The sequence below is a fragment of the Balearica regulorum genome, chromosome 12, assembly GCF_011004875.1.
Source record: "Balearica regulorum gibbericeps isolate bBalReg1 chromosome 12, bBalReg1.pri, whole genome shotgun sequence".
NCBI classification, from domain to species: domain Eukaryota; kingdom Metazoa; phylum Chordata; class Aves; order Gruiformes; family Gruidae; genus Balearica; species Balearica regulorum.
In genome coordinates, this window is record NC_046195.1 from 2784530 (window position 1) to 2908018 (window position 123489).

A 123489-nucleotide genomic window follows, 5' to 3' on the forward strand; every position below is an offset into this window, starting at 1 on the left:
GGCAAAGCTCTGCTAGCGGCTCCCCAGACAGGGGTGATGGAAGCATTTTCGGGTGCTTAGGACTGGCAGCAGGGGTTTGTGCAAGGAAAGCTGCCTCCTGTGAGGAGGAGAGACAGTGCAGTTGTGGCTGTCGTGGCTTACGAAGTCCGTGCCGACTTCTTTTTTTTTTTTTCTTTTTTTTCTTTCTTTTTTTTCTTTTTTTTCTTTTTTTTTTTTTTAAAAGGGAATCTTTCCCCGTGTTTTAAATATCTGCCAGTGCTAAACTTCTATACTTAAAAAAATAGATATCATCCCATACATGGATTTCACTAATGAAATGCACCGAGACCCACCCCCTCACCCTTCTCTTGCACACACGCACCGCACACAAACACACACGCAGAGCAGCTCTATCAAATACTGGTGTGGTACTTCAGATGATGTTTTCTTCCAATACTGAGAAGGAAAAAAAAAAAATTACATCGGCACAATCAACCCCAGGTAAATAGCTCAGCAACACTTCCCAAAAGCGAAGGTCCTTGGAGCTGGAAGACTAGGTGGATAAAAATTACCCACCGGGAAAAACAAAAATTTAAAAAAATTAAAAATTATATACTATATATTTATATATCTTAACAGGCTGCTTATACCTCGGTTGTGTTAACCGCAAAACGCGCACGCTGCCTCTGCTTTTGCTTTTTCCTCTCAGATTGTGAAGCCAATCGTACAAAACGGTCGGATGCGCGGCCTCCCCCCCCACACCCCCCCCCCCCCCCCCCCCCCTTCCCCTTTTCCCCACCCCAAAAAACTGCATGCTGTCACGGTGCCTTTCAGACCAGGAACGGGGCTGTGGGTGAGCGAGTGTCTTCCTCCAGTTAAGAACAAAGACATTATTTTTATTTACAAAAAAAGGAGAAAAAAGTTTCCACACAAAAGCACTACAATGATAACTCCCTTTGGTAAAAAGTGTAATAAATGTCTTCGTCAGTCTGTCTGTCGGTACTAATTCTCAAGCCACCTGGTACTATGGTACACAAGAAGCTAGTACAGTTATGCTAGCACATCAAGCATACTTCCTTTAATAAAAACAAAACCAACCAAAAAAAAAAAAACCCCAAAAAATTGACAATTTGTACATTTATTTACAAAAAAGGAGGGGAACATGTTAAAATCGTGTTGTTCTCTGTTGTGTGTGTGTACGTACATGTGTGTGAAAAGCTGGTGCATGGCACTAGGAGAGACTAGTAAACAAGCAGGTACCAAAAAAAAAAAAGAATAAAGAGGGGGAAAACAAAAAAAAAAGAAAAAGAAACAGTTCCACTGGCACTAGAAAGGACAGACCGATCTGCACGGGGTGAGTCCAGCCTGGCAGGGAGGAGAGGGAGGCGAGAGGAACCCAGGGTCCGCTCCGTGAGGCGGCGTCGGGCTTCCCCACGGCCCCGCGCAGGAGCCCGGCTGCCGGCGCCAGCGTAAAGGGAGGAGAATCCGTTTGCGACAGGCACCTGGGGATTTCGGGACACATCCGAACGGTCCGGTTGTGGAGAACCTCCGGTTCTTTTCCCTCGTCGTTCAGGGGCTCCGGGGAGTCAATACCTCGACGCTGCTGGTGTGTACGAGCTCGTTGCGTTCCTCTGGGATGGCTCAGTTCAGAGAAGGGTCCTTCCCGCTCTCTGGGGACGCGTGCCGAGGTCAAAAGGGCCGGCGACCCGCGATCCCGGCGGATATCCGCGTGTCCCTACAGGGAATCCCGCTGGTGACAGGTTGTACCAGCCACGCACTAGTCAAGTGGCCATGTTACGGAGATACACAGTGAGGGGAGAAAGGCATCTTCCTCCTTTCCTTGATGCGCGCACACACACACACATCTCCCGGGCTCTTCCCTCACCCCAAGGCGGGGGGAAAATCTTACGGTGTCTTGAATATTGTGCCGTATTTGACGCGGTACTTGTTAATGCTCACAAAGTGCAGGGTCTCTGTGTCACAGGTGGTGGTGCAGGGCACCAAACCCTCCAACCCTTCGCCCATTAGCCACTTGTTTGTCTCGGCTGCCATTTCGCGGGGCACGTGCTCCTTGGTCCATTTGTCCACCCAGGCTTGGAACCGCTGGTGCAGCCGCTTGCTCACTCTCTCGTGGGACTACAGAAATAGGAAGAGGCGTTAGAAAGAGGTGGCTTTGGCCCCCAAATTGCAGCACTACGCAAAGCTCGGGTGCTGTTTGGCACAACCGAGGGGATCAGCGCAGGCACTAGCTCTTGCTAACGACGGAGGAAAAGCTCTGATAAAGGCCCCGGGCTCTCCTCTCCAAGGCAATTACAGTGGCAAAATGAACTCGGGAATACCAAAAGATTTATGCTCTTTGTTTAATACAGCGGCTCTCAGGCTCAGGACACAGAACATATCCCACGGGAACCCGAGAGCTGCATGCCCAGCACAGAATCCCTTCTGCATCGCCCAAGCAAGCCCTGCTCTCCCCAGCCCTCGGGGTCTGCCTCCAGCCTGCCACGGACAGGCACGGTCCCAGGGGAGAACAAGCTGAACACGCGTTACACGTGTAAGGGGACCCAGCTGCTCCGGAAAAATTAAGAACCGGGTCGAGTCTTAAAAGGTTTGAGAACCACTGGCTTCACAGAAGCACGAGGAGAGAAAAAAAATGCACATGTTTTGGAGTAAAAGCATCTGCCTAAGGAATGTTAAAATCCAGGACAGATGCTTGAAAGCCATGACTACAGTCATAATTAAAACCAGGAAATATAATTAAACCCCAAGATTAAAACTTATGTATTTTATTATTTGGTTTGTTCTCCTCCCAAAGGCTGACTGCTTCTCAGTGTTAACTGCTAATAGATTTGGAGTTCAGTGTCGCTTCTGCAGCTCCTTTGGTGCACCTCAGCAACCGAGGGGCTATGCTGCATGCTATATATGCAATAATTTGCCTTACGTTCAGATTCTCCCTGAAAAGCACTTGGCACATAGTATCCTGTTTATCAGATTACTTTTCCTTGAGGTTTGTGGAATGGGACAGACAGAATTCAATCAAAACCCTAAGTATCGGCATTTCGAAGAGTTACTACTGAAATACAACACTCTCATCTGCTGGAAACGCAAGTTTAACAAAATGACTTTACAACTAATGAAATAAAACCATTATTCCTATTTCATCAGCAACAAACAGGTGGTGAGTAGTTGTTTTCTAAGTCTAAATACATGACTAAAACGGAGCCGTGAAGGATGATTTCCTAGGCAGGAAGCAGCACGCACCTCTCCCACTCCTGCATCGCCCAGGGAATTTTCTCAGTGGTCAGTGGTTTGCTCAGAAAAGGAAATAATTTCATAAACCCGAAAACAATCTCTGCAGCTACAGAAGAGACAGAGCCTCTCAGGTACCTCTGCTTCTAGTTGCTTAAGTTAGTAATTTTTGTCTGAATCTGGCAGGTTTTACTTTCTTTTCCATTCTGAGCAATGGCATTCTGCTTAAGATTGTGTTTTAAATAATTATAATAAAGTTATAGCCAAGTATTTCAAACCTCAAGTCTAAATAGCCAGACTAGAAGTGGAGTTTGCTGCTGAAGCTCCCTGCTCTTCTCTACCGGGATGAGAAAACTAACTTGAGTGTCAAAGCCTTTAGAAGACCAAATTGGATTTCTCCAGTCAAATTCCCTTGAATTTGGTCAATGTGGAGTCACAGGCTGTTTTCACCTTGAATAAACCCCAACCTTTACAGCTCAAGAACAGGCAGAGAGCCAACACTTCCTTCCTCCCCTGCATCTCCACTCCCCTGCCTCCCCACCTATCCCAGTCACATCCTCCTTCCCTTGCCCCAACAGCTACTTTCGGCAGAGAACCAAAAGCAAACTTCAGTAACTTCAAAAAGTCAAATTCCAATTTAAATCAGGAATCGGGAATATCGACTGCTAGACGTGAGATGTCACAGACTTCTCCCCCCGGGTCCAGAACTGCCAAGCCCTGGAAAAATATCCACGGGGATTTTTTCCTGTATGAGTGACCTCACCACTCCCATCCTTGCCACAAAACCAGCTTTTCTAGAGCTGCTCTCTGTGACCGTGGGGACAGGAAACGACGAGGGGACGGTACCCAGGGGGGATCCACGGGGACAGAAGGCATTTGATGCTCTGCATTCTGCTTTGGGGAAGCCCTGGAAGAACAGGCGCTCTCACATGTCACCACAAAGACCGCTGATTGTTACCCATTGGGATGCCCAAAGACGTTTCATCTGACTCTCCCCACCTCATCTGTGGGAGAAGAGGGTCCCAGGAAACACCAGCTGCCCACCCCCCAGTCCTTCCACTCTCTCCTACCTGCTGAGCTCGCAGCAGAGCAGTCCTCCTGTACATGTAATCCTCCGATTTGATCACGTACACCATCTTATAGGAGTTCAGTTTGAATTTACACTCCAGCTTGTCCAAGCTCTCCACGTTCTCCATGGACTTCTTACTGTTTCCCTCCTTCCCTTCCTTCTCCTGCTGCTCCCGACCACGCTGACACTTACGGATCCGCCTCAGATTCCTGCAAACCAGAGAATCCCTCTTGGAATTAGTGTTCACCCTCTAGAAGTATTAGGCTGGATGTAGCCAGCAGATCTGTGCTGGCCTCTCAAAAGCCTGGCAAACAGCTTGGAGCACAACTGCCTGTTGCATTAAAATACAGGCGAGATTGACCGTCCAAGCACCGTGCTGGAGCGGTCGGCTCTGCTCTCTACGGCCAGATAAAGCTCATCGGGTAGGGGTTCACGGCACAGCCTGGCCACTCACCGCGGCAGGAAGACTGGTTTTTGGGCCAGGTGCTCCCGGAGCTCGGGGGAGGTAGAATCGGAGTTGACGTACCGCTCCACGTAGTCCGACCAGCGCTGGAAATGAGCACAGAGCAGAGATCAGGCACTGCCTTCCCACCAAACAACACGGGATGGTTAAGGAGGCTAAGCTGGAAGTTATATGGATGAACACAAGGACACTTTTGAATGCTCCGTGCATCTTATCCCCAAAAAGGCAGGTACAATGTTTCTCTATGTGGTTTTGAGGGTTTTCTAATACAAAATAAACCAAGAAGGATTTGCCTGCTCACAACACTGAAAGCCCTACGGCGTCTCTCCTTGATGCTAACGGACCACAACAACAGTCAACCGGACACCCTTGTCACAGACGGCTCTCTGGGCAAGCTGCTCTTACCTCTGCTTCTACAGGGTCATCAGAGTTCTCCTCTTCTGTGTCCAGCAGTTCAATGGTTAACTGAACTTGACCTCTGCTCTGAATGAACATCAGCTATAAAGAAAAGGCAGAAGGGACTTCGGTAAGAGGTTTTGAATCAAAAAAGAAAAAACCAAACAAACAACAACCAACCTCAACTTCTCAAAGGGAGAACGAGGCAAGTTTGCAGTTTGAAGGGAAAAAGCTGTGCTTCCCACATTCTCGACAGCAAAGGGAAAACGCTAGCCAAAGTGAACAATCTTTGCGGAACAGAAAAACGGTAAAGCTTTTTGAAAAATCTTTCTTTTTGTTGCTGTTTTTGGAGTGGCGCGGGTCCTTCTTGAGCCCCCAAAATAAATTTGAGGGCAAGGGAAGAGAGCTTATACGCGCAGGCTTTTATCCAAAGTACTTTACTCGCTCAGAAAGGGTCTGACCACTTCCTGCGTCTTAGGCAAAGGAAGTATGGATTTGATTAGCACAGCGCACCAGGTTTCTTTAGCAACGTATGCAGTCAGCAATGATTTAATGCCCAGTCAGTACCAGCAGATCTCCCCGCAGTCGTCAAAGGTTGAGACACAAGAGAAACAGGAGAAGTTTGAGCTAACAAATTAAAACCAATACAATACAACCCAAAGATGTTGTGAAGTGCAAGGGATATTCATTGCTGTTGCAGGAAATATAGTTCTCCTTGAAACCTCATTTCCGAGGGGCCATTACAGAAGTATTAACCTATGTGCCAAAAGCTGTGGACGTGCCACCAAAACCTTCAATTTTTAGAGCTACAGAAAGTCCTCAGGTGCCTAAAAAAGGCTCCTTTTTTACAACGCTGGTGCCTCTCCCTTCTCATGAGGCACCCACCCTCACTGCTTGCTGCTTTTACAGCATGGTTCGCAGCCCGGTTTTACCTTGAAACAGTTTTCCTCTGACATGAGCTGCTCGGCTTTGCGCTGGTACGCAGCCTCCAGAAGAGTACGAGAAGACTGGGAAGCGAGAAGACCTCCTGTTGCTCCGTTGCTGTTCTCCGAAAGGTAAAGGTCTGTTACCTGTACGCAGATCTCATCGCTCACTATGTGCTGGAGCTGCAAAAAGGCAGAACACAGGGAAGGTGTCAGTCAGGGAGTCTGCTACATGCCCAGAACAGAAAGAAATAAAGATGTAGAAACAAAGGTTTAAGCCTAAATGGAGAAGAAAAAAAAAAAAAAAGGCTGAAAAAACATGAGTTTAAGGCTACATTTTTAGTAACTTCTACCAGTTGCAGATGATCTCTGCAGCTACGTAAAAAAACCAAAACAACAGAGTATCTGTAAAAAAATTAGCAGGTGGCAAAGTACAGCTACTCAGAGAAAAAAAAAACAAAAAACAAAAAACAACCACAAAAACAAAACATGGGCAGGGAACATCCTGATCAGCAACAGGGGAGGAAGGGCCAGAGCACCGTGACACAGGGTATCCCCTCCACAGCAAGGCACCGCTGCCATGTCTGAAGAGAGGGGTGGGAGATTTAGTATCAAATCCTTATTTTGTACAAGTTGAAAAATCAAAAGTCGCTTGACTGTCTTTTGAATTCTGTTAATCTCTGGACCGAAGTACAGGGCTTCTGAAAAGCAGCTCTTCCCTTCTGAAAGCGGAGAGGCCTTTCAAGCCATTCCACTTCCAGCCCCTTGTGTCTGTTTTTGTTCTTTATGCTACAAAAAGGCGCATGAAGAATTTTTCTCTTGATCACACATTCTTCCTACCAGCCCAATAAAAAGACTAGAGTTTAACAGCCCAAACGAGCTACTCAAACAGCCAGATAAGAGAGACACAAAGCTTTTTAGAAAAAAGCCATGCACTGCTCCTACAGCACTGGTGAAAAGGAAAGAAATTATTTAAATGTCATTTAATTCTTTTCTTTTTCTTTTTTTTTTTTTTTCACCCCCAAAAATTAAAGCAAGATTAGCTCTGGAAACGCTTTGAAGTTGAATATTTATACCCTAAAACTTCTGGAAAGCAAAGAGAGAACTCTATACACACAGAGAGGATATTCTCAATAGTTTAAATACATCAGAAATTACCTTTTATGACGTCTCTCTACATTGGTGTTAGAGCTGGGTTAAAAAACATTCAGAATTTACCTGCTCACCCCTGAAATTCCCCGTTTAGACATACAACACTCCCCCTCCGACGTGGGCCTGGGCTCTCATGGCCAGAAATAGCCCGGCTACTTTCTCTACCCTGGACCATCCCATCCACCCTTCCAGCCTTTGCTGGCAGTCACCTGTCGAACAATGCTCTGGATCAGCTTGTCCATGGTAAAGGCGATGTAGGCGTGAATGGTGAACATTTCGCGCAAGGAGTCCTCGTACTGCGACGAGTCCATGTTCCCATCCAGGAGATTACGCACCATGTCCAGGAAGGCCGGGTAATAATCCTCAACATCGATGTCCACTGCAACAAGAGAGAAGGGGAGAGATGAACATACCACCTCCAGGAAGAGTTGCTTTCAGTTTTGGTCCTCAGACTACCCAGCCAAGCTGAAGAGTTACTGGAATAGACTTAAGTTTGTCTTTTATAGACATTTCAATGAGCCCTTTTAAGGCCACAGGTACTTTCATAGTCTCCTGCTTTCCAGCTCTAGCCTCCTCCATGAGGCCTTTATTGCCAAAAGACTTTTTAAAGCTATTTAAAGCCCACATACCCCACACCTTCCCATCTCCTCCCTCAATCCAGTACTGCCCAGCGACAATAAGAGAGATTCCCCCCGTCTTAAAGGGTGACAGGACACCAAGTAAGCCCTGCCAACAATAAAAGTAAGCCCCTGTCAACAAATAAAAGCATCTTTCTTCCCCGGCCTCCCACCAGCAGTCACTCACTAGGCTCCTTCAGTCGCAGCTGGATGGCAGGACTGTCGCTCTTGTCTCGCTTTATGCCCAGCACTTCCCTCTCCCACTCCCTTTCCCGCGTCTCCTCTTCGATCTGCCGCTCGGCCTGGGTGCAGATCCTCAGCAGCCGCAAGCACAGGATCTGATGCAGCCGCATGAATATGTACCAGTTGCTGTTCACGTAGAAGAGATTGTAGACCTCATCCATGCCCCGCAGCTTCTGGGCCGTCGTGTTGTTGAACATCAGCTTGGTTTTGGGAGGACTGCCCCCAACGCCGTTGTGCTTTTTTGCAGCCCCGGTAGCTTCGTCCACATCCATTTCCTCTTCTTCCTCCTCTTCCACATCTGAGAGTTCACCCCGCTGAGCAAACAGCAGGTCTGGAATGAAGTGATACATGATCTGCTTGATTTTGTACTTGTCCTCTTTCTGGATTCCCGTCTGTCGCTTCACGTGGTGGATGATGAGAGAGGCAGCATCTTCCAGGATCTGCTTGTCTTCATAGGCTAGTGATAGGTGTGGGCCTGTGGGGACTCCAGCGTTGTCTTCTGAAGCCTGCTCTTGCCTCTACAAATGAGAAAAACAGCACAGAAATTAGTCCCAAACACCTCTCTCCACCCGAGAGCCTTTCAGAAAGCTCTGCCAGCGGCACAGACTTCTTCTCTCATCGTGCGGTGAGGAACAGGAACTGAAACTGCACTTGCAAACTAGAGAAGCTCGAGGGAAGGAAACTATTGGTGACCGTCTTACCTCATCATAGATGCTTTCAATCTCATTAAGGAGACTCTTTGACCTCAGGACCTTGGTATCATTCTGCTTGAAGTTGATGCCCTGGTGGTCCAAGGATTTCAGGTAATACTTCTCATTCTGCTCTCGCCAGACTTTATTAAATCCTCTCTGGGCTTCTCGCCACTCTTCCTCTTTCATCTTTAACCTTGGATCAAGAAAACAAGGGTAAACTAAGAGACATAAAGGTCCCACTCTGAGCAAGTCCCACAGTTCCTGGCCAGCGTAGAGAAGAGCTAAACTCTTTCTGAAATGGGGCCCACGGTCACGTACGGCCGCGGGATTTGGAAAGGGATTAAATTTAGCCCTGGAACAATCCATGCAGTACAGACAGTTTTCTCATCTTACACACGATGTTGACACCAGGGAAGAAGCAAGGTTTAAGAGGAGACAACAAGAGCTTTACATCCCTCCAGCTGAGCTGGTAAGGTTTTTGTTTCAGAAGGGTAATTCCCGCTTTCTAGGTGATTATTATGAAATACAGCCAGTGACCAGAACCTAAAATGCACTTCTTCACTGACAGCCTCGTGGAGGTCACGCGCTTTAGGGGCGGAAATTAGCTACTTTTACAGAAATCTGGATCACGTATGGTGCGTTATCCTTCGGTAGAGGCCCGGGGCAGGGTGCTAGAGCAGTCAGTACCTTTTCAGTACAATGGGAACAGCCACAGATGGGTTCTTCCGAAGTCCATCAATGATGTCGGCTGCTTTGTCAGCATATATCCTCTGGAGAGCCTTGCGGTGGATCACCTCCGAAGTGCCACCCAGAGTGTTGTCCAGCCGGAATTTGGCCTGCTCTTCGGCAGACAAGCGCGAGAGTTTCTTTTGGATCGCCTCAAGGACGCGGATCGTTGCCAGGTTGGTCTCCAAGACAACATCCAGCTGAAGCGAATGGTGCGTTAGCCATTGTTGAATAGATAAAACATGATACTTCACAGAAGCTAACATTTAAGTGACATGAAACAAGAAGCCGTGCATGTTTAACAAGGTGTACTCGAGCAGTGGTTTCCATGTTCGGCTGCTCTAAAATAATCCAATTATATTTTATCTGCTACCTAGATAATACTGCATAAGAATTCAAAGGCTACCAGAACGATACTGTTCGGAAATTACATTTTCCACCTGGGAATAGAACACAATTGACAGTTACTCTACAGAAGGACGTGCCAAATCCGAGCGTTTTCAGGTAATTGCCAAGCTAACTTCCATTTCAAGTCAAGACGTCAATCATTTAACATCCTGAACGTATCACTTTTCAGATTATTACAGGGGAATGCACATTCTTGTGCATTACGTGGGCAGTAAGAACGGAAAAGGTGCATCGATTATACACTGGCCATTGAACAATTTCATCCGGAGCGGTGTGAACGAAGAGCTCTGCCCAAAAAGCAAGGGGCAGGGGTGGTAGCTTGGAGCGGGAGGTGGTTATGCAGCTGCTGCTTCGTGCATTAAGAGAACGCAAGCTTTTATGCAAAAAACAGGTGATAGACACACAATAAAAACAGATTCTAAGCAGTAATATTAAAGGTATAATTACGTCAAGATTGTTAACTGTTCACAGAACCCCAAGCTTTCCGAGACGTGAATCAAGGAAAAGCAATTTACCTCGAAACGCTCATCCTCACACCTGTAGATGTGCTCTTCGTATTGCGTTTTCTTGGAGCTCACGAAGGTGGAGTCTTCGGACCAGGATGGGAAGGAGACCCAGGTGTCATTCAAAACCTTTGAGGGAGATGGGGGGGAGACAAGAGTCACCGTCAGTGACCCAAAGGGATCACACTTGGCCACTTCTGAGCCCAGTTTTCTGACAGAAGGATCTAATTCCCCAGTCGTAAAAATCACGCGTTCCTTCCAAAGCCAAGACACCAACCAGAACCCCGAACAGCCAGAACTGAAACATCCAGGCAGTCTGAAAGATTCATTAGCTGGAGCTGTGAGAAAAAACAAACTTGCAAGGGAAGAGAAAAAGAAAGGCGAAAGAAGCTTTTCCATTAATTTGGATTAGTCAACTGCAACCAGCTGGTTCATCATGCGCGTGATTCATCATCGACAACGCTGGGTGGTCATCACGTCAGACGTGACTGTTAGGCAGTACGTGGTTTCTACCTCCAAATAAGGCTAATTGGGAATATAAATCCATAGCCCAGCAACACCTTTCCTGACAAAGCTGCTGAGCACCTGCAGCTTTCTCCACCTCCCAGTCAAAAACACAACCTCAAAGGGGCCAAAGGCAAAGAAAGAAGGATTTTGGCAGGCAGCCTTGATTTTTGGCAGGCCCAGTTTTCACAAACCTGAAGCCCGAACAACTGACTCATTAGATTCTCACAGGAAGAAAAGTTCGTAACTGCATCACACAGGACACTTTTCAGAGACGTGTCAGGACTTAGATTAAAAAACTTGCAATTGTCTCTCACCCAGGTTGTTTCTCACTATCGTGCCATCGCTTCAGCCGAACACCTATCACCGCTGCTAACTGCGTGACTTGGTCACCCGCGTTCGTCCTCCTCACCTCCGTAGGAAAACCCGAACATCACAAACCCCGTGATTGTTCCCTAAAGGCAATCTCCTCGCTCTTCGTGATGGCAATCACCCACGGAAGGGATTTCTGGGGCTGTCTCCTCCTCCAGTGAGCGACATGTTTATTAACCAGCCTTCAGCAAGAATCCTGCTCTCTCACCTCCAAAGCATTACCTTCAACACCAGTGAAGGAACAGGATCGGCCAGTGCCATTCCCACTTTGATCAAAAGGTGATTACAAGAGATTAAGGGACTCAAGGAGAACATCTGAGCCTGCAACACTCTGTTGGGAGACCAGCTTTGACTCTTGACCAAGAAGGCTCCCCTGTAGGGAGCTGATTTCCCAAAGCAACGCAACCGTTTCTCAAGACAGAGGTCATCTTAGCATTTCAGGTAGAAAAAAAGAAGGACGTGAGGGATACATGGGAGAATCTGTCTACAGAAAACGTGATTTCCCTTTAAGGTTGGTCTAGAGACAACTCTGAAAGCAGACTAAGTGCAAATTGGGTTAAAAAGGTAGCAATAATCTTGAATTACGTACTGCCTTGTAAAAGATCCCCAAGATCACATTCAGACCATACAGAAAAATAGTTCTGTCATTTCCTACTTAAGAGTGTAATCTTAATGTTCTTTTCACACCTTATAAAATATAAACCATACATACCTAATCACCCTATATTTTACTTTATTTAAACATGACAACTATTTGGCTGTTGGTTTTTTTTCCAGCTGCTGCCCAACAACGCTTTACACAACCCTTTCACAAGCGCCACTGGGGAGGAGCTAATGCCAACCGTGAAAGCCACGCGGGCATGGCATCTCCCAGCCAGGTTCTGACATAACCCATTCCTAGAGCGACGCCTTGCCCTGTGCAATAGCTTCTGGACACGATCCAGGCGTTTGCAGGAGCAAGCAGAGAGCAGACGTGCCCTGACATCCCTGGGCATAGCACATGGATACAAAATAAATTCCCCATCCTGTCGTTCTGTTCCTCTCATCCTCGCTCCATCCCTCCGGGAATAGACTTCCTCTATCACGCAATTCCCATCAGAGATCATCTTACCTCTTTACACAGCGGAGTCCGCCCCGTGCACTTGGGTTGCTGGTAGCTCTTGGGTAAGGCTCGGTAGCTGGAGCCCAGTCTTTTACAGGAGGCATAGTCTATCTCCATGGCAATCCCCTCGGTAGCCCGTTCCTTCGGATACGTCTCCATGTGAACAGACTCTTTATACCCCAGAAAGTTTTTAAACCAAGTGAACAATTCTGGGAATTTCCTAAAAATAAAATGAAGGAAGTGAAAAACTAGCTAAGTAGAAATCAAACTGGTGCTGAGCTGTGATGCTGGGGCTACAACTGATCACTACAGACAGACTGTGTCCAAGAAAACCCTCTGAATTAGTCTGGTGAGAGAGGACCCTCTCTGCCCAATCCTACCTCCACGGAGCCTGACCAAATACCTGTTTGTCGATCGGGTGGTGGATTGCTCCAAGGTGCTTTAGGATTACCCCCCATATTGCCAGGGATACGCAGACAAGCACAGATATATCCTCCACACGCCTCATGGGTACAGTCCCCGCAAGACGAGTGGCAAGGAAGGAACAACGGCCAAAGCTTTCACTGCACGGGCAGCACCCATTGCAGGTCACATCCAGCTCTCCCAAACTACCCTGGTAGCCATGCCAGGCCAGATTCCTAATCATTTGCCAACGTTCTTAACCTTAAACAGACCCTTCCTTGCCAAAAGGCAGCAAGAAGAAACTGAACAGCGATTCCATAACTGTACGGCAAAACACTTTAGTGCTGAACGACCGCTTCAACCAGTGCTGCCTCCTCAGACCAGCGCAAACCGTGAAGAAGCCCTTGTCGGCTGGTAGAGAAAAGTTCTCTGAAGAATTTATTAGTGTAAAATACTGCATCTGTTCAACCCCTCTTATCTCGCACAAAGCTCCAGCAATATGAGGAATTGAACCTGTTACTGAGGCTAATTGAATCACTGCTCATTTATTGCTTTTTCATTACATGACAGACAATCATGTCCAACTGCAGACTAAGAAAACTGTATTATACCTTTCCCAATACTGATATTCACCCTTGTAGCTAGGAGCACAGACACTAGGTGGGAGAAATCCAGAATTTTTTGTTGAATATTTCACCTTTCTTAGCTAAAGGTAGCATCCTGCTGATGCCTGACTAATTCCAGTGGAGCTACAGAGAGACTGGAAGCTCCTTGGGGCGGTTTTTTGCACTCTACCTACTGAAATGGGGTCCTGAACCCAATTTACGTTGCTATTGCCTTCTCCCTTGGGACCAGGAACTCAAATCGCAGGAAGAAGAAACATTAATCTTGCTGCCCAAAGTTGATGAGAGGCTATCGGTTGGTGTTAGCTGATTAATACGGAGTCGTTCTGTACACTACTGGCAGTTATGGAAGTCATAATTCCTATTTAAACTATAGCATTCCTTATCATTTTTGGCTTCATGACAGAATTCAGCTGTTTTCTGGAAATTTTAGTGACTTTATACCAGCACTCTTTTCTTTAGGGGACATCTCCTATATAATTAGGCAGTCAATCTTTTCTCAAGTGAAATAATCCGTGATTCCAGAGCAAAAGACTGCAGTAACAGGCTGCTAAATAATTCTGTTTGCGCTTCTGAAAAAGGAAGAAATGCAGCAAGTGCTACCGGCACTGCTCGTGAATGCTGCCTGCCTGCTAAGACATAGACAGGAATCCCTCTCTCACCTCCTCTTGCACAAGAAATAGAAAAGGACGGCGCAGAAGAGCATGAAGTTGGTGACAGCCAGGCCGAGCTGGAAGGAACAGCAGATCAGAGAACGCACTACCACGGAAGCAACTTGTGCAGTCGTTTAGTGGACAGAGAATTAAGCAGTGGCAGGCTATCCAGGTAAAAGTTGAACCGACCAACAGCGGAGGAAGCGGGAAGTGCAGGGGGACTCCATCTCAGGTGGATTTTGTGGCCTGAGGAACCACCGCCCGGCTCCCAGGGCAGCGTTCCTCCTCCTCCATGCCACGCAACCACAGGAGACGCGTTCCCCTGAACGACCACAAAGGTTAGAGTTTCTTTCCTGGTTTTGCAACAGAAACGGATCAAGGGGATTAAACTTCTCACCTCACGTAAGGAAACAGGCTCCACTTACCCCAGGAACGGAGAAACGAGCTGTACAAGCTCAGCCCGGGAGATCACCTCCTGGTTGAAAATAACCAGGCAGCGGAGGAAATTTTCGTAAGCTTCTGTGCTACGCAGAGCTTTGCGGACCTTACAGAGAGAAAAAAAAGAGGAAAACAGTTGCTGTCAGGGTGAGACCAAGCAGTGTACGCTATCGCTGTCCAGGAGACCTGGATTCAACACTGTCCTTCCCACCGATGCACGGAGATTACACACGGAATGAGAATGCAAATCTTTATGGGAGTCGAACAGGGTACACGGGGCCAGACAAATAGATACTGACGTGAACCATCGCCGTGCTGGGTACACCCTGCAACGGTGTATTTTATATATATTATATGTCAGCACCCGGTGTGTTTCTCTGAGGAAAGGAGTTGCAAGTGAAGAAGGAAATCCCTCCCAAGAACCCCCTAACAGCTGGATTACGAAATGCTGGAATCGTGGACAACGTCAGTTGTCAGTGCAGCGCCACAAACCCACCCAGGCTGCAATATTCTCTGGTGTTTAAAGGCAAGTAGGGAGCAGGGGTAAGACACCTATGCCCGGGGCAATACCGCTCCGGCCTCTGCCTGCAGTGCAGCTTGTGTTATCATCGGTAAGCCGGTGTCTTTAACCCTTATCTTCACAGTACAAGGAAGCCAAACAATTCATCCCAACGCCATTACCCTTCCCACGAGAACAGTTAGCATCTACGCATCAAACGGAGATCTATCACCATTAAGATATTCGCCATTACGGTTATAATTCTACAGCAGGGATTTCTAGGTTTACTCATGTTAACACCTACACGTCCTCCGAGCGATGGATGGGTTCCCAGTTACCATTAGCTGGTCTGCAGCATGCTGCAAAACGTACCACATCACCAGCAAGCAACCGAGACTTTCATCGACACGTGGATATTAATTAAAAGGTTTGTTTACATTCACTGTATACTCCCCTCTGAGCCATAAGGAAATGTATGGACATCTTACAAGGTACCACTTGGAAACATCCCACATATCCTTCATTCGTTCAACGTGGTAAACCAGCAACAGGTAACAACTGTGCAATTAATTAAATTCATCTCTCGGGGAAAAAAAAAACCAACAAAACAAACTCAATGTCAACATGAATCAGCTGCTTTGTAAACCGAGTTCCCACACCGCAGGCAGCTGATTGTGGATGGGTACAGCAAGCTGTACGGGGATTTGATAAAGGTGAAAAAAATTTTTGAGTGTGCGTTACAGGAAAAAAATTCTTATTCCTGCAAATCAACTGCAGCAGCAGCGGGTGAAAAGGTGGAGAATGACCTTTGGGGGAAAAACCACAAATACCCACGTAAAAAAGATCATCGGCCTTTTAAAAAAATTCAATGGATCTGACTTAGAGGTCACACAATACATCTGAGGTTGAGCTGACAAATGTTATCAGGGTGGCATATATATATCTCTCACATACTTCACTGTGACAAAAATCCAAAAATCTATACACTAAGAACATAAATCAATGACGCGAGACGGCTTTCTCTGAATCTCGCTTCTCACCTTCTCAAAGAAGAGAGATTCTGTCCCCGCACCATGTTTGCTGGCTTCCGCCAAAGACTGGTCTTTTAAACCAAGCAGCTTCGGTTTCTTCTGTTAACAGAAAAAAAAAGGCAAGAAAAAAAAAAAAAGGGCTTTTCAGCAGAGCAAGATGCCGTATTTTAATTATCTGTCACACAAGGGTTTCAGGTTCCCCACCCCACCGCTTGCTTTCAAATAAAAGAAAGGTGGTTTTTGGGGGGAGGAAACTTGCAGGAAAGTATGTGTCACAAGTTAATCTAGTAAAGGTTAATCAGTAGCACAGAACGCCAAATATTTTTAATACACTGTTGCATCCTTTTCTGTAACTAGTTGATTGACAGCCATGCTACAGCGTATCTCATTTTTTCTAACTAGTTTACAAAATTACCAAAATAAACCTGTTTTTTTTCTTATCAGTTTTTCAAGTCTTACACCTCCCTACAATTATCGTATTTCTTTTCCCCTCTCGCATTCCACTGCAAGATCCTCTATTTTCCACATACCAGCACTGCACTCTACATCCTCAGAAAGGCCGAAAGGTGCCTCCTAAACGTGTTTTATTTTGCTGCCCTTTATCTGAAGGGGTGGAGAAAGGGCAGAAGGGGCAGTACATCACTGGATTTAAATGGTACAATTAGGTGTGCTAATGCTTTTCATCACAAAACAAGATACACCACCTTCAAACAAAGCAGGTGAACTTGTCCCTACTGCACAAACACTAAACCACCCGGCCACGAGATCGTTTTTATTACACTACAAAGCCTCGCTCTCTCAAAACGTGCGTCATTTGAAAAGGGCAAACTCTGCTAAGAGAATAATCATTCATCATTGTGTTATCAGGTTTATCATAGGAAAGACGAGCAAACACGATTCCACTGCATCTGCTCCAAATTCTACTACAACAAAGCTTTTAGGGACGCTTTTATCTTGCCCTCAGCCTAGAAACATCGCTACAGATTTTGGCCAAATTTAGTTTGCCATTTTCCCGAGACTTTTCCCTTCACACCCCGCATCTCCCCCTCATCACCAAACACCGCTTTATTCCCCGATAAAACTACCCCCATTGCTGCATTCCACAGCATCCTCATAAAATGATGAAAACCCTGTTCTTCCCAAGCCTGCCAAGTAACTATTACCGCCCTCAGGTACAGATAACACCACCAGTTTGTGAAAAATCTTGCCGTGCGCTTAGAAACAAGGACTTCAAAAAGTTTCCTTTCAAGGCAAGCATTAGTTTCCGTGTTCAAAATCGCACGGATTCGTAAAATGCATCTGCCACGGCCTCCTGGGGAAAAAGGGGGCTGCCGAAGGAGCAGCAACACGCCCTTACCTTCACCGGAGGGGTTGCTCCAGTTCCCGAGTGCCGTCGGATCTGACAGCCATTCTGGTTGGGTCTTTGCTGTTTGTTGTTGAGCTGTGGCTTCTTCACCGTGCCACCGTGATCATTTCTTACCGATTCCACTTTCTCTGCAGTTGTCTTACTTAACAGCTTATTTAGAGACAAACCATAAGACCATTAGAGCTGAGTTCCACGCATCCAGGCAAAAAAAAAAATATGCCTGCTCCTCCTAGCTCTAGGTGACCAACGTATTTTACTGCAGATATTGCGGTCCTAGAACAACCCTTTTAGGCAAAGAGATTGTATTTAAAAGACAAGTTATGTCCAGAAAACACAATCTACCACCCTGACCCCATTCCTACCCTCAGTAAAAGATCACTCAAAAAAAACTCCAAAAATACCCCACAACAAACCACCCAAGATACAAACAGCAAAAGCACGTTTTTCTGCACTCTGGCTACGCACAGGACAGTTATCCACTAGGTGTTTCAGTTCCAGTCTATCTCCAAGAAGACTCACCACAGAGCTGTTGGCATCAGGCAGGAACTGCCCGAACTCCGAGAGCAGATCCTCCTGGTTCTTGAAGAGGCGAGCCACCTGCGCGTACACCTCCTGCTCCGTCAAAGCCGGCGTGTAGTTACCTCCTGCCTCCTTGGCGTTACGCTGCTCTTTCTGTCAGAGGAAAGAGGAGAAGCGTCAGAAAAAAGGACGTGCAAAACTATTTAAGTAACAAAGAGAAACAGGAAAAAACCCTTGGTGATATAAAGAATGAAATAGCAAAGGTCTCAGCATCTTACGGAAAGAATGATACCGTATTAATAGCATGATTCTTGTATATACTAAATACATATACTACATAGTAAATGCCCAGCTGGCCCTGGACTGGTAGGACGCAGATGAAGGAAGGGGTTTCTTTACTTTTAACGCAGTACTACGTCCACATTGTCTCTTCCTGATCCACGCTCATGGAAAAACACCAAATAGGATTTTAAAAAAAGGCATTTCGGACACTTGCAAACAAAGACAATGGACCGAAATCTATTGTTTCGCGCCACTACACAATCTCTGGATTTGCAAGAGCTCTGCTTAGCTTGTTGGCCAACATTAATCCAGCAGAAGACCCAAACGTAAGTCTTGGACAGGCACAGGTAGCTCCTGTGGCAAAGAAAGAGAAATAACCATGCGTATGCTCAAATCTGCCTTGTTCACGCTCACCTGATACGTATGGAGGATCTCCAGGAAGGCTTTGTAGATGTCTGGTTGTCCCTGGAACCGATTCTTGATCTTGTTGACATAGTTGATGGCGTGATTAAACTCAACAGGCTGATTGTTCTGCAGGGACGGTGTGGTTCCCAGAGAGATTGTCACAGGCGTATGAGGTTGGACCGGTGGCGAGCGTGGTGATGCGTACGGTGGAATTGGGGGAGTTTGCTGGCTGGCGGGAGTATGTGCCTGCAACTGCGATGGCTAAGAAGAAAAGAAGCCACGTTCGAAATTAGCAGGTTCTTTTCTCTTTGGAATAAAGGCGGTTTTATTCCACGTATGGACCATATCCAGAGGAAACAACCCAGCACAGTACTGTAACCGATACCAATGGTGGAACAACACGGATTCAACAGAGATACGTCTGAGTTGGAATATATCAAGCAGATGAAATCTCCTGCTCCAATCAAACAACCTCTTCCCATAGAATGGCCCTGGACTTCCTCAAAAGACTGTTGGGTTTTTTTTCTTTTAAAACTGCTACAAAACAATTATTCCATTCACAGGTCTAAGGAATTTTAACCACGTCTTCCATCAACCGTACATTTCCGACTGACTGTCTAAGCAGAAACTGCTGTTCAAGAGTTAAAATTAAGAAGTACCATTTCATAGTCAGAACCTGTTTCATGGGTTTTAAAGATTAACAGAAGCACAAATACAGGCAGACTAAGAAAGCTATTATCCAAAGTAAGTAAATGAATAAATATTTAGTGGGCCAGTAGAGACTACATTTTATCAGGAATAAAACGTCTGGACCATTCAAGCCGTTGCTCTTAACAGTTGTTTTCTCTTGCTGATTGCTTTTGAGTGAAATCCGACAATCTCAAAAATTTAACAGAGCCAAAATGCCTTGCTCCGACGCAGCAAGTTATTTTGCCCCTAGTGAAGAATTCTGGGATGCACAAAGTAAGGCAACAGGCAAGGGAAAACTGGAATTTCTTTCAATATTGAGACAAAGAGCAGGCAGATAAGGCTCTCAGAGTAATTATTTTGAATACTCTTAATAGACACCTAACAGCCACAGGAAAACTGAGCAGCAGTTTTGAGGTGGCATTTTGAAATGGAAATGCTCCATCCTCTCACCTTCTAAACGTGTAGGACACAGAGTTTTCACTCAGTTATCACGGTGCAGATAACTGTCTTAGGATGGCCAAAAGCATCCTATTACAAGATCCATACGGCTTTACCTGCCTGGTAAGGAAATCTCACCTCAGTATCTAGCATGTCCCTCGGGTTCATTTTAAAGTTTCAGCAAAAATAGCTCCGTTTGCAGGTCAATGGGGAGAAAACCATCTAGCCCACAGTGATGAGAAAGGGCCTGCTCCCTCTCCTCTGCGGGCACGTACCACTACTTCGGAGAAAAGCCTTGAAATCTGGCACAGGTAAGTTAATTCCAGAATGCCTTAGCTTTGCAGTTTTCAGCTTCGCAAATCTTTTCGCACGTTTTGCTTTGCCATTTCTGAACACGAGGGCTTGCAAGTCCCACCAATGTTTGACTAGAGATCACCTTATTGCCACATTTTGAATCCTGCTGCTTTCTAACTGCGTATTCCTTCCTTTCTTTTTTCTTTTCCAGCCAACAGTTAGCTAATTGTACAGTTTAGAGATTAACCCTTGAAACTTTGGGGATTCTTCCCCTGCCTAAGGCTCCCAAATCTTTCCACATTTTCAGGCTGAAATACATAACATTTTATCTCGATTAAGCTCCCTGAATGCCTCTTATATTATCCTATTCTGTTTTCAATCACATAAAATACATCTGTTGGGCAGTAGCATCTGGATTATATCTACAGCGGAGAGTCAAATTCCTTTTGTTATTGAAAGGTCTCAGTTTCAGGCACAGAAACCGATACCTAAAGGCAACATCGTGGTCATCTTGTCTGAACTCTTGCACTTTTGATTTTGCCAAAGACTCCTGTGCCCATCTAACTGACGGCTAAACTAGACTACTCTTTTACAACAGACGTCTGACCTGAAAACAAGACTTCAAGCAGCCCAGAATCTACCACGTCGCTAATCAAGCTCTTCTAAAGGCCTAATTGCCCCAAGCATTGGAAACCACACACTAACTTTCACGGACAAGAGCAACATCTTTATCGTGGCCTCTGTTTTATGGGGGATTTCTTGGGACTTCAGTTATTCTATGACAATATACCCAAAAGCGGGCAGTCCAGCATGTGCTCAGTGCTTCAATCAGGAAGCCCTTCTTGCAAAGTCAAATGCATTTCAGGGATCTTTTCCTGGAGCTGCTGGATCACTCCCTGAATAAGGTGCGTACTTTATCAGATGCTCCGAGCACCTTTCGGTTCCCCACTAAAAGCCACAGGGCTTTTCGAAAGCTTTAAGGTGGCTTATTTGAATCAAATCAACTAGGACGCATCTTGAAGTTGGAAAAAGGAGAAACTAATCCAGCAGCAGAAGCACAACCCACGCAGGTGCACGAATACTGTGAAAAAGCAGCGTGGAAGTTCCTTTTTCGGTCTCTAGCTCCACACCAGTTTCAGCTGGAGGCAGCAGGATCCCCGTGTTATCAACGTATGTCACTCAAAGCCTCTCACCTTACTGATTTTGGCAGGCGGAGGCTGCGGCGCTGGCTGTGCTGGTGTTGGGGTTGATTGCGCTGAAGGCTGCGACTGATGCTGCGGCTGGGGCTGCGGCTGGGGCTGCAGACCGTGAGTGGGGATCTGGTGAACCTGCCCTGGTGTTGTCACATTCACCATATCATTCGTCTGCACCTCAATCTTGTAACCGGGCGGCAAGAAGGTGTTGAAACCCATGATCAAGTCTGGGTGGCCCTTGAAGAGCTGCGAGACGCGGCTGATCACTCCTGGAGTGTCAATACTGAAGGAGGAATAAGATCAAAATGTCACAATCCTCAGAGACCCTTTCAGTGGTGCACCAAGTTCTCCGCACCAGAATTTCCCGTTAGAATTTTTACCTTACCTGAAACAATGCAAAACCCATTCCTGTAAATCCACTATTGAACTCAAGAACAACATTAGAACTATTTTATTAATCCAGACAGCATTTTATATCTATGAGATCTAGTCCCAAGTCTGACCATTATTAATGGGCAGACAACCAGACAGTCAGATGAATCAGCTGTCGAGGCTGAACTTGTGAACTCCCACTCTACGCAGAGATTTAGTAGAAATGAAGGGATGCATTTAACTTTCAGAAAAAAAAGCACACGACTGCTTTTACGTTACTGCTAGAGGTGTGTTACTCTACACATGGAAGGACAGAATTTAGCTCCTACTCTGTGCTCCCACAGACGCTCTTTCTAACCTGGAAGGAAGAAGCAAAATGCAGCTTGTTACCTCTGAGATTTAAATTCCTTCATAATATCCAAGAAGTCATTGTAGACCTGTGGCTGGCTACCGAACTGCAGCTTCACCTGGTCGAGATAAGACAATGCATCCTCCACCTGGGGACAGAACAGACAGGTTATATTAGCAGAGAGGATTTTATTTCAACTCCCATTGCTCTACAAAACACACGTTATTTGAAAACACATTATTTGAAAACTGAGCCTGGGCAGGGAATGAAAGAGCAAAAGATCATTAGCCTGGTTAGGGTGCTACCAGCACCATTTGAGTAAGAGATATTCACTCCCTACTCCCGGCTCACAAGACAAAACTGTACCAAAAAGAAACAAAAAGAAAAAAAAAGCAACACGGATCAGCAGAATTACTCAAAAAAAACCCCCCAACCATACTCCAAATTTACCATCACTGAAGTGACTGCTAGGATAAACAGAACTAGACTGAGTATTTTTCCTGCATTCATATGTGGAAATTATTATGGAACCCTAAGAATAAGCAGAAAGTGGAAATGACATATTCAGTGTAGTAGATGTCTGCCAGGTACACACGCTTGCAGTTTTTGTGTTTTTTTTTTTTTTTTTCTAAAAGCCAGACATTTCACTTCGACATAGAAGGATTTTGAAAATGGCAACTGTGGGCGGTAAATTGTTTTACACCTCGAAACAGCAAGAAGTTTATGAACCGTTCGTGTACCAACATCCAATTTTCAGACGTACTGAAAGAACAGGCACAGCCTAAAGCGAGAGCTCTGGGTCCCTATCGCCTCCGACAGCCACACGCTCATCAGCTGCGAGAGCTACACACAGAACCTCTATTTCGTCTGAAATTAGACCGCAAAGGAAGAAAGACTACCATGCATAGCCCCAATTTTGCATCAGCAGAGGGTTTGCCATCAAGGAGAAAGAACCACACGGTTTGAAACCATTTTCAGAGGTCTCTAGAAACGAAGCGTCCTACATTCAGCCAAAGGAAAGGGCCTCCCACCCCACAAGGCAGCGGGTTCCACCAAAACTGGAAGAGTCTTGCACCGTATTTGGAAGAGACTAAGAAATCGGCATCAATTCGTGTATATGTGCCTTCTCGCTAGAGCTGAACCAAATGTAGCTACTTAAATGGGTTATTTTTGGTGGAGTTTTCTCTTTTTTTAAGGATTTTACAGCACATAATCTGAGAATAGAGCCTTCCTTACTCCCAAATTACTCCCACACAGCCACCCACAGAAGCCATGTGTTCAGAAAAGCGCCAAATGTTTTGGTAATTTAACCCATTCACACGAATATTCCGAGCAATATTTCTTCCTTTTCCTTCCTGCCCCTGACCTTTTCCTAGCAAGTCCATTTTTTTTTTTTTTATTACATTATTTGAAGCAACAGGGTTTAAGGCAGAAAGAGAAGTCCCTTTTTGTATTCAACAGTCCTCCGAACAGGAGACACATTGAAGCCTTGTCATGAAAGCTGGCTGTGCAGGGAGGCCTCCCCTATGCACCGAATGGGAAAAGGCTCCCGGTTTCTCCAGGATCCAGGCACAGACTGAGCAATTCCACAAGTCAGCTCAGCAATGTGAATGAAATCCTTTCGACAACTTTCCCCGTTTCTCGAGGCCGCTATATAAACTTTCCCTAAAGTTTACTAGATTCCAAAGGCGACGTGGGAAGATCTTTTCTGCTGTATGTCTTGGGTATATCTGGATGCTCTTCACCCCTCTTGCTCTCACCCAGAAGCGAAAGAGCTCACTCACGCATCCCCGCTTTAACCACGCTTTCATTTCAAATACCCGTTTAATAAAACAACTATTAGCTCAGTTCCCCTTGCCTGACAGCAGATCTCCTCCTCCTCCTCCAAAAAAAAAGTCGGTTTACTTAAGGCAGCAATGCTCAGCGTTACCTTGAGCCTCTGGAACTGCTGCTGCCCCTGCACCGGCACGGCTGGCGGTGTGGGGTGAGTGTGGCTCTGCACCACCTGGCTCCCGTGAGGCTGCACCGGCGTGGTGTGGTGGTGGCCGCTGTGGACGGCTGCGATGGCTGGCCCGTGGCTACCTGAGCTCTGCGGTACGGCCGATACCTGGCAAAGCAAAAGAGGACGTCACGTACGGCCGCGGCTTCATGGCCGGCTCCGCTTGCTGCACGGGCAGAGAGCAACATCAGCCATCCCGGACCCAGAGACACAAGTAAGATTTTAAGGAAGCAGAACACAGTTTGTCCTTTAACCATGACTGCTAACAACCTTAACTCAAAAAATCTCTTCTGTTTTCATCAACAATGACCCCCAGAGACCTAAAAACGAACCAAGACAGCTCTCATCCTATACTCCAAATACAGGAGAGTCCTCTCTGCAAACACAGGTTCTCTCCAGCCTGCAGGCTCGCTGGCTGTCTAGTCGCCAACACTAACATAAAGACCTGCAAAAGGAGCTTAAAATGGGATTTTTTCAGTCTGACAAGAGTCAAAGTTCTCTCTTTTCTCTCAAAAAGACTTTCTATCATAAGCAATAATTTAAATGAGTGAATCTTTAAGAGCTTTCACACTCCTGCTGTGCAGTTTGGGTACTGGAAATCAAACTGTGGCTCTCTGGCCCCAGCAGGCTCAGGGGAAAACTCAGCTTGGTATCGCTCCTACCAAACCAGGGAAGGAACAGAAGGCACGTGCTTTTCAGGCCTCTTTCATGCATTGCACCAGAAAAGTTTCAATTTGGACAATACATTACAAGAGCCTTTAAAAAAATTATTAAAAAATAAATAACTTTTCATTTTACACAACCTTTGTTTTCTATCCAAGCCTCTTTCAGACGGGATATACTTTTTTTAATCCTTCTCATGAACGAAAAACAATTTGCTCGCTGGCCCATCCAAGTTCTTTTTGGGAAGGACTGCCAGCATAAACACATCTTCTTCCAGTCCCTGCGAGTGTCTGCCTGCAGGCTCTTCGGCTCTGCGGCTCCCACTTCCTACGGAAGTAAGGCAGAAGCTGTGCGTGAAATCAAGCACTAGACAGGGAGGGCAGCTCACCAACAACACAAGTGTGGAAGATGCAACATGGCAGAGACAAGTGGAAGAGTCCTTCCCTCATCTTTCACTGGGAGGTATCTCCAGTGCACTCTTAAAGTGGATTTTTTTTCCTCTCCTCAGCTGACAGCTCCTTGCAAAGGAGGCAAGAGAGGGAGGAGTGCCACGTAATGACCCCGGGGTAACGTTGGCTGAAACATTTCAATTTTCCTGAAGGTCGCCAATCTAAACGCTGATCCGAGCCAGTCTGTTAAGCTTAAGATCACCCAAGATATCATATGCCTGCAACAGAGCGACCGTTAAGAACAAATCTTTTCCCAGTGAAGAACAGAAATATGGAGAAAAGCCCCAGCACACATTTGCCTTTAGGATTCAGAGACCATGATGTGAGAGGATCACTAAAAGAATCATGTTCAAAAAAAAGCCAAACGACACCACATTTTTTCAGGTGAACATGAACAAAGCCGACAGTCTTAAAGCGAGTGCTTAAAACGAGACGTATGATAAGCACATTGTCCAATTTGGGTTTTTCTTTAGGAAGCCCTGGTTACCAAAATAAACCTTGTCTCAAATACAGAATTCTACGGCGAAATGACACAGTGCTGGCCGGTCACGCAGCAGGAGCCCAGCTAAGGGACGAGCACGCGTACCTGGTAGCTGGGAGTTACCGAGTACTGAATCCCCGTGGCAGACTGCATGGTGTCCGAAACCGCCTCATACACCGGAGGTGCCGGGGCAAGCACGCGGTGCTGGTGTTGAAAAGCTTCGGTGCTGCTGGTGATACGTCTCTGCTGCGACGCATACACGGGTGACTCCTGCTCATCCAATCGCCGCTTCATTCTGAACTCATGCTCGGGAAGCACTACAAAACCTGTTAAAAACAGACCAATTAACAAACACAATTGATCCATTGCTCCCCGATAAGCGCCGTGGATGCTAAGTTCACCAAAAGCAGGTAGGGCAAGTTTCTGTCTGTTCATTTAGGTTACTGATATCTCAAGATAGGAAAGTGGAATTAAGATTCAGCTTTCTGCATAAAATCCACAATCGTGTTTTCTCACAGCCCTATCGTTGGAAATAAAATACTTTGCTTAAAACTTAACAATTTCCTCAATCTCACTTAAAGGATGCTGCTAGCATGGGCATCTTAAGCAGACGCAGACCCTGAGCAACGCAAAGCTCACGGAATGCAGTATTGGAACACAACAGACTGAGGGAGGGTGTGTTACCTACACAACGTTGCCTATATTGAAAGCAGAAAAAAAAAAAAAATCCTCCTGGACAGTCCAGGCGGGACGACAGCCAGCTGTGAGAGATGCTTTAAAAACGTGGGAGGAAGGAGGCAAAAAGCAGGATGCGTAGTCAGATTCTGAAATCATTTACAAAGCCCCGAAGTAAAGTATTCTCCGTTTAATACACATAAGACACGTGTAACCTCAGTGAAACCCACAGAGCCGCTACCAGGAGTATATCGGATACCGTATGCCGCACAGCCATCCTGGCCCCGCTCACCAGCACCGAGCTGAAGGGTGCAAAGCGGAGCAGCGCCAGCAGGCACCGCGACTGGCATCCTGCGAGCGCCGAGCAGCAGCTTTCCGCCCGCTTACTCTCCAGGATTTTTTTTCTTCTCCAACTAGCAGGCGTGTTCCTGCCCTACTCCAAGCTGTCTTTAGGCAACTTCATTTCACTTCAAATCTAACAGGTTGTTTTGCCACTGTCCCGCTCCTAAAAATGTGCCATGAATTCTTTGCTCCGATTGAACTACTCGCCTACTCTTTTGTACAAGGAAATTCCAGTGCTGTTTGCTAGGCATCGATAGTTACTGAGATCTTATCTGCTGTTCATCAAACCACTGGGTGCTCAACAGCATATGCAGCTTATTAAGGTGTTTGATGGACAGGGAACAGAGTGGAATCCATCGTCTTCAGCCTCTAATTCATCAGGGCCTCTCCAAAGCAAGTCCTTTTCACTTCCAGTGCAGTTAAACGTGTTCATTACTAACAACGGATAAACAAGAGGGAACAAAGTTCCCCCCAGAATAAGGGGACAACAGCCAACTAAGCCAATTCTCACCTACCAAGTCAGGACAGCTCTTCACAGCCTAAATCCAGCACTAACCAGAGAACCCAAAGATCACTCACCGATATCTCGGCGCACAAACAACAGGCAAGCGGGAACCAGCAGCGCCGAGGTTCAGAATAGTTTGTGCAACGAAGCTTTTGCCCCTCCGTGTCCCTCTTTACTAGTCCCTCCTGTCACTTGGCAGGGGTAGGACAAGAAGGAAGATGACTTCATTTCTTTTTGGAGTTGCTCTTCAAGTTTAACCTCTCAGTCCTTTAGCAGGTCCCCAAAGCACCCGGCAGGTAGAAGACAGCTGGCAGAGGCAGAGGAGGACTCCTCAACCCAGGTAAAGGAGAAAGCTTGCTAACTGGATCTTATTTACAAGTTACAAATCCTAAGCAGGTCTGACCTCCAGCATACACTCAGAAAGCAGAGGAGCACACTCCAGGAGCTCATTTTGCTAATGGTGCCTACGTTGGTTGTTGTTTCATTCAGCTGGTCTCTGCTGACAAATAAAGAGCTAGGCAGGTTAACTTGGAGCTACTCCCTTCAAGCATAGCCCACATTTAGCTTTGTTAAAAAAAAAAAAGTACAGTTTTATGCTAATAGGGCTGGGACTGAACTGAGCAACGCCAGCAAATCTGGCCACGCACCATCATCCCGCGAGCAGAGCTAGCCAGGATTTTGCATGACAATGGCTGACTGCATGAGTAAAGTCTGGGCAAAGCTTTGGTGGCATCTATTTACAACCCCCTCGCCAACTTGGATACCCTTCTGCTCGAAACACTGGTACGCCAGCCAGTCCTTCCACTTTCTTTTCATCTCCCAGGCTGGTTCACCCCTTACGCTCTCAAGGGTGCAACAGCTTTCCTTCCCCACAGGAGCAACTGCGCTGGTTTGCAGACACGTACGCGCAATATCCACAAAGCAGGAACATTCTCAAAAAAAAAAAAAAAAATTTCACATGTCATTTACTATAAAGAAGTGAAACGGTTCCAGCAGGCTTAACACTGCAATACGGGGGGGGTGTGTATAAATGTATATGTGGTGTATATGCAGTGTGGCGGCTGTTAAGTGTCCCACCCTTGTGTCTCCACACTTGTCGCTTTGGATGGGCTAATTAACCTTTAAACCAGAGGCTGTTTGAGGACAGAAGATGGGTGGAAGACTCATGTGCCCTTCTGAGGATTAAAATGCCACCTTAGGCTGACTGAAAAGCCTTTTCCCCGTGAAGCCACCAAACATCTCAGCCCTGCGAGGCCATGGGAATCGTGGTAGCACCAAGGCTGCATTACCACATGCACACCAGCAGCATGAACATCAGGTTTTGAAGCTCCTGATTCTTGCAGACCACGTGAGCAATCTTCCAGAAATCTACTTTACTGTGTGGTCGACATTAAAGCTTCTGTTTAAGGAAAAATAAAGCTCCTGTAGGGGGTTCTTCCCTCTGAATTCCCCTCACCTTTGCTACCTGAGCCTGGACTCTGCTTCTGTCCAAGCACTCTACCTGCTTCAACTTTAGAATTTCATATTATAGTCAATAGAGAGAGAGTCAATATTATAGGCAATAGTCAATAGCATTAGTCAGTCTTCTAGACAACACCTTGCTAAACCCCTACTTAGGGCCTGCATCCGCTGTGTAAGAGCAGCGGAGCACCACTTAACGAAGATTACTAATTCACGGGCTTTTTTAATCCTAGCAGAGAGATCATCTCGATACTCTGCTGTACCTAGACAAAGACTTGAGACGTTAACTCTGTGCATCCACGGCCACCAAAACTCTGTTGAGAGGGGAAAGCACTGAGGGGTGAGTAAATCAGCAAGTAAATCAGCACTAGAGTGGAAACTGGTCTGCATCTTGCAGAAGAAAACATGATGCCGAATGCTCCCAAAGTGCATTCATTCATTTCCTCACCGAGGTCCTGCTGATCTTGACCCGGCATCTCCCAAAGATCTCCTCCACTCAAAAGCTGGAGAGATCTGTTGCGCAGCAAGTCCTACCCCTCCTACAGCACGCCAGACGGTTGATAAGGAAGAATGAAAGGCTGTGATGAAACTCAAGACTAGATACGTCATTTTAAACCGATTTAGCCGAAGCCTACTGCTCAAAGGGGCAGTTCCACCCACTTCCACTCTCAGCGACAACCGATTTCTCTCAGCATCCTTGCTGATGGCAAAGCCCGGCTAACACGGAAAGGTATTTCGAGGATAAATACACAACTGCAATCAGTAGTGTCTAAGACTTGTATCAGCTAGCCAGCCGCCTTACACTGTGGCGACACTACGAGCAGCACTATGCTTACTTTATGTAATCTTAATTTGGGGGGGTGGAGGGAAGCCCCAAAAATACAGCAAGGGCTGCAGAAGGCTGAAAGCAAGTCAAAAATTTCAGGTACTTTCCTTCATTAAAAGCATTAACCCGAGGCACGTGGGAGAGCTTAGCAATAACGGAACAGAGCGAGTCCCACTCTGTGGTCCTTGGAGAACTGCATCCCCTTTCCCCAGCATCATTTCCACCCAAACTATCTCTTAACTTCAATCAGAGCACACTACATTCTGCCTACGGGAGGATGAAAACTACACGCTCTATTTATTTTTTTTTTTTTTTCCTTTTCCAAGGTTTTTAGTGTTCCTTTTCTCAGGGAAAGGGTACCGCGTAGGAACACACCTCTGATCTTCCCACCCAGCTCACCAGCTCTGCTTCGTGCTACAGATAGGGTGCATCAGGCAGACGTACCACAAACACACATAGGCTCCTCGGCTGGTAAAGCAAGAAAAAAAAAAAAATATCAAAAAAAGGTACGTCGCATCTCAGTAACACCACCAGAATTATGCAATTCTACCCTGCCAACTTCACCAGAGGATTTCCCCATCCATCTGCCTCGCGTAAGCCAGCGGGACCAATAAACGCAAGTGGAGCGCATCCCTTCCCCGCCGGTACCGCAGAGAGGAGAGGAGCGGAGCAGCGTTGACACAGAAAGAGAAGGAACAAAGCGGGGACAAGGCTGGATTCAGCTGGCGGAGCACCACACCGCTCCCTCCTCGTGCCCGGTGTTGAGGGATCAGTCTTCCACGGCAGCAATGGAGGCAAGACAGCCCGGGTACTCTCCCCTTCCCTTCGCAAAACTGCCTCTCCCACGGCAGCTCCGCTCCCCGGCTTTTACCAAAAAAAATTTCAAAAATCTGCATAGCGAAAAGCCAATATTGATTTTTTTTTTTTTTTTAAAATCTCAGGTTTACCAATCGGATAAACAGGGTATCCTGGCATTAGAGATCAGCTGTTAAATAGGTGTCAGAATCAAAAACAAAACAAACAAACAAAAAAAAAGGCAAATAGAGAATAGGAAGAAAGTGAATGGGGAAGGTCTGCTGCCTCGGCACCTGTTGGAACCACAACATGCCTGTGGATAAACACCGTCCTCACAAACAAGCTGTGAAAGTGCCACTACAGAGGATCTTGGTGTCCGCAGAGCGAGGACCCTGCTGAAAAAGGGCAGGGAAATCATGTACCAGACTTTAACATGCACAGGGACTTTTTAAAAAGGTTTCCTTTTGAGGGAGAAAAGACTCAAAACTCGGGAGCTGCAAACCTAAGTCTCTGCGATGTCTCCGGATCCCGGAGAGGTGGCTCCAACCCTGGATGTCCTGCGGGACACGCTCTCCATAGGATTTCGATGCCGTATAGCACGGCGCCTGCTAGAAAGCAGCCGGCTGAGTTTCTGGCAGCGCTGCTGTCTGTGCACTAACCCAGCCGCACGACTTCCAGAACGTGACCCAGCTTGCTCAGCAATCGCCGATATATTTTTTGTACGGTGCCACACAGCCCGGATCTCTCACCTGTAAATGGGGAATAAGCCCCCCGGCCCCGCTGCAGAGGGGTGTCGTGCAGAGAGGGACGCTCCAAAATGAAATGAAAAGTATGCAAAAGGAAAAAAAAAAAAAAAAAAAAGTGCTGGAAAAGCATTACACGAAGCTTTCGAAGCAGTTGGGAGGGTTTTCTGCAAGGTGACACGGCGACAGCCCGAGGATTACGTGCCAGCAGCCACCGCGACGCAGACGGGACGCGAGTAAACCCCACTCGTCTCCGTCCAGATGGGTAACAAGGGTACGGCACCCAGCCGTGCTTTGCCAAAGCAGCGTTAAATTCCACCGCAAAGAGACGATCCAAACCGAGCTTTACACTCAATACAGCGGTTAGCATCGTTTCGCCCAGTTTCCTGAGTACACCTTCCCCACGCACAGAGAGAATTATCAGAATACTTTTATTTTATTTTTAAATTTAAAAAAAAAAAAAAAAAAAGAGATCCAACCCCACGGGAGTTGGAAAAAAGCAGTACAGCCCCAAAAGCCGCGCACCCCCTTCCTAACGGGCTGAAACGACAGCTATTACGGGACTCCCTTTTCTGTTCCAGCTTTAACAGCCATAAAAGCTTCCCAATGCTGGAGAAGACCAGAACAGCAATCTGGACAGAAAACGATTCATAAATCCTGGAAACGTAAATGATCCGCCTGCCAATTCCAACGCGATGCTCCCGGCTCCAAGACCCACACATGCCAGGAGCCGGCGCGGAGGGCTCCCCCGGCAATCCGGGCCGGGGAGAGGGGGGCAAAGCATCATCCCCCTTCCCACCCCGCTTGGAAAAAATCAGTCTAAATCACCCAGAGTTTCCCCAAACTTGAAGAAATTACTGCCATTTTATTGGGTGAACTACCACGTTGAAGCTTTTCTAACAAGTTCACGCCGTGCCCGTGTTTCTTAACCAGAAGAGGTGGGTGGGAGGGACGAGGACGAGATACTTTGGGGTGAGAAAGCGCAGCTTCCTTTCGCAAAGAGCACGCCCGCCTGAAAAACTGCGAACTTCACCCGGGCAGAGAAGAAAAGACCCTAAAAAGTGTTTTTTCCATTCCTGGAGATCCAGCACAGGCTGACACTAGGCTGCCAAGGCACTTTTAGGTGATGAAGGTATTTTACAGGTGCTTTAAAATGACTATTATTAACATAAGGTGCCATTTTATTATATACTATTAACGACAGAATATTTTAGAACAACGTATACCTCTTCAAAACGGTATTTTTTTAAAAAAAAAAATCACAAGTTAGGACCAGAAGACTGAAGTGTAAATAGAGCTGTACTGCAATAAGTTGGGCATTTCCCACTTGTTTACTGACCCCGCACCTTTTAGCCCGATCGATGACTATAAAAGCAACAAGTTAGAAAAGAAACGTAAGGTATTAGGTCATCCTTAAGTTACACTTTAGTGCAGAAACCAGGTTTTGATTTCTCCGGACAGCACGGGAGAGTAAAAAAATCTACGCACAGCTCGAGACGCATTCAATGGCTTGTCCCAGCGCTAGTTTAAATTAATTCTTTTTTAGTTTTGTATCGGTTTAGCGCGGCAAATAAACGCGCTTCTTCTGGGACGTACCCCTTCCGTCAGTGCACCAAATACACGGGTTATTTGCACAAATAACAACTATAAAAACTCATTTCTGAACCTGGGCCAGGAAAACACAGAAAAGACAGTATTTAGCCAAGCGGACACCAAGCACACTCGCATTTTTTTAAAGCTATCTGAACCCCACGGCCGACCTCCTGCGATCCCAAGAAGAAAAATCCTAACGTAGTTACTTCGGATGTACAGGAGTCCAAAGAATTAAAATCCAGGGCTGAAATATCAAGTTCAAGTCTCGGACAAGTTGAAGGCACAACACCGAGCAGAGAGGATGTGTGAAATAAAAAAAAAAAAAAATAAAAAAATAAAAAAAGAGGACGCCGGCTTGCTATTAAATACGCTTAAAGATTAACGTGTGCAAGCGGAGCTCGCCGGTTTCCATACATCTATACGTCGCTCCAACAGGTCTTTTAAGGATCGCTGCGGTATTGAGCTGAAAAACTGCAGCAGGGGCTCCGGGAAGCCACGGGGGGAAACATCCCGGGTGCCGTTTCGGAGGGAGCACGGGGAGCCGGCCGGTGCAGGGCTACGGGCGGGGGGAGCGGCGGAGAGGGCCCCCGGCCGGGCGGTTGCTGAGCGGTAAAACGCTTTTAATGGCAACTTCTCCGGGAAGTTGGGGCGGGGGACACACGACACACACCGGGAGACCGGGGGTGGGGGCTCCAGCCGGTTCTCGGGATCCCCTGCCCGGGCGGCGTGGGGAGGAGCTCCCCGGGGAGGGCGTGGGGGAGCCCCGGCGAAGGATCCAGCGCGCAATGCGGCCGGTACCGGGGGCGTGCAATGCGGGAGAGAGCTCGCGGGGGGCGGTCCCGCCGCAGCCCGGGAGCGGCACCGGGCGGAGGGCGGGAGGAGGGGCGGAGGGAGGTGCCCGCCTCGCAGCGCGCCCAGCGGCCGCCGCACGCTCCGCCCGCCGCTCCCGCCATGCCGGGGCCGGGACACCCCCTCGAGCCCGGCGGGGCGGGGCGGGAGGACGAGCGAACGCCCGCGCGGGCCGGGGCTCCCCGGGGAGTCGCGCCGCGGGGAACCGACACCCCCCCACCCCCCCCTTCCCCCGCCGCCCCCCTCCTCCTCCTCCTCCCGCCCCCCCCCGCCAGCGCGCGCGGTACCGGCGCCAGGCCCCGCCCCCTACGGATCGCCGGAGGGGGCCGGCACCGGGCCTGGCGCCCCCCACCTCTCCTCCACTCCCCCCCTCCCCTTACCTCGAAGCGGGCCCTGGCAGCGGCCGAGTCTCCCTCAGGGTCAGGGGGCGGCGGGGCCGCTGCGGGCCCCTCCCGGGCGGGGGCGGGCTGTCCCCGGCGCGGTGAGGTGAGGTGAAGGGGGGGGGGGGTCCCCGCGCCCCTCCTCCCGGAGAGGGGGGGCGGGCGGGGGCGGCGCCGAGGCCCCGGGCGGGAGGGGAGGGGGGCTCGGCGGGGTGTGGGGGGGTAAGATGGAGTAACCGTCTCTCGGCCACCGCGGCGGAGCGCTGCCCGCTTCTCTGTTCCCCGGGAAATCCCGCCCCTCCCCGCGCAGGGGGGGAGCCCCAAACGTCTATTGGGGGCGCCGAACGCCCGTCAACCGCGCGGCCAATCGCCGCTCCGGTCCCGCCCACCTCGCCCGCCCCTATTGGCCACGGCCCCCAGGAAGGGGATGTGGAGAGGAAGGGAGGGAAGGGGGGTGGGGGGGGGAGCGACCGCCGAAGAAAAATGTCCGTATAAGCAACGCGCCCCGCCCCCGTCCCTCCTCCTCCGCCTCTCTATTGGCTACGACGGAAAAGCGCCAGCCAACCGGCGAGCGGGCAGCGCTATCGTCATGACGGGGAGCCCGCCCACGCGGCGGGACTAGCCCCGCCCCAGACCGACGAGACCCCGCCCCCTCTCTGGGGAGCCCTTTTGTGGAATGTTTACATCGGCCGCGGCCCGCGCGCGCGCGGACCCCCCCCACCCCCCCCGGCGCGCGCGCACGTGCTCACCCCCCCCCCCCCCCACAGACACACCGGGCCCCGTCGCCAACCCCCCCCCCCCCTCCCCGCCGCCGCCGGTTGGCGGCGGCGGGGAGGGGGGGGGGAGGTTGGCGACGGAACCCGGGGGGGGGGGGGGTACGGCGCGGCTCTGCCTTTTGTCCCCGACCCCTTCACTTCCGGGATGGCAGCGCCCCACGTGGGGCGGGTCGGTTACACGTGGGGGGGGGGGGAAACACGCACACACACACACACACACGCACGCACGCACTGAGGCGGGGGGGGGGGGGGAGAGAGAGAAAGGCCCGCGCGCTGCGGGGGCGTGGCCGCTGCCCCGCGGCCAATGGGGGCGGGGGGCGTGGCCGACGCCGAGGCCTCTCCCTCCTTCCCCCCCCCGTCCGTCCCGTCTGTCGTCGTCCCCCCCCCCCCCGCCGTCGCGCGCTTCCCGCCGCGCGCTTCCCGCCGGCGGCCGTTGGAGCTCGCGGGTCGTTCCTCCCCTCAGCGCGGCGGCGGTACCGGTTCTCCTCCCGCCACCCCCCCTCCAGCCCCCTTTCGCCACCCCGGGGAAGCAAATCGCGGTTTGTCGTGAGGGGGTGGGTGGTGTGTGTGTGTGTGTGCGGGGGGGGGGGGGAAGCAGCTGTTACATACCCTCAACGCGCAGGCGAGGAGCCCTGAATGGAGGGGAACTCCCCCCGGGGCGGATTGGCCCCGCGATACCGATCGTCACGACCGGACCGCCCACCGGCGGGGGGGCGACTGAGGGAGAGGCCTCACCGTGGAGGGCGGGAGGGAACCGACCCCCGGCCCTACGGCACCCCGTGGCACGGCGGGGGCGGGCGACCGTGACTCGGTCCCCGTTGATAAACCAGGAGCTGGAGACGGGGTAGCAGGTTTTAATTTTTTTTTTTTTTTACTATTATTATTTTTTTCTTTTCCTCCCGAGGTTACCAAAGTTGTGGAGGGAGTTGCTGGCCTCCCCTGTGCTGCGGGCACCCCCCCGCTGCCTGCCTGAAGTCAAAGCTGGAGGAGCCGGGCCTGGCCTTGGAGGAGCTGTCACCGGGCCTGCTCCTCCTCCCATCATCCAGAGCGGGCTCAGGGGGTGAAAATAAAAGCACACCCCCCTCTAAACTTCTATTAAAATAAAGCTTTTGAGCATCCTCACTCAAAAAAGGTCAAAACCTTTTTTTCTTTCAGCTGCTTTTCCCCCTTTCTCAGCTCTAACCCGCAGCCAAGGCAGGGAACGGGCAGCCCCTGGGTGCTGCCAGGAGGCCAGGACACGCAGGCACAGCAGAGGAGGATGTCTCCTCTCTTCCCTTGGGAGCTGCAACTCAATTCAGCGGCTAAAAGGGCTCTGGCCAGGGGTGTTTGAACCTGCCCAGGCTGCTGTGCCACTGGGGATCAAGCCCCAGCCTAGGAAGCTGGTGGGAAGGCAGCAGGAGGGCCGAGAAATTCATGTCCCCGCTGGGAATTTTGCTCGTGGTGATTGACCGCCAGCCCTGGGGCACTCTGGGGAAGGGGAGACGCTGCAGGCAGGGCTACGCAAAGCCGCTGCCTGCACTCAGCAGCCCCTTTCTCCCACCTCTCTCCCAACAACGCAAAGTTTTACTTTCCAGTAGCGCTTGGCGCTCTGCACGAAGTGGCCGTTTCCACAAAAATCCATCTTTCTGCTGCCGAGCAGGACCCGCTGGCCCAGCGAGGAGGAGCGGACGGATCAAAAACCTTGTGCAAGAGGACTGAAAACGCTGGCCTTGACAAGAAATGCAGCCCTGGAAATAGTCGGGGAGGGCGAGTGTTTGGGGTGTTTTCCCATGGAAAACGCTTACAACCCTTTCCTCCACCTCCGGCACAGATGGGATCTCCATCGCTCCTCTACGAGAGCGGCATATCCGAGCGGTTCCCATCCAGAGCCGGCATCGGTGATCTCCCTCCCTCTCGTCTTTGCCTAAGCACGGTTTTATCCACGTTAATCCTCCCCCTGTGCTCCCGAGGGGTGGAGGCAGCCGAAGAAATCCTCTGCCCCAGTCTTCTGCTGTCATCTGTCTGGCAAAAGCCACCAGGCGGGGTTAAAAAAATGCCCAAATCTCAAGTTTAAAGTCCAAAAACCACCGATGGCTGATCTTATCGCAAGAAGAGTTGAAAAGAGAACCGTTTTAAAAGTCAAAAAAAGAAAAATTAAGCTTAAAAAATACATATTAACGACAACCTGAAGTGCTTTTTGAATGAACGCCCTCCAGTACCATGCTGGCTGGCGTTCCCGCCGTGACACCAACACATCCAGGACACGGTTCTCCTGGGAAACGCTTCAGCTCTGTGCCCACATCCTGCGGAATTTAAGCTAAAAGGCACCACCACCTTCACCCGTGCCCACAGGGAGGGCTCGGTCGGGATTTCACAGCCTGTGGAAGCGAGACAGGAGTGGGGAGGCTTGGTACCACCTGCGGCGAGGAGGGAAGGCCCCGGGATCCTTCCTCCCAAGGATGAGGGGCTCCCTCAGATGCCAGAGCCACCCTGGAACGGGCGCCAGAGGGAAACTCGAGCTGGAGGAACCGCTCTGCGGGTCAGACTGCTGCTCGAGGACCACAGCAGGGCTGAAAGCGGTACCTAGAAAAACGGGACGCTGAAACAAAAATGGTCCGTACAGCCACGGACACTGGGGTCCGCATCCCTTGGGAGATGGATGCCCTGCCGCCTCCGCTGCTTTTCCAGCCATCCAGGCCATGCGTTCGGTCCCGGTTTGGCACAGCCGAGCCCGTCCACGCCTCGAACGCAGCGGGGAAAGCTTCTCCCTCGGCCGGTCCCAGAAAGGCACTGCCCTCCTCGGCTTTTTCAGACTCCAGCTGAGCAAACACAGGTGCTGCTCTTCCCACCCGCCGCCGTTTCCTCTCACCCGGGAGCCTCGGGCACGTGCTCTCCCGCCGGCTCTAGGGCTCGATTTGCACCGGCTGCCTCTTTCCTCCTCTCACCCCGAAGCCTCAGCACTGGCACGGTTTGCACCCGACGGCGCCGGGGCTGGCCGTCAGCCCGTGGGCAGCCCGGCCGCGGTTCCCGCAAGCCATGCTGGCGTGTTTTCATGCCCTACACGCCTGCGCGGCCGGCAGCACAGGGGCGATACCCTCACCCCCGCATCCAGCGGCAAAACGCCTTTCGCCAACGCCGCCAACCGTTCATCATTTTATAGCATTTATAGCAGAACGCTCCCAAACACAAGACGACGGCGGACGCTCTCCACGCCGCGGCTGTACCTACCGGGGAAATAACACCAGAAGTACCCAACAACTCCATTCCTTTCATCTCCGCTACCATCCCGTCAGCATTACAGGCAGCAGCGATGGGATCAAACGCCTTGTTCACCCCGACATTTGCGTTCCAGACAAACCCTCCCAGCCGCCCCGAAATCGCCGTCGCCTCGTGAGCTACGGGCAGCGATGGGCACATCCCGCTGCCGACCCCGCTTGCTCGGCTTTCCCCATCCAGGCTGACACACAGCCCGGGCATTTTCTAAATAATTATTAATACCCAGCTAACGAGGCTGCGTACGGCACAGCCCGTCTTGCTGCCGTCCCTCCTGCCGTTATCCTGCCCGCCCAGGAAAGCTGCCTGCAGCCCGGTTATCTCTCGCAGAGCCTCACCCAGGACAGGAGCGGGCTGGCCGCCTCTCACGGCCGCTGCCCCGTGCAAGTTCCCCGGCACGGCTCCAAACGCAGCCCCGTGTCCCCCCCCAAATTGCTGGGGGGGATGCTGCGGCAGGTCCGTGTTGTCCCCAAGGACAGAGCCGCCAACGCCACCACGAGAGCTGAGAGTATGGGTCACCGGTAGTTATATTTATATGTCGATACAAATAAAACCAAAACAAAACCCCAAAAAGTAACAACAAAAACTTTTCTCTGAATGAGAGCAAAATAGGAACATTTACAAATACTTCTGGCTCTGGCTTAGATCAAGTTAATGTTAAATACAACAACAACAAAAAAAACCAACCCAAAATGAAAAAAACCCAACCAACAACCCCCCCCAGGATTATAAAAAAATAAGAATACACACAATCAAAGAGCTTATTACAGTATGAAGTTACTGAGCCCAGGCACTGTGGCCCCAGCACGGAGGGGCACGGGGCCGGGGTGATGGCAGGGACAGGGGCTCTGGAGGTCGGCTCGCTGCCTCCCCGAGGTTTTTAGGGTTTTCTTCTTTTTTTTTTTTTTTTTGGTTTTTTTTTTTGCTCAGTGCTTTTCCAGCCCGTGACTCACCGCCGGGCTGGGCCCGCAGGTTACTGCTGCTGGCTTGGGAAAGCCAGGCGACTCCGAGAGCCGGTCGGTCCCCGTCCTCATCGCCTCGTACCTAGCGACTCCCGCGGCTGTGCCCCAAGGGGTAAGGGACGCTGGCGAGCTCCTGCCCGCCCCCCCCAGCCAAAATCCTCCAGATCCTCGGCAGGAGATGAGGATGAGGAAGACGAGACAAGGAAAAAAGGGGGGGGATGCAACCGAGCATCCCCGTGCCTCCCATGGGATGGGTGCCGGAGCGGGTACCGGGTACCAACGCTGCCCGCGAGGAACGGGGAGGGGGCAGGAAAGGGGCAAAAAAAAAAAAAGTCTTGGGGGGTGGGGGGGGAAGACAAGACAGAGCCAGGACCAAACTCACCGCTCCAGGGACCACAGCGGTGAGACGGCAGGAAAGCGGGAACTCCCTCCGCGCCCCTCGCGCAGCCCCACCGCCATTGGGGACGTAAGGGTTCCCTTCCTCCGGCCCTCCCTCCAGCAGCTCCGCCGGCACAGGTAAGCTCTCGGACGCGAGGAGAGGGAACCCGGCAGCCAGCCTCGGGTTGGCGGGTGCCTCCACGCTCCTTCTCCCACCAGGCTCCCCGCACGCGCGGCCGACGGAGGCACCGAGCTCCCGGCGCTGCGTGAAGTCGGGGACCGCTGGGAAGGACCCTTCCTTGCCGCAGGGACCTGCTGCTCCTCGTCGGAGGCAGCTGCCTGTGGTAGCCCCTTCCGTTTCTCTCCTAGCCCAGCTCCCAAGGACAGGCAACCCCCTCGGCACAGCGGGGCCAGCCCCATCCTCAGCGGCTGCACGAAGAGCAGCCGTGTCCCTTCACCACCGGCAGCCCCTTTTTCACACCTAAGCCCATCCCCACAGCCGGGAAGATTTGCTCCCTAAAGCGTAACGGAACTATCAGCCACGGAGAAGATGTTTCTAGAGAGAAACTTCTCCGAGGGGTCCTTCGCCATCCCCACGGATGTCGGGGCTGCGGGCTCGCCTAGCCGCGCAAGGGACCCCCAGGAGCTGCTTCTAGATACGTATCTATGTAATAGCCGGGATAGGGCACAGCGAGGATGTATTATATACACATATACATACAGACACACAGACTTAGTGGCAGGTAAGACTGAAGTAGACACCTTGTCCTAAGCCCCAGGCCGGGGCAGGACTGGAAATATGTTTCCAAGGGCTTTACAAAGCCCCTTCCCTAGATATATTTTCGATGGTCCCAACAACAACAACAACAAAATAATAAAATAAAATAAAATAAAAAAAAAACCCTCAAAGAGAAGAAAAAGCACCTCCCCAACCAACCAAACCCCCCCCCGAACCGAAACACTGCGGAGAGGAGCGAGAGCCTCTTCCCGCACCGTCCTCCGCCCCCCGCGGCGAGCGGCAGCCCCCGTTTGGTTTGAATAAGGCACAGTTCCGCAGCGGTGCTAACAGCCGAGGGACGGGCAGCCGCCTCCGTGCTCCGGCACCGTCACCACGACGAATCCCGACGGGCGCCGAATCGGCTCCGGCAATCCCGGGAGGATGGGAAAAGGGTGTCTGGGGGGTGGGGTGTGTATGTAGTGGGGGGGGTTGTCCCGCAGGGAGGCGGCGGGTCTCAGTGTCCCGGCGAGCTCTTCTCCTGGCCGGCGCGGCTGTGGTTGGCGAGCAGCAGCCCCTCGCGCTGGGCGTGCTCGAGGACGGCGGTGTAACAGAAGTAATACTGCTCGGGGGTCTGGATGCTGAAGGCGCGCTGGGTCCGCATGCGCAGCACCGTCTGGTAGATGTTCAGCGTGCCCACGTCCTGCAGCTGGGACAGGCAGATGTCCAGCGCGCAGAAGGTACCTGGGGACAACGATGGGGACGGCATCAGCCGCTGAAGAGCCAGGAATGCTCCTTGTGACAAGCGGAGCAGGGCGGTGGTGGTCCTGAGCCCCAACCTCCCGCCCTGGGAGAAGCGGGGCAGAGATTTCCCCCCGCTCCGACGGCTGCTGGGACTCCTGGGGACGCGCGTCCCGGGTCAACCAGCTTGCAAACGCGCCACGGGATGGAAAACGTCCCGGGGGAGGCTGGACTTGCCCATTACCTGTCCTGCCGATGCCGGCGCTGCAGTGCACCACGATCGGGGGTCCCCCGGGGTGACCCTTGAAGCGAGGTCCCAGGGAGCTGACCGCCACCCTCTGCTGCTGCTTCACGGCCCCCAAGAAGTCGATGAGCGTGGCCGCGGAGGAGGGGACGCCGTAATCCGGCCAGCTCAGGTACTGGAAGTGGGACACCAGCCGCCGCTCCCTGGTCTGGCGGAAAGCGGGGGGGGGTGGTGTTAGCCCCTCTCCCCCTCCTCTACCCCCCAGACCTTCGGCACCCCCGTGCCGTCCCCCCGCCTGGCAGCTGCGGCCACGTACCTCCGAGCTGTGGATCTCCAGGATGGTTTTCTTGTAATGGTTGAGGTTCTCCACGCCCAGGTTGGTGATGGTCAGGGCCCCGAAGCACACCTGGAAATCCTTCTCCAGGGGCCAGTACTGGCCACACTTTCTCCTGCCACCCTCCTCCAGCCTGGGAGCAGGAGAAGGACAAGCGGGTGATGTCCTCCTTGCCCTGCTAGGGAGGTGTCCCATGCCCCCAGCCCCCGGCCTCGGTCCCGTGGGGATCCCCGACGTGGTGTCCCCACCCCGGGGGGCTCCGGCTGCAGGGTCGCTGCAGGAGCACAGCGTTGCTCATCCGACAGCAAAGCCGCTCGTTTTGCAAAGAAAAAAACCGGCCTGCGCCCCTGCCGCGGGCACTCACCGGGTCGTCATCACGATCACCAGGACGTTTTGCTCCCACACCATGCGCCAGAAGTCACCGTAGGTGTTTTCCAGAGGCCCTGCGGGGACAGCCCGCGCGTCAGCCCGGAGGAACCCCACGGGTTTGGGCAAGCCCCTTCACCCCGCAGCCTCCCCGGGGAGAGCACAGCCCCTTCCCGCGGGGACCGACCCCGGTGTGGATCCGCCAGCCCTGCCTGGAGCTGCCCCCCGCCCCAGCACCGAATCCCTACGGCCCGGCACCGAATCCCTACGGCCCGGCACCGACCTCCCCTTCTCTGCTGCTTCATCCCGGGGCAGAGGAGGCAAAGCCAGGCGCTGGGTTTAGGGGGGTGGAAGAGGAGGAAGAGGGGGAGGAAGAGCCCAGGACCCCATCTGTGGGATGAGGCTGAAGGATGACAGAGCCTGGGGACCGGGAGGGGAACAAATGCACCCAGAGAGGAAGGGGACTCGCCGGGCAGCGCCCTCCTCCCGGGACATCCCCCCTCCCAGCGCAGGCGGCGGCTGGTGCTGAGCAGGAAGGCGAAGCCCACGCACGTATCAGGAGCAAAACCACCCCTGGGCGGCTCAGGCCGTACCCTGAGTCCCGATGTAAGCGTTCCTCTGCTTGTAGCCGTCCATGAAGCTGGCGTTGATGTAGTCGGTCAGCTGGGGGGGGGAGAAAAGCACGCAGAGCGTGACCCCTCCGGACCCCCGCGGCCGGGGCCCAGAGTTTCACCCCCAGGCTGGCTCACCTCCGGGCGGCTGTACGGCTTCGCCAGCTTGACGCGGGTTTGGTCCAGGCAGGGCACGTCCCCGTAGCGGTTCTTCTCCTGGTTGTAGGGTGCCCTGGGAGGCAGGAGAGAAGGAAGCAAGGATGTTTTCCGGGCGGGATGGAAAAGGCGGCATCCCTCCCTCGGTGCCTGTAGCCTGGGCTCTGCTGCCATCACCTGGCCACAGCCTCGGGAAGAGAAGTCCCGGCCAGCTCCTCGTCCTCCGTCCCCTTCGTGGCACCCTCCTTCCCCCGGGGCGGGGGGGGCTGCGGGAGCCGCAGAGGGGGGCTGGCGGCATCACTAGGCTGGGGGTCCGCGTCACAGGTCCGGCAGCAGCGTGGGGAGGGGGGCACCCAGCTTTTTTGGAGCGAGAGAGGGGACCCCCACGCTGACTCGCACCCGGATCCTTCCCGCCCCCCGCCCCGACTCACAAGGAGCAGACGAAGGTGCCGGCCGGGCTCCTCCGCCGAATATCTTCGTACTCTTCATAGATGCCCCGTTTCTGCTTGTGGCTGACGTGATCCAGCAGCTCCTGGAGGGTGACGGACTTGGGTCCGGGGACATGGACGGAGCCGTTATCTTTGGGGGCCACCAGCGGCACCAGGATGAGCTCGTCCAGGGGGTCGGGGTGCCCGTTCTGCTGGGGCAGGAACCGGCAGTTCCAGCTCAGAGGATCCAGTTTGAGGGACCCCCCGAGGTACTCGGGGAGACACTCGCGGGGCAGGTGCTCCTTCAGCTCCGACATCTTCACCATCTGCACCTGCGCGAGGAAGAGGAGGAGCGGGGGTCACTCCCAGAAGGATGGAGAAGGTTTGTTGGGGATGGGGACAGGGAGTTTCCCCCCCCTGCTGCCAACAGCATCGGGGTCTTCCCTCTTCCTCCCCGGCCCCGGGAGGGCACCCAGGGGAACGTCAGCGGTGGGGCAGGGGGTGTCCCCCCCCCACGTAACCCCCACCGACACCCAGCACCGAATTTGCAAGCGGCTCCGAGCTCCTCCCAAACGCAAACGGGCAAAGCGGGGCTGGAAACGGGCTCTATCGGCAGCGCCGCTGACACCCAGGGGATTTTTTTGGGGGTATTTTTGGCCTGGTAGGGCCTGAGCGCAGGTATTCAAGTTTCCCTTTTCTCCTGCGTGCTCAGCGGAGGTTTCCTTTTCCTTTTAATCATTTCCCATCGCCTCCACTTGCTGCTGCCGGCGGCAGAGGAAGAAATCGAAGGCGATTTCAAAAGGGGTGCCAGATATTTACTGAAAATACCGAAACGCCTCGAGCCCAAGGAAACGGGCTGAGAAAACCTCTGTTTCCCACGGATTTGGGCTCAGCAGCTTCCACCATCCTATCCCAAAGGGAAAACAGCCTCAACCCTCCCCACCGAGGGTCCCGTGCTGGGGCTGGGGTGGGGGGACAGGACGGGACACGGGGCCACCCACACTCACCCGCTCCCGCAGCTTCTCCTTCAGCAGCAGGCTGATGATGGAATAAGGGACGCGAAACCACATGGGCGCTCCCACGATGAAAACCTTCTTCAGCCGAGCCGGGAAAGCACCCTGCGGGCAGGAGAGGGGGCGGGGGGGGGGGTGTCAGATCCACGGGAGACACGGTCCCAGCAGAGGTGACAGCCAGCAAAGGGACCCCCCCCGAGGTGGCAACGCCGCCTCCGAAGCGTGCACAGAGCCGACGGCCCCGCGGCTTGGTTTTTTGACGTTCCGATAAGGAAACAAATTATTTCCTTGGAATGAGGGTAGGCAGAGGGTTCGGCTCGGCGGGGGAGAGGCAAAGCCTGGGCACTGGGATTTGTGCAGAGAACACGCCCCAGCCAATATTTACCATTATTTCTTTTTTTTTTTTTTTTTTTTTTTTCCTCCGGAGAAGGGAGGAGGCACGAAATGCCAACACGATTAAAAAATAATTTGCATCTGTTTTCCCAAAAAGCGCTGCCAGCAGCTGCGAGAGGAATGCGGCACGGGGACAGCTGATCCCCTCCCACCCGCGGGACACCGCGGCCCCGGCCGGGTCCAGCCTGGCAAGCTCCCAACGCCTTCCTGAGGTCCTACGGGGCCGGAGCCGGCGCTCCTCGCTCGCCCGAGACGTGGGCACCACGGTCCGGCATGAAAATTTATGCCAAAACCGCAGGACTTCCCGTACTGGGTGAGCGAGTGGCTCGCGTGACATCGCCGGACACCCCCGGTGACCCCCGGCTGTTACCTTCAGCAGGTTGAGGATCTTCTTGCTGAGGTCCAGCTCAAAGTTGGTGTACTGTGAGCCCGCCATGTCGTAGATGAACACCAGCCCGTTCCTCTGGGTTTCGAAGCTGAGAGGGGGGAAAAGAGCAACGTCGACCTCGCAACATCCAACCGCGCGGCTCCCGCCCGAGCGGATCTGCCCCGCGCTAACCTCATCTCCAGCTTCCCGACCCCAAAAAATCCCCTTCTGTGCTTCCAGAAGGACTCGCAGAGCCAAAGCTCGCTTCTGCATTCCCCAGCTGCTCCACCACTTCATCCTATAACCCTTAGTTAAGCCTGGCTCATGTCTTAAGCCTGGCTCAGCTGCATCGCCCGTGACGGGTAAGTTCAAAACCAGAAAGAGCCCGGCAGGACGAACGGGACGTCTCAGCTTTATGTTTTCGGCAAGGGCTCACGTTACGCCTCGCCGGCGGCGGGGCTGCCTCCTCCCCGGCCAAAGCCTGCAGAAATCGGGGGCTTTGCTAAACCCAAACCTGGATGTGGGCAGGGAGAGGCTGCAAAGAGCCCGGTTTGGTGCTCGGGGGGGGGGGGGATTTTTGTTTCTCCGCGGGGATGCCTGGGTGCCCCGGAGCCCTGCCGCCGTGAGACACGGGACCCCGGCTCACCTCTCCACCGCTCGGTCCAGCAGGTAGAAGAGCGCCTGGAGCACCACGTGCTGCACGCTCTTGCTGGGGTGGTGCAGCTTGGCCGTGAAGAGGGCAATGGAGGCTCCCGAGGGGTCCCGCACGCTCTGGCGAGGAAACAAGGTCAGGTTCCCACAGCGGCACCCCAGGACGCCCGCGCGGTAATTTGGGGGGGGTGGGGGGTGTGTGTGTGGAAAGGGACACCCCAACCTACCAGAATGGTGAACTTGCCGCTGAGCAGCTCCGAGCGCAACGGTTCCTCGTGCGGTTTCAGCTTCACGATGCCTTCCTTCAACCGCGTCTCCTGCGGGCAGGGAGCCGGCGTGACGGCCGGCACGGCCACCCCAACCCTCCACCCGCCGTCACGTCCCCGTGGGGCACCCCTGCCCTCCGAGGAAACCTCCCGCTCCGCGACCCCCTCGTTCCAGCAGAGCATCGCAACCGCCTGCAGCACCGCGACCCCCAGCGCGGGGAGGAGCGGCTTTGCAAAACGGGGGTGGGAAAGGTATATATGTGTGTGTATATACATATATATATCCTTTATATATGGGGAGATCCTCTGCGGGCAGCAGCCGGGAGGGCACGTGGACGAGCACGCACGCTGCTCCCAGCGGAGGGGAGGGGATTGGGGTCGGTGAGATCTCCATGGTGACTCGCCTTGGCTGAAAAAGGATTTTTCAGCCGGATAAATAAAAAAAAAAACACCCTCATAAGGGAGAGGGAAAAAGAGAAAAAAAAAAAAAAAAGAAAAAAAAGCAGGGGGAGGGTCGTCCTTGGGTTCAGAGATCTCCCACAGAGCGGGAAGCCCTCGGCTGGGGAGGGGGACACAAACACCCGGCCCCGCTCGCTTACCCGGTAGGAGTGAAAGAGCTCGATGGCCCGCAGGACGTCGAACTTGCGGGCCATGAGGAACTTGACGGCCACATTCCAGGAGAGCGGAGACACATTGTACTGACCCGTCCACTTGTTGATCTCCTCCAGGAACTGCTTGGTCGCCTGCGGGAGGGACGAGGGGCGCGCGGTGAGATGGGAGGAAGAGGAGGAGGAGGAGGAGCAGTGCCCAAGGAGCATCTTCGGCCACCGTGGGAGCTGCACGGTCCTCGGTGGGGGAGCGGGGACTGAGCGCGGCTCGGCAAACCCAGCAGCCGCTCTGCGGGGAGCACGTACCGGCAAAGGGGGTAAGGGCAGCGGGGATGGAGACGGAGGCAACGCCAGCGTGGGGAAGGGAGCGAGGGATGGAGGGAAAAACAGCCTTGGGGCTGGGGGAGCCTCGTGGAAGGGAGAAGAGGAGCGAAAGGAGGATTTTACAGGTGGCAAACTCCCGTTCAGACGCAGCAGCTCGGGTGCAGCGGGAAGCCGGCAGCGCTCTCCCGGGGCTGCAGCTCTGCCGCAGAGCAGCAAACTCGCCGCGTGAACGGGGGTAACGAGCAAGACCGGCACCGAGGGCTGACGCCTCGACGTGCTACAGGGCAGGGACCGGCTCACCCGGTACGGCCAGTTTCGCACGGCCACAGAAGACCGGACGAGAAGGGTTCGGTCCAGGAGGGTCCCAGGATGCTCCCGCTGCTCCCCGCAGCCCACGGGCCCGTAACACGCCGGGGCCATCCCGTACGAGCACGCTCCCCTCCCAAAGCACCGCCACCGCACACACCCAAAAGCACGAGAAACCGAGAAAGAAACTTTGCCAACCCCAGCGCTGATGGAGCGGAGTCGCAAACCCCAACCCGTAACCTCGCGCGGGCTTAAAGACCCGAAAGCGAGCAAAATTACCCCAAAATGTATTATTTTTACAAGCTGCGTTTGCGAGGTGGGCTCGGGGTTTCTGAACGCAAGCAGCTTTGCTTTCTGCGGCATACCGACCCCCTGTCCCGTACAGGAGCCCCGAGGGAGACGGGACAGCACGGCCCAGCCTCCCACCGGGAGGAGGAGGAGGAAAGGGGTCCCCAAAACGCCCCGCACCCCGAAACGGAGGAGTTTTTATCCTGGCAAGAGCAGAGGATGGAGATGACAGCGCGAGGAGGAGGAAGAGGGACAGACGGCGCTGAAGGCTGGCTCCTGGGGCAGGGAGCACGGGCAGGCGGCGGTGTTGGATGTCAGGCGGCGGCACGGAGTTACTGGGAGCTATTCAGCCAGAAAAGCTCGTCGGCGTTAATGACTTCCGACGGGAGGAAGCGAAGGGCCGGGGTTTATCGGCGGCACGAGGCTCGGCGGGGGCAGCGAGCCCCTCTCCTGGGATGAGCCAAAGGAGCCCGGCTCATCCGAAGGGTCTCTCCGCACCCTGCCTGGCATCACAGCAGGCGTTTTTGGAAGGGTTACCGGCCCAGCCGGCTGCTGGAAGCCGCTAAGGACCAGCCCAGACCCCCAGCACACCGCAGCCAGAAGCTCCCTAACTCAGTACGGCAGTCCCAGGCGAGCGGCAGTCGGGAAGGAACTCGCGGAATCGGGCTGGATCTGCCGCCAACAGCCCCGGGAGGAACGTGAAAGGGGATTTCAATAGCCCAGCTCCAAACCCTCACAAAAATCCCCTTTAAGCATCGCGAGCCCTCCCGGCACAGAGGCAGCCGCATGTGTGTCCCCCCACCCCCGTCAAGGAACTGGAGGGGAGCGAGCAAACGGGGTGGGGGGGCAAAGGAGGCAGGGCGTTACATCCCCCCCCCCGCCCGGCGTTCCCAGCAGCCGGCGGGAGCTTTTCCTGGGCTCTGTGCTTACGGGACGCCTTTATCCCCACGGCTTCAGGTCCCAACAGCCTCCGCTTTGCTAAAACAAAAGCGACTCTTTCGTGGCCCAAATCTCTAACGCTTTCTCCTCTGTTGGAGAGGGGTGGGAAAAGAAACGGGGCAACACAGAAACCGTCCTCAGCCTTAAGCCAGCACACACATCCACGTGCACGCATGCAGAACTACATCCTAGCCAGGAGCTAAGCAAATGCTGCCAGCACGGCAAAACTCAAAGCCCTGACTCTTGCGTTATATTGCTCGCTCGCTCTCTAGCTCTAATATTCGGGTTATATTGCTCTAAGAGGCATCCAGAGGCTGCGGAGCAGTTTTGCTGGGCAATAAGACGGGGAACCTCACCGGCTGTACCCCACCGCCGCCGGGGAGTCCCCTGGGGCCCGGCTGGAGATGCAGACCCAAAGGAAGAGCAGAGATGCTCCTTCCCCGGCACGTGCAGGATGGGACGGAGACCAGGGCCGACGCAGCGACTTGAGGTGGGAAGGACGCCCCGAGATGACGGGAAGGACGCCCCGAGGGGCACAGTGGCAGCAGGGAGAGGATGCAACGCGTGGTTCAGGTCTCCTTCCTCAACATCTAACCCATCACGCTTCAGGCGATCCCATTTCCAGCACCCACCACGAGGCACGCTGGGTTATTTTTGCAAGGAGGAAGAGCCACGAGAACAAGCGCTGGCTTTGCAGGGCGGCTCGGCCGTGAATTCCAGCTTTCTCCTGCTTCCTCCAGGAGCAAAACGAAATCCCAGACTTACCAGCAGTGACATTCAACAGCAGGCGAGCCGGGAGTTACCCTCTGAGCATCACTACCAGCCGTAGCTCTGCCCCCCGCGCACGCTCCGCTGGGTCTCATCGCCATTTCTGGCCCCGATCCCATACGGATTTATACAGGTATTGAGGCGAGCGTGCCAGGGATGACCCCACGCGCTGGAAACGAAGCCCGTGACCCAGAGCCACGCAAACATCGCTCCTGGTAGCCGGGGAGGAAAGGTTTAGGTGGGAAAAAAAAAAAAAACCAAAACCATTTCTGCAAGCGACGGCAGCGAAATGGTCCGCGGCAGGGCGTTTTGAACAATGCTGGTCTTTGGAGAGCTGGCGTCATCGAAGTCCTCGCTTCACTGCGCCAGGGCAGGGTGGTGACAAAGCCACCGCCGCAGGAACAGGAGGGCTCTTCAAGCCCTTCGCCCCTGGGCGGCGAACCCAGCCTCCTCCTTCGGCCCTGCGTCGGGGGGGGGAATAAGTCCTGTGGCTGGGCTGAAAAGCCCCGAGGAAAATCGGTTTGGTTCCTCTGATCCCTCTGGGACAAGCTGGGGAGGGAAGTGCGGAGATCCTACGGAGCAGGAGAGGTCTCGAGGCTGGCAGGGAGAGGAGAGGGGTGAATTCCACCCCCAGCCTTGCTGTCGGTAACGGGGGAGAGTGGAGGAAATCCTGACGGTCCCGAGGAGGACGAAGGGGGGGGCAGGAAGGGGACATCCCAGCCCCAACCAGCACTTAAAAAGAGAGAAACTTCCACTGTTTTGGCGTCCGAGCCATCGAGGGCAGCACCAAGGGCAGCCTTCCCCCCCCAACCTGCTGATCTAAACCTGGAGCCATTATTGCAAATATCCCTTCATCTTCTCCATCCGATATTCCCGCACAAACCGAACATCTCGGATCCCTCTCGCGGTATTCCGGCTCTCGCTTGCAAACCAAGCCTCCCCGCCGGAGCAGGGGCTTCTAAAACCTTCTCTGCTGGAAAGCTTTGCTCCCTCTGCCACGCAGGGCAAACGCAAACCAGAGGGAGCAGGGACACAGGGCACGAACACCCCCCTGCTCCTGGAGATTTTATTACCCTGGAGATAGCAGTACCGCTCCCAGGAGCGGCGCTGATAAGAGGGAGGAGCGGTGGAGGAGAAAGCCTGGGAGCGCCGCATTTCCCGAGCACCAGCGCGGGCTGCGGGACGGACTCCTCCAGCTCCGGGCAAACACTCCCTGCGGGAACACAGAGGTTTTGGGAGCCCAAGGTCTCCCTACCAGCCCTCTTAAACCCAATGTTTTAAAAAAAAAAACCAAACAAACAAACAGAAAACTGACCATCCGGTCCCTTTCGCCTTGGCGTTGCAGCCCTCGAGGCCGGCAAGGCAGCGGATGCGACGCCATACCCTCGGCCAGCCCGAGCATCGCCGCAGGGCGCTGGGAATCCTGGCTCCGAGGCAGCCTCCGGCAGCGCGTCCGGCCCCGGTTCCCGGGCTCCGCATCCCCGGCGGACACGGCTCCGGGTGCGGATGCACCATCCCCGGGGACGAGGACGAAGAAGAGGAGAGGCAAAGGTCGCTCTCGCCATCCGACGTGCCCCGGCTGGGTTATCGGCCCCGCTCCCCGAGTCGAGCAACATCCTCCCGCGGTGACGCAAGGACGGCGGAGGAAGCCGGGACGTCACGGGAGGCCTGGGGCGTGGGAAGCGCGTGCACACGCATCCCCACGCCAGCCTGCCCACGGGGGGGAAAGGCCTGCGTGGAGAGGCCGCCGGGACCCGGGGGGGACGCGCCGGTTTGGAGGTGCAGGACCCCAGCCCCACGCCGCAGCACCCCACGGCACGGGCCCTGCGAAGGCCTTTGGGGTGCACGCTGTACGGCCAGCTCCGTGGGCGTGGGGGGCTGCGTGGGTGGGGGGGGCTTTGCAGATGATGGGGGGGGGGGGGGGCTGTGCGGATGGGGGGGCTGCCCAGATGCGGGGAGGGGGGGGGGTTTGCAGAGAAGGCTTTTCTTGGGGAGAATCGCCCCGCTGGGAAAAAACAACGCTGCAAACGGGGGTAGCGAGAAAAAAAAAAAGGGGGGGGGGGAGGCAAGGCAGGGGCTCCTGCCCTGCCCAGCCCAGCCCAGCCCGGGGAGCGGCGCAGCCCGGCCGCGGGGACGGGGAGCCCGGCGGGGACCTACCTGCTCCTCCTCGGCGCTGAGCTCCGCGGCCATGCTGCGCGGGGCGGCCCCGCTGCCCCCGGCGGGCCGTGCCGTGCCGGGCCGTGCCGAGCCGGGCCGTGCCGGGCTAGGCGGCGGGCGCCCTACCGGAGCCCATCCCCGGGGACCGGCGGCGCTGCGGGCACCGGCCCCTCCCGCCCGCCGCAGGCTCGGCGAGGGCGGTTCCGCCGCGGGGTCCCTACCGAAAAGTGCCTAAAAAAATTTAAAATAAATTAAAAAAAAAAGAAGACTAAATAAATAGATAGATAGATAGATGGCTAGATATTCTCGCAGCCCCCCGGGAAGTTTCGCTCGCCCCGGGGAAGCGCCGCTCGGCTGGGCCGGGCTGGGCTGAGCTCCCCGCCCCGCTCCGCTCTGCCCCGGCGGGGGCGGCGGCAGGAAGCGCCCGCAGCCCCCTCCCCTCGGCTCGGCTCGGCCGGCCCCGCCGGGCGGTGGGAGGGAGGGAGGGAGGGAAGGAGGGAGGGAGAGAGGCGGGCAGGCGGCCAGGGGAAGGCGGGGGACAGGAAGCCCTCCCCGGCGGGGCTGGGGGGGGGGGGGGGGTGAGGGGCACCGCCGCCTCCCGTGCCGGCAGCAGCGGGGATGGAGCGGGAGGAACCGGCGGAGCCCTGAGGCTCCCGCCCCGGGCCGGCTCGGCTCTGCCGGGAAGGCAGTCGCGTCCTCCGGCATCCCCCAGCTTCGGTTACAGCCTCGGCAGGCGATAGCACGGCTAAAATGGTGGCAGGCGGCCCCTGCCTGACATCCACCGGCGAAGGAGAGAAGGGCAGAGCGGGAGGGGAGGAGGGGGCAGCGCTGGGAAAGGGCGCCTGGACCCCCAGGGCTCTGCCTTCCAGCTTGAGCCCCCTTTGCACCCAGGCTCACGGGGGACCTTGGAGGAATCCCACAGGCTGCGCTGCCTGTTTGCGCCAGCCCACCACCAAGGAAAGCTCCCGGGGCCCCAAAAATCGTTCTTGTTTTTTTAATTCCGGACACACGCTGTACCCCCAAACTGTGCGAGCAGCGACCCCAGGACGGGAGCAGTCAGCCCGCCCTGCGGATCGGCTCCCCGGAGCAAACCTCGCCTCTCCCACCGGCCCCTTCCCGGCAGCGGCGTCCTCCCTTGCCGGTACTTCAGCCTTCCCCCGTGGGCAGGAGGAGCAGGCGTGCAGCTTCCCGCTACGCAAACGGGCGTCCGGGATTTCCATCCGTTTCTTCGCTCTCCCTCCTCTGCAATCCCTAAATTGCGTTCCCCGGCCGGGCACAGGTGTCAGATCCCAGATGGAGAACCCCGATCACGCCGCCGGGAAAGGAGCGGGGGGATCCTGGGGATGAAGACCCCGCACAGCAGCGGCCCCAGCGACCAGCTGGGCCCCGGGACAGGGGGACATTTTGTTCAGCTGAGGAGGACTGCGTTGGCAACGTGCCCGCAGCCAGAGCCTTTGCACCTAACTCGGAGAAAATGGAAGAAAGGGCAGAGGGAGCTGGATGCCGGCTCGAGGGTTGGCCGGCCGGCCGGCCTCGAGAGCTCCAGGTTGAGCTGCCTGCTCAGCTCTCCTGCCCCAGGCTAAAATCGAGCCCCCACCCCTCCTCGCTTACTGCCGAAGCTGCAGCCTGTTCCAGTCGGGAACAGGGCAAGGAACAGCTGGGAGCGGGATCGCACCCAGCAAATAAAATAGTCACAGCAACAAACTGCCTTGGCCCCGGTGACTTCCGTTTAACACCCTCTCTCCAAACACAGCCTTTCGTTTCCAACAGGAATTGTAAGGCAAATATTTATTTCTCCAGCCCAGCTCATGCTTTTAAAAGGGAAACTATGCGGCATCATCTGGAGCCGACGGAAAGCTACAGTTGCTTCCCCTCTTGCTCTCCTCCATCGATCAGAACAAGCAGCTGTATTTTTTTTCCTCCTGCCCACTCCCTTCCCTTGGCCGGAGGACCCTGGAAGGTTGCTGTAGGGCAGCAGGGAGGTGGTAACCTGAGCTGCGGCTTTCTCTGCCCTAAGGGATGCACAAATCTTACATCCAGATGCCCACCTCCGGGTTTAATTGCCTGACGAAGGAAAACTACGCTGATGGGAGGCTGGATGAGGTCTCCGGAGCTTTCTTTGCTGTCCTCTGCCGTGAGGCCGAAGCGTAGGGGGAACCTGCGGCCGGAGCGAGGAGGACAAGGCAGTCCAGGTGTTTGTCCTCTTCCCCCGGGCCAGTTGCTTCTATGCTAAAATCCAAAAAATAGTAAAATAAGCAGCCATTTGAAAGAGGCTGCAGCACGCTCGGCCGCATCCGAACGCTGCGGAGCTGGGGTGCTGTTTTCTCCCCTCCCGCAGCCAGCTCTGGCCGCAGTTAGGGCAGTTCCTGCTGCCCGCTGATATAATCAATAGCGGCTGCAGAGGCAGATGATCGCACGCAGCCCACACGCTTGGCACGGAAACAAGCGTTTTTCTGGGAAAAATGCAGGGGGGGGGGTGGTGCGAGGGCAGGATACAAGTGCCCCCGCTATCTGCGGGCAGCCATCCCCATTTTCGGTAACTCCTCCTGGATACGAGCCCTCCTCCGGGGGCATTTTCATAGACAGTCAGGAGGAAACTCCCCATCGGCAAGTACAATCGTTTCATCCCCGCTACAACCGGGGAAGAGGCAGCAGCCGGTGCTCGCAAAGCGGGTTCGGGCTGGGATAAGAGGGGAAGCGGCAGGGAGGGACCGAAGCAGCTCGGCCCGCGGAGGAGAATCAAACCCACACAAGCATTTCCTCCGCTCCAGTTAGCGTTGTAACCGATTTTTCAATCCCTATTTGGGAGGCACAGCACGCATCCACCCTTAGGTAGCAGGAAGACGCTCAAGAATTTGTCTTTCTGAGAAACCTTTTATTTGGCACAATCAATGCTAGCGTTTTTCAGAGCGAAACCATTCCTTCCTCCCCCTACTGAGAAAAGCCTCGAGTACAGGCTTCTGCCCCACTCGCGCTGCACGAAGCTGCGCGACACAGGGAAATTTAGTTTTTCTCGGTAACGCGTGGGTGTGGAAAGCACAGCTTTTGGATTTACAGCAGCCTGCTGCAAACTTTTTGTTACTAGAAACGGACTGACCACAAAACTTTCATTGAGAAGGCTTCGGTAAACAGCTGGATCAAAGGCTGAACTGCCCCGATTTCCGGGGCCGGGGCTGGGGTTGCGAGCAGCAGCTGCACCTCGGAGGTCTGAGCGCTGTTCCTACGCTGGAGCTTTGCCAGAGGCTTTAACAGAAGCAGGGTCAGGAGCTGAACCGGGGAACCCTGCAGCGTGGGGACGGATCATTTTGTTTCCCAGCGCACGACTGCCTTAGCAAAGAACCAGACAAGTCTGTTCAGGCCTCACAGAAGCCCTGGCAAAAAAGAAAAAAGAAAAAAAAAAAAATCCAGCCGCACTTGGAGCAAGATACTCCACTTTCGTGCCCTTTAAAGAGAACCTTCCTATCGTTACCTTTGCCCCCCTCTCGGGGAGCGTGAGGGACAGTGAGAAGCGGGGAACCTTTCGCTTTCTCCTTACCAACCGGTCTGTCCCAGCAGCCTAATCCTCCATCTGGCTCCCTGCTTCCTCCCGGCCCTCCGGAGAGTTTGCTGGCTGAGGGGTAGACAAGTGTTCCAGCTCGTAACGTCCGTTCCTCGCAGCCGCCGCGTTGCTCGAGTGACCCTTTTCCGCTGCCAGTTTTTTACTCTTCTTGCTCTCAATAATCTGCTGGAGCTGACGCCCGGCATAGTCCGGTTTGGCAGTGAGCGCGTTAACGGGCACGGCGAGCCCAAGGATTTCGGGTACCATGTAGGGTCGGAGCCAGCCCACCAGTGGGGTGCTGCCGGGAGTATAGTGGGTTTGCTTGTGATAAAAGAGAAGGCCATCAACCTGTTAATAAAAAAAAAAAAACCAAACAAACCAAAAAAAAACAGGAGAATGAATGAAAGGCCAGAGCTGGAGGCTTTTGCAGGTGGATGACAGAGCGCCAGACGACAGCACCGCTCTCCATTTACAGGCCAAAACTACCAGCTGGATCATTTTTCCCCTCGAGCAGTGCAATAAATAGCGGAAGGGAAAGAAGAAACCTGCAGAGGTCCTGCCCTGAAAGATGAGCGGAAGCTCAGCGACTGCCGGACAGCTTTACATCATCAAAGGCAAACAATTTCAGCCTGATGTCGGCACAGAACTTTTCCTCTGGTTGCTATGATGCCATTCTGCAGAAAAGCCGTCGGCTTTCTGAATAAGGCAGCGCGCAGAAAGGCCACTTTACTGGATTAAGGTTATTTTAAATAATACATTTAGAGAGTAATTAGTCAGAGCGCATGACGCCAAGGAGCCCTGATTCGTAACGCTGCTACGGCTCTTTCAGCTGGCTTATGCAAAATAAATTCTTCATGTTTCCCAAGAGAGAACTTCTCCAGCAATCAATGACAGTTAAGGGCACTCAGGACTTTGAAGGTTTAGGCCCTAACTCTTGTGCTGCTATTTCCACACTCGGCAATACTGCAGCTGGCTGACGTTTTCCCCGCTTCCCCGCCACGCTAAGGGATTTTCACCGCCGCCCCCCCCGCCTCTTCCTGCGCTTCCCAGGGGTGCGCTCTGCAGGGTTACATCCTGCTGCCAGGCAGACTACCGCTGGAAGTGGTGCTCCTCTTAGCTCAGCCTCACGAGCTCTTAAAAGGCTGTTTCCCTACAAGTAAGGGTGGCTGAGCGGGCAAAAGAGACGAGGAAAAGAGCCCACCTAGGACTGAATTGCTCCCAAATCCCTCCCCAAGCCTATAGCCCCCAGAATATATATGGCAGAACAGCACCTATACGGTGAGCTGAGGCATGGGTGAGCCAAGCAGGTTGAGGTGATATCTGCTACCATGCTGGACTGTGAGCCAGGCTGAGCAAAGAGCAGCGTACATCTGGGTCTGCTCCGTGAAGGCTAACCTTCAGCAGGGCAGGGAGAGCTTCTTGCACTACTCTGTCCATAATTTTCAGTCACTGTTAAGATCTTGCAAAGTAATCCCAGAAAAGGGGGGATTCCTGTGCTAGGAAAACATAAAACCAGAACAGTAAACATCACGATGAGCTTGTGTAACCCTCTGGGTATCTAAAGTACAAAGCTTCTCCCTCCCCCTGCCTCCCGGGAAGACTTGGGAAGAGACAGATTCTGCGACACCCCGGCACCACGCCTGCACATCCAGCCCATTCCTGCGGGTGCGCGGCCCTTGGTGAGCAACGGGGATTCTCCGGCACCCACAGGAATCTTTTGGCGAAGACCAGAGAGCCTGGAAAGGCTTCTGCCTTCCAGCCCACTCCAAAGACCTTCCCCAAGCTGGAGAATTCCAAGGAGTTCAGCCTGGTGCAGAGTTAGGTCACGTTCTTCCTTCCCCTGATTTCTCTTAAGTTACTCCCATGTTCCTTCCAGTTTAATTTGTTGGCCGGGCCCCTGTCCTGAGTCACCGCGCTGACACCAGCCACAGCAGAATAAGGGCCGACACTGCCCCTAAATGACCGAACCTGAGGAGAAACGGGCCTGGCAGGGCTTCACGGCCACGCTTCTCAGATTTTAGGTGCTAAGCGGTACGGCCGCTCCTTCACGCCGGGGTTTCTCAGAGCCTCTGGCTCCCCCTGCCTTCGCGGAGACCTGAACATTGTTTTATTCGGATCTGCGAGTAGGACAGTAGCTCTTCAGATCCACTCCAAAAACCACACTTCCAATTCAGTGCCAGTCAACTGATCCAAAGTCCACGGAATTCAGCGGAAAAAAACTTCCACTGAATACAGCGGATCAGATCCTAACTCTAAGGTTACAGATTAACTCTGCAGACCCAGATCCGAAAGCACTGACCACCTCTGTTGCCACCACCTGCACGAGATCCTTGTAAGGATCACAAGTTGATCTTAGGCCCAGGCCTAAGACGACCCCTATTATACTGCACGATCTACAGCAAGGCTTTATTTTGCCTTCTGCAAAGTTTATTTTGTTACGTGCTGCTGGTGGAAACTCTTTGCGGGGATTTCTTGGGCTCCCTCTTGTGGCACATCAAAGAGGCCCACGGCTCCCTTTGCTCCTGGAAGCGGCACCACGGTTTCTGGTGGGGTTTCTGGCTGCTTCGAGCCAAATTACACCATGTTTCACTTGTACCGACGTACCAACCAGAGAACCTGGGGGAGCAAAACACAGCCGGATTACAAGGAAGAGCCTCACCGACTCCATCTCCCTCCCCCAGTGTTTCGCAACGGTCTCCTTCGCAGGCCGAAACGTTTCTGTTCTGACCGCGGTGGGGCAATACTCCTCAGCCTTTTCTCGCGGGAGCAGACGGCCTCAGGAAGGAATGAAGCTTTCTTCAGCAAAGACGGGAACGACTGTTTCTACAGAGGCGCTCAGAGCACGTGTCATTGAGCACGTCAGCTGTAGGAAACCTGGGATGCCTTCTCAACGTTCCCCGACCCGCGTTCTGAGCCGGGGCTGGCAAGACCAGGAAGGAGCCGGGACTTTCCGACTCTCTCTCTCACGACTGCCCTGGCTTTCACAAGCAGAAGGCAAAGTCAGCCCTCGCAGCCAAATTAGCGTCCCTTAAATTTAAACCCGCACTTACGTTAATCGCTAACTCGGGCCGAGAGAGCACAAGAGGCACAGTTAAATCAACGTGGCTGTTGGCTTAGCGGGACAAGCAGCCTCTGGAGAGGCCGTTCCCGATCCAGGGCTGAGGCTGGGCACGCCGCAGGAACTGCTGCAGCCACCGGAGGAGCTTCTGGCTCCCAGATGTTTGTTGCCGACGCTGTGCCATCACCTCCTCCATCCTCTTCAGTGCCAAGTCAGCCAGGATAGCTACCAAAAGCAGCTCGAGCCGTTTCACCAGGGCATCCGGCTTGCTGCTCACAACCACGCAGAGCTGAACTGGGTGGCACGCCAGCGCCCTGCTCCCACAGCTCAGCAGAGAGGCCCCAACAGCACAACAGCACCTACTTCCAAAGCTGATGAAGCAAATGCAGGTGTCCTGTTCGGCCACTCTTGCGGGGGGCATGGTCACCTCAGAGCGAGCCAGGAGCAGCAGGAGCCAAAGGCAGGAAGCTGCCGGTTCTGTACCAAAGCACAAAGCAGAGCTCGCACTATCCCCTCCCCAAGACTCTAACATTTCCATTGCAGCCGTCTGCCCCCCAGCTCCGGTACGTCTCAGGCGCCCATCACCAACACCCAAACGCCTCGGAAACCCTCGGGAGCTTACCACCGCCCTTCTCTTTCCTCCCCACAAGACACAGGGTAGCTGCAGGTGGAAGTAGCTAGACTAAGGAAACACAGAGCCTGTGACAGAGGTCAGAGAAAGACACCGCTCTGCCCACCCCGCAGACCTCTCGAGAAACACCACCACGTAAAGGAGCACACCGCAGAGATCCTCGTGCCTGTACCCACGCAAGCCCACCCGGGGCGGCGGGCAGTACCAGCTCTGGCCCTAAAAAAGTCAGTTGCCACGTGGCAGCGTGACAGACATCCGTCCCCCGCACAGGGCAACGCCGGCGCAGCCCAGCAAGCTTCCCGCGGGCCTCGGGAGAGCACAGTTCCCCAGCGAGGGGGATGCACCTCTCTCCGAGCGCTGGCACACGCGCTGCGGGGCTGTTTTTAAGGCTGAAGGTCCACCCCCCCCCCCCCCGCCTGCGTGTTCTCACCTCGAAGGGGAAGTCCATAGCCAGCACCTTACACAGGCTGTCCGGGGTGCAGGGGAAGTTCTGCAGGCCCACAAATTTGAACTGAAAGAGTAAGAGAAGGTTAGAAGAGACAACTGCATGGCCTAAAGCAGAACGAGTCACTGAATCGCGCGCTGGTGCGGAGGAAAGATTCCCCCCAGTGCAAAATCCAGCCTGGGAGGGAAAGGGTGAGGGACAGGCATCGGATAAGTAACCAGAAAGGAGATCTCAAGCAGGGACCACATCATTAAACTGCCGTCCTTCCTGCCACGGGGTATCAGGGTCCCAAAAGCACAAAGAGGATTAGACCAACTCCTCAAAGGCCATTAACTCCATGATCTAGGCACAACCACTGGCTGATGAAGTCAGAGGGGACGTGACAGGTATCTCCGATTTCTTACTCGTTCCATAGCAATTAGTCTCTGCGATTACTACAGGTTATTGGGACGGACAGACCTCGGAACAGCAATTGATACGCAACCCCCAAGTCTAGAGACCAAAAGGGCAGGACCAAGCTGTCCTTCGGTGACCTTTAAAAGACCACCCATGGATTGCCACCACAATGCCCGGACGCCATGAAATCTAGAGCGCCCAGAATGATCTGTTCCAGGTATTTTATCATCCCAGTTCCCAACGACCCCCTCTCTGGCATTTAATAAGAGATGTGGACAGCAGAGACTCAGCGCACAGCTCCCACACGCTCCCGATACCTTTTTCCCAAACATCTAAGACTGCAGGAAGGCTTTTTCAGGAGAGCTGATCCCGAGACGCTCTTTAAACCAAAATAGAAAACGATGACCTCTGGGCAGGATGCAAAGCAGACAGATGTCTGCTCCAAGCTGCTGGCTCAGCTGAGTAAATCTTTCCACCCAGGAAATGAAAGCTGAAACGATCCCCCCTCCCCTCCGTTAGGTAGCCGTCTTCTGGCTATTCCCACTGGAGTCAGAACGGGTTGTTCTTCAAATACAGATCGCTTCGGTGCTGGCGGAGGAGCGCTCATCCCCGTTTATGAGCGATCTGCTCAACCCACAGGAGCTGCCCTGCTTAGCTGCGTCTGAGCACGCACGGGGGCCGCACAGCCATCAGGTCCCGCTTTGCAAACTGTGCCCCACGAGCCAGGCTGCCAAATCTCGTACGTCTGTCCCCCAAAAAAATCACTGTCCAACTGCTGTGTGTTCTAGGTCTGACCTCCACGTGCAAGTCTTCAAAGGAAGACTTTTTATCCTTGCTCAGCAGGGACTCTGGGTGGCAATCCGGCATCCGTCACGGCAACTTCCCTGACTAGTTCAAGCAGGAGGGAAGGCTAAAGCTTTACAAGCCTTTCCCCTTGCCTTGCGAGCCCAGACTACGCAAGAATAATTCCCATTTTAGTCAGACTGCCGACCAACACTGCCCCTGTAGAAACCACACTGGTTTTCCATTCCCTTTCAAGGGAAAGCTGAAAAGGGCACGGAAGTTAGCTGATACTCTGCAGCCTGATCTCCCTCAGCACTTTGGCTGGGGAAAAAAAACCCACAAAAAACCCCCACCAAACCCACACTCATTTACAATACTCAGTGGTTCTATTTACATCCTGAACATGGCATCCCATTTCATCAGAAGTACCCTTTGAAGCCTGATCTGTGAGGGAAGGGAAAAAAAAAAAAGAAAGACAAAAGCTTCCACTTGTGAAAGAAAGTGCAGAAGCCTGCTGAACAAGAGAGCTTACCCCCCCATCCTCCTTCTCCTCCCAGTACAAAAGAACTTACTGGATTAATCCTGCTTTTCTCTCCCAGCCCTTCCTCCTCTTGGATCTTTGAAAAAAGCCAGAAGAATCTGAAGTCGGTCTGTGAAAGGAGGTAGAGACTTAATGACTGTCAGCACCTGCCCAGCATCTCCATTCCTCTGCACTCGCCGAGATTTACAAACCCAGTTTCACCTACAGAACCAGCCAAAACCCCAAACTCTGCTATTTCCCTCCCCCCCCCGCCCCGGTCCCCAATTATTCCAAAAGGAATGGCAGGGCAGAGCGGGCAGATTCAGTACCTGGCAGTCATAAACGGGGTGTCCTCTCCAGCACATCACATCCAGGATATAGTACGTCTGCTTCGCCTCGTTGTAGATGCAGTCTAAGATGCAGTACACTGCGCACACAAACACAGGGAGGTCCGGACGTGCTCCAGAGACTGCCCAACCCAACAAGTAATCGCCAGATCAAACCTCTCCTGCATTAAGCCTGGCCTGACGTAAGGCCAAGAGATCCCCTGCTGCTACCAGAAGCTGCCACCACAGAAAGCCTTTAGCCTGAGGAGTCCAACAAGGCTACAAAGGTACGAGCCAGAGGCACAGCAAGCAGAGGCACGTTTCAGAAAATGGCATTTATCAAGCAGTAACCCCTCCTCAGGGCAAGAAAGCAACTGCAAGAGGTATTAAGAAAGACCACACCGTAAGCTGCTCTCTGTCAGAAGACATTGAGGTTTAAGGGTGTCAGTTAACCAGGCAGCTAATTAAGAAACATTCTTATCTAGCATAACGGTAGATTGCCCACGTGTAGTTATCCCCAGAGACACACAAACAGGCCTGAAGGAGGAGGTTCCCCCCTCCAGGAGGGGGTTCCTTTCTCTCTGTCCCGAACGCCTCCTCACGCCGTTACCTTTCTCGCTGGTTGAATTGTGCCGGTTCCCGCCCGGCAGCAGGGATGGGAACCTGTTGACACAGAAGCCGCTCTTGGTGTAAGCCGCTGTTGAGCCCTGCGAGGAAACGGGAAGGAAAAGGAAAGTCAAGCAAGGCACACGGGCCAGTCTCCCGTCTGTTGGGAAACAGATACAGGTCCTATACCGCTTACCCTGGACGCCACGACTAGTGCCCTTTTCCCGACGGGACACACCACGACAACCCACTCCTGCTCCAGATCCAAGGGGACATCGACCAGCCATTCAGACAGCATCAGCTACCAAGAAATCCAGGGAAAAGGAAAAAAAAAAAAAAAAAAAAAAAGCAGTTAGCAACAACTCTCCTGAAGTTACGGAAAACTCACAGCCAGAAGGGCTCGACTGGGTTTCTACAGCTGCACTGGGTGCTTCAGGGGCAACTTGCATTGCTCGTCACCCTGCATTACAGCACCAAAGGGGCTCCCTCCCTCTCTCCAACCAACCTGCATAACAGACTCTCCCCCAGGTCCTTCTCCTGCTTCCCAGCTGCTGACTGAACTTCAGACTACAGCACGGGGCTCACAGTCCTTGCTTGGACACCTTGGTCCTCACTCCAGAACTTTAATTTTTTTTATTTATAAATACATGAAACAGCTTAGAGATTCCTAAGTACTAGGAATAATAAAGAGCCCAGACAAGTTGACCTCTTGAGAGACTGTCTGGCTGTGATCACCTGAAAGGCTGTACGTCTTTTAGGACCAATATGGCACCGAGGCCGATAAAGCCCATCGGCTGAGGTTTCCCCTTCCTTCCCGGTATCCCAGACACGGGGAGAGATGGAAGTCTTTAACTGACCGCTGCAGAACAGGATACAAACACTGCCAGCTGAGCTGAAACCTCCCAAAACACACAGGCAGCCCATCTCTGCCTGTACTCCATTTGAAGGCGGCACGTCTCAGGGGCAGAGCTGAGGCACGGTTCCTCCCTGAGCACCAAGCCAGGCAGGACACGTTGTTCTCAGCCCTGACGCAGCCATCACCACGGCTGCTCAGCACGCCCAGCCCCAACCACCCCACATCCCTCACTCTGCCCGACCCTGCGTTCCCACCCTCGCTCCATCACAGGGAGGCAGGCAGAGGCACGCAGGTCCTCACCTGATTGGCATAGCGCTTGGGCAGCTTCTTGCCAGCATCCACGTCCATCTCCTCTTCCTCTGCATCTTCCCCCTCCTTCTCCTCGCCCTCGCTCTCCACCCCTGCCCAGTCGTCCTCCGCCAGCCTCCTGGCATGGTTCACGTAGTCCAGCCGCCTCCTGAGGGGGAAGGAAACAGCCCGGCTCGCTCTCTGCGGGAGACAGGCCACCCGTGTCCCGTCCCCCCCCGCCCCAGGAGCCCCGGGCCGCGTCTCCACAGTCCCGGCGGGCCCAACACGGGCCTGCCCACCCCCAGCGGCGCCCCCGGCCGGGCCTCCCCTTCCCGGAGCCCCCAACCTCAAGGGAACTAACTCTTTCTGGAGGCGGAGGAGGCGCTGACGGCGTTCGGCCTGGCCCGGACCGCTGCGGGCCTTGTACGCGGCCAGACGGGGGTGCGGAGCCGCCGGGCTGTTGGGCGCCGCTAAGGCCACGCCAACCGCCAGCGCCGCGCTCAGCTCCTCCATGGCAACGCCCGCCCGACGGCCGCGCGTCATGACGCACTTCCGCCCGGCGGCCGAGGAGTGGTGCCGCGGGGCTGCTCGCAGGCGCCCCCTAGCGGCGCGGAGGCTCCATACCCCCCTCCCGCCCCGCCGTTTCCCCCCGCCGTGCCTCAGTTTCCCCTCCCGCCGGGAGCGAGCGAGGCGGGGACACTCGGGACACGGGCGTGGGGGGGGATACACACACACACACACATTCCCGGGCAGGGACGTGGGGACCTACCGCGGGCAAAGATGGAGGGGGACACCGGGGCTGGGGGCCGGAGGGGACACCCCGTGCAGGGACCACCGCGGACAGGGATTCTCGGGAGCATTCCCGGGACCGTTCCCGGTCAGAGAGACACGGGAGCAACCGGTGCCGGTAGCCGTGCCCCCACCCGTGGGCTGGATCCGCCTGCCCCGCACCCACCGCCGTGCCGGCTGCCTGCAGAGGGCAGCGCGCGACCTGCCGAGCTGCGAACCGGGGGTGGGGGGGGGGGGGGGGTGAGGGGGGGAGCCGGGCTCTGCCGTGCGTCACGGGAGGCACCGGGCACCCCCACCGGGCACCCCCACCGGCACCCACCTCCGGCCTGCCTGAGATCTGCGGATTTCGGGGGGGGGGGGGGGGGAATCAAACCACCACCACCCAATCGTCATAATACTAATTCCACCAAATCCCGGCAAACTCGGCCCGGAAAGGAATTGCAAAATCCCCGGGGCCGGGATCACCGGGAGGTTGGGCTGGGTTTGGGGCCGGTTCCCGGCGCTTTCCCGGCACCCACCGCCCGGCGGGAGGCACTCGGGGTGTTTCATCCACGGGAGCCCCGAGGGAGAAAAGTCGCTTTGGATCGATTTCTTCGTTGGCAACCGGATCTTTTCCTCCCGGAAAGCGAAACCGCGGGATCAGCGTCCCACCGAGATCAAACCTGCGTGGACATGGCCGAGTCCGGCTCCCGCCCCGGCCGGCGTTCACGTCCCGGGGGAGCGAGGGAAGCGGCCGGGGAACGGTGTTTTTAACCGGGGCGCTGGGAGCGGGCCGATCGCTCGGACCTACGGACCTTGGCGTCACCTCGTAAGGGATTTCGTCTCCATCTATTTTTATTTTTTTATTATTTTTTACGTTTCCCTGCGAAACCGGCCAAAGCCTTTTCCCACAGCGCGGGTCGGCCCCGGAGTCGAGCGAGTTTGCGGTTATCGCCGGGGCGGGGGTGGGGGGGTGGGGGGCGGTTGTTTTTTTGGCCGCGGGGATTGCGTGACGCCGTGGTTTTCCCCCCCCCCTCCCCACGCACCCACCCGCCTCCCCTTCACCGCCCCGGGACCGGCCATGGCGTTGAAAGCCAGAGCGCTTTACAACTTCCAGAGCGAAAACAAAGAGGAGATCAGCATCCAGGAGAACGAGGAGCTCGTCATCTTCAGCGAGAACTCCCTGGACGGGTGGTTACAGGGTCAAAACAGCCGCGGGGAGACCGGCCTCTTCCCTGCCTCCTACGTCGAAATCCTCCGCTCCCGATCGAGCTCCAGCTACACGGACTACTCCAGCAGCCCGGCCGGCTCCCCCGGACACGACTCCTCCTTCTACACGGAGACCCCCAACCCCGGCATCTCCTACCAGGGCAGTTTTGAGGATGACGATGATGATGATTGGGATGACTGGGACGATGCTTGCACGGTGGTGGAGGAGCCCCGGAGCGCGCCGGGCACCAACGGGCACCCTTCGCCCAACCTGCAGTACCCGGCGGCGTACGGCCACCACCAGTACGCCGGTTACCGTCCCAAACCGGCGTTGGAGAGGCAGGACAGCATGAGCTCCTCCAAGAGGGGTAGCGTGGTGGGGAGGAACCTCAACCGCTTCTCCTGCTTCGTCCGCTCGGGGGTGGAAGCCTTCATCCTGGGCGACGTGCCCCTGATGTCCAAGATCGCCGAGGCGTACTGCATCGAGATGGGCTCCAAAGGACCCCAGTGGAGGGCGAACCCCCACCCCTTCATCTGCTCCGTGGAGGACCCGACCAAGCAAACCAAGTTCAAGGGCATCAAGAGCTACATCTCCTACAAGCTGACCCCCAGCAACATCAACTCGCCCGTCTACCGGCGGTACAAGCACTTTGACTGGCTCTACAACCGCCTCCTGCACAAGTTCACGGTCATCTCGGTGCCCCACCTGCCCGAGAAGCAGGCCACCGGGCGCTTCGAGGAGGACTTCATCGAGAAGCGCAAGCGGCGGCTGATCCTCTGGATGGACCATATGACCAGCCACCCCGTCCTCTCCCAGTACGAGGGCTTCCAGCACTTCCTCTGCTGCCGCGACGAGAAGCAGTGGAAGCTGGGCAAACGCCGGGCGGAGAAGGACGAGATGGTGGGCGCCAGCTTCCTCCTCACCATCCAGATCCCCACGGAGCACCAGGACCTGCAGGATGTGGAGGACCGAGTGGATGCCTTCAAGGCCTTCAGCAAGAAGATGGATGACAGCGTCCTGCAGCTGACCAACGTGGCCTCGGAGCTGGTGCGCAAGCACGTGGGGGGCTTCCGGAAGGAGTTCCAGAAGCTGGGCAATGCTTTCCAAGCCATCAGCCACTCCTTCCACATGGACCCCCCCTACAGCTCAGACGCCCTCAACAACGCCATCTCCCACACGGGCAAGACGTACGAGACCGTGGGGGAGATGTTCGCCGAGCAGCCCAAGAACGACCTGTTCCTCATGCTGGATACTCTCTCCTTGTACCAAGGGCTCCTCTCCAACTTCCCAGACATCATCCACCTCCAGAAAGGTAAGGGTGGCTTCTTCCCCCCGTCCCCCCCCCGGTGATGACCTCTCCTGAGCGATGGTCCCACGTGGGTGGGAACAGCATGGGGAAATCCTGCGCTGTGCAGGGATGGGGTATGAGGATAGGGGTGGGCACGGGGATGGGAACGAGGATGGGGACCGTTGCCTGGGGCTCCCCGGGAGGCAGCACGGTCCCCGCTGGCAGGGCTCCCTGGTCACCCCGGCCTGGGAGAAACTGCTGGAGCCGTTGGGTCCAGGACCAGGTCGTGCTCCGAGCGATGCCGTGGGTTCCACAACCGCTGCTGGCACTGCCGAAGCGCTTGGCAGGCTCCAGGATGGCTGCGTCACATCCCCACCCACCACCGCTCGTCCCTCCTCATCCTCCCTCCCCAGCAACCGGGGTCAAACTCTTCGAGAGTATTTCCCTGCCCCTCCGAGCCCGGGACGGGTGGGTTTAGCACCCCCGGGGCGTCGGGGCTCCCCGCGTCCCCCTTGTCCCGTTGTGCTTGCGGGTCCCCTGGGTGTTCGGGGGGGCCAGGGAGGAGGAGGAGGGCGAGAGGCGTCCGCTCTGCCCTTTCCCGGGGCGGGCAGCAGGCAGGCAGGGCTCGGCGTCCCTTTGCGCCCGGGCAGCGGGGCGTGACGCAGACGGGTGCGGGAGCGGGGCCGAAGTCCACGCCTGCGTTGGCATCCCCAGGTTTTTTTTTGGGGGGGGGGGGGGGGAGTAGGGGAGGGACAGGGAGTTTTCCCCACGGTGCAGCCAGGGTTGTCCGTGTCCAAGCGTGTCCGTGCATCGCTCCGCATCCTTGGGGGAGGCTGGGACGGCGAAAGGGGAAGGGGAGGATGCGATCCAGCCCTGGCCGCCTTGTTTACCGCGGCGGGTGAAGAGGGGCCGGATCCCATCCGGAAGCGAGGCCGCGTGGGCAGGGCGGAAGGCAGGATTTGGCCTCCAACCTTTGCTTCTTCCTCCTCCTCCTCCTCCTCGTCCTGCTCTCCGCTGGGAGCAGGGCAGGCGCAGCAGGAGCACCGTAACCCCGGGTCCGGCACCGCCGGCGAGGGGCAGGGAGAAGGGAAAAAAGCCCGGCGAGCTGCGGGCCAGATCCTGTTTTCAGGCCAACGGCCTCGGCTGATGAGGGGGGAGGAATGCGGGGCCAGAGCCAGGCAGGATTCTTTCGAAACCGAGCCGTAAAAATAAATGGAAGGAGGGGGGAAAAAACGGGGGTCAGAGCATCAGCTGCCTCTGGGAGAGGGAGATGCTTTCCCAGCCGAGCTCTGCGTGCCCTTCCCGCACCCCGATTCACCGCCTCCCCAGCTGGGGTCCCCCAGGGCTGCTCCTGACCCCCCCCTCCACCGAGTGACGTCGAACATTTGCAGGGCACGCTTGGCCGTGACGACACCGCCCCGCGTTAGCTTCGCGCCCCGAGCCTTAATTCACACCCCTCCGGCATCCCAGACCCCCAAACCTCCTGCTAAATATGAGGGTGACTGCCCGGGGACAGGGCGGAAAAGGAGTTGGGGAGGTCAGAGTCCAGCGGGAAAAGGCTCCCGGTCGTTCCCTGCCCGGAGGAGGGGGATGGGACCCCACGGCGCTGCCCGGGGACGTGCCAGGGGAAGGGGGACGGAGGGTCGCAGGGATCCGTCAGCCTCTCACCCTTCCCCCCCCCCCGCCTCGCCAGGAGCCTTCGCGAAGGTGAAGGAGAGCCAGCGGATGAGCGACGAGGGCCGGATGGACCAGGAGGAGGCGGACGGGATCCGCAAGCGCTGCCGTGTGGTGGGTTTCGCCCTGCAAGCCGAGATGAACCACTTCCACGAGCGGCGCGTGGCCGACTTCAAGAGGATGATGCAGTCTTACTTAAAGCAGCAGATCGTCTTCTACCAGCGCGTCAGCCAGCAGCTGGAGAAGACGTTGCGCATGTACGACAACCTCTAACGCCTCCGCTTGCTGCCCCGCCGAAATCACGCACTTCTCTATCCGCAGCCTTGCAGACCTACTCTGTTTGTGAACGGGCTGAGAACGAACGGGAACTCATGACGCTAGTGACCAAATACCTTCGGGCTTTCCTCCCCCTTCCCGGGCGGGCAGGCTGCGGTCCTGCGGGGAAGGGCTCGCCCGCGGGCTGGCCGTGCCACCTCTTTCCCTGGGGACCTCCCGCCCCGCCGCGGGTCTGGCGGGGATGCGGGGGGCGGTCACGAGAGAGATGGACGTGGAGGTAACGGCGCCGCTGTCTCTGCCCGGCGATTTTTAGCTTTCTGAAAACCCTTCCTCCCGGAACAGAGAGGTGGGTGCATCCCAGCCCGCTGGGAGAAGAAATCAAAAGCGGTCGACATTTTGCACACTCAAAGCTTTTCTGATGGAAAAAAGGAGAAGAAAAAGATCTTTATTTGGAAAAGAATGATTTTTTTTTTTTTGTCACGAGATATTTTCAATATTTTCCATTTTTCGCAAATGTTTCTGCAGCATTTTTACCAATCAGTTTTTAAATAGACACACAGAGGCGAAGGGAAATCTCTTTCTCGAGCATGGCTGTTGACTGGGAAAAGGGAGAAGGAGAAAAAAGAAAAAAAAAAGAAAAAAATAAAAACCCCACAGCCTTTTCAATAAAATTGTCAGTAGAAAAAACACCCACCTCCTTCCCAGAGACGTCTGTGGAAAACGGAGCCGCTCCAGAATCCCAGGGAAGGCTCCGCATCCGAGCATCCCCTGGCTTCCAGCCAGCTTCCGAAAAATCCCCGTACAGTGGGCGGCAGTGGGGGGGGGGGGCTGAGCACCGAGGGGAGGGGGTGTCCGTCCCCCTGCCCCGCACCGCCTGCCCTCCCGCTCTCCAAACAACCCCACCGAGGGGTAAATCCTGCCCGGCTTCGCTTTGCCCAGCGGTGCAGGACCCACGGCAGCGTGTGGCTGCCTGGGGAGACGGCGGGGCTGGCACGGGGACCTTGTTTTCGAAGGGAAATGACTGGGATAAATCACAGTGAGGAAAGTTAGGGCCGGCTTGGCCTGGCTCCAGGGTTAAAATTAGCCCCGGCATGCGGGCCAGCGGGGTATTGTTAAAATAACAGCGGCGCTGGGAATGCGGCGGGCTGCGCTCCGTCCTCCCGGAGCCCTCCCCGGCCCCCCAGCCGCCGAAATACAGCCGGAGGCATCGTGCAGCCTCCGTCCAGGCAGGATGTGTTTGCTCCTGCATCCCATGGCCCCATCCCACCCCATCCCCACCCCACCCCATCCCATCCCACCCCATCCCACCCCACCCCAGCCCCTCCGGCAGCAGCAGCCCTGGGAATAGGGCAGCTAAGCGCCGTGCTGACCCCGCGGGGGTTAACGCTTCGCTCCCCGGCCCCGCTGGCCCTGACCAAGGTTGTCTTGGCCCCACGTTGAGGCCAGATGCTGCGTAGGACAGTGTGTCCCTTCTCCACCCTGACCCCGCTGCCGCCGGCTCTCCCCCCGGGAGCACAATGAGTGCTGGGTTTGAGCCTGCCACTGCCGTCCCCGGGCAGGCAGCCAGCCTCCGGCACGGCACGGCACGGCACGGCGAGCAGCCTCCGGAGCCGTGCCGGCACCCAGCTGCGGCATCCCGGGTCCCCCAGACCCCGCTCGACGGGGAGATGCTCTGCCTGAGGTCTCCCTTCGTGGGTCCCCAGGATGCCCCGGAAACTCGCGGCCACCAGCGGATTTTGGAGGGTTCGGGAATTAATCCTCCTTCGGAGCCACCCTGATAAACGCTTGCAGATTTGGGCCCCGAACGTGGGCTGGTCACACCCTTGGCGAAGGCTGAACGCTGCAAAGAGCCGCCTCTGCTCGCAGGGTGTGCGACCGGAGCGGGGAGATGTCCCAGCACCCCAGGAGCTCAGCCTCCGCTCCAGCATCCCGGCACGGGGACAGGGACGGGACGGGGATCCTGCCGGCTGCGTGCCCCCTCTGAATGCCGTGCCTCAGTTTCCCCAAGGGTGGCCTTGTGCTCTCTGCGGTCCTCCGGCACCGCGCTCCCAGGCCTGGCTCCGCACGGCAAACCCATCGGACGGGAAAACCTCCTTCCCGTGCCCCGGTGCTCCTGCCCCGTCGCCGAGCCCCCTCGCGCAGCAGCAGCTGCTGGGTGGGCACCCTGGGGTGCAGGGTGGCGGCACGGAGGTGGGCCGGGGGTGCAGGCAAGCGCTCCCCTCGCGCCGGTGGTTTGGGTCACTGTCCCTTATCCAGGACTCAGGCTGTTCCCTGCTCAGGGTCACGGCATTAAAAAAATACCAACCCCGGGGCACGCGGGGCCGAGAGGAAATGCCGGTAACACGGGGCAGGTCCGCTTCCTCCTCCCGCTTCCCGAGGCTGCTTTCACGTGGGAAAGCCAAGGACGCGGCACCGCCGTGAGCCCCCACGGGTGGCCGGGTGGGGAGGTGGCGGTGACAGCGGCCGGTGCGTCCTCCCCCTGAGGGCACCGCAGCTGGCACCGGAGGGCCCGGTTGGGTTGGCGGCTTCCAGGAGCTCCGTCGTGGAGAGAGAAAACCCAGCAGAAAACCCGGCATCCTTGGTTTGAGCTCCGGGAGCCGCGGGGTTTTAACGCGGGCCAGGCCGGCAGGCAGCAGGGACAACCCGGACCCAAGCCGTCCCCAGGTACCCCCCAGAGCAGCAAGGCTCCGCTCGCCGGGATGAGCCACCTCAGCCAAACCAATCCTGGTCACCCCAGCTCGCTGCCCCCCTCTCCGAGTCCCGCCCGGATGCTGTGGGGTGAGAGGACCCCTTTCTGGGTGTAGAAGCAGCTGGGGACCCGTGGGGACCAGACGAGGCTGGGGACGTGCTGGGTGCCTCCCGCGCCCGCAGCTGCTCGGAGGTTCCCACCAGCCCCGAGCGCTCAATAATTCGGGAGCAGACACCAAAGCAGCCCCGTGGCCCGACCCAGCTCTTCCCCACGGCAAAGGGGAGCACGGGGTGTGTGTGGGGGTGCAGCTCCCGGCAGCGGGCAGGATCGGGCCTGCCGCTTAGCAAACGTGTTGGAGAGGCAGGGCTGCCAAGGGGGAGCAGGGAGCGGAGTCACGCCTGCTTGTTGGGGCTGGCAGCAGCTCCGGGGCTGCACGTGCAGGGGATGGAGCCGAGCGGGATTTTTGCCACCCAAAACGGCTGAGGGGTCCCATCCGGACCCAGCCCCGCTGCCCTGCGAGGTGGACGAGCGTGTGCTTGCGCGGAGGCAGCAGGACCAGGGAACTGCACGTGGGAGGGCACGGGCACGGGGCGGCAGCGACCCAGGGGCAGAGGGAGACAGCTCAGACTGCCAGCTCGAATCTTTTAATCACTGCAGTTCTCAAATATTTCCAAAGTGTGACCCTGCCTCGGCTCCTCCAGGCAAGGCAATGAGCTCCGGCTGACTCCTCTGGCCGGGGCTATAAATGCTCCCTTCTGCTCCCAGCCCAGGGCAGTTATGGGGGGCTCAGCAGTGCCCTTGCTGGTGGAGTGGGCTGGGAAACTCCTGCTGCAATTAAAGGTGGTTCGCAGCCCTCCTTGTTCCCCTGGTGCTGAGTCCTGCAGCCCCTGGTGCTCTGCAGCGGGCTGGTTACACACACACCCCCAGCCAGAGCCGGGGTGATGCTCGGGGCAGGCCCTGTCCCAGCTCTCCGTGCCAGGATGGATGATCTCTCTCTGGTCCCCGGGAAGGTGCTGAGCCCGGGCAGGTAGGTGCTGTGCTGCTGGGGAGCTGTGTCTCTGGGTGTGTTGTGGGGTTTTTCTTGGTTTTTTGTTTTTTTTTTTTTGCAGGAGGGGTGGAGAGCCCCGGCTCAGGGCTGTGGTTATTCCCTCCGTCATTGTCTGCCTTGGCGTTGCTGGGTGTGGAAATGGAGGTTAGGCTCCATCTGGCTGGAATTTAAATTGGCAGCCAGGCTGGAGAGCCACGGCAGGCTGCGGCCGCCTGCGGGATGCTTTCTGGTGTCCAGGTCCTCATCTCTCCACCCTTTCCCCCCGCTTACCGAGGCTTGGGGAGCTTTATCTCAGGTGGGCAAGGTGAGGGCTGGGGGGGGAATACCAGCCTCCTGGGGACAGCCCTGTCCCTGCGTGGGCTTGTCCCCACCATCCCATGAGGTTCTCCCGGGGTGACGTGCCCGCAGTCTGCTCTTCCCCCCACTCCCCGGGGGCTCTGCTCCGTCCTGCCGGGCTTGCTGCCAGCCCAGCCCGTTCCGCAGGCTGCGGGCACGGCTTGCAGAAATGGGGCAAGCACGTAGCAGGGAGGGAAGGAGGGCTCCCGGCATCCCGGGGCGCTGGGCTCGGAGCCGAGCGGAGGTGCTGAGCCTCGTCACGCCACGCAGCAGCCAGCGTGAGGCCTGGCTCTGGGTTTCCCATGTGGGGCAGCTCCTGGGAGGACCTGGCCACCCCCTCACCTGCCTTTTGGGGGGAATGGGTGTCCTCCTGCCCTCCTAGGTAGGGTCTCCTGGAGACTTCCTCCCTGCCATGGGGGAGTGTGACCTGTGCCCCCGAGGGGACTCCAGCATGTTCTCCCTGCTCCCAGGAAAATCCAGAGGCTGGTCAGAGCTGCCAGGGGGGGTTTGGGATGGGGACAGGGAGGCGGGAGCCCTGGGACCATACTTTGCCTCCCCCAAAAAAAGAGTGGGGGCTGCCTACGTGATGTGCTTGGTGTCCCCAGGAGCAACGTGGACGTCGTTGTCACAAAGTCCTGCAGCCTGTGGTGGTCCGCAGCAGCGGAGGAGGCTGGGGGCGTGATGCTTCCGGGGGTCCCAGCCTGGTGTGCAGGGCTGGGACGTGCCTGGCTGGGAATGAAGTCCCTCTTCCGTCGAATCCCTGCGTTGGCAGGGCTGAAGCTTGCGGGGAGGATTTCGGAGCCACATGATCCTGTCAGCCCGGGGTGGATGCTGAGACAAACCTGTTTGGCCTATTATTTGTTTGCATTTGAATAGGTGCCTGGAAACTGGTTCATGTCCCCTCTGGCTCTGGGTCCGTCCCCAGCCCCGGTGTCTCCCGCTGACCCTCCCTGGGCTGGTACCAGGGTGCTGGTATCGTCATTAACCCAGGAGAGCTGTGGGATGGGGCTGCCTTCTCCCCGAGCCCTGCAGCTGCTCTTGTTTCCCTGAGCTGAGCTCAAATCGGGACGTTAACCCCAGTGCCGGGCTGAGATCCCGGCAGGGCTGCAGGGACTTCCCGACGGATCCATGTCCTGCCCCGGGATCCAGCTGCGGGGGTTTCCCAGCAGAGCAGGAGGAACTCCTTGCTTCTGGGGCTTACAGAAAGCAAAGGTGACTTTTTAACCAAGACCAAAATAAAGTGAGACTCGTTGGCATTTTGGGGCTTGTGAGCCCTTGTGTGACCGCCCGGCAATCCGGTGGTCAGGCACCGAGATGCTTTTACCCAGGTGGTCACCTCAGGGTCTGGAGGTGGCACAGAGGACAAGGGACACCAGCTATTGAGTCCTCGCGCCTCCTGGGTGGTTCTGCTTGGTGATGTCCTTGCTTTTGATATTCTTTTTCCTACCCTTTAGGAGGCAGGTGAGGTGTGTCACCTCCATCCTGTCACACCTCTGTGAGTCACTGGGACTTGCTCACTGTCCTTTGTATCTGGGTGTCTTCTGGCTCCTGCCCTGCCTTCTGCCACCCCACGCTGTCCCTTAGTGAGGCTTTGCTGTAGGCTGGCTCTCCTCTTAGCCACCCCCTTGTCCCCTGGCCTGGGTGTCCGAGAAGCTCCGGGTACGTGTATGGGGGTGTGTGTCTTGATGCCCTGTTGATCCAGGTGCCCTCAGCACCTTCTGCCCTTGCTGTTGCTCCCGCACCTGATGTCCCCACTTCACCCCAGCCCTCCATTCCTCTGCACTCAGGCTGGGTGCAGCGATGCCCCCCCAGCACCCGGAGCAGGGGTGTCCCCATGTCCCTGGGGACAGCAGACTTGCTCTGGGTGCCTTCTCTGGCCTTAAAACCACGGGTAGAAGGCGAAGGAGGGATTCCTGTGAGATTCCTGTGAGATTCCCCAGGGAAACACCAGCGGCTGTGCTGAGGGAGAGACCCGGCAGCAGCTCCCCGGAATAGGGCACGTAAGTTCATGTCAGCCAGCTGTGCACATCTGGCCTGCCTGCAGGGTGGGGGCAGCGCATCTGGCAGAGCAGCTCTAAGCATCTTCCCTAAACCTCTGCGAGCTTTATAACCAGCTGGGCAGGGAAGGGTGCAGCCTAGCTCCTGTCACCCCCGAAACCTCCCAGATCAGAGCGGTTCTGGCCCAAACTGGGGTGGGGGGGGGGCGGGCTGCACCCCTGGGCGAGCAGGCAGCTTCGGTGCTGTGCCCTGGCCGGGCACAGAGCCCACGGCGCGCCGGGGAAGGCGGGGATGCTGTGCTGGCTCCTGACGCAGGGAAGTCAAAGGACCTGGCCAGGAAATTTTGAGCTTGTTTAGGCTGTGGTTTAAGCGTGTTTAAGCCCCTGTCCCCGGATCCTCAGCCCTTCCCCAGGTGGGTGGCTGGCAGCACCGAGGCTGGGCCTGATCCTGCCCCATCATCCTGCCCCAAACCCCAGACAAGCCGAGCAGAGCCAGCAGCTTTGCTCAGGATTTAAACCCCGCCAGCAGAGCTTGGCCCCGGAGAACCGCGATCCGTGCTGGCGTTTTCCAGGTTACTGCCTGTCCTCCCCTGACCCTGGGAAGTGGATGTTTCCCAGCAGTGGGAATACAACTTCAAGCCTTAAAAATAACCTGCTTGGCTTTCGATGCTCCTCACAAAATAGGCCACGTTCCTTCTATTTAATCCCTGGGCGCAAGGCGAACAACAAAAAAAATCTTTCAAAAGGAAAACATGGCAGATGCTTCCAAGGGGATCTTTGATGGACGTCACCGGCTTCCCTGCAAACCTCCATCCCTTGCTGGGGGAGGTACGTACTTAAAGATAATAATCGATGTGCTTGTTTGAACGTGACGGGGAAGGCACAGAGTTAATCTGGAAGAGGGAGGTGATGGCACTCCCTCCGCTCTACGGGGAGAAGTTGTCCCGACCTTTCAGGAGCAGCACCGCCCCGGCGAGCTGTGAGCCGTGGCGTGGGCAGCCCGGTCACACCGTCCCCACTTTGCGGAGGGGAGAGGGTGTGATTGGCCTCTGAGCAGTAGGAAATGTTGGGGTTTTTTCTCCATCTGGATGGAGCAGGAGGAGGGTTTTGGTGGCAGCGGGGAAGGAGGTGCGGGCTTGGCACCCGTCGGCACAGGCTGCCTCCGCCGTGCCCTGTCGGGGCTGGGGCACACGTGGGGAACGGTGCTGCCCGCGCCCCAACGTGCCAGCGCCCACCAGCTGGAGTGGGACGGGTGGGATTTACCACTTGGCACACAGTTGGCACCATAAACACAGCCAGGAAAACTGCCGGCACGGTCCAAGCAAACATCCCGGCTCCGCTGGAGCCTGGGAGCGGGACCGCCCTGGGGGTGCTGGTTTTGGGAGGTTTTGTACACGGACACCCTGGGCGAGAGGGGTGCGAGCGTGACGCATCCCCCGTGGGCCCTGGGGGCTCAATTCAGCTTCCCATGGGCGCTGTGAGAGCAGGATGTGCCCTGTGATGAGCTTCCCAGCTGCAGCAACGCAGGGTATTATTGTTGGGTCCCATCCTGAGCTCAGCGCTCAGTTTTTCCTCGGATAACTTCTATTTAAGTTTTTAGGACTCCAGGCTGGGGAAAATTTGAGCAAGAGCCCAGAATTCGGTCCATTACCTCCAAATGTCGCTCGGCAGCTCGCTGGGCTTAAAACAGGCCTGGCAAGGACACAAGGGAGACGGCTTACAAAAACTGCGATGCACCTCGGAAAAGGCACTTTATTCTGTTTACTTCTGCCGTACTGGAGTATACAGTGGGAAACCGCGCTGGCTTCGGTTCTCCACTTTGCTCTCGGGTTTCACGCTGCCCAGGTGAGCGCCTGCCGTCCCTCCCTGCCGAGGGCATCCTACCTGTTGTGCAACCCCCCCCCCCTGGGGCTCGGCGCAATCTGCTTTATGAAACACACAGCAAGCACGCAGAGAAAGAGCGAGGCGGGTTTTGGTTTGGTTTTTTTTTTTTCCTTTCCAAGTGGGTGGGGACTCCTTAAATTCCCCTGGCTTTGGCCACAGAGTTTTTTGGGTTTGTCTTTTTTTCCGAGCCTCTGCTCCAGTGTCTCAGCCCGCCTAGCCCTGGGGGATTTGGGCAGCTTTATCCCCAGCCTGACTCAGCCCCAGCCGCTCCTCATCCTCCCTCGTGCGCCGAGAGCTGTGGCAAACACCCCCTGCGGTGGTCGGGGCTGCCCACGGAGGAGCCACCCATGGCTCGGTGGGGACTGGTGCCATCAGGTCCCCTCCAGCGCTGTGGCCACCCTTGGGTGGCCCGAATGAGCACCCGAAGTCAGCGTTGCCCAGGGATGCTTGGGCATTTTGCCTGCCCCCCACTTGTTTATGCAGTGCGCCCCTCCCCTGCCCAAAGCCACCTGGAGATTTGGGGCTCCTGGGTGGGCTGGATTGGCAGCCCCCGTATCCCCAGGGTCCTCCTGCATCCACAGGATGCCAGCTCCCAGGGAGGAGGAGGAGAGCTGGGAGGAGGTGGCCAGCATTCCTCCAGGAGGGTCCGGACCCCCAGGTGGTCTCGTGCCCCCACGCCTGAGCCCTTCACACCCAGTACTGGTTGTTTTTCAAGGGGGGGTTGGAAGTCCGGCAGTACTGGAGAAGCTCGGGGTCTGGTGGAGCCCCAGGACCCGTGCCCTGGGGTGGGGGACCTGTGCCCTTGCCCTCCAGGGAGTTGACAGTCGTTAAGGGGATGCCTTGGTTGGGGTCCGTTCTCCGGAAGGTCTCCTGGTCCGGCACAGCCCCGTTCTTGGCCTTGGAGGAGGGAGCACCCTGGACGTGGTGCTTCCCCGTCTTGTTGCGCTTGTGCAGGTAGAAGAGCAGGGGCAGGATGAGAGCCAGCAGGAGGAAGATGAGGCAGATGGGGATGATGATGCTGAACATGTTGGCCTCGATGAAGCTGAGGAAGGTGCCCCCTTCCACAGGGCTGGGACTGGTGGTGGCACCATGGCCTGGCCAGGCGGTGGGAGGCATCCCCAGCTCGCTGGCATTGGGGCTGCTCCGTGCCGTGCCCTGGGGTGCCAGGGGAGCCGTGAGCAGGGTGACTCCGTAAGCTTTTGAGGCGTTGTAGGGCTCAATGCTGTACCCCAGGGATGCCAACGCTGGCGGCACACCAGCAGCCGCCAGCTCAAAGATGAAGCTGTCGCTCTGCAGGGGCTGGTCGGTCTGCCCAGCATCCAGCACCTCCAGCCCAACCAGCCCTTGCTCCAGCTCGCTCTGGCTGAAGGTCTCGATCGGCGTGGCGGGTTGTCCTGGGTCCCTGGGGACCCTCACGAGACGACCGCCACGGGGTGCCCTGCGGATCTTGAAGACTGGGATGCTCTTGGTGCGGTTGGCCAGCTCGCTGGCATCGAGGATGCTGGTGTCCAGGAGGGCTGTGGTGCCCCTGGGCCACACGCTGCCTGGCCGAGCCTTCACCAGGGCACGGACGGTGACATTCACCACCCCAGTCCTGTTCGCCACCCGCGACATGGCGAGGAACTGGAAGTTGTCCTCGGGAGAGGTGAGGTTAGTGAAGGTGAATGTCACCTCCCCGCGGTTCAGCTGCTTCTGCGAGAAGCCTCGCACCGGCTTTTGGTTGACCTGCACTTGGCCAAACCTTGGGTCCCTGGTGATCCTGTACAGGGCATTGCCTGCCCCCAGCTGTGCAGCTCCCAGGAGGTGATGGTGGGACATGGAGGCCCTGTTCAGGTCTTGAGGCACCTCCAGCAGCACCGGGCTGGCAGTAGTGCTCACTGCAGGCAGCACCTTGACCTCCAGAGAGGTCAAGGTAGGTGGGTGGTGGCCATCGGAGAAGCTCAAAGCTAAGGACCCTGAGGCATGGCTCCCGGTGGCAACGAACACCACGTGGCCTGCGTTGACATCCGCTTGGGTGAAGCGGTTGATGGGCTCCTGTGGATTGTGTGCGCTGGCCAGGTGACCAGCCGGAGGTCTCTGGAGGACACTGTACACCATCTCAGCTGGGGAACTTGATGGGTCTGCCACATCCAGGTATTCCTGGGACAAGGTCACCACAGAGCCTGGTTGGACCCGCAGCACTTCTTGTCGCTTCACCACCTGCGGTGGCTTGCTGCTGCTGGTCACTGTTATATTGAAAGCTTCAGAGATGACCACCCCTTCCTGTGGAGGATGGATGGACTGCTGCGCTCGGGGCTGGAGCCAAGCCTTAAATCTGAAACTGTCTTCAGAGGTGCCATCTCCACCATGGGCATATGCCAGGCGTCCTGTGGCCAGGTACGACTGCAGGAAGAACGGCTGTGACTGCTCCAGGGGCATACCAGCCACCAAGAGCTGTCCATGAGCTGGCAGCCCAGTCACCAGGAAGACAACATCATGTGCAGCCCTCTCGGGGGCCGGGATTTGGCTTAGGAGGTTGGAGGCATCCAACACTGAGGTGCCGATCTCGGCCCGTTGAGCCCTTGCAAGCTGGAGACCTGGGGGAAAAGGGAAAACCCAAAAGTCTGTCATCCCTGGAAAGAGCTGGGATCTGCCGGAGAAGAGAGCAGACCCAGGCGAGAGCAAGACATAGCAGAAAAAGGAGAATTGCAAAGACATGGAGAGGGATGAGAATCAACTTGGACTTCTTAGTTTGGTAAGACGATGGAGGAAGGAATTGCACAGAGAGCCAGCAAAAGGATGGATGCAGTTTTAGATGTTTGACAGAATATTAAAGCTCGCGCTTGAGTGGCCATGGGAAATTGTACAGTGGTGTCATCTTTGGACAAACAAGCCCTCCTGAAGTTTGCACAACCCCCCCATTTGGGGGGGTTGTGCAAACTTCAGGAGGGCTTGTTTGTCCCTTGCTTGTCCCTTCCTTTACCTGCATTTCTCCATAGCTGAGTCGAGCGTTGGGGACACCTGGCCTCGAAGGAGATCAGGACAAGGAGGATGAAAGAATCGGAGATGGTCGTGGGAGCGACCACGCGGAAGCGGATGGCATCTTGGGCGAGCCAGAAGGGCTTCTCCGGCATCTCGTGCTGGTAGAAAATCAACCCGCTGTCCACCTAAAATTAAAAAGAAACACAATGAGCTCTGCTAAATGGAAAAATAAATTATGGGGAGTGGGTGGTACCACGTGGGAGATGGGTGCATCTGTCTCCTCTCTGATGTGATGGGCAGGGAACAAAGTTCACCTGGGCTTGGGTGAAGTTCCTGATTTCTTCCCCCCGGGAGGTGCTCAGCCTGCCCAGGCGCGGGGCTTGCTCGACGCTGTAGTACAGGGCGGTGGAGCTGGTGGGGCTGTTGCTCACTGCCCGCAGGTTCTGGCTGGTGATGGGCTGGAGGGCACCTGGAAAACACGTCAACCGTGGTCTTCAAGCTGTGGCCTCACCACCCGCCTGCCACGGGCATCTCCTGACAGCGCTCGGGCAGGGGGTGGTGGAAGGGTCCAAGGGCCCCCTTTTGCCATCGAACTGGGAGCCTGGGGAACATGGCCATACCCACCTGGGCAGACGGTAAGGCTCTCCTTGTTGGCCAGGCTGATGAGGGGCTCCCTCTGAGCCCTGACGAGGAAGAAGTGCCCGGGAGACAGGTTCTCGCCATCCCACAGGTCGAAGGCGAAGCCTCCGTCCAGGGGCCCTGCAGAAAGCACAGAGCTGAGCATTTACGGGGGGGCAGGGGGGCTGCTGCAGCCCCCCATTAACCCGGCACGGTTTGGACCGGGGTGCTGTGCGATGGGGTTAGCGCCTGCCTTGGTGGCACAGTGCTCCCCTCCGGTGCTGTCCCCTCCCTCAGGCTGGGGGTGATGCCGGGGCAGGGGGGCAACGGGGCACCCCAGCCCTGCCCTACCTTGGTGCGTGAAGAGGATGAGGCCGTTGTTTATCTGGGCCTGGGTGAACCGCCGGACCTCAGCGCCGGGCGCCGACCTCAGCACAACCTTTCCGTTGGCCGGGGGCTGGATGGAGTAGGTCACCTCCTCCGCCGGGGAGTCCTCATCCTCGGCACTCAGGACGTGAGGGCTGATGGCAGCCGTGGCTCCTTCCCTCAGCTAGAGGATAGGGAGAGGCTGTAATCCCGCTGGGATGCCCCCAGCACCTCTCCCCTCTTCCCCAGCCCGCTTCGCTGGGTGCCTGAGCGTGTCCCAGCCCAACAAGGGTGTCTTGTGTGCAGTGCTGGGTGATGCCTCCGTCATCCGGCCTCTTCCCAGCCCTGCGTCACCGCTGCCGTGTTTGCCGGCACGTGCCGCACCGCCGCGTCCCTGCACCTGCACGGCACGTGCGGGAGGGCAGAGGTGAGGGCTCGCCTCTCCGTGCCTCAGTTTCCCCAAGCGCTGGAAATGGAAGAAGGCACGGTGCTGGCACGGCTCGCGGGGCTGGGGCGGAGGCTGCGCCTTTGACACCTCTCTCCCCGCTGCTCCGCAGGGGAAGGGCTTTTAGCGGCATCCCCTGAACTTGCTCCCTAGCTGCTGCTGCGTACGTGATGACTGTAGCCCCGTCTCTCCCCGGCTGGGTGTTTCTCTTAGCTCACGCTCCCAGCAAAGCACCCATCCCGCCGCCCCCTCGCAAGGCTGCAGCGAGGCCACGAGCCGCCCCAGCAAACTCTCCAGGAATGATAAGTATGTGGCCGAGCTCAGAGCCACCCCGCAGCTTCCCAGGGCCACTTCGCCCCGGCCGGCGGTGCCCACCCATTCTGGGGACGCTGCCACCCCAAAGCCCTGGCGTCTCCCCTCTCCAGCTGGAGGCAACAACTTTCCCCTCTCCTAACCCTGTGCCGTATCTCGGTCTCGGCAAACCGCGGGGATGAATCTAGACAGGTTCTGCCCACGCTCCCCAGAGCCACCTTTCACCCTCAGGACGCCCCGAAATCGTGGGGCGCGTGGACCAAGCCTTCCCGCGGCTGGTGCAGGGCGGAGGGGCAGGATGCTCTGCATCTCACGGCATCGCGAGCCTGGCCCGCATCCTGCAAACCCACGAGACGACACCCGGGCGCTGGAGGAGCTGCTCAGCTGGCCGCGCTGGGTTAGATGAGCTTTTTTTCTGCTGCTTTCAGTTGGCCTAGCCCGAAACATTTCTTGAGTGGGTGTGGGTGCCGACAGTGAAATTAAATCCCTTGGCAGTCCCCGTGGGATGGCGGGAGGCAGGCTCGAAAAGACAGCTTTGGAGGGACGGCATGGGGGAAGTGCTGCTGGACACACGGCTGGTGCAGGAGCAGAAGCTCTCGCAGAAGGAGCTGTTGCTCCCCCACGTCCCCGCTCCGAGGTTTTCGGGCTGCTCCCCCTCCCCAGCACCCACAGCCGGGTCACTTCAGCGCCCATTGGAATTGCAGTCGCACCCGGGGCTCCGTGCTAAGGCAAACTCCCCATGGTCAAAGCCCAGAGAGGCGTTTGCAGGCGGGGGGGACCGGCAGCCCGGGGGCATCGCTGCCCGCTGGGGACAGGCACACGCGGCGGCCGAAGCAGCTTTACTTGCCTGTGCCGCCGGGGCCGACCCGCTTCACCGTACTCCCCGTCCTCTCTGAATTATTAAAGCCTTCCGTCTTGTTCCTGCTCTCGCTTTACTCAGCTTATTATGTTTGCTCAGCCTCCGTGTCGCCTCTGCTCTCTGGGAGAGCGCACGGGGAGGCAGCCAAACAGCGCCAGGAGCGTGGCTGTGTGTTTTGGTGCAAGCCTTTCCCTCGGTGGCAGCCAGCCATCCTTTCTCCTGATGCAACCCAAAAAGCAGCTTGGGGCAAATCTACCTCCCGCTCTGGGGTCCGAACCCTGCCCGTTATCTCCCCAGCCCTGCGTGGACTCGTCGCCCCCGGCGCTGGCAGGCGCAGGCAGCAGAGGAAGGCTTTGTGCAGTCTCTCTCCTAGACCCGGCCTGACCTTTAAACGCTGAAGTCATCTCTCGCCAGAGCACAAACAGCAGGGCCGGGCCCCTCCTGAGCCCTGCCTTGCTTTAGCGTTGCTCCTGCTGGGAGCAGGGAGCCTTTCCCAGCTCCAGAGCCCTTCCTGCCGGCGGCTGCTGTTACCCCTCCCGGGGCCGGGGGGGATCCCGCTGGAAAGGCGGATGAGCATTTGCATCGGAGTTTATTTTGGGGGCTTTTTCTTGCTTTTCACCCCCTTTTTTTTTTTTTTCTTTTAGCATGGTGGCTGGGAGGGAAGGACATGGTTCCCTAAGTGCCTCGCAACCACTGGGCTAACGGACTGGCTAAAAATAAGGCAGCGAGGGAACCTCCTCCTCCTCCTCCTCCTCCTCCTCCCCTCGCACAGGGCCGGCTCCGTACATCTGCCTGCGCCCCGGGCAGGATGCACGGCACGGGGGACAGAGCTGCCTGCTCTGCCTGCTCTGCCTGCTTCCCCTGCCTCAGGCCCATCCTGGCTCTGGCAGGGTTTGGGGATGGGGTGGTCCTCAGCGAGCAGAGAGGGCCTTTTGTGCCTCCGGAGTGGGGGCGAGGGGCTGCTACAGGCCCAGCAGCAGAGCGGTTAACTTTTCTCTGTCGGGATTTGGGGATTTCGGCACAGCTGGGGCAGATCTGGAGGTAACACTTCCTGCACTGGAAAAGGGATTTGCTGGGAAGGGGCTGAGCTTCCTGGGCTGGGGGGGTGTAGCTGAGGGCAGCACAGGCAAGGCTAGAGCTAGGGCTGGCTGTGGGTGGAGGTACACCCCCTGACACCACCCACCCCCCCCAAATTTTGCTGGGCATCATCCCTGGCCCCTTTCCCTGCCTCTGGAGCTGCTGGGATGGTGCCCAGCCCATACCCTTCCCTTTGGGCACCTCCTCCAGAGCCTGGGCTCTGGGATGCCTTCCCAAAGCCCCCGTGATGATCCTGCTGTGATGATCCTGCTGGAAGGAGCTGCTTGTCCTGCTGCCAGCCCGGGAAATCCCGGGATGGGTGAGGATAGCCCGGGGCGGGGGGGAATACAGGCTGGCACTCCTGTATGCTTTTTAATCATTTCTTTGCTGCGATTTTGCATTAGTGGTCCTGAATGGGGCAGGGGGGGTGTCTGAAGCAGAAGGTGGGACTTCAGCAGCAGGTGAGACCTATTTCTTCTGACTTTACTGGGCTGAGCATGAGGAGAGGCGTGAAAGCTGCCTAAATAATCAAGTATTTCCAATCCGTGCTGATGAAACGGGGGCAAGCTGCTCTTTGTACTCTCAGGGATTATTCCGGGACTTGGGGAAGGTGCGAGCAGGCTGCCCGTCCTCCCAAAAGGGGAGGTGTGGAGTTGCTGCCCGCCCTCCTGCCTGCAGGCAGCTGCCTGCCGCCGTGGCAGCGCGGCTCGGCCGAGGGCATCGTGCGCGAAGGAGCGGGAGATGCTGCGGGGCGATGCTCCCATCTTGCGGACGGTTTCGGCATCGCCGGCGGGGAAGGATGGGGTGGAGGGGAGGGGGAGGGACAGCCCGGTCTCCTCCTCCTCCTCCTCCTTCCTCCTCCTCCTCCTCCTGCAAAGCCTCGCCCCGCCGGGAAACCGCCTCCCTTCCGCGGAGCCCATCGCCTGCCTCTGGTCTGCATCCCGGCTCTGCATCCCCAATTACCGGAGGTGCGTGACCAGGCTCGGAGCGGGTCCCCTGAGGTCCCCACGCCGGGCTGGCCACCTCCCCTGTGGCTGAGCACCCGGGGCCCGCTGGGGTGGCTGCCCATCCCCGTGGCGTCCCGCTCTTACCTGCAGCCCGGCGTTGACCCTCAGCCGGGGTCCCTTGGAGCTGCGGGGCAGGATGGTGATGAAGAGGGTCCTGGGCTGGCTCTGCCGGTCCATCTCAGAGGCGTTGGCCAGGAGGGTGAAGCTGTCGGCCTGGCCGTGGGGACCATCCTGCCTGTACTGGATCTGCTGGTTCTCCACCTGGGAGGGACAAGGGCTGGGTGACCCTCCTGGGAGGACACGGGCCACTGGCCCCACTGGGGACAGGACCTGGGCACCTACCGCTCGCTCTGGGGCATCCCTGCGGGACGGACCCAGCACAAAGATAGGGAGATGGATCCCCACGGGAAGCGGCCCCGGAGCCCAGCCTGGGTGCTCTGCCTGCGTCCCCAGCCCATATCCCCAAGGCCATTTAAGCATGCCTTGGGGCTTGACGCACACCTTATCTGCAGGGTGAGCCCTCCATCCCAAGGGCAGAGCTCACCGATGGGGAGAGGAGCCCCGCAGCCCTCCCCAGCCTCCCGGTGCCACTGGGGGCTAGAGCCCACCCTCAGGCTGTTCCCGACCCCCCTGGAAAAGCAGCGTGGTGGGCAAGCGGGCGCCCTCGGCTGCTCTACCTCGCTCCAGGTGAAGCTGTGCAGCCCGCCGTCCTCAGGCCGCTCGCTGTTCAGGAGGGTGCCGAACCGGGGGGGCTCGAGCACCCTGAACTCCACGCCGAGAGCCGTGTAGTGGGCGTTGGGGATGTTGAGGATGCCCGTGGAGAGCGTAGCAGAGCCACCTCCTGGCACTGTGATGTTGCGGACAGCCAGGGGGATGGTGATGGGGAGCACGGCCAGGCTCACCACCACCCCCTCCAGCGGGTCTGCACCGCTGGCCGTGATGTCCACGACAAACTGGTCATGGTCCTCCTCTGGTTTGGAGTGGAGGTAGAGGACTCTGTCGTTGTTGATGTCCTCCTGAGTGAAGGACTGGATGGGGTCCAGGCTGGGCTGCTCGTTCGGGTCTTGGCCATGTTGAAGCATTGCCAGAAAGCCAGAGGCTGGGGGGCTGCTCACCAGGTAGACTATGTCCTGGGGAGGGATCTCTTCATGGGCCACCTGGGAGTGTGGGGGGAGACAAGGCATGAGTGGGGGGCTGGTGCCTGCGAGGCTGGGCTGCCCCACAGACCACCGCTGTGCAATCTCCCGAGGCTTTGCTGTGGCATGAGCTGCAAGAGTCACCTTCTTGCCGAGGCCATGCCTGAACGCCCCCCTCTGCCCCTGGGCAAAGCCTGACATGGGCACGAGTCCTTTGCTCTGGGCAGGTGGGTGTAAAATGGAGTCCCACGGGTGGCCGTCCTGGTTTGGCGGCCAGGAAAGTGATGCGGGCTTGGGGAATGATTAGAGAAGGGGATACTCACCAGTAGGTACTCCTCCTTGATCCCAGCTGCTTCCCCCTGGAAGACATGCATCTCCTTGTGGTTGACTATGCGCAGGGGGCTGGGATGGGTGTCCAAGAACACGCTGATGGCCAGCGTGTCCTCCACCACCACCTCATTTGCTTCTACGGTGAACTGGAGCTCATCCCGAGTGTTCCTGCTCCCGTTGTGGTGGTAGGAGATCTCTCCTGCTAGCAGGTCCCTCTGGGAGAAGGCCATGACTGGCTGCTCCCCTCTCAGCACAGTCCCCCACCTTGGGGGGGTTGTTATCAGGAACCGTATCTCTTCATCTGACCTGATGTCCATGTTGGTCTCCAGGCTGAGGACAGAAGAGTCAATTCTCCCTCGGCTCCCTTGGTGGATGACTAGACCGGTGTTGTTGACTATTTTGATGTAGGGGTCTGATGCCTGTACTTCCAGGAGGGCTGTGGTTTGGTGGAGGCCATCTGAGACCTGTAGCTGGATCCAGCCCCGGTCAGCCCCCGAATGGACAAAAAGGATTTTCTTCTTCCTCAGGTCATCCTGTGTGAACCGATAGACCTGGTGGCTTCTGTCATCGACGGACACGATGCTGCCAAACAAAATGTCCTTCCTTGCCAGCACCAGCTGTGTGTCAGAGAAGCCAGAGTCCTTGTCGGTGAAGGCAATGTCATCTGTTGTCAGCAGGTGCTGCCCATTGCGCACCACGTTGAACACCTTGTTGACTACTTGGACCGGGGTGTGGTCGTTGACGGGTTGGATGGAGACCCTGAAAACACCCCTCACCTCCTCCACATCGGACTCAGCGCTGCCCTCGCCCTGCCTGATTGCTACGAAGGGGATGTCGTCCTCCAGTGTCTCAGAGTCATCGTGCTGGTACAGCAGCCGGCGGTGGAGGATGTCATCATTGGTGAACTCCGTGATCTCCCCTCTGGAGGCCCAGGCGTGGGACGCAGCCCAGGCCAACCTCCCATGTGCTGGCCCCTCAATCACTTCGTAGATGTAGTCCATGCTGTTCATGCTCTGTACAAACAAGTGGTCCTTGGAGATGACGGCTTGCCCCCCTTCCGGCACGATCAGGAGGACGTTGGTCAGGGCTGGCGCGTCGGGGTCCCCACCAATGCTGATTGTGTAGGTGTAGACGGGAGAGTGCTGCTCACCAGCACGGACACGAAACTGGAAGGTGTCCTCGGCTTGCTGGGAGTTCCTGATGGTTGCGCTGTAGCTCAGATGGTTTCGTTGCAGGTCGTCTTGGGTAAATCCAAAGCCTTCAGTCAGCCTGTTGCCGAGCAGCTCCAAGTTTCCCTTTTTGGGGGCCTGGATTATCACATAGTGGAAGGGGACTGGGGCAGAGTTTGGATCTTCCAGCATTGCCTCCAGCTCCTTACTGGTGATATTTCTGTGCCGCTTGTTCTTCATCTGGAGGGGGACCATGGTCCTCATCTTAATGGTGGCTCTTTTAATCCTTATGAGAAAGGTGTTGTTTGGCAAGACCTTCTGCCCCACCTGGACTTCAAATCTCAGCTTCTCCACGACATCTTCTAGCCGGTGCTCTGTGTCTGTGCTGAAATACTGGATGCGCCCTTGCTCCAGGTCTTGCTGGTGGAAGGACTCGACTTTTTTCCATTCCCCTCCCATGCTCCCTTGCTTCTGGACCTCACCATACCTTAGGGGCTCCGTGAGGACATAGAGGATGGCAACCCGTTGTTTCACGGCGTTTGTCTCCACTGACAGGTTGGCTGTGGTAATGCGTGCAGCCCCTCCTTGGGAGATGGAGAGGCCGGTGTTATTGTGCAGGCGGATGTCAGGGTCAATGGCGAGGATCCTCAGGGTGGCAACGGGGCTTGGGACTGTGCCGTCGCTCACCTGCAAGGTGAGCTGTAAGTTTGTCCCGCTCTGGTGCACGTAGACTATGTTGCCTGCTTCCAGGTCCCGACAGGAGAACTCTTCGATGGGCACTCCAGGCTGGAAGTCATATTCCATGTAACCTTCCTCCATCTGCTGGCCACCATGCAGCTGGAATTCGAGGTCATCACAGGATGTGTCGTCATCTAGAACCTGCAGGATGTCTGTGGTCAGGTGCTTCCGCGTGTGCTTCAGGATTGTCATGTGGTTCCCATGGGGAAAGATCACCTGCGGGGCATCGTTGATGGGGTTGATCATGATGGGCAGCAGGTACATCTGCCCCTGCCGCAAGCACTCGGGGATCCCTTGCTGGGCAGTTACTGTCACCTCCAGCATCAGCTGATCCATGGGTCCCTCGGAACCATCGTGGACATATCTGACTTTCCGATTCACAATGTCCAGCAAGGTGAACTTCCTTCTGCTCCTGGACCCAGGAATATCCAGCTCCAGCTGGCCGTGCCTAGGGTCATTGGTGATGCTAAAGAGGACTTGGGACTGCCGTATGTTTGCAAGGCTCAAGTCTACCGTTGGCTGGGCGTGTTTCCACTCCAGATAGGCCGTGCCCCCTTCAGAGACGATGAGGGGGCTGACGTGCAGCAGCCTGCTGATGTTGGCGAAGGCGGGTGGGAAGCTGTTGTCTGGCTGGCAGGGTTCCACCACCAGGCCCGGTGCTCCTGACCAGACATCCGGAGGCGGGGAGGTGGGTGCCTCATCCTGCTCGTACGCCTCATCATAGTCCCAGTAGTGCTCCTGCTTTCCACAGCCTGGTGTGATGTCCTTGGTGACCACAGCATCTTGCAGACTCCTCTTCTGCAGGTTTATCCGCAGGTCCTCCAAGCAGCCAACAAACGAGTTGTTGGTCATGGTCCACACAGAGATGAAAGCAAGATGATGCTCCCTCAGCCTTTGCAAAGCCTTTTTGTTCATACCCCCGATGAAGAGGTTTCCCTGAAGGTCCAGGTAGTTGTTGATGCCCCGGTTGGATGTGGATGAGGCGTAGTAATCGATCAGGATCTCAAACTTGTGGATGTCTGTGTAGACTTTGACATAGTGCTGCTGCTCATCGCTGATGAAGACGTTGTTGTGCAGGACGATGATGCCGTTCCCCTTCTCAACAAACCCCCTCAGGCGCCCATTGGAGATCTCCAGGTAGAAGAAATCATTCTCCAGCCCTGCGTGGTAGATGAGGGGTGCCTGGGTGATGCTCGTCGTTATCACAAACTCAATGGTTGCTTCCTCCCTCGCGTCCCACGTGGGAAATGCGATGTAGGAGTGTGGTCCCAGGAACCCGAAGGGTTCCTCGGGCTCAGCAGAGAACTGTGTGCTGCACCCTTCCTGGACCCGGTGGAAGATCTTGGAGCTGCCGTCAGAGGACAGAGGGGAGAGGACATCCAGGCCATTGAATGTCACTAAGTGGAGGCAACCTCTGAAGGGTGAGCTGGCCTCGGCGAGGTACGGCAGGTCAAGACTGCCTGTCCCACCGGCATAGAGGCCGTACTGGATGTCCAGCTCCTGTACGGGCCCTGTGATGTCCACGGAGCTGTTGAAGAGGCCGTCGATGGTCAGCATCATTCTGCCATCTTCCACCAGCAGCTCCACGTCGTGCACCGCCAGGTTATTGAGCTGCAGCTCTGCTGGGGACTGCAGCGTCACCTCCTCTGAGCCCAGCTGCAGCCTGGCCTGCAGGGGAAGGACACGGAAAGTGCTCAGCTCGAGCAAGTGTTATCTGCAGCACAGGAGACACCTCACCACCTACCAGAAATACCTACCGAAGCGTGGCCTGTTCCTGGGGGCTCCCAAGTGTTTTGGTCCCTCTGATTACTGCTGTTCATCCTTCCCCCTTCCTCCTCTGTGCACGTTCCTCCCTCCCCAGATAGATTCCCCCCTCCATGGGCATCCCTTCTCTGTCACTCATCTCAGCAAACCCCAGTCTCAGGGCTATTTCCCCGAGGTCCCAGTCCCACAGCTGGGTTTTTCCTCTCCCCGCCCTACAGAGGAACCCTGCCAGATGCCGGCTCTTCTTTCCCAGCTCCATCCTGCCCGCTGCCCTCCATCCCATCAACCCGGGCTGCTTCCAGCCCTTGCCCTGGATACTGGCAGGGGAAATAGTAGGCTTTGCTGCTGCAAGCAGCAGCCTGGAGCCCGCCCAAGTAGAGGGTTAGCTGATGGACCTTGAGACACATGGTCTGCGTTAGGGAGACCTCTGGCCAGCTGCTTGCTCGCTCTCCTGCTTTGGTTTAGATGTGGTTGGTGGCCCAGCCCAGTCTGCAGGAGAGGCAGGATGTGTGCCTCAGATGCTCCCTGCTCTTTTCCTTCATGGTGGGTGCCAAGACCATAACCACAAGAGGGTATTTTATTCTTCCATCCCTTCCCACACCCTAGTTGGGCTTGGCCCACGGTGGGCTGGGGGAGTCCGGGTGTCTCCACAATGTTCCCCAGCATCACCCCAGGCAGTGGATGAGGAGCTTCTTCAGCCTGCTTCTCTGTATTTAACAGATTCTCCCAAGACTCTGCCCACTCTCCTCTTGAGCTCTTAAGGTCCCCTGGCAGGGGTCTTGGCAGCTTGGCCATCCATGATTGCATCTGGCCCTGTGGGCTGCTCTTTTCGGGTGCTGCCCCTTCATCCTTGCGCTGGATGAAGCCCTGACCCATGGACCCCAGCCAGTCTGGGGGGAGCGGGGTGTCGGGATGCTGACCTGCAGGCTGCCGGCTCGCAGCTGGAGCAGGAGGTGGTCGGGCTGGCCGGCGGCCAGGAAGAGCAGCCCGTTCTCCTGGCTGGTGTACAGCCGTAGGTGGAGCCGCACCGCCTGCGAGGCATCCGCCAGCGGCATCTCCACAAAGCCGTCCCCAAAGAAAGAGGCTGTGGAGGAAAAGGAGAGAGGGTCAGGCAGGGAAGGACATCCCCCCCCCGCAAGCCTTGTCTGCGTGAGTGCCGTGAACCTGGAGCCCCTCGAGCCCGTCCATCAGTCCTTCCCCTCCTGGGCTCCCCGTTTGCCCTGTGACAACGTGCTGGAGCCTGGCAAGACCCTCAGGGGAGTCCGTGTTCCAAAGGGAAGGGATTTCTAGGGGCTGGGGGCATGGAGGCAGATGCAATCCCTGCCAATACAGCAATTAAAGGATCCTTCCCCCCTCGTTACATGGCCAGGGCAGATGCAGTAGCGTGTCGTCGGACCGAGTTCCTGAGCATTAGGAGGTGAGCTGTTACCCTAACGAGTCTTTCACACTTCTGCCGCAGCCACCTCCCTTTGGAGGAGAAGGAACCCTTCCTGAGGCGGCTGTTGTGCCTTGGCTGGATTTCCCAGCCGGCGTCGATCGCCGCCGAACGCGGAGATGCTGCGCGAGGATGCCGCGGGGGCAGCCAACGCCGTGCTGCGCTCCTCTCCCTATTTTTACACCGTTTCCTAACAGCTTTCCATATCATCCAAACATTGCTGACGTTCACCCCGGAGGTGGCCGCTGGAGGAATAAACACGTGTGCCTGTGATCCATATGTGGATGTGAGGCAGGACGGAAACATCGGCTCAAACGGGACGCACGGAGCTGCAGCTGGAACGCGTTCAACGCCCGGTATACATCAGTCTTAACAGGGACTCAGCGCAATGGCATGCGGTCATGCAATGAAAGACTGTGTCACAGGGCATACAAGGGAGAAGGCAGAATTAAAAGCACAGGGAGCGGCGAGGCTTAATTTTAGAGTTCTTGCAGTTCTTTGCTGGCTCCACGCACGCGTGTGCTTTGCACAAACATGTGCGTGTGCCCGCGATGCGCGGCCGCCCGTCCCGGTTAGCTCCGGAGCAACCCATGGCAAAGTTAACTCTGCGCTGGCAGGGTCGTAAATGTTTGGGGAGGGTATGTCAGAGGGGTGAGCGTGCGGCGCTTTCGGTCCATATGTAGTCACAGTCTGGAGTTTATACGTGCGGAGCTTGCCTGTTAGGCTTCACCACCGCACTTTGGCATCAGACCCACGCTCGGGTTTGGGGTCCCGCTCGCGGTTTGTTGAGGTGCCACAGGGCAAGCGAGGACGAGGCTTTGGCTTCTGCCAGGGTCCTAGCCCAGCCCCTGCTCACTTTTGGAGGAGGCAGGGATGGAGGTTGGGCGCTGGGGTGAAAGCGACCTCCTGCACGGCGAGGTCTGGGTGGCAACACCCACGTGTGCTCCTACAGCTGCTTCCCGGGTTGTCCCTTTGCAACTGAGCCGCAATTTCTGTTCCCCCCGCTCCAGCAAGCGGGCTTTGCTCGTGGGTGGTGCAGCGAGTGAAAACCCAGCGTAAAAACAAGCAGCCACAGTCACAGAGGGTTTGAAATGAGCCCGCTGTTAAAGGTGACGGTGAGAGTTGGCCTGACACGGGCAGAGGTGCAGCACTCTGCTTGGGTTCGTTGCATTTTCCTCTGAGCTGAGCTCTGTGGTGTCCTCCGGGGGGGATGGAGAGACCTCCCTGCCCAGACCCCCCCCAAAAAAAATCATTTCCTGCCGCTGGCAACCGAGAAAGTGCCTTGGCTTTCTCCTAGGACCTGGGGAGAACAACATGGGTGTTGCAAGGACCGTCACCCCACCCGCTCTGGGCAGAGAAGAAACGGCACCATGGAAATATCTAGCCCTTGCTTTAATACCGAGCCCTTTGCTCAGCCCAGGGCACGGCTGCCAGCGCGCCTTACTCAAGCCTGCTCATTTCCTGGCCCTCGTGCCTGCCGTTGGCACGGGGCACTTTGGCTTCCTTGTCCTCTTCGGCCCAGCCGGTGACTCAGAGGAGCTTTGCTATTCTTCGCAGGGCCACGAAGGGCTCTGTCCTCTCCTGACCTGTGGTCCTTGCAAAACCAGCCAGCCCCGCCGTGCCTTGCTCGGTGCCCAAGGGTGGCGGGTGCCGTGCCGGGCGCTGCCCGGGGCTCTCAGCACCCCCTTGTCCGGTGAGCGGGAGCGACGCGGCACGTCGCAAAAAAGGGAATTTTCCTCTTCCCTCCTTGCACAAACACAGGCAGCCGCGCTCGGGCCCCGGCGAGGCACGCACACGTGCACGCAATATATCGTGGCCCCTGGAGACGTCACGTGCACGCTACGTGCTGGCTCCCGTCGAGGTTCCCCTATGTGTGCGTGCTCCGTGCTCCAGCTTCCACCAGGATTTTGCTCCGTTTTTGGTTTTGTGGCTTCCCCTAATCCCACAAACGTGCTCTTTGGATGGGCACCAGGATGGAAAGCTTTGCCAGGGTCGGACCCACCGGCAGCGTCTCCCATGGGTGCTGGGGATGACATTTTGGAGCCAGTCCAGCGCAGCCAGCTTGTTTTCCAACGTGACAAGGGGCAGCGGTTCCTGCAGCCAGCACATTTTGTCCCGCCTCGGTTCTACTGAAGCTGCCAGAGATGCTTTTCTTCTCTTTCATAAAATACTAATCATAAAAAGCTACTGAAAGCGCGGATGCCCAGGGGAGTGCTGCTGTTTGCTGGGGGAGGAGGAGGAGGAGGAGGAGGAGGGGGAGGAAGGGCCCTTGCCCAGCTCCAGGAGGTGCTGGGATTTTTCTCCAGCAGCAGAGCAGTGTGAGTTACTGCTGTTTGCCTGCCCAAATTCCTGTTTTATTTCAGGGCTGCTCTGTGGCCCATCCAGGATGCGAACGCCACTGGACCTGTGGCATTTCTCCTTCACGAGGGACTCGCAGCTCTTCGCCTCCTCCTCCCCTCCTCCTTGCCTTCCTTGTTGCAAAAGGCATAGAAAATACACCTTGCTGGATTTTTTTTTTTTTTTAATTTATTTATTTTTTTCCAAATGTGTTTTGCCCTGGAGGAGCCTCCGTGGCACAGGCTGCACCATCTCCATCACTTGGATGGCGGCTGTGATTCAGGCACGCACGCAAAAGGCAGAGACACCCCCAGCCCGGGTACCCAGCCTGGTGCGCAGGCTGCAGCTGAGCATCCCGGGATCCAAAAGCACCTTTCCCGGGTGATCTAAGGGTGCCGTGATCACGCCACGGGCACGTCGTGCCCCGAGCTGAGCCTGAGCTGGTCCTTCCTCCCCCATCACCGGACGGGGGGTCCCCATGTCCTGGCCATGGGTCGGGGGGGGGGGTTCCCCGATTGTCCCACTCACCCTGACTCAAAATCCCTTCCTAGCTCGCCGTGTCCCGCAGGAAATCGCTGCCCCTGCCTTTGCCAGGCCACTGGAAAGGCGTTGACGAGGCGAGAGGGGCCTCCGTCACAGTTTCCGAGCAGCCGGCCAGCAGCCAGCAGATTATAGCCTACAGTGTCATTTCGGCGGTGGGTTGGGTTTTTTGGGGGTTGGTTTTTGGTGGTTTTTTTTTTTTTTTGTATTGAAAGAAATAAGGAGACGAGCCAAAAGTTCTGAGCAAGGAGCTGGGAGAGAGGCCCCGGGTGTGCTCGGCTCTTCCCGGGGCCGGCGAACAAGCGAGGGCTCTGTGAGAGCCGGCGCTGCCCCGGCACCCGCCCCGGCACCGGCCACGTGCCGACTCCGGGATGCTTTGGCCCTCTTGCCCAGTTGAAAACACGGTGGGTTCGGCCTCTCCAATTGTTGGTTTTTTGGTGTTTAGGGAGTTTCTTTGCACCACAGCCCCCAGCAAGCCAGCTCCAGCGGAGCCTGGTCCTGGGCAGCACCAGGAGGGGAAGGGATCCCCGTCTGCTCGGGGGGGGTCTGAGCTGGGGCGGGGGGTCCTGGGGCTGCTCTGGGGCTCAGCGGGCCCAGTTTGGCCTCTCCTCCACGTTTTAACATCTCAGCACACAAACTTCTCCCACCTCCTCCCCAGCACGTAGGAGGACGGAGGAGCCAACTCCCAGCCCAGGCGAGGGAAAGCGCTCGCAAAACTCCACGTGAAGTTTCTGGGGCAAACCGACGCCGGACGCGAGGGTTTTTCGGAGCGGGGAGATGTCTCCTGGGTGCGCGGGAAGAAATGGGAGCTGGCGGATGGATGCCTTCCCCGCGTCCGTCATCGCGGGACGGCTGGATGCGGTTTAGGGTGTTGCAGACCCCACGAGAAGGTGCATCGGTGCTTGGGGGATACCAACGAGTCCCCGAGGGGCTGCAGGGACCCAGGTCGCTCTGCCCGGAGGAGGATGCTGAGGCCGAGGAGGAAGGAGTGGAGCAAATCCTGCCCGGGGAGAGGGGGCACGGCGCCGGGGAGGGGCTGGCCGCTCAACAAGGCTTCATTCAGGCTGCGGTGCGGGGCAGGTGGGGGCCGGGGCTGGTGGTCCGCGCGTGTTTGCAGGGAAGGGTACTGGAATTCATTAAAGCAGCTCTTTAATTACCGGAGCGGGTGCCAGGAAAGCCCCATGCGCACACACGTGCCGCCCCCCCCCTTGAAAGGCTCTCTGTCTTCGCAACCGCTTCCCGCCCCGGCCACACCGCTTTTCTGACGGTGGAAAAACAGCTGGGCAGTGAAGGCTCCTTGTTGCCCGAACAGCCTCGGGCTTGTGCGGCCGCTGGTGCGGCCCGGCCCTCCGCCTGCCCTCCTTCCTGCCCGCCGGCCCACGCCAACAAGCGGCCCCTGTGTCGGCAGCGTGCCCGATGCCGCTGAGCCCCTCTCGCACGGGATGCTGCCGGAGTGCCCCGGGGCCAGCCGGGCGCGTTCCTCCTGCACGGCGTCAGGAGCTCCTTTCGAGGCCCTCTGAGTTGTTTGGGGTTGGTTTGTTGTTTGGGTTTTTTAATTTATTTTTATTTTAATGACTTTATAAGGTAGTGAGCTCGCCCGTCGTCGGCCGCGCTGCACCCAGCCACTGTGCAAACGCTGGAGGGACCGGGGGGGGGTGCAAATACCAGGGGGGCAGCCGCCCGGCTCTGGGGATGCTGCTCTGCTACTTGAACCCCTCCTGGTCCCCCCTCAGAGTGTGCCTGAGCTCCCGTCCCCGCTCCCAGTGCAGGCAGGGTGGGCAGGACCAGCACCCCTGCCTCCGCCGGGGGTGGCCGGGGGCTCCAGCCTCCCCACTGCCCGCCCTGGCTCTGCGACGCCCGACGGGGACCCGCAGCCCCCCGGCTGCATCCCGGGCGGTGGCAGGGCTGGGTTGTGCCCCCCGTTCCCGCACGGGGCGGAGGGGCTGGAGGAGGAAGGGATGCGATGGGTTTTCTGAGAAAGGCTTCATTATGTTAGGCATTCCCTTCGTTTTACGGCGTGGTTTTATTTATGGCCGGGGAAGGAAATGAGCAGCTCGCAAAGCAGGCTAAGGCAAACACAGCCGCTGCGGAGCGGCCCTCGGGTTTGGCTGGGGCTTTGCTGGGAGGAGGGGGTGCCTGAAAACCTGGTGGGGGGGTTCTGGGGGGCTGCTGCCTTCAGGGATGCTCAGAGACCCGAGCAAGTGCCTGGGTGCAGCAGGAGGGCTGAGCACCCGTCCAGGTCTGCGCTGCGGCCAAATCCCAGTGCAATGGAGACGGGTCACACGTGAGCCAGCCTTGGGCTGCAGCGATGGGATCCAAGCCCAGCGGGGACCTCGGGGACATCCCATGGTCCCCCTCGTGCCGGCAGGACCCTCCTCCGCAGGCAGCGCGGAGTTGCCTCCAGGACGGGGCTCGGGCATCGGGGATGGGGCAGAGCCAGCCCAGCAAACAGCCCCTGCCCTGGGAAAAGCCTCTCCTTGCTCTCCTGCTCCCGGGGTTCAGCCTCGAGATTTACGGGATGGGGTGGCATCAGCACGGATCCATCCCTGTCGCGATGGCTCCTGCCATGGAGGGGGGTTTTCTCTCTTTATCCCCACTTCCAGGTTTTATCCTCTCGACTCCAGCCGGGCGATCGCAGCTCCCGCACGCCGAGCCAGCGCTGTACGTGCTTCTTTTTCCCCGGCAATGGGAACGAGAGCTCCGGTTCTCGCCTCCCACTCTCCACCTGGCCTTCCCTCCCAGCGGGGCTCCCCCGGGGACCACGCTTTCCAGGAGCGTCGGCCAGCAGCGATTGCTGAAAAGCAGCGCCCAGGAAAACACCAGCAAAGCCACGGCCCATCGCCCTCGCCGGGGCTGCCGACAGCCGAGTGCTTGCCAGAAGTGGCCATCGCCCTTGTTTCGGGCGCGGGAGCAGAGCCCCTGGGCCGGGGTGCTCTGTTTCGCCCCCGGCCCCGTCTCGCTGGCCGCTGCCTCCCGAAGCGGATCATCCGCCCCTACCTCTGGCTGCACTGCGCCGCTTTTGAAAACCTCCGCCTGTGTTTATTAACTCAGTTCCTCTCCTTGGTCCCTTGCCAGCTGCTCTCCCGCTCGCTTTTCCCTGGCTCTTGCCTGACAGCTTTGGGAAAAAAAAAAAAAACCCCAAGAAAACCCAACAAACCCTGTCTTTTTGCAGCCCACGGACGTTGGGGTCAGGGGAAAACATGCCCCCGCTGCTAATTCGGCGCTGCCGGGGAGGGGGGCTCGCCGTATCACCCGGCTGTAATGTGTGCCGCTCCTGCCTGCCTTCCTCGGCCTTAGGAAGCAGCGCGAAGGAGCTGCTGTAGCTGGAGGCCATAAAGCGGGGTCCGGGAGGCTTGGCTGGAGCTCCGGAGCTTCAGCCTTCGCTTCTCCAGCGTGGTTTTACGATGATTCAAGCAGCCCTAAAGCTGATGGTATTTCCTGCGCTCTCCTGCTCGGCCAGATGCAGAACTACAGGAGGGGAGGGCAGTCCTGTCCCCCCCCCCGGCTGCGTCCCCCCCCCTTGCAAAGCTCAGGGTGGTCTTAGGAAGAACTTGGGGGGGGATCCCTCCCCCGGGGCGAGCACCCCCGAAGCCTGCCGCGAGCGGGAGCAGGGATGGAGAGCTTTTAACGACACGCGGTTCAACGACTCCGGAGGGACTTAAGGAATAAGCCCAAGCTGGAAGCGGCGGTTGGAGTTTTTGCCCTGGGAAGCGAAGCAGGGGGAGAAAGTGGGAGGATTTGGGGAAGCGGGAGGCTCAATGGGGCTTTTGTGCCGTCCCCTGCAGCGTGACTCAGGCTCGCTCAGGCTCCCGCTGCCAGGAGAAGTTGGCCTGGAAATATCGTATCAGCCCCAGAGGACGTGGTTTCCAAACCATCCCAAGCCGGGTTTTGTTCTATTTTTTTCCCTTTTTCTTCTCTTCTTTCTTTTTCTTTCTCCCAAGCTGTCTCCCCCTCTCGCTGGCTGGCAGGTTTTCCCTCTCCACCCTGCAGGAGGGCAGGCGGCGGCACACGACGGGACAATCCCGGCCAGCCCAGCACCGGAGGAGCGCGGAGACAAGCCCGGGCTGAAGGCTGGGTTACGGGGGGGAGCGGGGCACCTGGGGCACCCATCCCACCTGCAGATCCCCAAATCCCATCCCTACTCACCCGACAGAGCCGCCGCCCGGTCCCGCGCCCATCCCCGGCCCCGGCAGGCCACGGGGAGATGCTGAAGCTCTGCCAGGACCTACCTGCCAGCTTTAATTTCAACCTCCAGCGCTGCCCTCAGGGGCAGAGAAGGAGCTTTTAAGACGTGCCCCCCGGGGCGATTCGGCTGTAGCCGTGCAGGCAGGGCGGCACCCGCGGCACCCGCAGCACCCTGCACCCCGCGGGGCTACGAGGGCCATGGCCGGGATGGGCTTTCGGTGATGCTGGGTGCTGCGAGGGGCAGAGAAAAGTGCCTGCACAGCCACGGAGGGGTGTTTGCAGCGGGGAAGGGGAAAAAGAAGATATTTTTTGCTCATCTGGGCTTGACACGCTACGTTGTCTGCCTTTTGTAGTTCTAACTGCAAAGAAAACGTGTGTTTTCTTTTTCCCCCCCCTTTCCAGAGCTGAAATGTCTGTCTCCTCTCCCCTCCCATGCTTTCGGAGGTCCCCTTCCTCGCCCTGCCTCCTCCTCCTCCTCACCCCTGTTATCCCCCCCCCGGCCCCACCCCGGCTTTTCCATCTATGAGAAACAAGCGGCGGGGTGATGTTTACAGAGAAAATAAATGCCTGCTCTATTTCCAGCGCGGGAGGGACGTATAGCTGGCGGCGTGGGGCCGTGGGGGTGTGGAAGCGGGCGCGCACATCCCCTCCCAGGGCTGCGGGGCAGGACAGGAGGCTTTTTTCAGCCACATCTACTTCAAGCCAAAATTTTCCCCTCTCCTCCCCGGCTCCCAGAGGAAATGACCCCGGTGGGCCCAGAAATTTCTGTGGGATGGGATGAGGAAAAACCTCGAATGGGAATTTCCTCCCCCCCCTCCATCGCTTTCTGCCTGTGCACTGGGGAGCAGCGGGGGGGGCTCAGGGCAGGGTGACGGATGGGGAGCACCCATTGACACGCCGGGGCACGGCATGGGGGGGGTGGGGGGCTCTGACCCCGAAACCTCCCTCCCTCGCCCACCTTCTCCCTCGCCCGCTCGCAGCAGGGAGGAAAAACAACCACCAGAAAGCCAAGATTTGGGCAAAAGAAGCAGCGGGGATTCGCGGGGCCGTCCCGAGCTGACTCACTGCCCACGGAGGCTCCTCGGCGAGCCGGTGAGTCACGGCGACGGCTGAATGTCACTTTTCTCTCTCCTTGGCTCGGAGGCGCGTGATGGGGACCGTGCTGTTTGCCCCATGACTTTCTCCGCTCCCGTTCGTTTTTTTGGCAGCCCTTTTTTCCCTTTCCCGGGATGCTTTCTGTCTGCTACCGGCTGGCTGTCCGGCTGTCAGGCAGCCAAGAGCAGCCGTCGGGCGCAGGGCAGCTCCCGCAGGGATCGCACAGAGCCGTGCCCAACCGGCACGGGCGACGCGCCCCGGGGAACGAAGGATGGAAAACGGGAATTTATCACCCCGTCCGAGACGCGGGGTATAAACATCTTTTGCCGCCGGTTGTCGGGAGGATGCTCGGAGGCCCTATTTGGTCCGTCCTGAGGATGAGTGACAGCTAACGAGCGACAAACCGGGCGGCAACGCTGCATCCTCCCCAGCCCGAGGTTGGGAAGAGCCGCGGCAGCCCTGCTCCTCTGGTTTTAAGCCCGGCTTAAACCCCTGACTCCGGGCTCCGCTTTGCAAAGCAGCTTTTGGCTTCGCAACAGGGCGAAGCGGGTTGTCTGCTCGCGGCGCGTGAACAGAAAGCCTCGGGTCCCGTTCGCAAACTCCACAAGCAAAACGAGCACCGTGCAGGCACATCTGCCCCCGCCGCGGCAGCTCGGGGAGAAAGATCGTTAACGCGTTTCTCCTGAACTCAGGTTTTTGGTACAGTTCCTCTCAAAAACCTCCGCGGGGCAGCCCGTCCGTGCACAGCATGGCAAGCTGGGCTGGTTTGGGAATGAGGGGGGGTCTCTGAAGGACACCCCTCCTCGCAGACGTACCTCGTACCCGCTGCGGTGAGGCGGGCACGTGGCCGCGGCCTGGGATGCCCAGGCGGGACGCGGGAAGCGTACGAATACGAGCCGGGGAATTTCTAGGACTGAAGGCTGGGGGCGATGCTAACGCTCAGGGAGGCTGGATTCCCAAAAAGGAGCCGAGCCGGAGCCCGGCTTCTCCAGGCACCTGGAAAGGGCCGAGGGAGCGGCCCCTGGGAGCCGAGGCTGGGCTGAGCCAGCGCCTGTTGCGAACAGTCTGTGCTTTGAGCTTTATTTAGGCACACAGACAGCGTCAGCCTACCGCCTCCGAAGTCCCGTTACTGTCCAGCCTTCAACCTGACGTTAGTTCCTCCGGGTGAGCTTAACCCTGTCCTGCGATCTTGGAGGAACGCGCTTATTATATATTTGCCCGCAGCCCTCTGTTGCTAAATATGAGCGAGACGAGAATATTCCTCTTCGATTCCCACGATACCAGTTTGCGTTCTCCCCCCTTTTCAGTCTTTTTCCTGTTCTTTCCCATCAGCTGGAAACTTTTCCAGCTGCTTGGAGCTATGACCTCAAAACATGTGGCGCATTCACCAAAAAAAAAAAAAAAAAAAAAAAAAGTTTGAATAAATCGGTCGGATTTCCAAAAGTGGAGGAGCGGAAGAGCCGAGGCGGCTCCCTAGAGCCAGGTTCCAGGTACCCTGGACAAACCGGGGTCACCCTCGCCCACCCAAAACCCCCCATCACCACCGCTGGGGTCCGCCCGAAACTTGGGGGGGGGGGGGGGGGGTGTCACATTTTTGGCATCCCCTTGTTGGAAGCTCAGGGTGAAGGCTGCTCACAGGGACCCTACGTATCCGATTCCTTCTTTCCGCCCCCCATCCATCCTCATTAAAACCCCCAAGCAAGGAGGAGTTTGGGGAAGGGGGAGCTCGGCCGGCGGGTGACTTCGCTGGGAACCGGAGGAGAGCCAGGCTGTCGAAAAACAATTTACTAATGCTTCACACTCAGATGTCAAGAGGACACAATTTTATGAGTGTTTTTTCTTTTCGATATAATCTTGCATTTGTTGATTTGCATGGTGACTCTTTCCATTTCGGGCCCCCTGAACCTTGCTTGGAGGGAATGGAAAACACAAGCTTCACCCCTACAAACGAGCCTGACCCCCCTCCGTGCCTCCCCCCCCGCCCCGTGCGGCTCTCCTTGATGGGGACGGAGGGATCTTCCCGTGGGAATTCCCTAGCACCGGCGCTGGTGGGCTCGGCAGGAATGCTCCAGAGTGGGGGGGAGCTTGCGGGAAGCCGGTGCCCAGACCCCGGGGTCGCGGCCGGCACGTCTGCTTCATCCGGGCGCGGAAATAGTCCCCGGCGTCAGAAAATGGGTGTAAAAACGCCCTTTCCTTTCCCAGCCCCGCGGGTCCGTGCCAGGCAGATGTCCGTTGATCCTGGCCGCGGGCGGTGTTCCCGGGATGGGGGGTGGATTTGGGGGGGGGGCCGGCAGGTGCCAGCGAAAGCCACGTGCTGGTTTGTGGGGTTGCTCAAACTCCTTCGCCGTGAAGGAACTCAGGAGCGCCAGGGCAGCCCCAGGAGCCATCCTGGACCCCCGAGAGCGGGCAACGGCTCCGTGTGGTGAGACCCCCCTCTGCCCGGGCTGGAAAGGTCAGGGCTGGAAGGAAGGACACCGCTGTCTTCATTAACAAAAGGGATTTTTTTTTTGCACTCTGCTTGCCAGGCATCCTCATATTTTGGTGCACGGAACAAAAAGAAGGAACAAGGTGGGAGGGAAGGAGAGGAGTGTGTCCTGGAGGCCACCTGCTTGTTGGGGAGGGAACGGGGACAACAAGGGACCTTGCAGGTGCTGAGGACCACAGGGCTGGGTCCTGGGGTCATCCTCCTCCTCCTCCTCACACTGACACAGGTTTGGATGCAGAAGATGGTCAGGGAGCAAAAGACCCGAGGTGGTCAGTAACTCCTTTGGAAACTGCTGAGCCAAAGCAAGCTCCTGCCCCACCACTGGCCCTGGTGCCCAGGGGGAGGTTTGGAGAAGAGAAAGTGCTCAGCGAGATGTTATATTATTTTTGGGGTGAGTTGGGGGGGAAAAAAAAAGTGCTTTTAAAATCCCCTCCACTGCTGAAGCTGCAGATGCTGCAAATGGTCCCTTAGACCCCGAGCGCAGCTTGGCGGGTCAGGCTAAGGGACAGACCTGTCCCGAGCAGGATGAGACCCGTGTCCGGACCCCGCAGACCCTGCCGAGGCTCGGACCATCCCAGGTACGCACGTCCCTGAGCAGGGGAGGGAGAGGATGAGGAGGAGAGGCGGAAGGCACGGGGTGGGAGCGGGGCTGCGGGACGGCCGTTGGGATGCTGAGGCAGGGCACAGCGCCGTGCCAAGAGCCGTGTGGTCAGACCCGGCCACTTTTTGGGGAAAACTGGATATAAATCACCCACTTTGCTCCCCGCCCAGCCCCTGCCCTGCAATAACCCCTCTGGCAGGCTGGGTCCCTGTGCAGCAGCCAGCGTCCCCTGCCCGTCCTGCTGCCTGGGGCACCGCAGATCCTTCTCCTGGGGGACACGCTCAGCCCCGGGCAGCCCCTGGCACCCCATCACCCGAGGGGTGATCCTGCACCCCTCTGGGGCTACGCCAGAGGAGAGGTGAGCCCCTCGCCCCACGCACCCAGCCATGCCGAGCGCACGGGACGGACGGACGGACGGAGACGACACGCACCCTGGCAAACGCTGCCCAGCTCCATCCTTCCCACCGGCACGGTCCAAGCCCCCGCTCCGCGGATGAGAGGGGGCCCTCGCAGACAGCTGCTGTGGCCAGGCCAAACGTGGGCAGGGAGGGCCGGCTGTCCCCACGGGGGCCGCGGATGTGCCCGTGCTCCGTCCCCGTGGCACGGGGCTTCGGCAGAGCGGGGAAGGTGCCTTTCGCCCATGTGCCGCCCGCGGCGCAGACCAAAGCCCAGCGGCTCCTGCACGCCCGCGGGGAGCGAGCCCCATGCCACCCAGCAGCACGTTTGTGGGTGTCCCCGGGGAACGTGTTGGACACAGCCCAGGGTGGGGGGGGATGCTGTGCCCCGAGCAGCCTTGGCTTTCCCACACGGCAACCTGGCCTGAACCCCCTCCCCAAAACCAGGCAGCTGCCTCTCCTTGCTCCCGCGGCTCGGCGACAGCCTGCCTGCACCCATGGGTGTCCCCGTCCCCCCCAGCACACCCACCCTGCGCACCCAAAGCCTTATCCCTGCAGGTTTCCCACCGCTCCGTCCCTTCGGGTGGGCTGGCAGGAGGGGGGCTTACCTCCGGCCGGGGGTCCCGCGCGGAGGGGCAGCGGCTGGCAGAGCAGCAGCAGCAGCAGCAGCGTGGCAATGCCACCTCGGGCACCCATGGTGTCCCCAAGGGCTGGAGCAGCGGTCGGGGCTCCGAGCACGGCACAGCCTCCGTCAGCGCCTGCTTCCAGGCGAGGGCTGCCGCTACTACTATATTTAATAAAGCGGAGCGAGGGAGGGACCCGTAACTTCTCCCGCCTGTCAGAAAGGAGGAATTCGCTCAGATTACAAAGTCAATTTTCTCTCTTAAAGGGCTAGAGCCCGCCGCCCACCCGCCTCTCAAAGCACCCTTGTTCAAGTCGGGGCGAGGCGAGGGAGGAGCGGCCGCCGCCACGGAGAAGGAAAGGATCCCGACGTGGGGCGCGACGGGCGGCTCCGGAGGCACCGCCTGCTCCGGACGAAGCGGGACATCCGTGGTTCTCCCTGGCACCGGGCAATTTTTGGGTAGCAAAACCAGGTCCCGGTGTCTGTGCAGACCCAGCGGAGCGGCTCGGTCCCGAAGCCGTGTTACCCGTCCCCAGCCACATCCCCGAGCGAGCCGGCCTGCCTGCCACCGTGCCGCCTCCCCTGCCGCCTGCCGAAGTGGGTCCCCACACCCCGCGCCTCTCTCAGCAGCACTAAAGGCGGTCGGGGTGATCCTCAGCCCTCGGGCTTCACGACGGTCTGACCGTGCTAGCGCGGCACCGGGAAAAGGGTTTTCCAGCTTCTCCCCCCTCCCGGCGCAAAGCCGATGCCACGCGCGTTCGGGACAAGGGCACAACTTTTCCGAGAGGCAGCGTCCCCCACCCAGCCTGGGTCCCTGCTCCTCACCCCAGTGGGTTTTGGGGCTCTCCTTGCTCACGGGGTAGCCCACCTCCCATCTCTCCATCCCCCTCCAGACCTGCTCCCGGCCTCCCGCTTGGATCTTGAGCAGCACACTCCTCCTTCCTCCTGGATGTCTGTATTTCGGGTCCTTTTTTCCCCCCGTGCCGTGTTTCGCTGACGGATTACGTGCCGCTCCTTTCCTGCTGGTTTCTTTCTAACCTCTTTAGGGCCCTTGGTGTGACTTTGCTGTCTCTGGCAGCGTTTGCAACACCTTCCAGCTTACAGTCATCTGCAAACATAATTAATTTGTTGTTTACTCTTGCTTTCAGATCATTAATAAAGACATTAAACAAACCTGGGATGTGCCGTTTTCTCCGTAACTTTTTATGAGTAATTGTCAGGGGCTCGCTAAGTTCATTAGCTAATTCTATTTAGTCTGGGGGTTACATATTATCCAGACTCGCTGATTTGTGCAGATTCAATTTTGCCAAATATTCCCTTTCCTGCTGTTTATCTCGAGGTCTACTGAGGACCTCCGCACGGCTTGGCTTTCTGTCTGTCCTCAGCGCTCCCCCTCCCTCTCTTTACCCCGTTAAGGGCCGATGGAGGTGAGCAGGCCTTGGCCCTTTGGGTGCGCGTCTGGTCTCTCTCGTTATTCACAGGTAGCAGGCAAGGCTGACCGCCTCCACTCCTCTCCTGCCCGCTTGGCACAGCGGGTCCCACTCCCTTCTCTGGAGGGATGCACCAGGACCACCTCCAACCCACCAGGACCACCTCCAACCCACCAAGACCACCTCCAACCCACCAGGGCCACCTCCAACCCACCAAGACCACCTCCAACCCACCAGGGCCACCTCCAACCCACCAGGACCACCTCCAACCCACCAAGACCACCTCCAACCCACCAGGGCCACCTCCAACCCACCAGGGCCACCTCCAACCCACCAGCAAGCACCCTGGGTTTGCTCCTGGCTTCCCATTCCCAGGTTTGCTCGGCTCCCTGCAGCACCGGGGATGAGCTGGGGGAACATCAGCCTCGGGAAGGGCAGCAAGTACGGCTCTAGCAAGGAGATGGCTCCAAGCACCCCGAGCATCCTCCGCCTCAGGGATGCCAGCTGGCCCGCTCCCACCTCTGCAGGTGGGTGGCAAACCTGGCCGCAGTGAGGACAGAGTAAAAACCTTCTCTGCTTTTATTATTCCCCCGCCCCCCCCGCCTCCCTCCAATAAGGAAATTACAACCTCTGGTTGAAAACTCATGTGTTATCCAGAGAAATGTCCCCAACAAGTCCCAGGCAGCCATGGCCATCCCCCTCGCCGGAGCCCCCGAGCGCAGCCCCGTACCCCGCGTCTGGCCGGCACATTTGCTGTCCCTCAGCCAGGCTCTGGCGGCAGCTGGGGATTTGTTTTCCCCTTTCCCAGCCAACATCTGGCCGAGCGGCGGAGGGGCAGAGCCAGCGTGGAGCAGTGCCTTCGCTCTCCGGGTGCTCGGGCAGGGCTGGCTCCGGCGCCAGCGGTTCCGGGGAGGGACCCGCACGTTTTTCCCCCCTCAAAGGCAGCTCCAACCGGGGTTTGCCTGCTGCCGGCATGGGGAGCTGCTGCCTGGGTACCCCCATCTTCATTTGCAGGCAGCGGGGAGCTGCCGTCGCCCTTTGGTGAGTGCCCACCACGGGGAAAGCCGGCTGCGGGGGCGGGCGGGGGGCTGTGGGCTCGGGCAGCCTGCCCGGGGGTGCTTGGAGGAGGGGGAAAAATAAGAAAAATTAAATTCTTTCCTGCCCCGCAGCCCCGGGGCTGGTGTTCCTCCAGGCGCAGGGCTGCTCCCTGCCTCCTCTCGGTGCTGGCCAGCCCGCTGGCCTCCGGATGCATTTATTTATCCGAGCCCAGCTTTTATTTAGGATGTGTTTCCAGGGTAGCCGGTGCGGAGGGAGGTGCGGAGGGCTGCCGAGGGGCTCCGCGGCCGCAGCCCCCGACCCAGAGCCCTGCCATGCTTGCAGGACACCCTGCTTGTGCCGGCACCTCTCAGCCACCCCATCTCTCACGGGAACCCCGCTTCGTCCGAGCCGAGCTGGGAGCCCTTTCCCCGGAGAGCAACGCACCCTGTTTGCTTGGTGTGGGCTGCCCGCGGCATCTATTTCGCGAGCTGCCTTTTGGTCCAGAGCCCCCTCCCGAGCCCATCGCTTGCTCCGTTTGAGACTGGAGCGATTCGGAGCAGCGGGATACCGGCGTTCACCTGCGGGGAAGGGACACCCCGCGCACCCTTCAACAAGCAGAGCTCAGCTTCAGTGCTTGGGTTTTCCCCCCGATGCAACGTCCCACACCCTGGCTGGGCTTTGCACCAGCCCCGCGGCTCCCACCCTGCCAGCCGGGGGGGGTCGGCCGCCCGCGGAGCAAGGATGGGGGTTCCCCGTGGCTGTTGAGGGGCTGCAGCTGGGGAAGCAAGTCTGTCCGAGGGAGGAGAGCAGCAAGCGTGCTTGGAGCACGCTGCGAGCGTCTGGAAGGAATATCCCATCCGGTGCTGGCAGGAGGGAACGCATTCATGAATGCTGCTGGGATTTAACTTCTCAGCATCTGCCTTCCCAAGTGCTGGAGGGATTTTGATAGGAAACAAAGCAAAGTCTTCGGATCCGACCTGGCCAAAGCAATGCCCTGGCTGGAGGTGCTGGGTGGATCCGGCCTGGGGTGGCGGGTCCCCAGCCTTGGCCACGCGACGTTCCCCCACGAGCGGGACATCAGCTGGGTGCTGTTTCAGCCAGGCTGGAGCCTCTCCTGCCTCGCCACGTACGTGCCGTGCGTGAACTCGACGGTCACCTCGGGAACGTGTTCTCTCTCCAGCGGCTCAGGGAGAAAGCGGTGTGAACCTTACGACTGTGGTTCAAAACAGCTGGGCAGATGTGCAACGTCTCTGTGGTTGGGCTCACCCAGGGGAGTAGAGAGGGACGTCACGGGATTTGTTTGGTATGTCCGGCATGCCTTGTCTTGGGGTGAGGGAACGAACCTGGGGAGGAAGAGGATGCTGCAGAGACTTTGCGATGCTGTTAAATTAAGGAAACAAACAGTTCTTCACAGAGTTTCCAGGCCCTGAGTGCTAATCACCCTGACAAGCCTCATCTGGGCTCTCACCCCACCTCCTCCCCGCCCCCCCGGGCTGCATTTAAGCTCAGCTGCCTTCAGCTCTTGTTCCTCCCCACCAAGGGTGAGCTGGGGCTGCCTGTGCTGCCCTCAGCCCTGCCTGCGCTGCCCTCAGCCCTGCCTGCGCTGCCCGAGCATCCAGTCCCTGGGCAGAGGAGCTGCATCCCTTGCCCAGCACAGGGGCTCCCCTCACCCTCTGAGGACCAGGATGGGGATCAGGATGTGTCCGCAGCACGGTGAGCAAACATCTCCTCTCTGCTGACTTGGTGCTGCTTTGGGGTGTTCCCACCTGGGCACGTCGTGTGCAGCCTCTGCGTAGGGATGGGGTTTTAAGTCCCAAAAAGGCAACGTGCTGGAGTGACCCCGGGCAGTGTTGGGGGGCTGTGTCTGTGCTGGGGCCCTGCAGCCGCGCTGGACCATGGGCTAGCCCCTGTGGGCCAGACCCACGGCTCTCCTGCTGCTTTCCCCAGACCTTGGGCAAGGGGCTTGGGCTGAGATGGGCTTTATTTGCCCCCCCCGGGGGGTTCAGAGTGCTGTGACTGTACTTCCCTGTGCCTAAATACCCTTTGCTCTTCTTTGAGTGCTGAACACATCGCTCCCCGGTGTTAGCTTAAAAGAGGAAATCAATAAAGCCTGTTTATTCTCAGCCTGGGTTTAGGGTCTTTTGGAAGAGGAACTGAGCTGTGATTTGGAGCCAGCAGGCTCACCGGCTTCTCCAGGGCTTGTCAGACAGAGGACCTGGCTTTTAACACTAGGTAAATATCGATTGATGTATTTTCAAGGAGCGGGTGCCCCGCTGTGTGAGTGGGGAACCCTCTGTGGGCACGGGGAGGGCTGGAGCATCCAGGGGAGCAGCGGTGAGCCGTGCTGGCTCCTCGGCCTGACGTTGGGAGTGCAGCAAGGTCTCGGGATCTAACCGGGCTTGGACTCAGAGCTGCTGGCCGGTCATGGTGCCTGCTTGAAGAAACGCTCTTCCTCACGCCGGCTAGACCTAAAGCCCACTAAAACCGGCCCAAGCCCACGGCAGGCTTTGGACTGGGCTGGTTTGGGTGGGCTGGGCTCTGCCCGGCTGGCCTTGGGAGCGGGGGGGGGGACGTGAGGAAGATGCCGGCGGTGCCGGTGCGGGAGGAAGGCTGGGGACGACACCGAGCATATAGACGGTCGTGCCATCGCTTGCTCCGCTCTGCAGCGGGCAGGAGTGCGGGCAGGGCCCGGGGAGCTGCTGCCAGCGGCGGCAGCCCAGGAGATGGCACCAGCGCACCGCGTTCCCCGGCCGGGGGATGGGGATGGGGGGGGGCTCCCGGGGCAGGGGTGGGCTGGGGGGGCTCCCGGGGGCTGGGGGGCTCACCCCAAGCCAGCCTGGGAAGCAGTCCTGCTCTGAGGGCTGCTCTCGCTGGGGGGGGGGGGGGGGGGGGGGGGGGGCTGTGGTGGGATGGGCAGAGGACACGCAGGGCTCTGCTGCCAGCCCCCACCGCTGGCCCTCCTGGGGCTAAGCAGAGGTGGGGACCCTGGGCAGGGGGGAGCCGATCCCCTCGCTCCTGGTCTGGCACTCGTGCTGATTTGGGAGGGGTCTTCCCTTCAGGCCAGTGTGAATGGAGGGGCTGGAACCCCCTCTCCCTCGGTGCTGCCTGGCTACTGCCCTGCAGCAAAGCCCCCCCAGGGAATGGGCAACGGGACCAGCTCTGCTCCAGAAAGGTCCTTCTAAGCCCAGGGCTCCTGGTGCCTCTTGTTCCTGAGCAAGCAGGGGGGCTGCCTGGGCTCCAGCCCACCTGGGAAGGAAATCAGAGGGTGTTTTAGGTCTGGGGGTGCTGGTGCACTCAGAGGCTGTCTGGGCTGGTCTTCCAGTACTTGCTGGCTACTGGTGATGGCTGGAGGTGGGACATGTGGCTGGGGAGGGTGGGATGAGCATGTTTGTGTTAGAATATAGGGCTGAGTCACAGGGAAAAGGGTGATGGAGGACAGCTCCTCCCAGCCAGAACAGTATCCTGGTGAGGGGTGAGATGTCCTGGGACTCCCGGGGTGGGTGACAAGCAGTCCCAGAGCTGTCAGGGTCCATCCTGTCCCTGCTCTTGATGCAGGTGCCCTTGAGGCTCCTCCACCTTGCAGGCGGTGGTGACAGCTTCCTCCAGAGGACACCAGTTAAAAAGGAGACGCACGAGCCTTCTGCGTCCACCCAAATCCCTATTTTGGCTATTATGTGCTGGTTTTCCTCCCAAATGCCTTTCCTGCTGCTTGACTCCTCTTTTGTGTCACCAACCCTGGAAAGCCCCGGCTGCTGCTTCACCTGGTGCTGGCCGAGCTTGTGATGTGAAAGGCACCAGGAGCTGCCCCTTTCCACCCAGCTTCTCAGAGATGGAGATGGCTTCTTTACCTGGAAAGGTGGTGGTTTCTCTGGGTGTCCTGAGTTGGCGAGGTAAGATGCTCATGCTTCATCTCCACATCCCCAGCCAGGCTTGCGGTGGAGATGACACCTGATGACCCAATCCCTCACACCTCCTTTTCTTTTCCTTCTTTCACACAAACCCTGAAGACCCCAAAGCTTTAATGGGGTGGGTGGGAATAAATAAGCAGAGGAAGATGCGATGACCCCCCAGCTCCTGGTGCTGTGGTTTCCCTCCTGGTCAGGCTTCACCAAGGGGATTCCTCTCCCCTCAGTGGGACCCATCTGTCTTGGAGCAGATTAGAAAGATGTCACTTTGCTGGCACAGTCATTTATCACGGTGGCTGGGGAAATTAGCAGGGGCCAAGCGGGGAGGAGGGAAATGGGGCTTGTCCTGGTGGTGTGGGTAAAGGTGGTGGAGATTTCTAGACTATTTCTAGCTCGGCATTGGTTTGTCCTGTGAAGGAAAGCCAGCAGGAAACCAGTGTCTGGGATTTCTACCTTTGGGTCCTGATGGGGCTGAAAGCAATAAATTCTGTCAAAATTTATGGGGCAGAGTAGCCGGGATCTCTCAAGCATTGGGGCTACAAATCCCCAGCTTTTAACCAAAAGCTAATATTCTCCTTCCAGCTGTTAATTCTGGGAGCTGGGGTATGAATTAAGTCTTCAGCCTTGCCATAATACTCACAAGGGTGGGATAAACCACATCACCCCGTTGCAATTTGCAGGGGGTTACCTGCACCTCGCTCTGTGTGCACAGGAGCAGCTGAGCCAGTCTCGGTGCTTTGCACCAGGGACAGCGGTGGGATGAGGAGCCCTGATCAAAGGTTGCCAGCTGGAAACATGAAAAAACTCAGGAGGGGAGGAAAAAATACCTAAACCCACTGTTTTGCAGCCATGGAGAGACAGTGCTGCAAACAAACGAAGAGTAAAACGCAAATTAAACCTGATAAAAATTCCTTGGCAGCGTCCCCTTTAAGCATCATATATTTTTATTTTACTCCAGTTTTATTTGCTGGAAAGAGAAATGTTAGAAGGAGAAACACTCAATTAAACCTGCCCGTCAGCTGTGAGCCTCTGAGCCATGTCACGCTGGGGGCTGGAGGAGCGATGCTGCCGGAGGTCTCCTTCGTGCCGTCCCCATCGGGGTGGCTCGGGGCAGCTGGGACCGTTGGTGTTGTCTCTCTGCTCACCCACCGCTGTCACAGCCATCTTGTAGCACACGATCGCATTTGCGAGGCAATGTTAATCACCATAGTAACGAGGGCTTTATTTCTGGCAGGATCTGTCCCCCTGGCTGTGTGGCAGAGTGCGGCCGGCTCCTTCCTGGGCTCCATGGAGCAAGGCTGGCTGTGGTGGCTCCTTGAGGACACACTTCTGTGCCACCATCCCCAACTAGCCCCTCACTTGCTGGCTTCTCTCCATCACCTCTTTCTTTCCGGAGCAGTGCCCACAAAGGACCCAAGTCCTGCATTAAGGAGGCCCCATACCTCCAGGGTCAAAGCTGGGATTTCTGGGGCAGCAACAGCCTCTTCGGTAGCATCTGGAGGCTCTTTGGTGTCTGCACTCAACTAACACAAGAGGGAGATGGTTGCAGGCTGGTTTCTGCTCAGATCACCGGACTTTCCTTGACATGCTGGAGTTTGCATGAGTGTTATTGGTCTACAAAGACATGCACCAGTTTCTAGACGGCAGAAATGATGGATGACTATCAACTGTGAAGCCCAGCACATGCTCACCATCAGGCTTTTGAACATGTAAATGTGAGAGCTGCAAATGTCACTGCAATCCTTGAAGTCTGGATACTTCTGATCTTGTACCAAGGCCATGTTTCAGTGGGTTCTGGCATTTTTCCACCTGTGGGAAGAGCCATGGAGATGGTCCTGGAGATGATTTGTTTCTGTCCAAACCAGGCAGGGCTTCTCTGAACACTCTTTTTCCCCAGCTGGGGTTGATTCCCAGCAGAAACTGGTGATGTGGAGGATCCTGGACACGTTGTGCTGGTGGGACTCCAGCACTGACTTGAAGGAAACCAGCTGCTGGCTTTGTCCTGCTGAAGGCAGTGGAGAAGATGCTCCCAGAAACACTCACACGTGCAGGCACTTGATTGTTTTTTGTTCTTTATGGTAAGGAAATCCTCTCCCTGTGGTGCAGGCTGCTGGTTAGCAATGATGGTGACAGGAACGGCTGTGATGTGGACATCTGTCTCCTCATAACTAGACTGAGACCAATGCCTTATTCCCTGGCAGGCATTCATCAAGTGGCAACGACTTTCTGTCTCGATTGACCCGGGGCTGGAGCTGAGCCAATGACACGGAGGTAAAAGGGTCTATTTACCCATGAAGAAAAAAACCAAAACCCTCTTGAGTCATCCAGAGCCTCTTCAAGCTTCAAATGCTGGTGAAACCAAGGATGTGCTGTGAGCGAGGAGATACTGGTAGGACTGGGGCACCCAACACAAGTGTGCAGGGAGCCGCACCGAAACCAGCGGCGTCGGTGTGGGCGATGCTCGTGAGACATGGACATGCCGCGCTCTGGGCGTGCGTAGGTGCTGCAATGATGGCGGCAATTTAGGAAGGTGCCTCTTGTGTCCCCTTTTCCCTCTTAACTCCCCACTGGGCAGAGGGGGGAAAAAAAAACCCCAAAACCCCAAGCAGCCGTGAGAAATATAGCCATAATAAAGCCAGCCCCCTGATGGGAAGGGTGTAATGCGCTGGAGTGAAGCGGTTCAGCAGGCGGTGGGTGCGTTACAGAGTTGGGGATAATGAGAATAATATTAAAAAAAATGTCAGGGAGAATGGCAGCTTGGCAGCCCGGGGTCAGGCTCTCCTCCCGCCGGGATCCTGCTGCCCACCGGCAGCTCTGCTGAGCCCTGGGAAAACTGTCAGCTGCTGACATGGCACAAATAGAGCTGTTTCCTGAAAAAAAAACAAACCAAGAAACCCAAAACCAGTCTCTGTTGTGTGTTCCCACTCTACGTGTTGCTGCTGTTGCCCGGTGAAACCCCGTGCCGAGCGTGCTTGGGCGTACCGCGTGGATGTCTCGGGTCTGACTGGGGATGGAGAGAGGGAAATAGGGATGATAGAAAAGGGACAAGATTTTTTTTTTAAAAAGAGCAAAGCCAGGAAAGAGATTGACTGCTTGGAGAAGGAAACGGGGGGAGAAAAACTGTTTTGGATGAGGAAAGGCCCCTCCGTCGCCTCCTCAGCCTTCTCCAGCCAATGTCCCTCACCCCCCCCTGCTCCTACTTGCTGCCTCCATCTCTTCAGCTGACCTGGCACCCATGGGTGCACCTCCCTGTGCAAGGTCCCCATCCTGTCCCACCCACCAGCAGAACCCCCAGACCTGGAGCTGTTCTTGCTTCCCACAGCTCTGTCGGGATGCCCACTGTCACGTGCCCCTTTCCCCACGCTGTTTCTTTAAACAGATGAAAATTCCCCATCCTTATTGATTTTGCTCGTTCCAAATGCTGTTAGGGAGACGCATCAAATACAATTCTTCCACAGATAATCATTATTTTTATTTTCTAGCTAGCTAAAAGGCCCAGGCATGTCCCAGAAGGCTTTCCTGCGTAAGCCAGGATACGTGCGGAGAGAGGACCGAGAAATCGGGTCTTTTGCTGGATGTGGATGGTGTCCATCCAGCCCAGACTCTGAGGAAGAACACAGGTTGAAGGAGGAAGAGTAAGGTAGGAGGAAGAAGAAAGGATGAGCTGGCTGGAAGCTATGTTGGAAGGAGGAGAGAGTGGGCTCAGTCTCAGATGTGAGGATGGATTTTCAGAGTAGCCTTGGGTTTGGGGTTTTTTTGTTGGAAACTGCTCCTTTGTCAAACAGAAAGCGCTTGTGGGGAAGGTCAGACTTGATAAATCTCCCCAGTTTGAAAGCAGACGTTCAGAAATGAGCACGAATGTCCCATTTTGGTGATTTGTAAGCGGACAGAATGGGGGAGAGTCGGTTCAAAAAGACTTTTTGCCTGGGAAATGTGAGTTTGCAGTACAACATCTAAAGACAAAAAATGAAGCAAGCCCCGATGACTGAATCCACTCGGTGCTTTCTGGTGTGCTGGGTTTGAGTCCCAGCCCTTCCTGGCCGTCCCTGTGTCCTTGCGTCACAGCCCCATGGGGACACCGGTCCTTTTGGGGGGACAAACCCCTTTCCTACCAGCTCTAGCAAGAAAGTGGCTGAAATCCAATCCAGATGCCCAAGATGGGGGATTCAGGGGTCTGGGGATTTAAATATGTCAAAAAATTCACCGTGTCTTGCCCAAGTTCTGGTTTTGTGGGTGCTGCTACTGACCCCCTGCCCCTAATTTTTCCAGCCGGGGCACAGGGAGCGGGAGCCCTGCGGCAGGATCTGCTGGCCCTCGTGCAGGGTAAGTCGCTAAATTGGGGGGAATCTTCTGTAACTGGTCTGCGCTGGAGTGAGTTCTGAATGCCGTGGGATTAATGGGAATTAAACGAGAAGGGGAGGGAAGCGCTGGGAGGACTAAACTGCCTTGGGAATGTGGCATTAAGGGGGGGAGAGTGTTACCCAGAAAGTATCTGGGGAGATGGTTGTTGGAACCTGGGGTGCTTTGGATGATGGTTTTCACGCAGCCTCAGGGCAGGGGTGTGTGTGCGGCACCTGTACCCCGAGATGCGGGTTGGGGGGGGCACCACCCATGGCATGGTGGGGGCCGCGACGTGCACGGCTTCGCTGTCGTGTTGGCTGGTCTGTACTTGGCTCTGTGAAATTACGGCAGAGCCCCGGTGAAAGGCTTTTCTGGCAGATGCTGCCCAGGATGGCGTAGACTGGGGTGCCTGTGGCATTAGGAGCCCCCCCACACCCCGGGAGCTGAGGGCTGTCCTGGCTCCCGATGACAGCGGCTCCTCTGGGAGACGTCCCAGCCGCTGGCCCGAGCTCTGTCCGAGCTAATTACACGTTGTTAGTGGCTGGGGAGCGCTGACGTGTGTAGCGTCGACGCTTCCCTGCCTGGACCGTGACGGAATCGGGTGCGGAGCCGGGTCGTGGTGCGAGAGAGGACCTCCCACTGAAAACACCCTGCGAGAGCTCTGGGAGAGGGACAGGGATGTGGGAGCGGAGCGTGCCCGCTTCCCCCGAGTGCCAGCCGGCTGGGCTCACCTCCGAATCTGGCTCCTGGGGGGTTTTATGGCTGGGGAACTCTCACAGGGGCAGCTGTCGAGAGGCAAAGAAGCTGAATTGGATTTTTGTGCCCGCATGAAGTAGGCTCTGGTTACACAGCCGGAGAGAATAGGATCCTAAATTGGATTTTGCTGCTCACTTGGAATGGGCTCCAGTCATGTGGGATTATTGGGGATTTAAAGCTAACATATAGGAAATGATAATGAAACCATCCCCCAGCCAAAAAGCTGGGGAGCTCCACGTGCTGCTCTGTTAATTGTGAGATTCCTCCGTGTTTGTTAACGTCTGAGCCGTGAATGGAGCATCGCTGGCGACGCCGGCGTAGTAATAAAAATTTGGAGGATGGTGGCATGGCTATCTTCTCCTCCTCTGTTTGCCAAACACAGACATGCGTGCCAACGGGGCCGGCTCCTTGCTCTGTGCCCCCCCCATGGGCTCTGTGCCCCCCCCCCATGCCTCTCCCAGCTGGGGTGAATGTCACGGGGGGGCTCGAGGGGACAAAACAAATCCCCAGGCGCTGGGATGGCCAGCACCCATCCCCAGATCTGCAAAAGCATTGTGTTCTGGGGTGAAATCAATGATGGAATTTTTTTTTTTAAAAAAAGAAGAATGAAATTTGGGATGCTTAATTGGATTTGCCTGGTGCTGAGATTTAGTGTCTCTGATTTGTTTCCCACTCCCCGGCTTCCCCTTTGTTTTGGCCCCGGAAATGTCAGGGCTAATTGCCAGTGTTATTTTTCCCCCTGGTTCCAGCCTCTCTCACCGGAGTGCCAGCAAATGAGGTGGGGTGTGTGCGAGCACCATCGCCCGGTGCCGGCGTGGGCAGCCCCTGGGAACTGGGGGGGCTGGCAGAGACAGCTTAATTTGGGGAGCAGAGCTCCTGCAAGCTGCTTAGCTGGAGAGAGTTGGGGTGCAGATCTGAACTGGCAACTGATTTTTCTGAAGAAATTCATCAAAGTGGAGCTGAAGTGGGGGGGGGGTGGGGGGATCGGAGCTTGCCTGCAGCTGGGCGGACTGGGTTTTTGGGGTACAGGGGGGTCTGAGGCTGGTTGGGTCCGTGCGGGGGGGGGGGACCCGCACCCTGGCTGGATTTGGGGGGTGTCGGTGGGGTGGGGAGCAGGGCCGGGTGCCAGCAGATGGCACTCCTGAATGCACCGCGCAGCCTCTTGCTTTGCAGAAGCTGCTCCGAAATGGCTTCCACGGCTTCTCTGTGCAGCCGCTCCGGGCCAGGACTGGCCGCTGTGGGCCAGCATGTCCCCTGAGCTCGCCCTCCATCCTTGCCCTCTGCTCTCCTCGCTGCCGGCATCTCCTGCCTGCAGAAGACCCCGTGCTGTGCATCTCTTGTTCCTCCTCCTCACCCGGGTGCTCTCCCAGCCTCTGCTTTGCTCTCCAGCTGTGTCTGGGGTGCAAGGACATGGGGCCGAAGGTGGGGTCTGCCCAGGGACCCCCCCCCCCACCAGGTTTTGGTGCCCAGGTTGGATGCGTGAGCATCACCAAGAGCGAGGAGGAGGGCCGGGAGCAGAAGCGTGCGGAGGCTGTTTATTTTCTGTCCCTTGGGTGGTAGGCTCTCACCTCTGCCTTGAATTACGAGTCATGTCACATCTCGGGAGGCTTGAAATTGTGTTTCTCAGCAATATTCCCAAAGAGATTAGAAGCACTGAAATGGCTGAAATACCCTCTGAGCCGGGAGCGGAACAAGCCACCCAACGCAGCGGAGTGGGTTGGGGAAGGAGCTGCGGCATCCTCAGCGGGGATGGAGGGAAGGGCTGGGGGCAGCTCATCCCTTGCCCCCTCCCTGCACCCCTCCCGGCTGGGATTGGTGGGGTTTTCCCCCACTGCCAGTTCATACTGGTGCAAATGGGATGTGGGAAGGGCCGGGGTGGCCACCTTCCCTCTGGCGTGGGATGGAGAGACCCAAGCCCCATCCCAAAGAGCACTTCAGAGGGATCCCTAAATGTTCACCCGTGCACCAGGGGGTTGCTCCCCAAATTCACCGACGGGATGTGAGAATCTTTGACATAAGGGGATCGAGAAGGACCGAGCAGCCAGGCAAAAGCTGACCCCGGGTGCGGAAGGGATTCATTTCCAGGGCTGATTTAGAGGAGGTAGAGATTCAAAACTTCTGAACACAAAGCAGAAGCCACGTGCCTTTCTGCAGCCTGGCGGTTTATTTTCAGTTGCCTTATTCTAACCCCAGCCAAAATCACCCCGCTCTGATTCTTTGCGCTCTCGTTTTGCCGCAGAGAGCTGCGTCGTCTGCATCCCGGTCCTCGCTGCCCTCCTCCCTCTCTCCCGAGCGCATCCCTGTTCCCGGGACCGCGCAGAGCTGTCTGAGATGTCACCAAAGTGAATTGGTCCCCGGGTGCCACTTTGAGGACTCGGCTGACGGAGTGATTGGTGATCAGCCGTCTGAACCGACGCCTCATACCACAATTAGAGACCTCCTGGTAAGAGAGAGATTCAAAACCCAGGCAAAGACCAAGTCGGTTACAAATATCGAAGAAGCCGTTAAAGATATGAAATCGTTATCTCCCGAGCAATCCGGCGATGCTCATCAGGACGTTGGTGCCAGAGCAGCACGTAGGAACGATGAACGTATACGTACGCGTGGGTTTCGTGGTATGGAGCGGGCAGAAAGGTGAGCTCGATGATGAACACGTCCTCAAACGTGGCCATCATCCCGTTTACAGCCTGGGGAGAAACGTGGGGCGCGAGGGGTGCGAAGGGACGAAAGGGGCAGCGATGAAGCGGGGCGAGCTCTGGCCCGCGGCGAGGAGCAGTGGCCACAAAGCCGGAGCTGCTGGGATCGAAGGAGGAGCTCACGCGGTTGGGTGTGTTTGGGGAAGAGCTGCCTCCTGTTGGGATTCACCGCTCCGGTCTCTGCTGGCTAATTACGTTGCCGCGTTCTTTGTGACTTGTGAGACTCAGCAAAAGCCTTGGCGAGGGTTGCCTCGGAGGTCAACAAAACTAATTGAATTGAATTTCCAGCGAGAGTATTTACGTGGCTATTTTCAGAGCGTGCTTTTTTCCATAGCTCCTGGAAAAAAAAATAAAAATAATGCAAACTGAAAGGGTCAACCATGCTGCTCCTCCACAGCCTGGTGGGATCTGCTGCTCCGGTCCTGGCAGCAGCCCTACCAGTGGGGAAGACGGTCCTTCCACCGCGTATGGTCACATCTGCGTTGGAAGAGGGGCAGGGCAGCGAGATGCTGCTTCAGAGCCCTTCCAGCTGGGGTATTCAAATCCTCCCGTTCTGGTGAGGGAGAACCCCAAACCGATTTCTATCCGGCTGTGCGGCTTTATCTCTGCAATAACAATGTGCTTAGTGTGCAGGGTGAAATTAATACAGAGCCAAATTTACCTGGGGAATATTTGAGCAAGTTTTTAAATGAATATTCATTGGAATTTTCATGCTCTTACGTCTTGCTTGGCTCTAACCGGGCAGCTGGGTCAGCTCTTTCCGGGGCATCGCTTGCCGTGTCAGAAATGCTGGAAATGTCCCAAAAGAAAATATCCACCTCATTTTCTCCACAGCCTGTGAAGCCGTGGACGTGATGCAAATCCTGCCGTTGACATCCGTGCTACAAGGAAAGACGAGCTCTGCCCCCCCGGGGTACGGCTCCCTTCTCCCATCCCGAAGGTGCCGACCGGCTGGAGCGGAGGGATTCGGGAAGACCTGGGGGTGGTGGGATTACAGCCCTGACCGAGGAGGCGTCTGGCAGCCAGGAGCTGGGTCAGAGCTGCAGGACACGGGTGGACTCAGGCATTGTAATAAGTACGTGAGCTGACCTGTGGCCAACTCTATAGAGAGCTCTCGGTGCTACGACTTCAGTGAGCTGGTGGTAGATTCAGGCAGGGCTAAAATTAAAATAGGTCAGGTACAGCCAGGGTTTCAAAGCGTGCTGTCTCTCTGAGAGGGAGAGCAGAATAAAAAAACCCCTTCCTGCATATGCAAAGGGCACTTCCCGAGCTCTAATCCTTTGATTATAACAGATCTTAAGAGAAACTGTGCTACTCCTTGAAGATGAGGGCGGGGGGGGGGGGGGAACTGCAACTGCTCTAAACTGGTGGAAACCGAGCTTCTAATCAGCAGAGAATAATGATCAATTTATTGGATGTGATACATTTAATGATGAAATACCAACTGTCTTTCCTAATTCCTGTGACTAATGGAGAAGGACACAGTAAAAAGTATCAGTGTACGCCGGTACAGTAAGCGCTGGAAGAACTACTGAGCTGGGGCGATGGGTATTTATAGGAGCACGGATGGACAAGGAGCAAAACGCGGAGCTCAGGGAGGGGATGGGGCTCCACGGTGGGTTCCCCAGCTCCCTGGGTACTTCTTAACAAGCCAAGAAAAATTAAGGGGAGTGATTTTCCCTCCCCCTTGCAATCTGCAAAGCGATGAGGGGGAGGCAACAAGGCTTGTCGGGGTTAAGCAGCCAGGGGAGCATCGAGCTGGGGCTCTTGGAGAGGAGCATTGGAGCCTGGGATTCTGCTGAGGGACCCAGCTGATGTGTGTGTCCCCCCCTCGGTGGCCTTCATCCCTCTGTCCTGGCTGTGCTCCCCAGCGCTGCAGGGACCCTGTCTTGGTCTCCTTGCTCTTCCGGGTGGTGGGTACAGCATGTCTGCTGGTTTGCTGGGGATGGTTTTGGAGGGCTGTGCTGCTCTCCAGGACTGGAGAAGGCTTTGCTGGACAAAGACCCCTACCCTGGGATGAACCAGGGAGGGGTCTCTCCAGCAGAGACACGGCGTTACAGCTCTGAAGGGCGGCAAGAAAAGCCCGTAAAGACCTCTGACCCTTTCAGTGGGTCTGCTGCGCCGATGCCCAGCCTCTCCTGGATGGCCGCTCATCCCGACCCCGTGAGAGGCAGGGGGTCGCTGACACTTCCCACGGTGTGGTGGGACCGGCCCTGGGGTGGGAGATGCCTTCGCAGGAGAGCAGCAGGCTGCCCACCACCTTGGCTTCAGCAAGCCCCCCCCCCCGGCATGAAGGCAGCTGCCCGACGCCGCTCTCCTTGCCCATGCATCTTGCGCTGCCGTTTTTCCTTATTTTTTTTTTTTTATCTGCTCGCAACCCCTGAGGTAGAAGAGGGGCAGTGGGAAGAGCTGAGGGAGCCCGTCAGCCACCGGTGAGCATCCTTGGATGAGGGGCCGTACGGAGCTCGTCTCCCGCTCTTCCCGTGGGCACAGGAGGGATGAGCATCGGCGGGCGAGTGAGGGATGACGACTCGGCTCCGCTCTGCTCCAGGAGCCGCACGTGCCTCCGCCGGTGCAATAGCAGAGCCCGTAGCTAGATGCCACTCAGTACTAAGGTGTCATTATTTTTTACGAACTAAGAGAACATTCCCTAATGCGCCTTGGAACATTATCGTAAATAATTAAATCTGAACTGCAGTTGTCACAGTAAATGAACAAAAGATTGTTCCGCTTCCCATGTGCAAAGTACAAATCACAGACTTTTAGTCTCCCTGAATTTTTACTGCCAATTTAAGGAAAGCAGTGAAGAAAGAACCGATATAAAATCTCCAGGTTGGGAGCAGATTCAAAACCCTTCTTAAAAACTCAGCCTTTGGGCAGATCAAATCCATGGCCGAGGAGGTGATGGGGCAGCTCCTTGCAATGGCTCCGATGCTGAAGGCACAAGGGTTTTGGGGCCGAGCATCCACCTTTTCCCCCCATGGGATCAAGGAACCGTTTGAGAGCAGACCAGAATTAGTGAGCTAATGAGGCAGATCGTGACCTCCAGGTTTTTCCCAAACTCAAGGACGAGCCGCAGGCCATCACGCCGGCCAAATTCTGGGAAAACTCAATATGCAGGATTTGCAAGTCCTGCCTTTGTTTTAAAGCTCAAATCCCTCCGTACGTGATGAAGCGCTGCCGTTAAGTCTCAGGAAGGTGACAGGGCGCAATTAGGGGTTTATTTACCTAACAGGAGCGTCTTGGTCTACTCCTAAAGCAGCTGCTAGAGCCAAGAGGACAAACGATGTCCCTGAAGGGTGGGACCCAATAGCCTGGTATGGCCAGGATTTGAGGAGAGCAAAATATAACCCGTGTCTGGGGAAAATCACTCCTGCATATCACAGGGACCCCTGCGGCAACCTGGGCTGAGCTTCGGAGAGCATCTCCTGCCCCTTCTGCCGCCTGGATTTAAGGCCGTCAGCGGTGAGGACGCGGTGATTCGATGACGGATCCCGCTGGCTGCCGCGCGTGCCTGAGGTCCGCATCTCACCTCCCGAAACCTGCCCGCGCTGCTCTTAACTCGGCGTGAAGTGGGGCCGCGTCCCTCCGCCTCCCGCCCTCTGGGAGAGCTTTGCCCTTCGTCTTCCTCGCGGCTGCGAGGGGCAGGGCGGTGAAGGGGGAGGAAGGCTGCTGCTCGCCCGGGGCTCGGTGTTCGTGCAGGCGTGATCTTGCCCGCTAAAGATTGCATCGCGGAGGGGATAAGAACCCACGAGAGCCAACAAGGTCAGGTCCCGGGTTTGATCGCACCCCCAAACTCGCGCTGCTGCGCCCGGCGAGGGAGGGCAAGCGGCAGAATAATCGCCTTCCTCCGCTCTGTCACGGGTTTATGATGATGCAAAACGTTTGAAAAGGGCGAATAATTAAGTAGCTGCTTATAAAAGAGGCGTTTTGGCGCTGCTGCCCAGCTCCTCCGTCTCCAGGACCCGGGACCCAGCCCGTTGCGGGGGGGGCCGTGCCGTAGCGGGGGGAGACGAGACCTGAGACTCGTCCTCTGCCGGGTGCTGGGCTCGTCCCGCGGGCAGAGGGACCCGGCGTGGGGAAAATAAACATCCCGGTTTGCTCTGATGAGCCGGACAGGGTTTTTTCCTTTGCTGAATAGGTCCCCACAGCTGAATCCGTTTGCAGACTGTCCGGTACAGGGGGTGTTTCTCTTGGCGAGATCCAGCCGTGGTAAATAATCCGGAATTTGTGCTTGATGGATGTTCGCTCCCCGCCAGCCTGTCTCCGGAGAGTTATATAATTCCCTTTCCCGCAGCTCGGCTGTAAATTCAGCGTGATTCATGGCAGGTCCCTCCACCAAAGGCTTTTACAGCCCTGCCACCCACCCACCCACCCCCGGGGCGGGCAAGGACGGGACAGAGGGCACGGGACAGCCTGCGCCGAGCAGGAGGATGCTGCTTGCCCGGGGGGGGGGGGGGGCATCGCGTCTCCGAGGGCAAAAGATTTTGCGTGGGGTGGGCAAGGCTGTGGGGACGGAGTGAGATTTGATTTTTGGAGGGAGCCAGCCTGTATTCCCCTGCAGAATCTCCTGCCTGGCTACGAACCCGGCTGAGGTGGTGGGAGCCCGGACAGGGGGTGATTCAGGGGGTCGGGGGCTCCCCAGGTATGGGGCTGGCCCCTGCCTGCTCCGGCACTGCCAGGGGAGGCTGTGGCACCCCGGGTGCTGGGGAACGAAGAAGCAACTCTACAAACAGCCTTCGAGTCTCGGCCGGAGCCAAAGGACGGGGTGCTCACGTGCCGGATGTCCGCCGAAGCACGGACCCCGCAAACCATCGGGGCGCTGCTCTGGGGGACTCCCCTGGGGACACCGCTGGCATTTTCCCTTGCAATGGGGTCGGGGTGGGAGGACACTGGGTCGGGTCCTGAGCGCCCTGTCCCAGCAAAGGGACCCTTGTTAGCGCCGTTTGCAGGGCTGGTCCCCTTCCCCCTCCCCTTCCCCTTCCCGTCCCAGCCCTGCCCACGAGCTTCCCATCGCAATTTGTTCGGCACTGGGGGGTGATATCATATCTGTGATATTAAGACACGTGTAACGGAGTATATACCTATCCCCCCTCGTAAATCAGATAGACCCCGTGGTGGCGGCAGCTGATGAATCCCCTGGGCAGTTAGAAAGGCAGAGGAAAGGCAGGCAAATTTAATTAATCCTTATCGTCTCCGACAGAGGCAGCGAGGAGCGGGCAGGGAGAAGGATCTTTTCGGTCTCTTTTCCCCACCGAGGAGCAGGAGGGGAGGGCAGGGGAGGCCGCCGGACCCTGTCCGGCATCGGGGCTCCGCGGCCGCATCCTGGTGACGCGGAGCGGGGCTGGGGCTCGTGCCCGAGCGTGGCAGTCTGCTGGGAGGAGAGGAGAGGGAAACCTGCCAGCCTGCTGCTCGCGGGCTCGGGCCATCAAAATCCAGGCACCAAACCGCGTCAAAACACTGGGACTGTATAAATATCTGTTTCCAGGGACGGGAAGTATGTCTAAATAAAACAAACTAGCCTCGACTGCTCGTCCTGGACAATAAACACCTGTAAATCGTGAGGTTTCTGTGACGCGCTGCTGGAGCGCGCCCATTTCTGCTTGGAAAAAATGTTTTTGAGCTGAGCTGGTGGTGTTTGGCTCCGGCGGTTGGCTCCGTAGCTGGGAAAGCAAAGCAGGGCTGGATGCCACGGTGAGGGGCACCCTCGCCCGCCCAGCTCCAGGTCGGACATAAACCACTCGTCCCTGCAAAGCTGCCGGAGCAGGCGCGAGAGCGTCGGGCGGCTGCTCGCGGGGATGAGCGTGTCCGTCCAGGCCGCTCCGACGGGGTTGTGGCCTCTGGGGCTACTTGCCAGGGGTGAGGACGCGCTGGCCTTGGGCTCTGGTGGCACAGCTCTGGAAGGTGACATTTCTGGAGGATGCTGCAGAGCGTTCAGACTCCATCCAACTTCACCAACGCTGATCGATTACTCAATTTTTAATACTCCTGTCCTCCCGAGAAGCTTCATTTTCTTTTTTCTTCTCCTTTTCTCCCTATCGCTGGCCATCGCGTTTTCGTCTTAATCTGCCGATAGTTCATTTTCATTTGACATATTAATCTATGCCTCTTTCCGTATAGATAACTCATCCCTGCGTGATGGCAGGAGTGCATAACCAGCGCCACGCCGGGAATATTTTCCTCGCTTCGAAAAGACGGTGGAATAACAAGTAACCGGAGTCGAGCTGGTATCGCCCATCCATTTTAAGAAGCCAGAGGTCCCTGGAGGAGACCCGCCGGGCGATGCCGGTGTCAGAGCTTCGCTCTCGCTTGCAGGCGGGTGAGGCTTTGAAGCAGGAGCTGGAGGTCGTGACGCCGCGGTGGGGTTGGGTGCTGGGACCCCTCCATCCCCATCTTTACGCGCACCCATCGGCACTGGAATATTCGGCTGTTGGCACCGGATTCATTTATTTGAGGCTGTTTATCGGGTTTGCGGCTGACTGGCTGGTTTTTTTAGTGCTGTTTGTATAAGGAACGGCATCAGCGTACGACAGCAATTATTTCTGTATAAATAAGAGCACGGATGCTGTCGGCTGCCCCCGACGGGCGCTGGGATGGGAACTGAGCTGATCCCTGGAGGTGGGGACACGGGAGGTACCGTACAGGGTGGCAAACGTCACCAAAGGGAAGATTTGACAGCAAAAGCTGCCCGGCTTCCCCTTCACCCCTCCACCAAAACCACCCAGCTCTGGGGATGCTCCTGGTGCTGTTCCCTTAAACACATAAAAGGGCTCCATCTGGTTTTAATTATTCAAATGAGCTGACAGGGTAATCAATATAAATGGTTAAACGTGGCCAGGATTAGTGTGGGTTCTGCTGCAGTGCTGGGTAAGGGCTCCTGAGGTGGGGGATTAGCTGTTGCTATGGTGCTGGGGGGGTGGAAAGTGGGGTGCTGGGGGCTCCCCCTTACTTGTGGGGACAGCATGGCATCACTGCTGGGGCAGTCATGGTGGGGAGCACGTGTCCGCAGCCGCTCAGGCAGATGCAGGATTTAAAACAATAACCTGCTGTACTTCTGGCTCTGGCTGCTTTTTTTTTTTTTTTTATTGCTAATATACTGCTAATTGTGCTCCGCTGTGCGGTAATACTAATAAAGCAAGATTTAGGAAGCAGGAGGCTTAAGAGAGTAAATCAAGGGCACGGCGCAGCCTCGGCAATCTGCGGTGCCGTTAGCCACCGCTCCCCGGTGCTGGGGAAGGGTGAGGGACCCCACCGTGAGGACCCAAGTGCGGGGTCCCCGTCGTACCCCAAGCTGCCGGGGCAGAGGGGTTTTGTGGGTGCTGCACCCTGGGGTGGGAACCCCAGCTCCTCCCCGATTCTGGAGGATCCCTGTCCCCCTGCCCTCCCTGGCAGTAAAGTTTCTCCTGAGCCCTTTTTCCTCTCGGGGTTGCCACCACGCTGCTTTTTTGCTGTGTTGCCATGGAAACGGTGCCTGCA

General features: G+C 56.9%; 5 protein-coding genes across 12 annotated transcripts; 1 reads left to right on the plus strand and 4 right to left on the minus strand.

The window, feature by feature from the left end:
* Nucleotides 1–1101: 1101 nt before the first annotated feature.
* On the minus strand, nucleotides 1102–35285 carry SIN3A (SIN3 transcription regulator family member A). Of its 3 annotated transcripts, XM_075764954.1 has the most exons (22): nucleotides 35272–35285; nucleotides 33711–33791; nucleotides 25647–25867; nucleotides 23880–24056; nucleotides 21991–22097; nucleotides 21229–21511; nucleotides 18623–18874; nucleotides 17927–18079; nucleotides 17399–17557; nucleotides 16051–16140; nucleotides 14499–14617; nucleotides 12405–12615; nucleotides 10430–10546; nucleotides 9468–9706; nucleotides 8790–8973; nucleotides 8033–8606; nucleotides 7438–7607; nucleotides 6086–6259; nucleotides 5163–5255; nucleotides 4749–4843; nucleotides 4296–4503; nucleotides 1102–2115 (listed from the first exon to the last, which is right to left on the minus strand). In XM_075764954.1, exons 3-22 carry the CDS (start codon nucleotides 25833–25835, stop codon nucleotides 1885–1887), a joined length of 3825 nt encoding a protein of 1274 aa, XP_075621069.1. In that variant the 5' UTR covers nucleotides 25836–25867; nucleotides 33711–33791; nucleotides 35272–35285; the 3' UTR covers nucleotides 1102–1884. The 3 variants fall into 3 exon arrangements, with proteins under 3 accessions (XP_075621069.1, XP_075621070.1, XP_075621068.1); XM_075764955.1 differs by lacking the exons at nucleotides 33711–33791; nucleotides 35272–35285 and adding an exon at nucleotides 35096–35133; XM_075764953.1 differs by lacking the exon at nucleotides 35272–35285 and having other exon boundaries at nucleotides 33711–33968.
* Nucleotides 35286–39759: 4474 nt separating this feature from the next.
* PTPN9 (protein tyrosine phosphatase non-receptor type 9) lies at nucleotides 39760–51183 on the minus strand. Of its 3 annotated transcripts, XM_075764153.1 has the most exons (14): nucleotides 49912–50245; nucleotides 49670–49809; nucleotides 45963–46106; nucleotides 45325–45414; nucleotides 45093–45217; nucleotides 44450–44555; nucleotides 43681–43791; nucleotides 42677–43005; nucleotides 42228–42321; nucleotides 42072–42141; nucleotides 41477–41555; nucleotides 41095–41245; nucleotides 40779–40986; nucleotides 39760–40537 (listed from the first exon to the last, which is right to left on the minus strand). In XM_075764153.1, the coding sequence occupies exons 1-14, from the start codon at nucleotides 50210–50212 to the stop codon at nucleotides 40311–40313; spliced, it is 2175 nt and encodes a 724-aa protein (XP_075620268.1). In that variant the 5' UTR covers nucleotides 50213–50245; the 3' UTR covers nucleotides 39760–40310. The 3 variants fall into 3 exon arrangements, with proteins under 3 accessions (XP_075620268.1, XP_075620269.1, XP_075620270.1); XM_075764154.1 differs by lacking the exons at nucleotides 49670–49809; nucleotides 49912–50245 and adding an exon at nucleotides 50754–51183; XM_075764155.1 differs by lacking the exon at nucleotides 49670–49809 and having other exon boundaries at nucleotides 49912–49992.
* Nucleotides 51184–52522: 1339 nt separating this feature from the next.
* SNUPN (snurportin 1) lies at nucleotides 52523–62782 on the minus strand. Of its 3 annotated transcripts, none has more exons than XM_075764278.1 (9): nucleotides 62562–62776; nucleotides 62213–62369; nucleotides 61253–61357; nucleotides 61061–61157; nucleotides 60454–60551; nucleotides 60177–60254; nucleotides 58411–58491; nucleotides 54289–54639; nucleotides 52523–52982 (listed from the first exon to the last, which is right to left on the minus strand). In XM_075764278.1, the coding sequence occupies exons 1-8, from the start codon at nucleotides 62741–62743 to the stop codon at nucleotides 54310–54312; spliced, it is 1128 nt and encodes a 375-aa protein (XP_075620393.1). In that variant the 5' UTR covers nucleotides 62744–62776; the 3' UTR covers nucleotides 52523–52982; nucleotides 54289–54309. The 3 variants fall into 3 exon arrangements, with proteins under 3 accessions (XP_075620393.1, XP_075620394.1, XP_075620395.1); XM_075764279.1 differs by lacking the exon at nucleotides 52523–52982 and adding an exon at nucleotides 53608–54124; XM_075764280.1 differs by lacking the exons at nucleotides 52523–52982; nucleotides 58411–58491 and having other exon boundaries at nucleotides 54133–54639; nucleotides 62562–62782.
* A 462-nt stretch (nucleotides 62783–63244) lies between these two features.
* Nucleotides 63245–68087, plus strand: SNX33 (sorting nexin 33). Its single transcript, XM_075764373.1, has 2 exons — nucleotides 63245–65490; nucleotides 67160–68087. Exons 1-2 carry the CDS (start codon nucleotides 64050–64052, stop codon nucleotides 67411–67413), a joined length of 1695 nt encoding a protein of 564 aa, XP_075620488.1. The 5' UTR covers nucleotides 63245–64049; the 3' UTR covers nucleotides 67414–68087.
* Nucleotides 68088–75224: 7137 nt separating this feature from the next.
* Nucleotides 75225–102079, minus strand: CSPG4 (chondroitin sulfate proteoglycan 4). Of its 2 annotated transcripts, none has more exons than XM_075764924.1 (10): nucleotides 101834–102079; nucleotides 89073–89236; nucleotides 84475–88056; nucleotides 83693–84172; nucleotides 83100–83276; nucleotides 79301–79499; nucleotides 78956–79090; nucleotides 78646–78800; nucleotides 78333–78516; nucleotides 75225–77946 (listed from the first exon to the last, which is right to left on the minus strand). In XM_075764924.1, the coding sequence occupies exons 1-10, from the start codon at nucleotides 101919–101921 to the stop codon at nucleotides 76058–76060; spliced, it is 7053 nt and encodes a 2350-aa protein (XP_075621039.1). In that variant the 5' UTR covers nucleotides 101922–102079; the 3' UTR covers nucleotides 75225–76057. The 2 variants fall into 2 exon arrangements, with proteins under 2 accessions (XP_075621039.1, XP_075621040.1); XM_075764925.1 differs by lacking the exon at nucleotides 101834–102079 and adding an exon at nucleotides 89582–89697.
* Between the last annotated feature and the right edge of the window lie 21410 nt (nucleotides 102080–123489).

What these genes read in the sequence shown, in the direction of transcription:
- PTPN9 (XM_075764153.1), bottom strand. Translation starts at nt 50,212, where the DNA reads ATGTTGCTCGACTCGGGGAGCGGGGCCGATAACCCAGCCGGGGCACGT. An exon ending in GCGGCAAGTTCACCATTCTG is followed by an intron (nt 45,218 to 45,324) that starts GTAGGTTGGGGT and finishes TTTCCTCGCCAG; the next exon opens with AGCGTGCGGGACCCCTCGGG. An exon ending in AGCCGTACAGCCGCCCGGAG is followed by an intron (nt 42,142 to 42,227) that starts GTGAGCCAGCCT and finishes TCCCCCCCCCAG; the next exon opens with CTGACCGACTACATCAACGC.
- SNX33 (XM_075764373.1), top strand. Translation starts at nt 64,050, where the DNA reads ATGGCGTTGAAAGCCAGAGCGCTTTACAACTTCCAGAGCGAAAACAAA. An exon ending in CATCATCCACCTCCAGAAAG is followed by an intron (nt 65,491 to 67,159) that starts GTAAGGGTGGCT and finishes CCGCCTCGCCAG; the next exon opens with GAGCCTTCGCGAAGGTGAAG.
- SNUPN (XM_075764278.1), bottom strand. Translation starts at nt 62,743, where the DNA reads ATGACGCGCGGCCGTCGGGCGGGCGTTGCCATGGAGGAGCTGAGCGCG. An exon ending in CACTAGTCGTGGCGTCCAGG is followed by an intron (nt 61,158 to 61,252) that starts GTAAGCGGTATA and finishes GTTTCCTCGCAG; the next exon opens with GGCTCAACAGCGGCTTACAC. An exon ending in ACCCCGTTTATGACTGCCAG is followed by an intron (nt 60,255 to 60,453) that starts GTACTGAATCTG and finishes CTCCTTTCACAG; the next exon opens with ACCGACTTCAGATTCTTCTG.
- CSPG4 (XM_075764924.1), bottom strand. Translation starts at nt 101,921, where the DNA reads ATGGGTGCCCGAGGTGGCATTGCCACGCTGCTGCTGCTGCTGCTGCTC. An exon ending in CATCCTCTTCACGCACCAAG is followed by an intron (nt 79,091 to 79,300) that starts GTAGGGCAGGGC and finishes TGCTTTCTGCAG; the next exon opens with GGCCCCTGGACGGAGGCTTC. An exon ending in TCAGCTATGGAGAAATGCAG is followed by an intron (nt 77,947 to 78,332) that starts GTAAAGGAAGGG and finishes CTTTTCCCCCAG; the next exon opens with GTCTCCAGCTTGCAAGGGCT.
- SIN3A (XM_075764954.1), bottom strand. Translation starts at nt 25,835, where the DNA reads ATGAAGCGGCGATTGGATGAGCAGGAGTCACCCGTGTATGCGTCGCAG. An exon ending in CGGTAACTCCCAGCTACCAG is followed by an intron (nt 24,057 to 25,646) that starts GTACGCGTGCTC and finishes TTGCTTTGCCAG; the next exon opens with GTATCGGCCGTACCGCAGAG. An exon ending in CTGATGCCAACAGCTCTGTG is followed by an intron (nt 17,558 to 17,926) that starts GTGAGTCTTCTT and finishes TCTCTAAATAAG; the next exon opens with CTGTTAAGTAAGACAACTGC.